The sequence below is a fragment of the Lissotriton vulgaris genome, chromosome 4_1 (genome assembly GCF_964263255.1).
Source record: "Lissotriton vulgaris chromosome 4_1, aLisVul1.2, whole genome shotgun sequence".
Taxonomy (NCBI): Eukaryota; Metazoa; Chordata; class Amphibia; order Caudata; family Salamandridae; genus Lissotriton; species Lissotriton vulgaris.
The window spans coordinates 401,205,213-401,349,391 of NC_141691.1; positions in this window are offsets into that span (position 1 = coordinate 401,205,213).

The following is a 144,179-nucleotide window of genomic DNA, read 5'->3' on the forward strand; positions in this document are numbered from 1 at the left end:
GCCGGGACGCAGGGACTCCTGGTTCTTTGAGTCCCTGCAGTGGCAGCGCTGGTGAATAGAGCGTGTCCCTGCTCCCTCGAGTGCTTGTTAAGGGCTGTGAGCAAACGTGCTCCCAACAGCCTCGCGGACCAGAGCTGCGACGCGGCACCCGCGGAGCGGGTGCGGCTAGTTGTAGCGAGAGGCAGCAACAGCTACAGCGGTGTCCACAGCTATCAAAGGATAACGCCGGTAAGCCCTCGGCGTGCAAGTGTAATTATAATGAATTTCATTTTTGTGTAATTTAAATCTGTAGAGGGTTGTGGGTTTATAGGGGAATAGGGTGGGCAGTAATTTAATTATAAGATATGTTTTAGAAATATTTAGAAATAATAATTATATGTTAACAATTTTTTGCGCAATTTAATTCTGTAGCCGGTTGTGGGTTCGTAGGGGAATAGGGTGGGAAGTAATTTAATTGAAATTAATTAATTATTTTATTAATTAATAATTTAGTATTTAATCATTTATATTGATAATTAAGTTATTTAATTTATTATTGATTAATTTTTTATTGATTAATGACAATTAATAAATAATTGGTAATTATGTTACTTTGTTTGTTAATTACTAAATATCGAATAATTAGATGTTAATTATTGATTTGAAAATATGTTAATTGTGTACTTTTTTTAGGAGTGTGGTGGGTGTTGATAGGGGAGAAGGGTAGGAAGTACTTTAGTTTTAATGTAATTCTTATCATTTTGTATATTATATTTATTAAAAGTAATGTTATAGTGTTAATTGTGTGAATTAATTTAGATTTGATGGTTATTAATTTTATTGTTAATTGTAATAAGTAAATTAAATACATTTTAAATCAATTATTTTAATTTATTAATATTTTTTTCGATATTGTAGGTGACATTTATAGTGGAAAATGGTGGGAGGTGAATTAATTTTGAAAAAATATTTACTTGTTAATTAATGTTAATTATATGGCAGGAGTGGGTATACTAAATTATTCACCTACGCTATCCAACACTTTCCTTACTGTTACACTTGGTGGAGTGGGAATATTAAACTATTCCCACCCGCTATCCAACACTTTCCCTACTGTTGCAGTCAGCGGATTGGGAATAGTCATTTTTACCCTTCTGCAATCCAACACTTTTCCTACTATTGCACTCACTGGAGTGGGGATAGTAATTTTTATCTACCTGCTATCCAACTCTTTCCCTACTGTTGCACTCACTGGAGTGGGAATTGTAATTTTTACCCTCCCGCTATCCAACACTTTCCCTACTGTGGCACTAACTGGAGTGAGAATAGTAATTTTTACCCACCCGCTATCCAACACTTTCCCTACTGTTGCACTCACTAAAGTGGGAATAGTAATTTTCACCCTTCTGCAATCCAACACTTTCCCTACTATTGCACTCACTGGAGTGGGGATAGTAATTTTTATCTACCCGCTATCCATCATTTTCCCTACTGTTGCACTTACTGGAGTGGGAATAGTAATTTTTACCCTCCCGCTATCCCACACTTTCCGTACTGTTGCACTCACTGGAGTATATTACTTTTAAGACATTTAAAAAAGTCGATATTTTAGCAAACTATATTATTTACAACAATATTTAGGATTCAATAGTTTTGTACTTACCTGTTTGTAGATAGGAAGTCGATATTCTATCATTCTATATTTTTTCATTGATATTTTGGCAGGTCGATATTCTGCTCCTCGATAATCTGTCAGTGGTCCGTTACATCCACCATGACTGAGTCCTTCACTTTTGGTTTTCACTTTTGAATTTTTAGTACACATTTTGATCTTGTCCTTGTTCACTTTTTTAAATACACAAGTCACCAAATCATTGTCTCTTGTTTTAACTCCCATATATATCATTGTAAATGTACTACTGTGTGAACTTTGCAATGCCAAAATTAGGTACTTCTGGAAGCATGGGTATGCTGTATGTAAACAATGTTCAACCCTGGATAGCTACCATGTCACAACAACACAAGTGTCTTGTCGGATAGCATTTGTATTCTATTTTTAAATCTTAGGCTGGCATGATGCTCTACAAAAGGCAACATTAAACTAGGTCTGCACCATCAGCTGGAGCCATATTGCCTACCTCACAAAAGGAATCCTATATCAGCTAAACAAATAAACAGACATAAGTCAGTACAACAGTTTCTGACCAGAGGGTCATTCCAATCCAGTATTGCTTGCATTTGGTGGAATGTCACAATCAAATGTCAGTGATGCGCCACCAGCACTTTGGCCTACAGTGAGAAGGCACATCAACAGCTACTTACAGTTCATACACAATGAGGATTTAGCCAATGTATAGACAGATTAGCATGATTTGTTTTGGATCACATGATGGCACACACATTGCATTAGGGCCATAACATCACAAGGAACAAGTCCAATGGAAGCCACGCAACTCTTACCTATCACTCTGTGAGCGATAGGTAAGAGGTGTGCTTATTGACGAGACCCTTAGTATGCATTCCCAGTCAGTAAAAGTCACAGCCACATGTTTTACCATCATTAAATGGTTGCGTAAAATCTGATGGATGCTACCAGAAACAACCAGAAAAACCACAGTCAATGCCTTGATTACATCAAGGCTAGACTACGGAAATGTCCTTTACGTGGGATCAAGCAAACCTGTAATCCACAGATTACAAATGGCACAAAATGCTGCAGTTAGACTACTATGTAGAGTCCCTAAAACTGCTTTGATTTCAATACATCGAGGTAAACTACAATGGTTGAAAATTGAGAGGCGAGTAAAATTTAAGACACTTACCTATATGCACAAAATCAAATCAGGAACTGCCCCAGCTACCTTCGTGTTCTGGCTTAACCATATATTCCGTCCCGTAATCTAAGATCAGCCTCTCAAGGAAGATTTGTCGTCCCCAAATTCAAGGGCCAGGATGGGGCCAGGATGGGGGGGAAAAGCTTTCCCATGTTTAGGGCCCTCATTGTGGAATTCACTCCCAGTCATGCTCCGAAATTAGCCAAATTACATCACTTTTCGCAAGCCACTTAAAACCTGGTTGTTTGATAAATAAAACTCATGGGTTCTGCTATCTTGGCTATTCTGTCTGCGCCGGGAAACCCTCTTCGGGTAGCTGTTGCGCAATACAAGTTTAAAAACTAACTAACTAACTAAGCTGTCTTGGTACTGGCTTTGTACACTCAAACTCTGTGACAGACATTCCCAGGACTAATCCATGTGCACTTCATACATCTGGAACAGCATCACAACTCTGAAATATCCAAATGAAAATGCTGTGGCCAAGGAATCTACAACAAACCAAAAGAGAGAGTCATTAGCTAGGAAACCATACACATGGCACACTTCACATAGTCAACTCCTAGAAAACACATTCCAAGACAAAATTTACAGCTAAAATAAGACACACTTACAAAACAAACACCTTTTTCCAGATATTGCCAGAACCATTTATTCCTAGAATGTAGCATTTACATCCTCACAACATCACACACAGTAAGAGTTGCAATGATAGTGAAAGTCATTACATGTCACACCATACATTCACTCAGGAGAAGAAGTTTTGTATGACATCTTGATGCACGTCCATTCTGTCCTCTTCACCACTATCATCATCTGGCATGTTGGGCTCCTCACCTATTGGCTCTTCATGGTCTGCATCCTGTGAGATGTAAGGGATGCTCCATCACAGGGCAATCTTGTTGAGCATGCAGCAGGTCACTGTGATCTTACACACCATACCTGGTGATTAGAGATGGGCACCTCCAGTCCTGTCCAGACATCTGAATCTGGCTTTCAGGAGTCCCAAAAGTCCACTCCACTAGCTGTTGCGTTCCTCCATGGGCTTCCATGTACTTCCTCTGTTGTAGTTGGATTCCTCAGCAGTGACAATAACCATAGGCGGTTGGGATACTCTGAGTCTCTTAGATGGAAGACAGGCTGAAGTGCAACAATACGTTACATACTTTCAGATTATAGTTTCCGACATTACTCTCATAAAGTCAGGACAGATCACACTTATCTACAAACCAGGCCATCTCCAGTAGTAGTTGAGACATTAGCTGGGGTATGGTGCTGTTCCGCAGTATGAAGGCATCATGTGTAGGCCTGGGCGTAGTTCGCAGAGTTTTGCTACATGTAACTCCGCGAAGTTACAAAAAAACTCAGCGAACTTCTGAGAGTGGCGGAGTGCAGTGCGAACTGCATTTTGTGCTGGTATTTATGCTGCTTGGGTAGAAATTCTACCCAAGCTGCAGCTCGCACTAGCGAACTTACCACTTGCTTTCGTAAACTTACCGTTCGCAATTGCGAGCAGGGGAAAAACTCTGCTGCACATCGTGAAGACGGGTTTTCTGCACTCCTCGAGCTCCGCGGTGTGCGGAGTGCAGAAAACTTTGCAAACTCTGCGAACGGAGCGAATTTCACCGTCCAGGCCTAATCATGTGCTGATTCTGGGAACCGAGCACTGACCTTTGAGATATACAAATCTAGTAAGTAGACAACTTACACTTTGATAGAATGATAGTGCTTCCTGTTGGTTTACAGTTGTTCCCTGGTATGTGGTTCTACTAAGGCAATATGTGTGACATCAAAGAACCCAATCACATGTGGAATGTAACTAAAACCATAGAAATCAGCCTTCACAGTGGCTAAATCCTCACATATGGGGATAGGGAACTGGATCTAGCTGTCCACATGTCTTAACAGTGTTTGTAAGCACCTCTTGGAGTACGCGACCTAACATTGGTTATGACATACCACCAGAAATAGCAACAGCAAATTGAAAGGAACCTGTGGTCAGAAAATGCAATACTGACATGAGTTTCACAAGTGGTGTGATAGATGCAGGATAAGAGATGTGAGGTAGGAGGTCAGACTCCAACTGATGACATAACTCCCATACTGTTTGACAACTCAAACAAGATTTCTGGATCACATCTTTCTTCCATGGTCTGAAGGTGTGGAAATGGGTGGAGCACTAGAGGCTGGCTACTCCTCCCTCTCCCAGGGTACCTATGTGAGTAGTAAAAATTAAAAATGTACATTAGTCACTGTGTCCTGAGTAACATATATGAGATGTAAGGCAAAATTCATGTGACAAAACATAACTGCTTCATGAACCTTCACACATATTCCACATGATCATTGTCTACTGTTAAACATCCACCAATAATCCACCACATGGCATTCACATGTCTGTAACAGAGCTGTAAAAATCATCAATTTTCAAAATTTACATTTGCACTAGATTAAGCTTTCCATTACCTTTCATGCGAAATACCACAAACCGCGGTGTACAGTGCACCATGCATATTTTACCGATATGCAGAGTAAAGCACTACACAGATGAGGCATTGGACAGGATATCACCTCTGTGACCATGAATCTGGTATCCCCAAAGTCTAGGGTAAGGAATAGGTTTGTCTACTCACTAAGGTTACCTGTATTTTTCACACTGCTGAAGTCATATATCACTGTTACATGTGATTTCATGGGGGTTGGCAAACCCTTTCACTTTTCACACTTTCTGTTTGCAGTGGTGTGCAGTGACATTGCACTTGCATGCCCATATTTTTAATTGTAATAACAGTATGCACTGATGTAGGAAAGTCTCTCCTTTTTTTAATGCACTATGTCTAAAAACATATTTCATGTCAATCGCTTCCCAAATAGAAGAGTGTAGAACACTAGATCCAATTTCAGGTACGGTTCACCTGGGTGAAAAGGTAGCTTACACCTTTAATAGTATTCTATATAAGTGACTATGAGAGCCACAAGACCTAGTTGAAGGGAAGCCCTGAAGAATGCCCCAGAGCTTTTAGGCTACCATCATTGGACAGACACATGTTAACAGATGAGAAACAGGTTTGATCCATTGTCCTCAATATACCTGTTCATGATTGGTTTTAGATATACCTGAAGTCCTCTTGAATAAAGGTAACAACCTTGGAACAATGAGGTATTTTTAGCAAAATTTGGATCCCACCCTTGTCCAGTACGTTTTACCTATGTATTCTCACCTTCCTTTAAAGTCTTCGAGGAGGTTGAGCCCGCCCTGGTGGCACTGATCTACCAGAGTGATGAGAGGATGCTGACTATGAAGCATGACTATAGGAAAGTAGGATCTGCTTTCATCGTTACCCCTACTTTTCGCTTGGTGTCAGTTTGTTTTGACTGTAGTATGCTGGGATCCTGCTAACCAGGATTGCATCATATGTGCTCTCTCTCTCAAAATGGCTCTGGTAAGAACTTTTGTACCGCCACAATTTTCCAATACTGTACCCTTATAAGTCCCTAGTATACAGTGCTAAGGTACCAAAGGCATAGGTACAGCAGGGGTGTCCCATAGGCGGAAGCATGTATTGTGCCACCCATGGAAGTCCACTTAAACTCAGACTATAGGCCTGCCAGAGCTTTCTGTGTGATATGGTGCTTGCACCCCTGATAACAGATTTAAGTTTCCTAATATCTGAGGTCACTACACTTAAAACCTAGACTCACCACTATGGTAGGCCCTACAACCCTGAAGGCATTGTGCTTGGTTATGAGTGTGAGGGCACCCCTGCATGAGCAGGACTCACTTCTCCAGGCTTTGTAAGTGCGGTCAGCCATTTTAAGATATATAGTAGACATTAGACATAACAAGATGCCTACCTATATAATGGCTGCGCCAAACCTGGTCATGTTGGGTATCAAACATGTTGAAATCATCCCCAACAACGATTCTGGTGTTGGAGGTATGACCCTGTGTACTGGAGGGCCCCTTAGGGGAGCCCTCTGTACTCCCGGCTACAGTCTTTTAGGGTCTGCCTGTAAGCTACTGCTGCTTTCGACCACAGACACAATTCTGCCCCCCTGCTGCTGAGATGAACTCGAGCAGGGGAAGGTAGAACAAGGGAGGCGTGACCACCTTCCAGACAGGACTTCATGTATTGGGCTGGAGTGGGGGTGCTTTCCAGTGCCACCAGTCTTCATTGAAGGGCACATTTAGTGACCTCCTTGCATACTCCGGTTTGAGCCAGTTCAGGAACCCTTGATTCATGCTCTGGTGTGAGACTGGACAAAAGACAAGGGAGGATCCTCCCCTCTGTCCAGCCCCTCCGATTTGTCCTGGAACAAGACTCACCTCTGAATCAAGACACTTGCCGACTCTCTGGAGACTTGGACTTGGACTGGAACCGAGACTGCATTAAGGAAGCCTCCTGTTGCTCTTGTTCTCGCTGTTCTTCAGGTCTGCTGCATCTTCAGTATCTGCAGAAGACCTGTGAGCATCAAGGACAGCCAAAGAAATCTCCTTGGGAGTGAAGGAGTTACTTCCCTGCATTTGCAGGCACCACAACAAAGCTGCCCCGTCTGCTGCTCCTGTCGTCTTACAGACTTCCTGAGGCCCAGCAACATAGGTGATGGTTCTTTAGCGCTCTAGAAGCCTGTTCTGTGTTTTCTGCAATTTGGAGGACAGTATCCCTCGTTGGAGCTGCTGGGATCAAACCCCCGTGCACCACGTCAGCTAGCCATTGTCAAGGCTTGTCGGCTTTGCATTCCAGAGATCTTTGGGCTACAAGAAGCTTCAGCCTCCGGCACCTCATGCCTCAAAGATTTTAATTCCCATAGGTAACAATGGGCCTCTGAGACCCAGAGTATAGCCATATTGTGTTGTTTGGGGAAATGGAATGGCCCCTACATAGGACAATCATGTAATGCATTATGAGGCACTGTACTTTGCAGAGTGAACATCTGCATAGTAATGAGTGAAAATCCCTATATTGTGCTTGTGTCACATGCATAGATATATGCATGTCTACATTTCATGGTACCTATCACGGTCTCCTACATCACATCATGGTACATGTGCAAATATATATATTGGCTTTATACCTGTGTCTGTATACTGTTAGGAGCATTTGAGGATGATGTTGGCCATGTGTACAGTCCCTCAGATCACTCAGCCCACATCAGGCATCCCAAAACCGTTGTCTGGGAGGTAGCTATACCTCACAGACCCCTTCAGAGTGCCACACAACCTTATGATCACACACTAGATGGGAAGAAGAATTACTTGTATGTATAGATTTGCTGGAATTGCGAGGTTCAAGTTGGATTAGTATGCTGAACCTGCAGAGATGAAAGCCTGAAAATGAGTTGCGGGAAGTCTAGGCCATGACCCAAGCTGGGGCTGAGTTACTGTGGCAATACAACTGATACACATGTAGAAGTGCAGATCCATGGCTGTACCCAAAATGTGCTTTCCTTGCCACGAGTCACCCAGATCACTGTTACATTGACCATATTTGGAATGGTGACTGAGATAACCCCCGACCTGATACTCCTTTCCATTGACTCAGATTGTCAATGTGTGTGGTTCACTTATGTAAATGTAAAGCGACTTATATAGCGCATGTATCACCCGAAGGCATCAAGGCGCTTGCCATGGGAACCCGTCCTGGCTTTTTTCCTTTGAGATAACCTCTACTGTGCATCCCCAAGGTGAAAGCCAGGCATCCCGCAGCGGGTGGGCCACCGTAGTGGAGATTAAGCAAGCTATTGCCCAGAGTTGCAGCGTGGGACCCCATGATTATAGTAGGTACCGAGGCGAGAATTATCGAGTCCGTGGACATTTTTGGGCTCAGGACCCTGCCGCGTCAGGAATTGAACCCTGGTCCCGGGCCAGACCTCTGCATCAGGGTCTGCCGCTCTAATCAGTGAGCCACACTCCTCCACTCGCCTTACTCACACAGTTTTGTTGTCACTTTTCCAGAAGTCATGCTTCCACTGTACAGTCCTATTGCACATCTGACACATGAACAGTGTAGATAGTTGGTTAATTCTGAAAAGCGTATTGCAATGTAAATCAACAGCTTTGTCACACTAAATCCGATAAAGCAACACATTCAGGGTTTGTTGAATGTCATCCCTGTTACAGTGGCACATTTGCAAAAAGGTGTGTGTGGTGATGGTAGTACATATCACATAAACTTATTGTGATGTAGTTTGATATATCAATAAGTAGTCCATATGCCCACACATCCCCCAGAGAGGAAGCTGTAAAGGAAACACATGCCAGCCCTTTAAAGGTGACCTTAGTGTCAGGATGTTATGTATACTATGGTGTTGGGCTCTATCGACCACCTGCATCAAGTCAATGGGCCTGGCAGTAAAAGTGTCTGTACAGTCTTGTACCAGTTGTTCATCCTTCAGAAGGTAAAAATGGTGTGCTATATGTCATGGTACCTCACTTCACATTCCAATTAGGATGGCCCTGGCCTACATGACGTTAGTGGGCTGGCTCATTCGGTGTAGGTCATAACCAGGGTTAAGGTGAGTCAGCAGATGGCCACAAAAGTGTGTATTCATGGTTTAGTAGTGCTTAGCATGTGACATTTACACATGTATTGTGTTGACTCTTTTTAAAAACAATTCTCGCAGTGAAGTGTGCAGCTAATCTTTTGTTTATCCCCCTGTTGCAGTTGTTTTCTGGCTGTCCCGTGTCTCCACTTTGGTGAAGTAATTGGACACCCTGTTGAATTGCTGTGTTTTTGGTGACATAAAGGCAAGTACGGTAGGTATGTGGAAGGGCTGATCGAATACATGTGATGTGAGCACCGCTACATATGTTCTTTAGTCCCTACCTGCTGTAGGGGGGTTGCGTTCAGGGTAAGAGTCACTGCTTTCCTTGGTGCAGCTGTCTCTTGGGGCCACTCCTTCCTAATGGTGCTTATCCATGTGACAGGTTAGACAACCTCCATGCTCATTCCCACAGTGGCCAAAGACCAGCCATTTACAACACCCGCAAGTCATGGCTCACTGAGGGGTGGTTCTGAGGTGTGGTTCTTCAGCAATAGGTACAGTCACTGTGAAATTAGTCGATCCCAAGGTTGCAGAGTTTACTCTGCCACCTCACAGTACAGCATGCAGGGAGTGACTCTATCATTGGTGGGATCGAGTGTCAGCCTTTGGGAGATTCTAAACATAGCCCAGTCCCCTCGTGGGGCTTGCTGGGGCTGCCATTTTTTCTCTTTTTTTTGCCAGCTTATAATGAAATTTTATCCTCCCATTACAACGTTCAGCGCAAGCCACGTATTGAACGTTCCCAACAAACCCAAGCCGCCAGCAGCTCCAGGGCCAAGGCAAAAAGGAGTGGGGGCAGGGGACATCCCTGTCTTGAACCACTCCCGCAGGGAAAGTCAGATGAATTTGGGTAGTTTACGACGACTCTGGCCAAAGGAGTTGCATATAAGAGGTGCACCCAGTTAATAAACTCTGGACCGAAACCCAACTTCCCCAACACCGCAAATAGATAGGGCCATTCAACCCTATCGAACGCCATAGTGGCGTCCAAGGACACCACAACCGCTGGCTCCTAAATTGTTGGGGTCCTGCCCAGCACCCCATGCAGCCACCGCAGATTGAGAGCCGTATTTCGACGCGGCATAAAACCGGACTGATCCGCATGTATCAGAGAGGTGATAACTTTTCCCAGCCTTGTCGCCAACAGCTTCGCCATGACCTTAGGCTCAGCGTTCAGTAATGAGATAGGTCTGTAAGATGAACAACACGTCTTGGGTTTGCCCGCTTTATGAATGACCACAATGTTTGCCACAAGCTGGTCATAAAGAAGCCGTCCTTTCTCCCTGTTTTCCTCATACATGGAGCGGACGAATGGAGCAAGCTGGTTGGCGCTCAACTTATACAGTCCTATGGGAATTCCGTTCGGACCCGCGACCTTCGATTAGAGTGCACTCCCCTTATAGCCTGCGCCACTTCTTTGTCAGTGAGTGGGGATTCCAGATATTCCTGGTTATCTTCCGAGAGTGTGGGTAGTTGGATATCCTTGATCATTGCACTATTTTCTGCCTCTGTATACACCCCAGCAGAGGTATATACCCCACTATAATGCTCCATTAAACTATCTGCCACCACCTGCGGGTCTGTGATTTTACTGGAGTTCTCCCCCTGCAACTCTGGCACCAGCCGCAATGCCCACTTTCCCTTTTCAAGCCATGCTATCAGCTTCCCGGCCTTATCTCCGTGCTCATACACTCTACTCTGCGTCTCCTCACTCTGCGCTTTAGCCTTGTCCCTAGCGAGGCCCTTAAACTCATCCTTTCGCAGTTTTAGCCGGAGCAGTCTCTCCGGCGTCGCCGCCTGAGCTACCTCTCTTTTCAATCTCATCACTCCCCCCCGCATTCTCCAATTCCGCCTGTCGCTCCTTCTTTTTGTTGACGATCAGGGATAAGGCCTCCCCCCGGATGACAGTTTTATATGCCTCCCACGGAGTCTGTGTCGATTCTACGGTACCCTCATTCTCCTGAAAGTACCTGTCCGTAACCTTAACTATTTCTTTCTTAGTGGTGGGGTCTTTCAGGTGCAAAGCACTAATAAGGGCAACCCTGCCTACATTGAAATAGTCAATCTCTAACCGGAGCCAAACCGGCGAGTGGTTCAAGATGCCTCTCTCTAAGTACTGTGCGTCCCGAACAGTGTAGGCCTGAGCCGCTGGTACCAGTACATATTCTATCCTACACAGGCTATGGTGTGTGGCGGACACATGCGCATAATGCACCCCACTCGGATTACGCACCCTCCAACCATCCACAAGCCCCGTTGCTTCTAAGAAATCGAGGAGCCACCGCTGTGCCGATCTCAGCACCCAAGCAGGATGTCGATCGGCCTCACCGTCCATTACCGCATTAAAGTCACCACCCATCACTAAGAGGCCCAAGGGCAAAGTTAGGAAGATAGAGCCCAGATCGCGGAACATGTCAGATTGAAGGCCAGGCGGGACAAAGATAGAAACACAAGTGACTGTCCTCCCCTCCCACTGCCCTGATACTCCAATATACCTACCCCGCTTGTCAGTCCAAGTAGCCTGAATAGTTAGGGGACATTTTTCACCAACCCCCCAGGACTCCGAAGTGAACCCTGCGTGTGCCACTAACTTATGGCCCCCTTTATGCAGAGCCAAGCAACAATTCCCTATGAGATGTGTCTCCTGTAGCAGCACAGCATCCGGGGAGTGCCGTCGAATGAACTTGCTAACCATCCCTCTCTTGATCTTGTCCCCCAGGCCATATACATTCAAACTAAGCACGCTTATCCCCGATCCCTGTCTAATATTTGACATTGTGAAGGTATGGAAACAATACAATCACATCCTTGTCACCTGATGCTAACGAAACCAAACAAATTGCAAACAAACCCTTAGACAACAAAATCCCAAGGCCTCCCAACCCCCACCCCCCTTCCTGCACCCCTGCTCATGGCTTCGCCCATCCCCAACTGGCAGTCTGCCTGTCGCCCCATTAACTAAACTACTGACTAACTAAAGGTAGAAAGGAGGAGGAAATCAGGACCCCATCTCCCCCCCACCCCCTTGGGTGTCTGTGACAGCACGTAGTCATGGGACCAAAACAGACAAAATACATGTGGGTCAGACCCAGTACCTGACAGTTATCAATAGTCCCAAATATTCTGTGGTCTTCGTCATTCCTGCTCCTGTAGTCCGCCACCTCCATCACGATCTTGCCCCTTCGGTGGACGACTTTCTAGCCAGTCGGATGCCACCTCTGGAATATCAAAGAACCAGACCCTCCCCTCGGCCTCCACCCTCAACCGGGCCGGGAACATCATTGCATACTTTAGACCTCCATCTCTTAGCTTCTTCTTCACTCCGAGGAAACTTTGGCGCTGTTTCTGGACAGTTTGTGTGAAGTCCGGGAAAAAGGAAAGAGTAGAGTTTTCATATCTAAGGTGGCCTCTCAACCAGGAAGTCTGCAGGATAGCGTCTTTGTCTCTGAAGTTTAACACCCTGGCAATCATCGGGCGAAGGGGCGCTCCAGGCATGGGTCTCACCCCTGGCACCCTGTGTGCTCGTTCGATCGTAAAGAAGTTGCCCAGTCCCTTGGGCTTAAGATGGTTAAGGATGATGTCTTCGACGAACAGGTCCAGGGCAGTGCCGTCGGCCTTCTTGGGAACACCAATAATTTGAACATTATTACGTTGAGCTCTTCCCTTGTTTTCGTCCAGTTTCCGATTGGTAAGGTCGCAAGAGGCCTTGAGGTCCCGCACCTCCTGCTGGAGCAGGGCCACGTCATCTGTTAAGCTGGCGGTCTTAATGTCTAGAGATTTGACTTTTTCACTTGCCTTAGTGAGGTCCGCCCGAATGAGATTGACTTCATTGGTAACAGTGTCCAGCTTGTTATCCAGTGACTCTATCTTTTGTCCCAGGGAAGACTTGACATCGTCGATCGCCGCCATCACATCGAGCAGCGCCAGCTCAGCCGGAGGACCAGAAGAGTCTCCCCCGACCGACTGAATCCGCCTCAACTCCAATGGAGACCGACTGGGGCATCGTGTAGCGGTCCAGCTTGTTGGTCTGGACCTGCCTAGACCCCTTGGAAGTTCTGGATTGCTGCTTGTCAACTTCGGGTTTAGATGCCATCTTAAATGCCGCCTCAATGGCCCCCCGGCCTCTCCGCTTCACCAGGCACATCAATGGCACACCGATTACCCAGATGGGGCAGCGATGAGCAACTGATAAGTGCACCCAACCAGCCGGAGCCCCAGCACAAGTCACCGGACAGGCTCAGCCATGAAGGCTGTGGCCACTTAAAATCAGCTGGACCTCCGGAGTATAGGTCATCCAGGACCGGCCATAGGGGTGGCGCAGGGCTAGAAGAGTCAGAAGGGCGCAGCCATACCACCACCGGATGGCCGCGTCGAGGGCAAATATGAGAGAACCAGCCAGGAAACTCATATGCCAATCGTCCAAGCCCCCTAGGGCCAACCGGGAGCACACCACCAGCGTCAAGAAGTCAGCTAATCCACTTCCCCGGACGGGGGCTCTCCCCCGCGTCTGACCAATGCTGCACTGGGACCCCTGCAATGTGTCTCCCACTGAAGGAGACAGCCCCCCGATCTGGAGGCTCAAGGGGAATGCCACAGAAGGCCTCCCCCTCCAAATCAAGTCCCAGGCTCCGACTGGCCTCACAAGGCAAGAGGCGTAGCTCCGGCCTCCGATGTTGCAGCGGGGTAGCGGTCACAGGAATGCGCACCACACACCTTCCACAGACTAACGGCGGGGTCGGCAATCAGGAGTAATCACAGGATATTAGGGCTGGGGGACAGGTCCGGCGTAGCTGAGCTTTCACGCGGCCATCTTGGACCGGCGCGGAGCTCCTCTGGGGATGCCATTTTAATGTCAGGTATTCACTTTGTTGCTTTTATTTTCCTGCATGTTTCCAGTGGGTAATCGAGATCATCAGAGCCCACCGTCACCCTTCGAGTAGTCTCACTGCCACACTTATTAATCATGGGGGGTGCCTGTGGTGTCCTCTCATTCCCCAGGTCTCTCTGTATCAGGGACCTGGCAGCCCTGTTAGGCAGGGTGCCCTTGCTTTCCATGGGGCATCCAGGTTTCAGTGGCTCTGTAAATATTAGATTGCCCCAGGGCTAGATTCAAGAATAGTCATTGCCATCTTGTTTGGGCTGCAATCCACTCCCATTTAATTCCTTCTCGGTCATTAAATCTGCCCCTCGCCAGCCATTGTATTCTCTTTATGTTCACAATAGCCTTCAGCATCAAAATGCACCAAATATTGATGTGAAACCTTACGTATGCAGTTGATGGTAGAGGAGCCTTTGTGGATTACTTCCACTCAGCCTTCTTTGGCTGGCGACATATCCTTGTGTTGACTCTAGGTGAATGTTTGTGCTAGGTGTATAAAAAGTGTATCAACCATACAGATATCCTTAAACTCCATTTACAATCTGTTGCTATATCTTTTGCATCCATTCAGGTCAGCCCATTAGAGAGACATTGCCTGGAAAGTGTGGATCCAGGGGTCTTCAACCTGCGCACTGTCCACTGCAGGAAGAGGTGGGAGGACTGGAGTTGCTGGACCTGGAATATCGTGGAGGTCCAGCTGGGAAGTTCTCCCAATGTGGAAGGGGTGTGTGCCGGACCCTGATCTCCTAATGGCCTGCATACTGGCACTAGCCTACATGGAGCTTGATTGGCAGTTGAGGGCCCAACAGCAGCTACATGGGGTGAGCATGGCCAAAGTCAGACATGTTACTTTGTCAACTTTATTTTTTACAGGCATGCATCTCCAAACCTAGATTTGTGGTGGCCCATGCGCCACACACAAGATGAGTCATTGTTTGTATAGGTATGGTTGTAGGTGCTTGCTGCTATGGCTATTGTCTTTCTGACCAGGACCACAGCAGAGTTCTGCCCACATCCAATTTTTATTTTTGGAGCAGACACCTGGCTAATGTTGTTGTTCTGGGTGACAATTATACCACACAGGCAACCTGTCTTCCTTGTGTGAGGAGCAATGTTCCCTAACTACTTTCTGTCATGTGATGGGGGGCTTTTTACATGTGACATGAAATGGGGCACACTGTACTTGCAGTGACTGTACAACAGTTCCCATTGGTAATTACTGGTAATGCAATGAAATGAGTGTGCAAACATCACTGAGTGCATCTGCATTAGTGCCTACGTGTTGACATCTATGCATTTACAAGCTGATGGACGATTCATCTGCAATAGTGTTTCACAACATTGACTGGTGTATACCGTGATCCTTATTAGACAATCTGAGTTTGCAATACCAAAGAGTGCTGTGATGTACCAGCCTATTGGGATATTCAGGAACACCCAAAATCTTCAAAGATGTATTGGCTCGTAGATGTACAATCTATGAATGGTGTAATCACCTGTAATAGGCAGGGTTGGGGATGTTGATATGACTATATGAAGACTTGTGCTGTGTGAACTTAGAGTAACTATCTCGCAAACGTTTAGAATTCAATGTTTTCAGACAACTTTATATGCTTTATGTGATACCTAGCTAAACTGCCTTTTACAGCTTTCAGTAGACTTTTCAGGAACTGGACATATGATGTAACTTGTAGTCCATAGTCTTATCAATGTGTAATTAGCATTTGCATGTGACATGATGTCTGAAACAACACTAATTGATGGTAAATTGATGTTATACTTGACCTTCATGGCATCATGATGTGCTATGAGGGCTAGGTAGATCTGCTGCACTCTGGGCATTGTGGGAGCAGTGTAATCACCCTATTGGATATTTTACAATGGAATGATTCACGTGCCAAAATATTCAAGGTGATCAACTATCCTAGTATGGACATAAGGATGGAGTGTAGTCAACTCCATCAATGCATTTGGGCCTGTCTGGAAATATGGCATGAGTGGACCCAACTGTTTGCAGGTTATGTAGCATGCATGTGTGTGCTCATGCTAAGTTTGAGCTCTATAGAGTGAACCATGAGGCTGGGGTGATATGTGCACCTCATCAATGTTTTCTGTTGATTTGTGATGGTCAGGTATGGAAAGGTAGTTGCAATAAACCCATGTTACATGTCATTTCAGATACATCTAGCGCAACTGGAGGAAAAGGGGCCAACATCGATGGGGACATAGCTGGTCACAGTGGTTCCAGACTTGAGATCTTAGGCACGGAGGGTCCCAGTGACCAGGAGGGTGTGACGAGCGCCATGGAGGACATCAGCTCAAGCTTGTCATCATCCGAGTCATCTTCCGGTGGACAATCGCTAGTGGTGGCGGACCCCACAGGATTATTAACAACTGCATCCTTGTCCTCCACCCCCAGTTCCATTGCCACCCTCTCTATTGCCCCCCAATAAGTTGGCCAGTCCCACTTCCCTAAGGGGGGAGCAGTCTCCTTCACTCCCGGCACCTCAGCCCCTGCCAGCCCCACTGCCCTGAGTGAGGAGGCTAGTAAACTCCTGAGGACCATCTCTGTGGGTCAGAATGCAGTCCTGAATGCCATCCAGGGGCAAGGCAACCAGAAGACAGAGATGGTTGCCTACCTGGAAGGCATTCACACTGCAATGTCTGGCCTACAGAGATCTTTTCAGGATCTGGCCTCCTCCCTGACGGTAGCCTTCCACCCATCTCAACCTTCCACACCACCCCCTGCCCCTTCCCCATCCAAATTCCCTACTCCAATAACTGTATCAAGAACATGCACACCTAAGAAAGCACACACTTCAACAGACACACGCACTTCACATAAACACAAAAAAGCAGAAATATGCAGGCGCTCAGCAGACACTTATCCCCTTCACCACCCAGAACACCCACAACATACCCCCAGGTACTACAGCACCAGACACATACCCCTCCAACCCCTAAACTATACCCCCATCATCACAGCAATAGACACACCCCTCCACACCCACAGCCCTACCCCCAGGCACCACAGCAACAGGCACAGACCTTTCCACAACCATACCCCCATCACCACAGCAACAGACACAGACCCTTTACAACATCCAGCATGTAAACAGCGCACACAGACGAAAAATGTAAACACTCACAGTCACACACACAACAGACACCCATGAAACACACAGTTCAGAAAGCACACACAGTTCACTCTTCCACTCCCTCTACCTCCCAAACTGAACTCCATCCCAAGCATCCAACCCTTTTTCAACATGAAGATGTGTTGTTTGTCCTTGCCATTAGTCCTGTGACACCCGAGCCCACCCCTCCCAAAGTCTCAAAGACTCCTTTCAAAGCCCAACCCATCTCTTCCACATCCCACTTCAGCCCAGAGAGACCGGATCCCCACCCCACTTTACCCAGCCCAAACCAAAACACCCAACAACAAAAAACCCTCCTAATGCCTAAGCCATCCCTTCCACATCCTACGCACCCCAGAGAAACCAGATACTCTACCCACAGAGCATAGCCTGAAACCCCAAAAATCTAAGAAGACCCCTCCCAACACTGAACCGCAGTACCCCCTCAGTACCATCTTCGAGGTGTCTGCTCTGCTGAATAGATGCCCCATTGTGAGGAGGTTCCCTGGCAGTGTCCGAAAGGTCAAATTTGTTGGCACAGCATTGTGCTGTGGCAAATGAATCGTACATGGACTGGTCATTGGCCTTTGTTGAAAATTATGGTTCACAAAATTACATTCATTAAACCTTTTTCTAGTTTTGCAGACATTGTTCTTGCCATTACCTTTTTAATGATTTGATGTTATTGTATAGTTAGTGATGTGTGACTACAGTTGTGATTGTTTCATCCCTGGTTGCTGATACAGTTGATGCAGTTAGTATGATGTGACCTTGGACCCAGTGCTGGAGTTACACAGGACAAGGGAAAAAGTCTGTTGCATCTGTGACGGTGTGAGTTTTGGGCTTAATCAAGCAAGTACAGCCGTGGCAGAACATGTACGATCAGATCCATGGGATCACTGGATGTGTAGATTTGAGTAGAGGTGAGTTACGCCCTTATATACCTCCCTTTCGGCCTGCTCCGATGTGGTGGTTGGATTGTTACAGTCTCGCTGGCCATAAGGAAACTTGTAATTGGGCCGGCAACTTCACTGGTGGTCCGAGCCTCAGGCAGACTCATTGGCTTATTCTGCGGCCATCACAGTCAGATTTGACTGACAGTGGCAGAGTGGGACTGCCACAGTCTTTCGTCTATGTAACCGTATGTCGCGTAATATGGCGGTCCGACCGCCAAGGTCGTGTAGGTCAGACCGTCACAGCGAATACATCAGTTTCAGGGCCGCCAAACTCGTATTCAGGCCCTAAATGTGCACAGACATACTGTTTTACTTACAAAACTCTAATGCACATAATTGATGTGTAGGAAATCTGGTTTCAGTAAATACTTATAATTTTTGCATCACCAAGTAGAGTGTTGTGACTTGGTTTCATCCTATTAAAATCTATGTTTCATCACACTTCAGAATTTCCCCAAAAATGTGCTGTATTTTGCTTTGCTAATTGATGAATGCACGCAGTTCATTTAAAGGTATTTACATTTTGTTGTCTGTTACAAAAATGACATTTACAGCCTTTTCTTTCACTGACTGCAAAGTGAGAGGAGGTTCTAAACATCAATTCCGATGCTAAAAAGCAACAAATTATCAGAAGACACAGCAAATGAGACAAGATAAATGTTTGGGGAACACTTTTATAACCAGTAAGAGTTCCTTGATTTATAAATGTGATTGGCGGAGTGCTTGAGTATTACTTTATACATAACTGTACCAAGACCAGAAGCAGAGGCAAAGAATGAGTGGAATTTAGGGCCACATGTGTGAAGGTTTTTAGCATTCGCAAACTCCTCTGAAATGCTAAGACCTGTTATCTTATGCACTTAATAAATATTACGTTTCAGAATCAATATCTAGAAGGGCCGTGTTTTCAGCATCTCTTTCAAATACTTATTCAGCGTTTTGTGACCGAAATCCTGTAGCAAAAAATTTGAAAAGCAACTTGATCCTTAGTTGGAACAGTAACTTGAGAGCATATGCACAAGGAGTTAACGCCTCAGTTTTATGGCTTCATGGTGGCTTTTTTTCTATTGCCGTATTTGCAAGTTGCCACTAACCGCAGTCAGTGGCCGTTTTCCGGTGTAAACGTGCATTTTTTGAAGCGCCAGCTCTGTTAGCGGAACTTAACGAAAATGAAATGGAAGGTAGGCGCTCCCGTGCAAAAACAGCCGCTAACTCTACTTCACAATATTTACAAGGAATTCCTAGTATGATGCAAAACCAAAAAACTGCCACAAACTCGTTTTTTTGTTTTCTTTTTTTACTCGTTAGAGGCAGTTTTTTTAAGACCAGAAAACAGCTGGTCTTAAAAATGGTGCGAACACTTGGGGCCTCATTTCAGAAGGTTTTGATGCTGGAAATTGCTGCAAGCAATGTTGCTGCTCTGGTCTGCGACAAAACTACAGGGCAGGAATGTGTACCATCAATAAGATAGGGTGCATTCTTAGGCCTCATTCCTGAAAAGTATTGCATTGCTGTGACAAAACAGCACTGCAACACTTTTCACTAAGCCCTTCTTGCAACACCATGGATGTATTTACTGTACAGCGCTACATGTCACAATTAATTACTGGAATCCTGCCGTATCTGTCAGCGCAAATGTCACGCATTGCTGCAGTTGTGTCACAAGTATGACACAACTCCAGCAAAACATGGGGCCAGCCTATCCTTGTGGCACTGCGTCACCAATATGCCTGCCATGAGGCAGGCATAAGGTACTCACGCAGTGGTGTCCTACATTGTTATAGTGAAATCTGATGAATTTCACTATTTCACTGCACCACTCCTATGAGGCTTTGTTGCATGGGAACATCCACCCTCCATACATCATACCTGATGCAGGTATAATGTGGCACAGGGCTTCACAAGGGCATGCATATACCTAGATGAGTCACTTTGCAAATACGGCGCAACGTGGTGCAAGAATTAAGCTGCAAGTACGTCAAGAAAACCACGCACCGAAGGGGCTCATGAATAAGCCCCCCTATCTTTTTCCCCTACATTGGCACACAATGGCTGCCATGGGTCAACGCAGGCACCCTTGCGCCATGGTGCAAGGATGACTGTTTTGCGGAGTAGATTGGTGTTGTGGCTCCCTCTCTTCTCGAGACGTCTGCAGGTGGGGCTGGACTAGTGGAGGGCAGGAGTGAACAAGTTGACCTACTTGGAGTGCTGTTTTCCTGGTCTTGTCTTGAGGGGTGCCAGGGTGTTGGTGCAGTTGGAGATCCATCAGTGGAGGTTGCGCGCTGCGGTGTTAGCGTCTGTTAGCATTGGCGGAGTGGTGGTGCTGAGGGAGTTGGTGGGAAAATCCTCTGTGGCCTTGATCGACCCGCGAAGGCGGGGCAATGATGGCGATGGTGCACACAATGATGTGGTGTTAGAAATGGGGGTCTCTACTTGGCCGAGGTAGGTACCTTTGTCAAAATAGGGGCCCATGCTTCTAGTCAGGTTAGGGGGATACACTTCTTAAATAACCCCTGCTCACCCCTTTGGTAGCTTGGCTTATCTCAGAGGCAGTGTGTAAAGCACTTGTGAACATATACTGTAATAGAGTGAAAACACTACAAATGGACACCACTCCACCACAACACCGGACCAGTTTAGAAAAATAAGCAATCTTTATCTAAATCAAAACAAGACCAAACAACAAAAATCCACAATACAGTTATCAAGATATCCTCAAAAATAGGTTGTTCACTCAATTAGAGTCTGTAGCAACAAATATTTCCATATGGAGTTATTACGACGTCATGACAGATAAAAATCCCAAAGTACAGCACCGACCACGAGGTGCGTGGCGTTGGGCGCAGAGTCAAGCGGACGCACAAAGTAAAGTACCTTGGAAATGATGAAAGCAAAGATGTTGCACAGCATTGGGGAGGTCATGCTTCATTGGCGCCGAGCGGCACCGGTTCCTCGCGACCCCATGGGAGGTGAAGCTTTGGTATTTTACTGTGGTGCAGCGGAGGTGAGATGTTCCTTACTATGTCAGGAAGGTGATGTCACGGTGGCGGTGAGACATCTGTCCCTTACGTAGGTGCAGTGTTGATGGATTCAGGAGTCCCCCACGTCTAGTATCGGCTCTGAGTTGATGAAGCACCGGCGTCAGTGAAGTTGGGGCTGCGGTGTATGTAGGGACATTGCGTCGTGGAAATCATGAGCAGTTTCCTCGGCTCTGGTGCAGGCAGCGGCCTTGGCAACGGCTTCGTAGTCAATGCGGCAATGCATCCGCAGGCGTCGAGCCTTCAGTGCAAGTCGGGCGGTGCGTGATGCTCTTTACGAGCGAGGCCCATGGCTTCGGTGCAGGTTACTGTGTCGCTCACCATCTTCGGTGTTGCAATTTCTGTCTGTGGCAGCTGAAATAACAGTTGCAGAGTGACAGAAGAAATGAAGTCTTTGTGTCCTTTGTGACCCTGAAACTTCAGATCTGGAGGCAAACTCAATTTCCAGCCCTTGGACATCTTTTCCTCAAGAAGATGACAAAGCAAACAGTAAAGTCCTTTTCTTCTTTCCTTGGCAGCAAGTAGCCACTGTAGACCAACCCCAGACAGCAGGCAGCACAGGAGCAGTATTCCTCCTCAGCTTCTCCAGCTCTTCTCCTTGGCAAAGGTTCCTCTTGATTCTCCAGAAGTGATGTAAAAGTGGGGAGTCTGGGCCCCTCTTTTTATACATCAAAATCCTTTGTTCTTTGAAGGCAGAGAGTGTCTGTACCCATCCAAAACGAGTTCTGTCTTCACTGGTGCCGCTACCTTGCAGGAGGTGTAGATTGCATTGTTGAAGACAGGGCCCATGCAGGTGAAAGGAAATCTCCTCCCCCTATTCTAAATGCAGCCCAGGTCTATTTAAGGCCAGCCCTGACATTTCAGATTTCTAGAGCCACTGCCCCTCTCCAGCCCCTGTCATCGAAAAGCCAGACATGCAATACACACACCTAGTAGAGGCACACTGGATGGTTAGGCAAGAAAATACCTACTTTCTAAAAGTGGCATCTTCAAACACAGAATGTAAAAATCACCCTCACTAAAATATGCATCTTAACATTCTGAGTTCATGCATACATTTTCCTACCTTGTTCCCAGGGTCGGTTATGTTTATAAGATGTTATTAACAAACTCTCCATTCTGTCCTATGGGAACAGGTAACCTTGCACTAGTGAAAAACAAAATTGGCAGTAATTCACTATCAGGACATGCCACACACACCAGGGCATGTCCTACCTTTCACATACACTGCACCCTGCTCACAGGGGTACCTTGGGCCTACCTTAGGGGGGACTGACATGTAAGAAAAGGGAAGGTTAGGGTCTCGCAAGTGGGTGCACTTGCCAAGTCGACATGGCAGTAATAAACTGCACACAGGTTCTGCAATGGTAGGCCAGAGTTACATTTTACAAGTTGCTTCTGTGGGTGACACAATCAGTCCTGCAGCCCACTAGCAACATTTGATTTACAGGCCCTGGGCACACAAAGTGCACTGTACTAGGGTTTGACTAGTAATTCAAATATGCCAATCATGGAATCATTAATCCATAACAACAATTTAAAAAGGGAGCACTGGCACTTTGGCACTGAACAGCAGTGGCAAAGTGCCCAAAGCATCTAGACCGGTAAAACATAGACCAACACACAGCAAAACACATGAGGCTAAGGCAGAAAATGCAGGGGAGACCCACACCAATGGTGCCAGGTCTAACAGTCGTTACAGGAGAGTCCTGTGGTGTGGCTGTAGTTGAAGTTCCCGCTGGTGGATGAGATGGGCGTGAGCGTGTATCAGGCTATGTGGGTTGGTGTGGTGACTAGCTGCTGGAGTCCGATGTTGGAGTGGTGTTCTAGTCACTTTGGTTTTCCAGGTGGAACTTGATTTCTCCGAGAAGGATGTAGTCGGTGGCTGGGAGAGTCTGGCGTGCAATGAAGTCTACAATGGTATTGGTGAATGGGGGTTCATAGATGAGGGTTTCACGGAGGGTTGTGTTGGGGTTGATCCAGATCTGGAAGTGGAGGTATTCCATGGTCACCGTCGGGTCATAAGGGTGCGTGGTCAGTTGAAGCGTACCTTTTTCAGACAATGGCAATGCCTCCTCCTGGCTGCTCGGGGTGATCCGTGTGAGTGAATTTGTAGCCGTTGTGGATGGTGATGGCGATGTCTGGTCTGGAGCATAGGTTGGTCCAGGATTCCCTGAAGAAGGCGATGTCTGAAGCGGTGGCATTAAGGCGGAACCAGATTTCTGTTGTGTGTTTGTGGAGGGAGAGCACGATGAGGAGGATGCCATTGAGTCAGTCGACTGCACTGTTGTTCGGCTGGGTGGCAGGAGGCGCTGGTGTACTGATGTCGCAGAAGGTGCATTTGCAGTTTCGACAGGCGCAGGGAGCAAGAGAATTCTACAGTGTTGCTAGATGGCAGGCGGTGTGGCGTCCAGGGTTGATGGTGAGGAGGGTGAAGGCGTCATGGTGGTGGAGTGTCTGAGAGGAAGGGTCCTTGGAGCTGGACACTGTCCTGGGGTTGACGGACGGAGACAGACTTGCCTTTCGCGCACCAGTGGTACGCCTGCTGCGCATGGCCATACAGCAGCTGCCATTATGTAGTGCTGCGGGGGGACTGGAAATCTGGGAAGTGGGAAATTCAAGAAAGGACCCTACACCGGCAGGGATGCAGGGGAGCGGGGATTGTAAATATGTATTTTTTTAATTCTTACCTTGAAGACAGGTCCCAAATCTTCTGTGCTCCTGCTCTCCTGAGTCTACTTCCAGGAAAAAGAAGCAGGCAGCCAGGCTCCCTCCCCTAAGCCAATCAAAATGCTGCAATGCAGCATTGTGATTGTTCATGAGCGCCATGCTAAGGCAATCTGCCAGGGGCTGGAGGGGTGGGCATGTTCTTCATGCGAGATGTAATGCAGCCTTCGTTGCGAGCAGGGATGTGCGCATAACTGCTTTGGGTGGCCTGAGATGGCTGACCAGCTATTGCACACTTGAGTGGGCATACCACTCCACCCCTGTCCCGTGAGTATTGCAGCACCACCCACTCTTCCGCCCGCAAAGGAAACATAGCATGAGTACATCAGTAAGTTATCATCATGTTATGCTTTCTCTTCTTACACTGCTTGACAGCAGTGGGGCAACTCTCTTCCGCCACAATGGATGAGCCGCCACTGGGGGTGCGTCACCCACAGGTGCTAGGCCTGGGCCCCACTCGACCCCCAGTCCTCCTCCGGTACGCGTCCCACCTTCTCTTCACCTGAACATTGACACCGTGGCAAAATCCACTGCACTCTCTCCAAATCTGTGACTCAGCCAGCAGGAGCCTCAGCCAGGCGGGATTTCACGAGCCAGGGTACAGCAATCAACGCCAAGTCTGCTTGGAAACCTCTGGATTGAGGTGATGCAACAGGGCCCCCTTAGGCATGAAGTTGCAGCGCTACAGCTACACAAGTTTGGCACAGCTCAGGGGCCTCACCCTCCACTGCGTCCGGCAAGCGCAACATCCTCCAACCTGTGATGCATTGGGGCGAGGCCCACCATTGGTAATCTCTTCCATGCACTCCGGTGTAGTGATGGCGCATGGTATGCGATGCAGACCTCCCTACATTGGGGCGCATGAGCACCTCTACCGTTCACAGCTCCAAGAGCCACCAGGTGGTCTTCTCACACAGGTCAGCAACGTGTCTCCATGCAACCTAGCAGGCTTCACCACAAGGTAAGGGGGATCGCCAACGCCTCAATGTCTACCACCATGTGCCAGCAACTACACAGCACCCCCGCATCCCACTCCGGGGCCCAGACACAGGCACAGTGAGGCCTTTGGTCCCCGGGGACGGTCCGCACTTTCAAGGTTTTGGATGCAATGGTGTGGCAAGGAGTGCGCAATGATAAGTGATGCATCACTGGTTTTGCCCACCAATGTGCCTCTTTTCATGATTGTAGCCCTGGTTTTCCTCTTCCCCTGGGACTCTGGCTGGTCATCTTGGCTGTTGGGGGTTTGGGGGGGGGGGTTTAATCTGTGCTGCACTTGGCCCTGGCTGCTCCAATCTGCATTCCATTGGTTTTGTTTCCTATTTTTCATTGGGGTGGACTTAGAGGCTATTTTTGCCTCTAGAGGCAAAAAAAGTCACGTTGGGCTGACTAACATGAGGTTTTGCCTGCAAACTGACCTTTCGTTAATTTTTGCCCGCTAACACCAGACTTTGTATCGCCTTTAAGCTAGTGATAACAGCAGTTTTCACCACAGCTACCTGGAACTATCGCCATGTAGCGACGTATTGTAAATACATCCCTAACAGGGCGATAGTTTTTGGTAGTAGGCCGCGTTACGAAAACTGCTGCTAACTAGCGTTAGCGTTAGTTAGCAGCAATTCTTCTACTTATCCCCCTTAGTTCCCTTATGTCTTCTTTCCTCTCTAAAAGTTTAAAACATTAAAACATTAGCTGGGGAGTAGGTGGCGTCCAGGGGACCACTGGCAACTTCCAAACAAAATTTAAAAAGAAAACGTTTTTACTGCAATCCTGTTTCTTTTCAGGAACAAGGGCTGCATTTTTAAAAAAGTTTACTTTATAGAGACGCAATCACAAACATGGAGGTCTGCAGACTGCAGACGGTCACTATCCTGTGATAGCCTCCAATAAGAAGAGTCACAATATGTGACCTACCTCATTATAGCATGAAGTTGCTCTGGTTACAACCCACTCATAATTTTATTAAGAGACCTATTAGCACAGTGATTAGTTTGTTACATTCTTTACTGTTCACAAAAATACTAATCACAAGTTGCAACCAGTATTTTGAGATCAGTAAATAGTACATCTGGCCAATAATGTGTTAATAAAAGAAGGATTCTTGGTAAAAAATAGATTGGACAAGATTTCATTCGAAAAGTACAATAACAAGCCCAAAAGAAAGCTCCAGGTGCAGTAGCGGCTCGTGGAGGAAGTGCTGTGGGGCAGTGGGGCGGGGGAGAAGCAGGGTGGGGGTAGTAAACTACAGCCAAACGGAGGTAAGTAAACAAAATGCGTACTTGTCTTTCTAACTGGCGTCTACTGTTGTACCCTGGCAATGCAGCGGGCGCAATGAAATTAATTTTATTTATTTATTTTACTTACCTCTTTTCTGCGGCATGTCGTAGTTTACTACCCCAAACCCTGCTCCTCCCCTGCCCCGCCCCACCGCCCCACAACACTCCATCCACGAGCTGCTACTGTCCAGGTGAGTGAAAGGAAAGGCAGTGGCACATTTGAATGAATGATTTAATAGATGCTAGGAGGAACCGGGATGCCACTAAGACTTCATTAGACAGATTCACAACGATTTCATACATGCTGAAAATGTTCAGAGAAATTGACAAAACAGGTAACGTCCTGGTTGCCAAAAGGTAAATGAACCCTAGTTAAAATAACAAATCTTCGAGAAGAGGTGTGGGCTACTATATACCAAGCAGTAAAGAATAAATTATGCGTGATGCACAAATCTGTCAAGTGCATTTTTGCAACTAAGATACTTGTGCATGTCAGATATAGGTGACTAATGGAAGGGCATCTTGATGGCAACATTTATAGACTACAGAGGGAGGTGATGGAAGTGCTCCACCACTAAAGACGAGCTGATGGAAGCAATAGTAGGTAAATGCAAAGGGAAGTCAGATGGTAGTAATGGGATCTCCATAGAGTTTAAAAAGATTTTTGCGCAGCTATTGACAGATTGATTGCTTAAGGTCATTTTTATTTATGCCCACATTCGAGGACAATTGACATTTTGCTGCAATAAGGTTAATGTTGCATACTTACCATAGGATTAATTTTGAATATACATATTGTCCCATGAAGATCATAGTGCTAGCATGTCAACCAGCGACGGGTGTAGCACTTTGCATATCATCCATTTATATCTCCATAAATGTAACAAAATCAGGGGCATATTACCAAGGGCCATTATCGCCGCTTTAGCGGGAATTTTTTCCCGCTAAAGCGGCGATAATTTTATCGCCCTATTACCAAGCAGTCGCTAACACCAGTTAGCGACAGCTTGTAGGCGATAGCGGGCATTTTGGGGCCCACTTTGCATGTCAGCGATAATTATCGCTAATGACATGCAAAGTGGGCGTGCCAAAATGTCAGTGACTGAAAACAGTTGCTGCAATCGCTATCGCCTATGATCAACACAGGCGTAGTTTTGGAAATATTCGCGCTAAGCGCAAATATCTCCAAAAGCTAACGCCTGCCCTGACCAGTTCTTAGCCATGTTATCCTATGAGAGGTGGATAACATGGCTGAGAGCATTGTCACGGTAATGCCTGAATATCGCTGTATTGACAGCGATATTCACGCATTTCGCCTGTTTTTTATCGCTTCTGAGATAAACCTTGCTAATAGCAAGGTATCTCAGCGATAAAAACAGGTGAAGGGCGGCGATAGATATATTCCGCCTAAGCCAACATAGCGATAATTATCGCTAGTTGTTGGTAATATGCCCCTCAGTCTTGTTAACAAATCAATTAGAAAGACGAATACGCATTTTGTGAAGATATTGAATCAGTAGACTGGGTGATGTAAAATATTTAAAAATCAAATATTATAGGATTTTACACGCTTAAGTTGCCTGTTAGGTGACATTTTCTGATACTTCAAAAATTTGGGTGCACAATAAGTTAGTTATAATAGCAAAAATGTATTATATGACAAACCATGCATATGTTAAAACATATTAATTGTAAAAAATAAGTAATAATATAACATTTTAAATATACTATTACGAATTCATTCGAATTAAAATAATTAATATATATTTTTTTTTATTTCAGTGTATTTTTTATAAGAACATTTTTTATCCAACAGTAGAGACATATAACATATACACATCACGCCTTATTGTAACAGGGTTGCAGCTCCCACTGGGTATGGAGCATGATGGCGTTTGTATAGAATAATTCTTGGTTGCCTCCCCAATCTGTAAAACATATAACATAACATATACAACATGGCGCCTTGTATTTACAGGGTTGCAGCTCACTTTGGACCCTATTGGTGATACATAGGCAATGGATGACAATCAAAGGAGGTCCCGGGCACGCAGACAAGCTAGATTCGGAAGCTTGCAATCTTTGTCAAGAGGCTTAGGGAACGTGTTTTCTTTGAGAGCTTGGCTAAGTAAGAAGTCAAACTGCTCTTGTAACACCTTCACTACATGCACCAGCTCAACAGCAAAGATTGCGAAGGCAAAGTAGAGTCCAAGATGTGAAACAGATGAATCCAGTGATGCTAACCACTGTGGGCCGCAGGTCTCTAGTCAGGCAGTGTGGCCTAAATTCCATTAGGCATATTCTCATCAATCTAGGCAGCATCAATTACACGCTTTATGTATTGGTATATACGTCTTTGAAAATTGGTGAATTTGGCGTTTCAAAAATATTGTTGTGATTTCAATGTTCAGGAAATGAGATGTTTTAAATGTTCGAGGATTATAAGTTTGTTCTTTTTTTGTTTTTTAAAGTATGCAAAAATACCAAGCAGAAGTTAATATCAGAGCATTACAACTGTTACTTTAAATATTAGCTATTGGGTGGGATATTTAAATACATTATAACTTAGGTTAAAATAATTGATTAAATCATTTGAATTATCCTTCTTTTCCGAAAGTTATAATTAAATTTAAATAATACATCTTCAATGCATATACATTGAGCATTAGAAAAATGCGTAAAAATTAATCCTTTACAAATTTAAAACGAAAACGTATGAAATAAAATATTTCGATATTCCATCGTAACAACATAAATATGACAACTTTCACAAGTATATTCAACACAATAACAGTTTTTCTTCTTAGAAACAATTGGCATGCACATATATCTTAATAGTAAAGGTTTTGTATAGCGCGAACAAGACCCTTGCGGGTATCAGAGGGCTTCACAAGTGAGGTAGTTAGACAAAAGAAGCATTGTACAAAAGAAACATACTATTTCGAGATAAAGACATATGTTACAGCTGGATTGTTCAAGGAATCCGAAATAAAGTTCACATGAATTTCGTCATGAGAAGAGATTTAACTTATTTTTTGAAGGATTCAGATCATCATCTGAATCCTTCAAAAAAGAAGTTAAATCTGTGGTTTCTGGGGGTAGTGTATTCCAAATCCTTGGAGCAATTCCAAAGAAGGCGAGATTATATGTTTTCTTCTTGATAAATCTTTGAGGCTTCAAAAGACTGCCAGTTTGAAGTCATTTGCTGGGAAGAAGGGCTTTAGTTTTCTTAGGGTGTGCATCTGAAAGTTTGCTCCTTTTGCTGCAGCACTGATATGTTTTTGCATGTTTAGGTTACTGTCCAGAGTTACTCCCAGTGATTTTGATGAGTCGATTAAAAGAGGTTGGCAATTGAGCACTGAAAGTTGTTTAAGCCATTCTTGAATGATGTCTGTTTGGTTAGGTGGGGCGATTAGTAAGAATTCGGTTTTGAGGGAGTTTAGTTTGAGGTGGTTATCAGTCAACCAAGACTGGGTTTTTTGTAGAGTTGAATTGAGAGCCTTGATGTCGCCCGGTGAGTTTATCTTTAAATAGAGTTGTGTGTCGTCAGAGTACATGTAAAAGTGGATATTAGATGAATTGAGGATTTCAGTAAGAGGTTCCATGAATAAGTTGAACAATGTAGGTGAAATAGAGGAGCCCTGCAGGACTCCTAATGTGACTGGGACGGTCCTGGACAGTGGATTGGTTGACGTTGAATCTTTGGGATATATTACGGAGGAAAGCGGTGCACCAATTTAGAACTGACCCGGATAAGCCCATTCTATGTTGGAGGAGGTCAAGAAGATTTTCATGTATGGCGGTGTCGAAAGCTGACGATAAGTCAAGTAGGATAAGTAGGCAGGCTTCGTTCTGATCTAGTATTTTTAGTGCGTCCTCTACTATGTGGGCCATGGCCAACTCCGTACTATGCCCTGCCGGAAGCCAGATTGAAATTTATTGAGCAGGTGGAAGTTGGTGATGTGGTTGTCTAGCTGGGTGAGAACACCTTTTTCAAGGAGTTTCGCCAGAGTTGGGATGTTGGAAATTGGTCTGTAGTTATTCAGGTCTGTGGGGTTCGCCGTAGTTTTTTTCAGGATGGGGGAAACTTGACCCGATTTGAGAATATCCGGAATTCGGAATAATCCCTTGGGCTAAGGAGGGATTGATGATCGTTGTCCAAAGTGGCACTAGCATTGGTATGAGATCTTTGAGGTAGTTAGGAGGGAGGGGGTCAGAGAAGTGGCTGGCCTGCAACCAGCAAGGGCTTTCACCTGCTCCTGGTCTGTGCCTGGTCCTAGCAGTATACAACACCCTCCCGCTCTTCTTTCCATCCGTAGGGAGGCTTTGTATCCATCTTCACATGTGTTTCACCTGTGTTTTGTTATTAGCGCCACGGCCTTACCCAGTCTGCAGTAGTTTGGATCTCATGTGGTCCCACAGTATGTTAAAGATTTTCCCTAATTTGGTTGTACCCCGAATATCACACATGATGGCGAAAAAGGAAGCCATGGGAAGAGCCTCCCTTAATTCCCCTCTCTGCATCAATCTATAGGACGTTACAGAGAGCGATGGGAGTCATCTCAACTGAAATAGAACTAACAGAGGGGAGACTACCATTGGGCTCATTGAGATCTAGCCCCCAGCACTCACAAACTTTACTACCAGCAGTCAGTTCCATGTCTCCCTCCACCTCCCCCCCTACTGGTAATGAGGGAGAAAGTACCTCTGCACCATCGGATAACACTGAAAGAGAGGTCTCCCCCCTTGAAACATCAAAAAATCAGTGAGTCATTACAACCTCACAGAGAACAAGTCTCTATCCATCTGTGACCACCAAGAGAACAAGGCGGCTGGTGCAGAGCAGAGCCACTGGTCAAATCCTTAGATGTCAGAAAAAATGTTTTACTTCTGACCCTAAAGACTTTAGGGCTACTTCCAAAACCTTAAGGAACTTGACAAAAAGTAATGGGACAGAACCGATTCCCACCACGGTCATCCAACTAAAGGAGGACTGTATTCTTGAAATCAACAATGCACTTTCTCCCATTTTAGAACAACTACAGATGGTTGAGCAATGGGCCAGGGGCCTCACTACAAGCCAACAGAAGGGCTCCAAGGCCTTAAGTATCGCCTGGAGGAATATAATAAAGCTCGGCCAGTACACCCTTATAATCCCCTCTATTCCTCCAGCCCCTACCATGTTAGACGGACTGGCAGCAAATAATTCTACACTTGAACCCATGGCTCTCTGCCTGAACTGCCTGCACCTCCCCCATGGTCTTTTAATGTAAGTGGGAACATGGCCTGATGAGAAGTCACCATGGGCAGCAACAGCAGAACATAAAGAACTGGACCTAGTCCTGTTTTGGCAAATCCTCAGGCACTATTGCAGAGCCATCCAGTGACAGATCTGCCCCCAGCATCTTGCCCTTATGTTGGAATTCTGGTAGGAGTCCCAATGTTGCGTAAGGGGCAGAGGGAGACTCCAGGTGAGCTGACTAACACAATTTTGGACTGGTGGGTGAGATATAGAAACTTTCCTTTTTCCCAAGCAAACAATATTTTACTAACGCATAGAGTGTGCTGGTTAGGCCCCAGCAAGGCAGATAGACCAGGAGACTGTATGGTTATCAATTTCAGGTCCCCCCATTTAATGGAACATCTTATAATGGGTAATTTTAACAGATAGGTGGGTCACTCGGATATCAACTTAATGTCACTGGGTTACTTTTAAAAACCCCACAACACCCTCAGGGCCCTGGCTCTCCAATAGTTTCCGCATGGTCAGTTGGCGAATGCCCCGGTGCATACAACAACCATTCCCGCTAGTGCGCAAGGTATGTTAGGCTTTACAACATCTAACCCGTTTGATGTTCTTGCCTATGTTAATTGACAAACGCTCGTGGCAGGTTCCCATAGACATGCTTTGCCTGAAATAGCGCAATCCGGGAGTCGGGTAGGTGAAAAAATTACAAGAGGGATCCTCCCACAACAGGCTTGTTCCATATTCCAGTATCTGGAATTAGGCCTCCTGCCCACATTACGACTAGATGATCCATGCCACCCAATCGGAGTAACCTGACTGAGGAAAAATTAACTACAAAGTTGCACATAAATACAGGTGCTATTACTAATTCCTCTCTCAATATTAGCAGGCAGATAACCCAACCCTGTCCAATTTTGATAACAACAAGTTGGCTTCCCTCCCCAGCTCACCCATAGAATGCACTCTCGGCAGGGAGGAGGGAGGGTGAGCAGGGTCTGATCCTGCAGATGTACATACCATCCAAAGCTCAGCCTCCCCTTTGAAATTACTTCCATGGAACATTGCAGGGCTTGCATCTAAGCTAGACTGCCCTGACAGGGCCCTGTTAATTGATCCACATGATTTTTGTTTATTCCAAGAGACCTGGTGCACAAAGGCGGCATTTCAGATGGGGTTTGTAAATCTTTGCAAAGCAGCCCTATTTAAAGGCAAGGGGAGACCATCGGGGGCCTCACCATCTGGGTGTGTATGTCTCTTTCCTGCAAGATGGAGGAACTCAAAATCCCCACCCCAGATATTCTGGGAATTTCACTGACCTTTCCACAATTTAGTATGTACATTTACAATGTGTATCAAAGACCAGGGGCATTGAATAGAGTCTCTACGACTCTAGAGTTGCTGATCATACTTTTGACATCAGCTGCAGCTGGAGTGTGGAAATTGGTGGAAGGAGATTTCAACTGTCAATTTGAACCTCTGAAGGGAAATCTAGGGTCAATGGCACAGGGGGAAGACAATGTCTGGTTTATTCCGAGGCTAGTAATTCCATCAATAAAAAAATGGTCACTTCTAGCCCTACAAATTCTTGCTATGACATTAAATAAGGTCCTGCGAGCCTGCAATGACAGAACCACATCTGATAGAGATGGCAAACATACCTTTAAGCGCCCAACTAGCACTAGCTGTATTGATAATGTTTTAGTCGATGTACGGTTCTGGCCCTATTTAATGGACATGGAGGTCTGTTAGAGACAAGATAGTGATCATAATGCTCTCTCTAGTGTCATTGCTCTTCCAGGTTGAGGCAAGCTAGACTGCCCCACTGATCCTTTTAACAACAGATTGAGGCCAACCAATAACATGCGCAGAGTGAAATGGTGCCAAATGGCCCTGTCTGAGGAATGACATGGGGCAGTCTGCAGAATAGTAGTAAAACATCTGGATGGTCCTTTATCACAGGATGGGAGGGCAGACACTACAAATATACTCGAGAAAATGAGTGTAGGTCATACCCAAATGTGTGCAGAGCTATAAAGTCTTTACTTTGTGGAAGCTAAAAAGTCTGTAGGGGAGTCTCAACCCTTAACGTACCCTTCCTGCAGAGTTGCCAGGATGCAATCTATCAAGCAGCAAGATAGACAGAAGATCCAAATCAAAAGGGCTGATTATAAAAATATTATACGCCAAGCCAAAAGGGAGTGGGACCAGCGATCTTTCTGGAACTTGGTTGCTACTGGCTCAGCCGATGGATATCGCATTGTGGAAACTAATGTCCCAGCGGCTGATTGGGTCGCTAATTTTTCTAATCTTTACTCTGTAGGTGGAACTGAAGAGGCCAGGTTCACTCTGGCAGTCTCTAGTTATGACATACTAGTAGGCATGATAAATGACATGAAAGAGAAGAGTCACCCAGTATCATAATGCAAGAAGTTAGATCTGCAATCTCTAAGATTGTCCCAAATAAGACACCAGGCCCAGAAAAAATCCCGGAAGATGTTTATTGTAATGAGTTGGACATTTGGGGCCCATGCCTTACAGTTGTCTTTAATTAGATATTGAATGGGGAGTCTATTCCATTCACTTGGCTGTACGCAGAAATTGTTCCCTAGCACAAAAAAGGCTGTCCATCGCTCCTGGCTATTTATAGACCCATAAGCCTTATTGACTGCTCACAGAAGATATTTAGTAGAATCTTGCTGGGAAAGCTCCAAGAATGGCTAGCCACTAAGAAGGTGCTCACTCCCCTACAGGCCGGCTTCAGGGACAGTACAAGAACACCAGACAAGGACTTTCACCTACAAAAGCTATTCTGGAAAACTGTGGTCTTGGGAAAAGGCAGGCTGTATATAGTATTTGTAGACAATCGGTCAGCTTTTGACTTGGCCCCGAGATCCAACCTCTGGCAAGTAATGCTGATATTGGTGTCCCCAAATACTTATTGGCTAATATCATAAGACTTCATGAGTACAACTGTGCGCAGGTCAGGTGTGGTCAACAAGGTGAGCTGACGGACCGCTTCCTCGTCACAAGAGGGGTAAGACAGGGCTGTGTTCTACCCCCCACCCTCTTCACAATCTATGCTAACAACTTGATTGACAATCTGAACAAGTGTGTGGATGATTTTCCAAAACTTGCTGGACATATGGTCCCCACACTAATGTTTGTAGATGACACCCTACTAATATCTAAATCGCCCAATTGGTTACAGAAGACCTTAAACATTTTGTTCCAAGAGGGGTTTCGAAATCAATGTCTCGAAACCAAAATATATGGTGTTTAACCCCCGCTCAACAACCAGGCCCAGTCCCAAGCTCAAGGGCTCCATATCGGAGTGGGTGCACACCTTTGAGTATTTGGGATTAATTCTTAACAAGCATTTCAACTGGTGACACCACATCGACAGCTGTAGATTAAAACTTGAACAGCACACTGGAGGGATGATGAAGGTGCAGAGAGCAGGTAAAAATGTTGCCAAATATCATCAGCACTGCAAATTTACAACCAACAGGCTACAGGAGCTGCCCTCTATGGGGTGGAGCCCAGGGGGCATAAAGATGCAATGGTCCTCACTAGTCGAAAATAGATTTCTGCGCCAACTGTCAGGCCTTCCTGTCAGCACCCATTACTTCCTCATAGGTTAGATATGGGCATTAGGCAAATATCAGAAGGGGTAGCATTGAGGCCAAATCACTATTGGAGGAGACTCTTGGCAACCCCTGAGCTCATAACATAATGTGAGGGGCTAGAGGAGATACTGAGGCTTCCTGGCTCTGTCAATATCCTGTGGACTGGATACATTAAAGATACACTGGGAAAGTTGGGTCCAGCTGGGACAGCTAAGTCCATAAGCAGGAATACCATTAAATTGCATTGCGTGCAGAATACATTTGATTCAATGTAATCTCAAGCCACTTTTTGCTCACTATCTGATGCTTTCCTAGTGGCGAAAATCCAGTTTTAGAAGGAAGGGTTCGCTGTCGAGATCGAATCACCGGGTGGGCGACAGGAACCTATATATGCAGTTACATTATGGCACTCTTCCTCCGTTCTCCTTCACCTCAGGCATGGGCTCACCAGCATGTGCAGGATACATGGGATTGTACTGACTGTGATGCCAGTAAGGAATCTGTAGAGCACATCCTATTTTTCTGTACTGCCTATGTTAAGTAGAGAAAAAATGAATCCTTTCACTATGAGTGATATTAGGGGTGAGAAAGCATGTAAAGGCCCTTCGTATCTTAAAACATGTCACAAAACAATGTATTGTCTTTGCCGTTTCTCACTACCTTGTGGCGATGGAAAGGACCAGGCATTTGACCCTTTAGGCAAACACGGGGCCCAATACATTGACATCATCGGGGGCTTTCAATGTTTCTGGTTTTCCACCCCCATGAGAAACTTGTTACACTGTGGCTCTAGAATACAAATTCCCAAAGATTAGCATAAAGTGGTCACAATTCATGCCGTATTTGCACACCTAGGGAATGATCAGGGCCTGCTTTGAGTTCTCGACTGTTCCCACTCGTAATGGCACTTTATGAATATGTGGACCAAGATTGCTTTTGCATACCCTTGCAATTTTATTCATCGAGCCTGAATTTGTTTTTGATAATATAGTGATGTTGTTTATGTTGGTGTTCAGTATTTATGATGTGCAATAGCATGGTTTTAATGTTTCATATTGATGAAATTGTCCTCTGTACGTTTATGGCTTGTAACCAAAATAAAGTATTTTGAAGTGAAGTGAATTTCCTATGTGTCTGACTCAGCATGGCAATTGTAATGATGAATCATCATTGACTAATTCACATTCTTCATCAAGGGACAGTAACCCCATGATAGAATAGTTCTGTAGTACTGCAGTCATACTGCAGATAATTTGACTGTACGGGCAGTTTCTCAAAGATCCCCACCGACCATTAAAAATACTCATGGCCAACTGAACTCATCTTAATTACATGCAGTTATGCAAACAGCAGTGTGGGCAATAGGGGCTGCAACAGTGTATTTAATTCTCATAAATGTATAGTAGAGATGCTCAACTTCCCGTGACCCCACCGCTAAGAAGTCACAAATATAAGAGAAAATACTTTCTCTCAAAGTAATTAGGTTCTGAAAAGGAGCAAACAATTGAATGTAATACCTTCATTAATTATGCACAAGCATGTAATTAAACATCTTTTTTTCCCTCCAAACTATACAAAATGTTATGGGATCCACAAAATACATGCAAAACTGGAGTGCAAGGAGTCTTGAGATTTCTTATTTTCAATTATGCTTTATTTGTAGTCAAACGCATTAGCCCAGCCAACACGTTTTGTCCAACATGGACTTCATCACGTCTGAAAAAACAATAATAAAACATTTGTCACATAAAAATATCTCATATACACAAAAAGGTTAGTAAAACCTACGTGCAAAGACTAGTTAGACATGAAATACAAAAACAGCCATAACAAATCAACCTTTGAATGATCAAACATCAATAATCCAAAAGAATTGTTACTTTTCATCAAAGACTCCCTGCCTATATACAATCTCAATATAATACTTCAATATTGACTTTCTCTTTTAACTGGAGATTACAAATGTGGCTTGCAGGATCTGTTCCCATTTATTCCCAGGACCCTGGTAAACATTCTGGCTCTGACCCCAGCAAGAGGTAGAGCGAGTTTACTTTTGGAGCATGACAAAGGGTAGAATGCTTTCTCTAAATAGGGGAGTGACTGAGGGAGAGCTGCCTCCCTTCAAATAAAACAATGTGTGAACCATTCTGGATTTATGTCTACTAGAAAGTTTTAGAGTAAGGCAAAAAGGCCGGCAAAAGGAGGTGTGCACAAGGTGAAAAAATAGCATTGGTTTGTGAAATTCTTCTGTCACTGCCTACTGTATAGGATACGCCTGGTATCTCACCACAACCTCCTCGGGACAGTCTTGGAGCAAGAGGCACAGACAACATCTAAAAGAAAAAAAGACCCTGATGGAAAAGAAAGACTCAAGGACTTCTCACTGCTGATGGCATCCTAAGATTAGACTGCTGTCCAAGGGTAATGTTGTTGACATCCTGTTTCCCTGCTGCAGGTTCACGAAAAGTAACAAGACCCAGCTAACTACTGTATTATTGATCATCCATGAGTCCTGGCTGGAGAGAGACAGGATTCTGAGATGCCTACTCTGAAGACCTGAGGGCTGCAGCAACTAGAGAAAAGTAGGAGATAGACATTTCTACCACCTCAAGAAGACATGGATAAAGTGCAAGGGCTTCACCATGAGGCAGTGCCTTAGGAGGGCCAGAAAAACAAATTTGTACCACTCTGAGCATCATACTGAAAATGGTTCAGCGGGACCATGCAGTAAATGTATACAGCCTCATGGAGCTCTGCTGGGCTGCAGCATGAAGCCTTTCCCTGTTGGAGGTTTTTGAGAACGAGAAAGAGACTAACTCTGAAGATAAAACCTTGGACCAGGGAGTAGTGGCAAATTTATCCCAGTGGTGAAGTGATTTTAGTGGCTATGAAATCCAGCTTTGTCCCACTCACAATTTGTGGCACCAAAAGTAACAACTTCAGTGAGAGCCCACTGAGGATATACCTGATTTTTAGGGATCCTTGCTGGCTTCACCTGTGGGCCTTACCCCAATCGAAAAGTTTGAGCTCCAAAAAGTGATTACGTCTCTAGGTAGAAACTGACTGGATGGCCCACTTGGTGTAACCAATCTCTGCTTTATTATGGGCAGCCTGAAATCATACCTAGATCCAGGTTAACTATAGTTAGAAATGGGAATCCTGGTTGGCTGAGGTATGCACCCAGGCCAGGAAGGAACCAACAATCTAGTTAGGGTAGGCTAGATACTGCAGCCAGGCACAATAGTAGTAGCTTGGCACAGAGCAGTCAGGCTTATCTATCAAGGCAATGTGTAAAGTATTTGTGCAAAACACACACACAGTTACACAATGAATACTTCACAAAAAGACTCCCCATGAGTTTAAAAATATAGACTATATTTTTATGAATAAAATAAGAGCAAAAGGACAAAAGCCAATAAGCCAATGAGTAAAACCAGAGTTTTTTTTTTTTAAATAATTCAAAAAGAATGCGTAGAAGTCAAAAGTGTGAAAATGTTACTTTAGGTTTCGCTAGACCAGGGTAAATCCAAAGTTAAGGGCAACAGCAATAGAACGCTGGTCGGAAACAGTTCCAAGCAGGTCCTGCTGAAGGTAAAGGCTTGCTAGCGATGATACTGCAGGCGCTAAGAGTAGCATGGGTGCCGCGGACGGCAGAGGGGGCCTCGCGGTTGCGGTAAGCGATGCTTGTTGCCTGAGGAAATGATGTTGCAGTGGCAGTCCCAGACAGGCTTATTTGCGGAACCCACTTCTGCGGCCCAGATTCTGGGGGGGGACACCTCAGATAAGGGTAGGACTCACAGAAGGCAGAGGCTAGCAGCACCAGTAGAATGTAGGAAGTCTTTTTGTGTCCCTGAGACTTCAGAAAACAGGAGGCAAGCCAGCAAGCCCTTGGATATAGCTTGGAGGGAAAGAGAGTAAAGGAGCAACAGGCAGCAGGGCAACAAGCAGAAAAGCAGTCCTTCCAGAATGCAGTCTAATTGAGTCATTTAAGCAGCAGAGTAGTCCTTCTGGTAGAGGTTCAGTTAAGGACCCAGAAGATGATTTTAGCTGGCCAGAGTCCAAGTACTTATACCCAAAAGTGATTTGATGTAAGGGGTGACTTCAAAGAAACTCTCAGAAGTGTGCAATGATCCCTTTTAACCCAGTCCTATCTCCCAGGCTAACCCTGGGTGAGGGGGCGGGGGGATAAATCAGTGCTTTGTGTGAGGACAGGGCACAGCCTATTCAGTTGTAATTGCGAGCCACCACCCCCCCCCCATTCCTACCCAGGAAGGCTATTAGAATGCAAATGAATGCAGATGAGTGATCTGTCACATCCAGCCCTTGCTTTATTTGTTGCTGTCAAGAGGAATGGACAAAACTGTAGCTGTCACCCAGTCCTGATATGTATTGAAGACAGGCTCCAAAGTGCACAGGGTTATAAACACAGAGAAATGTCCACTTTCTAAAAGGGGCATTTCTAAAACAGTAATGTTAAATTCAAATTCACCAGTCCAGAGGATTTGTCATTACCATTCCAAACATATGAAACATGAAGTAGCTAATCCTTCCTGATCAGAAATTGCCTCTTAAAAGTGTATAAGGGAATTTCCAATGCTAACCTATGAGAAGAGTAGGCCTCACAGTAGTGAAAAACAAAATAGGCTGTTTGTCACTGCCAGGACATGCAAAACATAAAAGTGCATGTATTACCTTTTACGGACATAGCAACCTGCCCTTAGGGCTACCTGAGACCTACCTTAGGGGTGACATATATGTAATAAAAGGTGAGTTTAAGGCCTGGCAAGTAGTTTTAAAAGCAAAGTTGAAGTGGCAGTAAACTGCATATTAAGCATGGGCGAATTTTGTGAATCTGGCGTTCGCGAATTTTGTGGATTTGCGAACTCGCAATCCGCAAAATCCGCGAATTCTCTCAAATTTTGCGGATTTTTATTTTTTTTGTGTTCGCAAGGATTTCTGCCAGTTCGCGAGGGTTTTGTACCAGTTCGCAATTGCGAACTTACATGTCGGCTCGCAACGGTCGCGATTATGTTGTTTCTACGTATGGTTCCTCATCACAGGTTCCCAGCACCCTCTGTTTCACCACTGCCACCCTCTGTTTCACCCATGCCACCCTCTGGTACATCAATGCCACCCTCTGGTTCATCATCACTGTAGATTATGGGGGGGGAAAGCACGCACACCTGCCCTGCTTCAACTGACATGAATTAATTTGGGGTTGATTTATTAATGTGTCACTGTTTTAAAATTCCAGTCTGGCACCTGCTTTCTTATCTGTAATTTGCTTTCTGTTGCAGTGCAAATTTTTTTCCAGGACCTTTGTGGCCTACTTGTAGCTATTCTATGAGCCTGCTGTGAGGGTCAGAGCAGGGTCATACAATTGTTGCAACTAGCAACTGAACTCTGGAGGGGCCTCAGTCAGGAAGCACTACAGGGAATGGTTACTAATGATGAGTTTGAACTTTTGCACCTGCTGAATGCTTTCACTTTTGCAAAAGTAGTTTTTCTGCAGAACAGCATTACAGCAACTGTAATGCCCCAAACAAGCTTACTTGTGAAAGTTGATTTCTAATCCAAAAGTGATCCAAAGAAAGTCAAAAGGCCTCAAATCCAAAAAAGTGCAGGCAAATGTCAACTTGAGGAGTTATTCTGAAAAAAATCATAATTTTCAGAAGGTCTATGCTGCTTGCTAGTGGATTTCTTGTGCAGAATTGCAAATTTTGTAATTTCGCGAGTGCGAGATTGTTGCTGCCCGCCGCACCTACATGTTCGCAATTGCGAACTTACGCCGCACGCCGCAAAATTGTATCACCAAGAAAAAAAAATCTGCTGCGTGCGAATTTGCGGATTTTCGGTAAATTCGCGAGCTTTCGCGGATAGAGAATTTACCGAAAATCCGCAAAATCCGCGAGCGGAACGGATTTTCCGCCCATGCTTACTGCATATATACATGGTGGTGCACGGGAGCTGATGAACAGCACTGTGTTAATAATGGCTATATTTCACGCATAAGTAATGAGACTCTCTGCTTGTATTATCCCCTACATTAAAAAAAGAGTGTGTTACGTAGGGATTCCCTCCTGGTGGGAATAACTGGTTCCTAGGGATACCGTATCCTGGTATTGAGGACGAAAAACACTATTGGGATCAGGAAGGTTCTGAAGAAGGCAGGCGTGACCCTACACTGTGGGTACCACGAAAACGGCAGAAACATGTTGACCATTTGGCAGTAAGGAGGGGTAGGAATTCTTAATTCTTTCCTGTCACCACCATCCTTCACGTTTTTAGCTCTCGCCGGAGGGTCCAGGAATACATTTTTGAGTAGTGATACCTCCGAGCTAGTTTTAACCTTCACTGCACTTTTTCTTTCGGTGATCTCATTATAATTTGGCAAGAAATATTTGCATATTTTATGTGTCTTGTATTGTCTTCCCTTCCCTTTTGTTCCACCCCAGGCTTTGGTCTGTGCAGGGGTGTACTGAAGCAAGCCCAATGATGAAGCATGTCACAACCTTGTGAGTGAGGGCAGTAGTTTCACACTTAGCACATGCCACCACCAAGATCATTACTCTCTAATCCTCTTTGTGTGTATCAGTCTATGGTCAGGGGGCCGGATTAGAGAAGTCAGTCTCTCTCCCCTTCTTTATATGTGAGAAACCAACAGAAAGAAGGCCAGAAAAAGAAGAGGAGAAGGAAAAGAGTTTAGGTGACCCTTCAAAGAGGGCCATTTTCCAACAACTATTCTTTATTTATTCTAGCTGATTTTATTCCTAAAACTTAAAGTAACTCAAATCTCTTGTTCAATATACCGTTAGGTCTGCTAGACCCTTCTGGTTGTGAGGATATATAGGACTTGTAGGTTCACCAAGAACCCGAGGTACCCAGAGCCAATAACTAAGCTGCGTCTTGCAATGTTTTTTTTATTGTGTACCGGGTACATAGAAATTCATTTGGTAAAATATAAAGAGGGAAAAATAGGTATAAGGAAACCTATATATTTCCGAAATGGGAACAAAATATAGAGTTTAGATGCAGTGGTTATTTGCACATTTCCAAAATTGTGGGTACCCATACTAGCATGTGAAATTTTACACATTATCTTTACATTTGGAAGGCAGAAATGCAAAAAAAAGTCAATTGGTAAGAACACTTTTTCTACTATTCTATGTTCCCCTAAGTCTCCCAATAAAAATGGTACCTCACTTGTGTTGGTAGGGATAGTGCCCGCAACAGGAAACAACCCAAAACGAAACATGTGCACATCACGTTTTCTAGTTCAAACTGGCCCCTTTTTTTGCAATGTGCCTGGCTGTGGATTTTAGACATTAGCTATTTTGGCATCAAGGGAAACCTAGCAACCCTGTATATTTTTTAAAGCTAGACACCCTGGGTAATCCAGGATGGGTGACTTGTGTGGCTCTCACCAGGTTCTGTTATCCAGAATCCTTTGCAAACCTCTGCTATGCTCCAAAATCCACAGCTAGGCTCATTGCAATAAAAAGGTCAGTGCCTAGTGGGCAGATCAGTGTATTTTGTCCCAATATGCCCTCGGGGGGGAGAAAGTCTGTGGCCAACTTTTTTGGGGGTGAGGGCATTGGCATGAGCATTCTGGGCAGCCTCCAGCCCTAAAATAAGAAACAAAAAGAGTCCCTGGTGCCTAGTGGGCTTTGTGCCCCCCAGGGGCAGATCTGGGACTAATTCTCCCAATTGCCCCGGGGGGGGCAGAAAGACTGTGCCCATTTTAATGGGGAGGTGGAGGCATTGGCATGCCCATTCTGGTCAGTCCCCACCCCTACCCTAAGAAAAGAAAATAGTGATTGAGGCCTAGTAGGCCTTCTGCCCCATGGGGCAAGGGCAGATCTGAGGCTATTGCCTCACCTACCCCCTAGGGAAGGCAGAAAGATTTTGGTATAATATCAAAGAGGAGGAGTGAAGGGCTATTACTACTTCAGGAGAAGTAAAAGGTCCAGCTACAGCGTGCCCTTAAAGGATACGTATATGCAAAGATTGCTGTGCTGTTCCTGATGGAAATGGTAGAAAGACGATACAGTCAGGGATGCGGAAGAAATGGTCGGGTAACTAGTGGTTAGCCCTGGGGATGCATTTTGTTGGATTTAATGCCCTCACACACCCTTTCAGGTGTCATGCTTCATCATTTGGGCCTGCTCCTCATTGGGTCGGCGGTGCAATACCCAACGGGCAACACCTCGTAGAGGGGCTCTTTGGCGGAGATCTTTTTCCAACTGCCGTATGGATGAAGTGCAGGTATGGGGCCAGAATGGAATAGTAGACGTAATGGGTAAAGGTGAATTAAAATAAAGCTAGGGGTACCGGAAATGATTTATTCAGGTGGTCCGCTGCTTTAGTTAAAAACAATATTCTAGAGGAGGCTTCTGGAGTATTATGCTTCCGGAGCTCTTCAAGAAATTATTATCTGGTCAACATGTTTCTCGCTGGCGTCAATTAGACAAGCGATTCTTCAGGACCTATTTAATAATTAGCTGGTATCTAAAGGTGAGGACTGTCTACTCTAAATCCCTAGTATGTAGTGTGTGTACACCAAAGCGGGTACAGGACAATACTGAGGTTGAAGGGAAAATTACTATATTACCCTTCTTCTATTGTGTTAAGCTGTCATAACCTGTAGAAGAAAGAGGAAAAGCATATCATAATTGGTTAATTCCACATACGCATCGGTGACTGTATTACCTTGAGTGGGTTACATGCCAGTGTCTTATTTCACTAGCGTGTCTAACCACCTAACACAAGTGTGCATGCACTCTCAAAGGTGGAGACTCAGTGAGAGGGGTGTGTGAGGGAAGAAAATTAAAATTAAAACAAAATGCACAAAGAAAGTGTTAAAAAATACCAACTTGGTATCGTGTTGCAGCAAGTTATCAAAACTCACCTAAAATTTAGACTGGTTAGACAACAACAGTATCCAGTGGGTAAAGCTTCAGGTTAGATCTTCCACCCCAAGGCTATGTATAGGGAGGAATCTTAGTGCCTTTTTACAAGTATGCAGTGGTTGATTAGATTTCATAGTATACTTCTCCAGCACATGTACCAAAATTCTGTGTGACTTATAAACATATTGGTATATAGTGTCTATATTGGTGTGTTATGAGATATTATAACTGGTGAGTATACATAAAGACCCTGATTATTTGTATAATGACACGCTGTGTATAGGAAAAATAGTGTGTTAAAAGTAAATTAGACGGTATGGCTGAGCCCTGGAGTGTGACTGCAGTTTACAAAGTGTCACTCACTTAGAAAAAACGCTTATACCACCTTCTAACTATAATTTCTAATTGTTTGGGTGGAGAACAGACACTGAATTAGTTCACCATTGCCCAAAGGTGGGCCAGAGAAAACGGGTTTAGGTGTCAGTCAAGCATCGTGGGAGGAACCGGTGTACCAACGAGAAACCTGGGGATTGCTGGTTCCCGGCAGTTTAAGTTAAAGGACTTCCCTGGGAGAAGCGGAACCGGAAAACCGGTACATGTAAGGTGAGGCTTAATCCATTCATCAACTTATTCCCTTATGAACTCCAAGAAAGGTTAATCAAACGTTCATTATTAAGTGTAGCTGGACTCTTGTAGGAGGCTTCGCAGTGGCGAGGTCTGTCAAGACGAATCTGTCTGATTTATAAACCCGCGCGCTCCAACTAACATTTTGCGCTGGTAGGGGCAGACTTTAAACAAAGCTGGATTTCCAGGACGGATCTGTCATTTAACCAGGCTTTAAAAACAATGATATTGCGCTGCTGGGGGCTTCGCAATGGCCAAGTCTGACAAGACGGGTCTGTCTGATTTATAAACCCGCGCACTCGAACCAATATTATGCGCTGGTAGGGACAGACTTTAAACAAAGCTGGTTTTCCAGGACGGATCTGTCATTTAACCACGCTTTAAAAACAATAAAATTGCGCTGCTGGGGGTGGGGCCGTGTCCTAACAGGACGGGGATCCATATATTATTTAGAGAAACGCGCATTATCTCAAATTCTTTTGCTACTTAAGACGACAAGCCAGGAGTTTCTGGGACTTACTTGGGAGTTCCTGAGCTGCACTTGTACTGCCTACCTCTCGCCGCTGGATCCGGGTGGTGGAGGTAGGCGGGGATAGGATCGGTATTTATGGGAAGGGCGAGCCTCCCTGTGATGGACTGAAAACCGTGGGGGCCATCTTGTAGTGTACCATACCGGGATTCATTTGGCAGGCTCTCTATAATACCCGGTCAGGTAGGGTGCCTTTGATATAGGTGAACTAATCAAAATGACTCTTGTAGTCCCTTTTAAATAGTCAGTTGTCAGGGTCAAAAGCTTACGAGTTCTAGTTGCGCAATTGCGTCAACGGTGGCCATCTTAAAGGGGTCAATCGAGACTAAGCAAAGTGCGTGAAAGTACATAAATGTTTAGGTCTGGCCAGTATGTTAGCGGTGGCCTAGTAACAATAATTAACCAGTAACAGTCGTCTTTGTGGACTGTTGGGTATGTCATTAGTGTGGCAAAAGCAAGAAAAGCCTCTGGTGTATATAGTTACATAATGGGAGGCTGAGTGAATCGTGACTGGGGTGGGGGGTGTTGAATTTTATCAGTATACAGAAACAATTATTTGTTGCCAATGTACGCTCAAAGGCTAATCCTGGGGATTTCTTCATTAAGGCCACAGCTATCAGAGGACAATCTGTGGATCCATCGTTGATCTTTGTAGAACAAGCTCTGTTTTGAAATCTTATGATTAGCTTCAAGGATAAGCCATTGTAAAGAGTCAGGGGTGTGATTCATGTCTAAGAAATGTCTGCACATTTTTGTATTGTTTTTCTTGCACCTGAAGTTACTCCGGTGCTCTGAGATTCTTGTTTTTATGTTCCTGGTGGTCATCCCTATGTAATAGAGATTACAAGGGCATATGATCAGGTAAATGCAGTCTGTGCTGTTGCAGTTGGTATGCCCTCTCATTTCCCACTTAAAAGAGTCTGTCAGGACTATATTTTTGTATTTTTTAGTGAAGGGGCATGCTGCACACCCCCCACAAGGATAGTGGCCTTTTACTGGTGGCAGATTCCACAATGTGGTTTGGCGGTTTGTTGTGGTGACCTCCCTGGGTCTAGTATGTATCAAGATATTTTTGATATTCTTAGACCTCTTGAAAGCAAATCTAGGTAGATCTAATGTCAGAGATCCTGTGTTGAGTATACACCATATAAGAAAGATTTTGGTCCCAAATTATGTCAGGTGGGGTAATGGCCAAGCCCCTAGTGGATAACTCCTACCCCTTTTTTTAAATAAAAAACACAATCCCTAATGTCTTGTGGGCTTTCTGCAGATTAAGGGCTATTGCTCCAATCTGCCTCCCAGTGGGGGCAGAAAGTCTGCGGCTCTTTTGGAGGTGTGGGTGGAGGTGTGGGTGGAGGCATTGGCATGACCATTCTGGGATGTCCCCACCCCTACATATAAATGTAAATAAAAGCATACTCCCTGGTGCCTAGTGGGCTTTCTGCACCCCAAGATGGCAGATTAGGGTCTATTACCCCCATCTGACTCTTGGGGCACAAAAAGACTGACATTTTTAGAGCAGGGATGGGGGCATTGGCATGCCCACTCTGGGCAGCCCCCAACCTTGATCTATGAAAGAAATAATTTTACTAGTGGGCTTTCTGTCCCCCTAGCAGAGCAGATTGCCCCATCTGCCCCCCAGGGAGGGCAGATAGACTGAATATTTACAGAAAAGTTGGGGGGAGCAAAAGCCCTTGCCCAAAGGGCTGCTCCCTCCTCCCTGGTGTTTAGTGGATGGAGCCCTGCTTGGGATCGCCCTCCTGCGGAATCTCCCCTCTCCATCGATACCTATCCTGTGCTGCCTACATGATCAGGGGGCTGAGATAGCCCAACAAGCACATAGGCAGCAACCAGCACATTTCAGTATCGGTTTCAGTGACATGACAATAGCGCGCCATGTGCGCTGATCGTCATTTCACTGAAAAAATCAGAACAGCCTCAGGAGCTGGGGAAGCTCTTACCCAGCTCCCAAGGCTGTTTTGGTACAAAGGAAATCCCTCTGGTGCCCACACCAGGGGGATTTCTTCTGCCATGTGGTCAGATATGCAGGAGCCATCGACGCACATGAGTACTGTAGTGTTGAATGGCTCCTGTGCGTTCGCCGCACTGAACTCGTTAATATATCAAAACAATTCGATACAAACATGTTTATCATTAAAACATAACTTAACAAAAAAATATTTACTATTTCAGGTGCCAATCATATTCAAGAACACAATAAGCTCCTCTGTTTCTGACCTGGGGACTACAAGCCCTGTGTTCCCTCACGCAGGCCACATGCACCAGCTGCAAGGATTAGAAGACGGGACCTATCAGTACTACAAAGTGACAACGTGGATCCCACTTTATGTGGCACTCCTGTGTTTCTGGCCTGATTCTGCAAGCCCTGGTATTCCTCACGCAGATAGTGCATACCAGCTGCCGGGAGGGAAGGAGGCAGGACCTCTCATTCCTACAAAGCACCAGTGCGAATTCTGCTGCACAGAATTCACGTGGGCTGCGCCACGGCAAATCCTTGACTAAGGGATGGCCCGTCTTCACCTGAACGAGGCTGAGCTGGGCTCTGCCTTTGGCCCTTAAACAGTCTATGGTAAATGCCAGTTGTTTAACCTGTATTTCTGCTTTGCTGACGAAGTCATCAATGATATTGGAAGGTCTTATTTTTAACCTATTGTGCTGGGGAGATTCTACTTTCACTTAAGAGGAAGGCTGTACTTCCATACCCTGGCTTTTGTGTTTGATCAACCTTTTTAAGCTCCCCAAGGACCTAACTATAAGAGCATAGCGCATGTGACACAGAGCAAAGCTATTGAAGGCCCCTGTGGGGGTGGAGGATAAAGCAAAAAACACATGCAAGACATGCTAACAATTGTACTTTAAATGAAATAGACATTGTAATTGTCGAATTTTAATCCTTGCTCCAATCTTATTGAGACAAGAACATTCACGTTTGTCACATAGCCCCCTTAAAGCATGGCTAAAGAAATTTAAAAACTTAGTAATGGAATGAAAGAAGCTCAAAATCAATAAGTAGTATAGTTCCTAAGGCTCAGATGCTTAATGAGGATGAAATCAGTAAGGACAACGAAGGACCTCCAACTCACTTAATACCTATTGCTGTTTGCCAACATAAATTTCACCCGCTCATGGATGTTGACAGGATCAAACAAGCCACCACATTTGATAAGCTATAGCAAATGCTAGGTGTCAAGGACCCAGGCCAATGGAAACTTTAATGAGCAAGATTGAGTGTGATCATGAAGGGATCATAGAACTGAAAGTATTAATTAAAGTTCTAATAAATAACATGCCTGTATTATAAAATAAGCAACGCATTGTGAAAAATAGAGAATCATTAAAATATAATGGCAATTCAATGGCCACCTTAGTAGGCCGATTAACCCCTAGTCCACCAACCCAGCCCACAACTCCCCAAAGTTTAAACAGGGAATGTTTAGTAATTCAGGTTATAAATAGAGAGATGATTTATCATCACCCCAAAGATGAACAAAACCACCTTTAGCAAGAAATAGACATTTAGCACTAGACACACAAACAAGAGAGCCATCAATAACCAATGGACTTATTGATCACAGTTCTTCTCTGGAGTCTAGTAAGAACACAATGTTGCATAGTGATGAGATGAGATCAAGGGAATACTATCTTTCTGATAAAAATTCCCAACCAAAAAAAGATAGTGCCTCATTAATAGAAAATGTTACTCTGATACATATGGGAAATGTATTCCTAAGAGTGTTCCAAAGGGTCACTTAAGACCAAACACCCCAACTTACCGATTTCGTCCCTTGGAAATCCTGGTGACTTCCTGACAGTTACATTGCCATTTGCCATTGTGGTGCGAATGGAGCTGGAAGGAGAAATTCAATTAATGCATATATCATCAACTGTCAGATTCTTAATGTTCGGTCAATGATGAAAGGTTGATACAGTTTTCAAAATCTTTATTTATCATAAAGGGATTAGTATGGTTTGTCATATTTATCCAGATTAGCAAAGTTTACAAAAATGCAGAATAAAAGATTTATTAATGACAGCATAAATCCATACAAAGTATTACGTAAAAGAAAATTGTCACTTTACAAGCTAAGAGCCTACTCTACTCTGAGTAAAAACCCATGAAGAGTTTCCTTCTCAGAAAAGAGCAAGATAGAACTCCCCATGAAAAGTCGTTCTGGAAACTCAGCTCTAACAGTCAGAGTAGCAACCGTCAATATATCAGTGAAGAAGGAATGATCGTTGCAGTAGCATTGATCATAAAAATGTTTGGATATGGTAAAGAGTAAAGTCACATTTAGCAATATCTGTCGGTAACAAAGAATAGGAAATGACTCTCTACAGATTCGAAGGGGTCTGGAGTCTGCAGATCTGCTCCAGTTCTCCGTAGTTTAGTTCAGTAGTTCTATTCAGCCATTCTCTCCTTATCTCTCTAGGAAACAACAATGTATTGAAACTTATAAATCATTAGTTATGTTATTTTATGTTATTTTATTTTTATATCGCGCACAGATGCCGCAGCCAAGAGGCGTCCCGGCGCTTTTTTGGAGATGAAACACACAACACAACAGAGAGGACCAAGTAACACTGAAGCTAAGCAGAGGAGAATAAATGAATTTTTAGTAGTTTCCTAAACTGAAACAGATCTGGGATGGAACGAAGTGATGCAGGCAAAGAATTCCATAGTATAGCCGCCATCACTGAAAAGGAACGTCCACCCATTCTGGACTTTTTAAAGCGAGGAATAATGGCTAAGTTAGACCCTGCAGACCGAAGGGCTCTTGAGGGGACATAGTGGAGAATAGTCTGGGTGAGGATAGGAGAGAAGGCCAAATTGAGAATTTTAAAAGTAAGGCACAAAGCCTTAAACTTAATTCTTTGGCCTACTGGAAGCCAGTGGAGGTCGTGGATAGTGCGGCGAGCAGAGACAAATTTAGGAAGGCCGACCAGCATCCTGGCCGCCGCGTTTTGTACCCGCTGAAGGCGGGCTAGCTCAGCTTGATTCACACCCAGAAACAGGGAGCTGGCATAGTCCAATCTGGTCAACACCAGAGCTTGGACTATGATCTGCCTGGTGTCAACGTCAAAGAATTTAAAAATAGGCCGCAGACACTGTAAAGCGCCAAAACAGGTTCCAGCGACACGCTTGATGTGAGGAATAAAAGACAGTTTATCGTCAAGCCATACGCCCAGATTTCTGACTTCGGCCACAGGAGTGGGAGCAGGACCCAGTTCTAATGACCTCCGTCTTGGTGGCGTTAAGTTGTAAACGATTATTCACCATTTAGCCGGCCACAGCTTTGAGGGCTGCCTGAAAGGTGGAGGCATTCATGTCGGAATTACCATTAAGTGACACAGCCAACTGTGTGTCATCGGCGTATGACACCATTGTGAGACCAAAACTGGCAGCCACCTGCGCCAGCGGTGCAACATACAAATTAAAAAGGGTGGGGCTAAGAGCCGAACCCTGTGGGACTCCCTGCAGAATGAGGCGTGGGGCAGAGATATAGGAAGGTGTAGAAACTTTAAAGGTTCGATCCGTAAGAAATGATCGAAACCATTCAAGTGCTTGCTCTCCGACTCCTGCCTCCATGAGACGATGTAGGAGGATCTGGTGAGAGACCGTGTCGAAGGCGGCACTTAGATCCAATAGGATCAGTGCCGCCGTCTGACCTTGGTCTAATATTTTTCTGATGTGTTCCACCACAGCCAAGAGGGCAGTCTCGGTACTGTGGCCGGCTCGAAACCCATTCTGGGAGTTGTCCAGTATGTTTGCTTCTTGCAGGTGGGAGGATAAAATCCTATTGGCGTGAGCTTCGGCTATTTTAGCCATCCAAGGAAGGAGGGAAATAGGTCGGTAATGCTCTGATTTGGAAGGGTCAAGAGAAGGTTTTTTAAGGATTGGTATAATAGTAGCCTACTTCCAAGCATTAGGAACACTACCAGTTCTAAAAGATAGATCAATTAAGCTCTGCATCGCCGGGTAACAGCAATCGGCGAAATTGCGGAATTGCATGGGTCTCATGGGATCATACGGAGAACCAGATTTAACTTTAATCGTCAGAGTTATAAACTCCTCTTGGGTGGGACCTGGAATAGCTAGCAGGGATTTAGAAACCAGAGGGGCACTGTTAATTTTCCTGACAAAAGGCAGAGCAAACGACCTGTATATGGCCTCCACTTTTTCGACGAAGAACGAGGCCAAATCTTCGCAGTGTGTCATAGAAGCAATGAACGTGGAGGCAGTTCTTTTATTAGTGAGGTCTTTGCACACCCTAAAAATGATTTTGGTGGAGTTCGTACTATTTTTTATCTCCTGTGAATAGAAGGCAGCCCTGGCAGAACATATGGCCCTATGGTACGTCCTGGTGCAGGATCTGTAGGCTGCTTTAAGATTAGTATCATAATTTCTGCGCCAAGCACGTTCTGCTTTTTTACAAGATGATGTCAACAATTTAAGGGACAAAAAATGAAGCCAGTGTCTGGGTTCAGGGACCTGTCTTGTGTGTGGGCTATCTACCAGGAGTATGTAGGTGTAGCCGCCCAGAAAGAAGAGAAATTTTCTTTCTTGTCATCCCCTCACTCACCGGAGTTTCCTCACGGTGACATGCTTCATCATCGGGGTCATCCCAGTTCTCTACGAAAAGGGGCGTGCTGCGACTCTCGAGCTACGAAGGAGCACTATGAAGTGAAGGACTATGTGTAGTGAGAGTAAGTGGAGTGGATGTGTGTGTGTGTTAAAAATACCGTGCTAGTGGGCCTCAATGTTTTATTCTGCTCCTAGACCGGTATGTTAAAAGTGGGGTTTGTACTGTGGACCAACCAGTGATGTGAGTTGGTTCAGTACCTGGTCGACATGTTTCACGCTACCCCTAGCGTTTCTTCAGGACCATACAGGGACCAGCCCTGTATAATACCACTCCTAAAAAACCTAGATTTAGGATTCAAATATTAATTTAGTGAGAAAAAATATTTACAGTGATTGGCGCTGTTCCTACTTGGTACAGGCGTTGTTATGTTCATTGGTGAACATTTGTTGGTGCAATATGGCACATCATGGTCTCATGGGGGGCGGTATCGCCTCGTTGGAAACAATGTTCCTGATCAGCAATGCCGCATGGTTTTACCTAGCTGCTTCCCCTTGGACCGCAAAAGTTGTCATAACCACGGGAAACTTCCTCGGGAGGTTGGGAATGATGCTGCAGCAGAAGATGATGAAAGTGCTCTAGGTTCAAGTTTCTCCAAGCACGCTTGAGAATCTTAGGCAAGTTATTATTGGCTGGAGGGATATTGATAGTAATGTGCGTTTCGATCAGATAGTGATCAGTCCAGGCCATAGGCTTTGGCTGGAGCACTTCAATATTAAGGGAGATGTTCGTCAGAAAGGGATCCAACAGGTGTCCGCCGATATGAGTCGGGAGATCAACCAGTTGGACTAATTGAAATGCCTCGAGATCAGAGAGCAAGCTTTGGACCGAATTGGAAAGTGGGGCATCCATATGAAGGTTAAGATCACCAATGATCGTAAAATTATTGGTTTTCAAAACTAAAGAGGAGACCACTTCCGGAAGACTGATACGGAACGCTCCCTCGGGGCCAGGAGGCCTATAGATTAAGAGTTCCGCAAAGGTGAAATGGGGACTTATAGTGATGTTAAAGTGCGCACTCTCGCATCCAGCTATAGTGGTGGGAGTCCAGGCACACGAATAGCAAGTTTTTACCGTGACTGCGATGCCTCCGCCTCTAGCATTGCGATGGAGTGAATGCATCATATAGCCTACTGGGAGGGCTAAGTTGATCAGAGCCATAGAATTGTCGAATAGCCACGTTTCGGTAAAAAAGGAGATGTCCGGATTTTCATCAGTAATCAGCGAGAAAACTTCTTGCGAGTGGCAGGCCAATGACCTGACATTGAAGTGAAAAATCTTAAGAGGCGAACTGATACCTGAGCCCCGTGCAGGGCCTAAGATACGAGCCCTAGGGGATTTAGGTTGTAAACACGAGATAGGCTGTGGAGCCAGAAGAATGAAAGAGCAGGTAGGACACTGATAAGGACCGCTGAGAGGATCCAAAGTGCCATGGCGGCATCCACTTACCCCTCGTCGCAAAAGCGTAAATCACCAGAAGATATCATCCTGGGACGCCAAAGTGCCCTGCCCTAGCGCGGACGAGCGCAGACGGGCAGGACTCTGGCTGGACTCAGGCGCGATGATGGCGCTCCCGCTGCGCGTCACTGCTGCGCGACCGAGAGAGGGCTGAAATAGTCTCTGCAGGCCGAAATCTCGCGAGAATGCGCGAGAGTGCCCCAGCCCGATCCAAGATGGCGCTCCGATTTGTCCCCGGTGCCTCGAGATCCCGGACTCGCCAAAGGCGGTGGTGATGGTCCCAGGGGGGGTTTTAAGGTGCAAGAAATGAGGCCAGGGGGGGCGCTACAATTAAGAACAAGGTACAATGAAAAAATGATAAAAAAATTAAATACAAAACGGGAGTTTTAAAATTCTGTTAAGCAGGCAAAGAGCGCGACTAGCGCTAACGAGGTCGGTGAGAAGTGGTCACCTTCTCCAGGCTGACCTACCGTCACTCGCTGCCTGAAATAGGCTCTGCAGGCCGAAATCTCGCGAAAATGCGCGAGAGTGCCCCAGCCCGATCCAAGATGGCGCTCCGATTTGTCCCCGGTGCCCCGTGATCCCGGACCCGCCAAAGGCGGTGGTGATGGTCCCAGGGGGGGTTTTAAGGTGCAAGAAATGAGGCCAGGGGGGGCGCTACAATTAAGAACAAGGCACAATGAAAAAATGATAAAAAATGAAATACAAAACGGGAGTTTTAAAATTCTGTTAAGCAGGCAAAGAGCGCGACTAGCGCTAACGAGGTCGGTGAGAAGTGGTCACCTTCTCCAGGAGAAGTGGTCACCTTCTCCACCTTAGTAGCTCTCCTCCAATAGAAACCAATGGTCACCTTCGCCACCTTAGTAGCTCTCCTCCAATAGAAACCTCTCATCCGTTGGCGTCGTCAACCTCCGATGACTCTTCTCTTGATACCCAAGAAAAACATTCATGCCAATGTGAGGTAATACATTGTTGCATACTTTCGTAACATGGAGGAAAGCTCTTCTGAGAACCTTCTTACCCAAGCTAAAAGACGCGCTCTATGTTCATTGTGAATACAAAAGCGAGTCAAATATGCTGAGACAAAACTAGCTATAATGTACTGATGAGGCATACATAAAAAAATTCTAAATCACTGTTTATTCTAACAGTCACAGCAGAGTTCTTTGTTCACCATAAGAGAGCTAATGTGGTATGATGAAGTTAGGGAAACAGAAGCTTGAAGTCTGCACATTCCTAAGTAGGATGCTGGTGCTAGGCAAAATGTTCTAAATAAATGTCTATTAAGCTATGAACAAGAGTGGAAAGAAGTGACTTTTGGGCCTACTAAAGGGGAACATTTAAGAATTATAGCTTAGTACAAAAAATGTCTTGCCGTTATTTTATAAACATTTAGGTAAGCACATTTTCCCTATGTGTGATTAAATGCTGATTTTGCAATACTAATAATCCATTTTAAAAGAATTCATTCATGTTATGAAGCATGCAGATTTGTTGCACTTGTCATTTTCTATGTGTTTCAGCAGTAATTTGAACGCATTCAAAGGTGCAATTCTAATATGGCTTGTAAGTCAAATTTTTATTTTTCAAGTTATTTCCCACAATTCCCTCCGTTTTGATGGTATTAATCATCAACGAATTAGTTGTTTCATATGTAAATTCAAGTCTACAATGCACTTTCATCCTCAGATGTGTCTCGTCTTTTTCTTTTTATCCCCCTGTTATGTTTAAGTGACTTCATGTAGTCATTGTTAATTATTCCGCACAGTCCCATGTGTTTCTCATACATTGTCCTTAAAAGGGTTTTTTGTTTCTTGTACACAAAGTATGTACAGGTCTGAAACAGGACGTAAAGGAATATTAAGCAACGTCCTGTTATCACTATTTGCATTAGTATTGCCTTCAGTATACCCTTCCCAGCCATCGGAAACAAGTTTTCGATGGTGCTCAATCCTTTCCAAAACTTTTCTTGCCTACTTGGTGTTTCCAATTCGTGAAATTCAGGTTCTAGACCTGAAATGTTTCTCACAAAACTCACTATCTGCTTGCTCTCATTTGGTGTGAATACACAGCAATATGTTAATTTCAACAAATGACAGATTCCTCCCTTTTCAGCGAGTAATATGTCTAAAGTAAGACAGTCCTGTAAAACCATGAATCTAATATAGCGTTATAGCCCGCCGTAGAGGGCTATACCAGCTATTAAAGGCCCTCTCCAGCATTAAAGGCCCCGAGCCGAAGGCGAGGGCCTTTAACAAGGGAGAGGGACTTTAATAGCGGTATAGCCCATCTACGAAGGGCTATAAGGCTATTAGAACATTCTGTCACTAGAGGACAGAATGTTCTAACAAAAAAACAAAGCCTTTTGGGAGCGTGAGGGGATTGGAATCCCCTCAGGCTCCCTGAAGCCTTTGTACACAGCCAGAGCTGTGAACAAAGAAACATTGGAATGTTGGAGCTCCAGGCTTATACCAGCTATTATAAGCCCAGAGCACTCCATTGTTTTCAATGGAGCTCCCAACATTCCAATGTTCTAATAGCAATTAATTCAGTGTTAATTATGAGTAAAGCTCCAGAAGGGCTTGTAGACATTTTATCAACTATGGTAGCTAACTTTCTGATCTTTTCCTCATTCAGGATCATTCCTACTTGTGGTATCACTGCTACAAATATGTCTCCTACTAGACCTGCTCCTTTGCTTGTGCTCTGTTTCTGGCTGTGTGCTGGTGCTAACGATAGTGCTTCTAAACTGGTAACATGATACATCTTTGGAATTAGTATGCTTAAGAAACAGGTTCCTTCCCAATCAGCAGGAAATGAAAAACAAGCATTTTGTCCACAAATGTAATAGACTCCTGGTATTGTGCAGTCTTCTCCCTGTAATATTTGCCATGCTCCCCCGGTCAGTTCGAATGTGTGCTCACAGCTCTTAATCCCTACAAGTCTATCCTTTTTGGTGTTCATCTTTTATAAAAGCAAATATTTCCCTTGTGTCGGCTGTCTAGTCTGAGTTTAGGATAAACCATTTTCTTCTTCTGAATTACTTTCCTTTTTTCTTCCAAATATTCTCTAAAACGTCTCTCTTTCTGTCTGTAGCTTTTTTCATGTCCATGTCTCTTTCCTCTAAACCATGATGTAAGCCTTCCCTGAAGGGCTCATTAAGCATGTTAAATTGTTATTATAAACCTTCACGCTATCTACAGGTATGTCTGAAAAGAAATAATACCAAACGCTAGCCATCATTTTTGCTTGCAGGTGTAAATTCATGCTTTCTATTAGTGGCACTCTAGATAGTACTAAATGATAATTTGAATAAAAATATTTGAAATGTCCTTGCCTACAGACTAGTGAAAGCAAGATATTACAGGCGACTGCATAAGACAAAGATATGTGATTTTATGTGACTTCTTCAGAAACTGAAGTCGTTAACTGTGCACAAACATACCAATCCTTAATAATCGTTGCATTAGTGTAGTCTTATTCAAATCTAGAATAAACATTAGTTGAATAATCATCTTTCTTGTAGCTCACTAACATTGTAGTAAAAATACTATCCCTAAAATTCTGTGTTCATTTATATGTATTAGTGACATTGGGATGAGGGGTTTCTGAATCAGGAGTTAGGTAAAATCCTACAAGTACTATTGTGATCATTGTAAATTACTCCCATGATATATTTACACTTATTTCTAATGCAACGCATTGTTCTGAGTCAGTATTAGAATAGCTTGCTGTAGAGTATTAGCAGACGATCTTCTCTAAAAGTGGTTATGTTTTTTTTCTGTAGTTCGTCTTCTTCTTCCTAATGTAGTTCCCTAATAGACAATCCTTAACCTTGTTCTGTGTTCTTCTACAATGGTTATACCTGTTCTTCTGTAATGCTCTTCTGGGACCTAGGTTAGTCTTCTGTAAAACAAATAATAAACATCTAATAGGCACAGTTTATAGCTGTTCTTCTTTTTGTATATAGTTTGTTTTTGCTTTTTCAATTGAGTTTTCCCAAATTGGAATGTCTCAGCAGTTTTGGGTTCACATTGCACATATCTTCCAGAGTAACATTCAGTGTGGCACTCACATAGGAAAACCATTCAGGTGCAGAATATCTTCAGCAAGGTATTCAGATTCTTCTTGATCTCGTTCAACTCTGATGATTTGGATCAAGATCACCTTAGTCTTTTGTCTCACTCTCCTCATGCACTGTTTCTGGAATCTGTGCTATTGATGAGCTTCTCCTCAGTCTTTCATCTCTGTGTTTTCCTGGTCACTCTGCTGGGCAGGAAGCTCTTTTTGACCCAGGGCTGTTCCTTCCCCAAAACCCTGTTCTGCACCTTGATCAGTTTCACAGATGTTTTCTGTATGCAGTTCAGTCTCTGCTTCATCTTTATTTGAAAATTCAATATCAATTTGCATCACCTCAGGCCCTTAAACTTGTCTCAGCTTGTTTATCTTCACCCCTTTCCTATCCTTGTACCTCTATCTGTATTTCAACAGGTGCTGATGCTGTTTGTCTAAGTGGTCTTTGACTCGTTTTGCAACCACTAATGCTCTTCTCTCTGGTTCATAGACCAAATACGCTTCCTCCAGAATGCTCACTCTCCTGGTATGTCAGGCATGCATCCAGCTCAGAATTCCAGCACATTTAACAGCAGAGTTCGAAGTCAGTATGACTGGGTTTGGGCCATTCCATCTGCCTCAAGACAAGTTTTCTAAACATGCTTCCTGAACATGACTCAATCACCAGGATTGAGGTCATGGCACTGTCCTTGGTGAGGGTTTCAAGTACCAGCTGATGAGAGACAGAATGAACCACATCAGCTTGTGTCTTGCAGTAGTCCAAAATCATATCATATGTGATGTTCACAAGGGCATTTGCAGGTACAGCAGGCAGTCTCATCCCCCTCCACATCAGAATTTCATGCAGGGATAATCCTGTTTTCCTGCCTGGGGTATGTTGAATGCTCTTCAATACCAGTGGTGATGCATCTGACCATTTCAGTGAAGTTGAAGCACAAATCTTTGCCAATCTGAATTTTATAGTTCCGTTTATTTGCTCAACTATGCCTGACGTTTCTGGTCTGTAACTGCAGGGTAGCTTTTGTTCAATCTGAAATGCTACACATAGCATGTTCATCACTACATTGTTGAAGTGTGTTCCTCTATCTGACTCAATAAGGAGCAGCATCCTGAATCTTGGAATGAGTTTGCATAGGAACAGTTTAGCTACAGTAAGACTGTAATTTCTTCTTTTTGGGTAGGCTACCACTCATATCGAGAAAACACAGATGATCACTAGTATATATATCCCAACCTGTTGTACACAGGCTTATCGATAAAGTCCATCTGTAGTCTGTTAAAAGGGCCACTTGATCTCCCTATGTTTGTGGTTCTAAAGTGTGTTTTTCTCCCTAAGTTTAGCTGTTGACATGTGGCACACATTTTGCCATTCTAACATTTGAAATCTGGGGTTGTGCCAGGTTTGTTGAAAACGTCTCACAGAAGAATCTCCCCCTAAATGTGGGAACTAGTGATCACAACGGGTCATTGGAAACAACAAGCTATCAGGCAACACGGACCTTCCATCAACTGACTTCCAAATGTCATTTGCATTCTTTACACAACCTGACCTGGTCCGCCCATTTGGCTCCTGCACTTTTTTCAGTTCCTCCCAAGTATCAGTAATTTCCATCATCATTGCAAAAGCACTTTCTTCTGCAAATTCTTATGCGAAACCTCTATTAAGTGTGCATGCTAGCAGTTCACAATACCTGGCTACGGAGTAAGCGTATCTGTTGCCCATGGCTAAGTACCCGCTGCCTGTTTGATGGCCTGGACATATTACAACAGCAATTTCACTAGGCGTTTGCAGGGCTTCAAGCAAATTCTTGACATGTTGTCCATTTCAAATTGGCATTCCTGTGAAGGTAAGAAAACCCTTTGCAGCAATAACTGCCAAAAATCAAGAGCTGTGCCATAACCATTGGCTATCCATGAAGATGGCGACTCTCAATTGGGCAGTTAAACTGCAAGCTCTGGTAAGGGCAATATACTCAGCAACTTGTGCAAAGAAAACAGACTGAAGCATGAAGCTTTGATCTTCACAGATCTCTACTACCTTAATCTCCTAATTATACTCACAGCGAGTACTCTAATAGATTGAGATAATTTTTTTATTTTAACATCGAGAAATTCTAATAGTCTGAGATTCATTTCATGATCACTCGCAAATTAATCTTTAGATCTCTTGCTGAAAAATGGGCACCCTGAGATTAGCCAGTCACCTTATCCTATATTGGACGCCAGAAACGATACAGAAACGGCCAGGTTTAAGGCATCGTGAAGACAGACCGCGGACTAGCACGATCATCACTATAGTAGGGTAATCTGAGACCTATGACACTACAGTGCCCATCCTGAGACGGGCGCCGACCCTCAGACCTCAACCCTCCCCAACTCACGAGAAACCCCAGAGGCCTGACTGGTCACTGGCCGACAATCTGTGACCCACCAAGTTATCCACCCTGAAATTAACACGCCCCTCCCCCACTGCCCCCCCACTACGTGAGGCACTCCCTCAGCCCCTCCTTCCCCCACCTGATCAGTCAGACCTCTCTCTCCAGCACAGCACCCCATCTTATCAAGCAGAGGAATAAACCCGACTCCCTCACTACACATAAAAATGCCACCGGACACTCAACCGGTTACCGCCCACTCACTCCAAACGTCCTGATACCTCATGGTCCGAACTCCCTTGCAATCGCTTCCCCTCTAAACTCTTGAGTAAAGCGAACAAAACTCTTCAAATATAGACTGCTCAGACAACATCCTGAGACACTATTCGCAGACACCTATCACTGCTTCTCCAGAGGTCAAATAGAAATGGACCTCATCTTCCACACGGATAGACCCAACTTTTGGCCCATTACTCTTAACACCCATCTCAACATCTCCAAAACCACCACTACCCTCCACAGCTGCAAACTGATGACCTCTCTCCTAAGCCACCAGTCGAAGAGCGGCAATATCTCCATAACCATCTTCACAAACGGTACAGTCCTAATACAGGCTAAGAGCGCTCACCTTGAGGTCTTCGACTACCTCTTCCTCTCACTAAAAAAGGCCCCCATGATCACCTCTCGATTTGGATCAACCCCATCCCTCCCCCTAAGAGTCCTCCACAACAGGGGAGGCAGCGGACCCCTCTCCCAGCTGCCTCACCACCATCCGGAGGCTGTCATCCTCATCCTAACTCTATTCCTCCCTATACCGCCCACTACCCCTATATCAGACAGCTCGCTCACCTGTTCCCCACCTTCCTTCTCCTCCCAACATCCAGGACTGAGCATTGCCCTCCAGCTCAGCCCACTCACAGCCCTCCCCCGTCCCATCGCCACACGAGATCTGCCACCTGCCATGAGGCAGCACCCCTGATATCCTTGAGCCCTACCATAAACACTCCAGGCAGACCCTCCCCTAATATTCATCTGGACCAGGGCTCACATTACTCCTTCAACTACCATCACGTTAGGGACCCATCCCCCTCCCCTCCCCCAAAGGACAAGGCTGCCCCTGTCACCCTCTCACCCCCCCTGGGCCCTTCCCCCGCATCCAAGGGCAATGATGTCACAGACACCCTCCCTCCCTCCTTAGACAACATGACGCAACAAATCTCCCTACTAGAAACCCAGTTGGAAATCCTGATTCGGGGCTTGAATGAAATTCTATCCAACCTTTCCTTGATCCGAAATACCACCCAGTCTCCCAGAGAGCAATCTAATCTCACCCAATCCAGTCTAGACAAGGCACCACCCTCCACAGAGCCCCAATTCCCCCCCATACCCTGACCCGGGTTATCCAATAAGGGGAAGGATTGTGGCTATGAAAGACCAGAAGAGCTATTACCTCTCTTTGCCCTCAGGAAGTGACACACCTAGCCATATCCTACAACCCCGACTAATTCCTCCCCTAAATCTGCGATCCAAGTAATTACAGGTTTTAGATTAGAACACCCCCCTCTGAGATTCCCCAGACCGCCTGCCCACCTAGCCTTCCTTCCTAGAGTACAATCCACCGAGAGCAGGTGCAAAGAAGAACCCCCATCAACTGCTTGCTCCTAAACTGCAGATCTGCCTCTAAACATGCAACCGATTTAGCGGAAGCCATCCTCTCACATGACATAGACATAGCATTCATAGCAGAGACCTGGCTCAATAATCTCGCCTACCTCAGCATGGACATGCTGGTCCCTCCTGGATTCACTATGATTAACAAAGACAGGCAAGGGAAAAGAGGTGGGGGCATTGCAGTCATCCACAAGAACAACATCTCCATCACGGAAACTCCCTCTTGCTTGTACACCTCCTTTGAATGTCTTTCATTCAGTATCAAAACAAGTGATACCAGGCCGACACTCTGCCATCTACTATACAACTCCCCAGGTAACTCCACAGAATTTGGGGTTCACCTCTCCAACCTGATGGCTCATTGCGCACTCGGCTCCTCTAACAACATAATTCTGGGCGATTTCAATCTAAGATGGAATGAAACAACGAACCCGCTCATTCAAACCCTAAACAACCTACTGATAGAGAACAGCATGACCCAACACTGCTCAGAAGAAACACATCATAGAGGAGCAACCCTTGACGCAATTATAGCCGAAAGCAATGCAATTTCCATCAACCACATCCTGCCCGTTGATTGATCTGATCACCACATAGTTCTCTTTCAAATCAACCACCCGATCATGACCAATCTAATTCTCAAACTTGACCCACCCAAATGGGTCAGGAACACAGCCCAGATCCTGCAAGTTGACCTAGAAGAAAGAATTAGCTCGCTGCTCCCTTGCTCCACTGACCACCTCTCCACTACTGAACTCACCTCTCTTTACAACTCCAACATGATGCTCACCCTGGATCAAATTGTACCCCTGAAGCTAAAGGAATCCAGGAACATCCCTTCTAGATCATGGTTTACCACTGGCATCAATAAAGAAAGAAGAAAACTAAGAGCTGCAGAAAGAATCTGGAGAAATAACCCCTCCGCCCTCCACAGAGATAAACTCCAAACAACCCGCAGGACATACAAAAATCACATTAAGATCAAAAAGTCGCAAAAAACGGACCAAAAAAGCTTTTCAATATCATAAGGAATCAAACTTCCAAACCCATACCTACCTCAACACAGGCATCCAAAGCACGATGCCACAACTTCGCAATCTTTTTCAATGACAAAATCGCCAAGATTGACCTCTCACTTGGTGCAACTCCCATCGCCTCCAACAAGATCAAAGCGTCCGAAAATCCTGTTAGAACCCCCCAGAACTCTCCAAAACAGTGGTCCCACTTCTCTCCAATCCATGAAGCAGAGATAGTCAAACTAATCTCCAACGCCAAGCTCTCATCTCACACCCTGGATCAGCTACCCCCTCAACTGGCCAAAGACTTGAAGCTCGTCCTTGCCCCACCATGGTGCAAGATCATCAACAGTTCACTGAGCTCCGGATCCGTACCTGACTGCCTCAAAGTAGGACAACTAAGTACACAGATTGCCAGCCACACACTTACTTAAATCCTCTATTTTTGAGGGAACAAACCATAAGAGACTTCCTGGTTCGTACGGGTATATCACTCAAACCCTGTTATTATTTATTTATTTTTTGTCTTTTTTAAAGTATTGATGTATGAAAGGGACACCTTATCGTTTTGTACACCTTATATACAATTATTTACAATTCGCTATTATTTACAACACAAACACATACACATAACTAGTTGTATTATACATAGTGAATTGCTCTGATATATATGCACTCAAATATTCATACTACGAAGAAAAAATCATCCGTAATTCCATAAAGACCAGAGTCAAAAGTATAAACTTGACGACAATCATAAATCAATGAACTACAGTTGAATGTAGGCAGTTCAAAAAAGGAAAAATAGACTTCAAATTAATTCATTCAGTCCATTCAACCAATAAATGGCTAATCTTTTTACGCCAACTCGTTTCGAATCCGGTATGTCAACTCTACGGATTCTCATCAGGGCTCTGTCTTAATACGGGATATCTGTTGAACCAGCAGCCGCCGGTCAAGGGTAGGGTATTACTTCTGACTGAGTTTCTTTTCTTTTCGGGATCTTACTGGATCATGCTCGTGATCCTACGTTTCCACCAAATGGGAGTTAATTTTCAGTCTTGTATTACAGCCTGCTCTGAGGGATTCCTCGCTTGGGCTGTTCGTGTTCTAATCGTTTGCAGCGGTAAACGCTTTCTAACCATGTGGGCACCGCTTTCCTCAGTCCTTATTATTTGCGCTCGCTTTCCTTGAACAAGCTGTGACTCGGCATCTAGCTCTCATTCACTTAGTTTGGCAGCGTAGGACAAGTCACGCCATTGCTAAAAAAAACAGGTCTAGACACTGACGATCTAAATAACTTCCGACCTGTATCGAACCTTCCTTTTCTATCCAAAATCATGGAAAGTTGTGTTTTACCACAGTTGACCCAACACTTGGATAACATCAATCTACTAGATCCCCATCAATCGGGCTTCAGAAAGGGATGCAGCACAGAATCAGCAATCCTCAACGTCAAAGACGACCTACTCAAGTCACTCGACTCAGATCAATGCTGCCTGCTCATCCTCCTAGATTTATCAGCAGCATTCGATACAGTTGAACACAAATTACTCATAGAGATTCTACAAGAAAGGGCTGGTCTCCCAGGGTCGGTCCTCGACTGGTTCTCCTCCTTTCTCCACAATCGTTCACAAAGAATAAAAATCAAAAACTATACCCAGTCATCAGAGGTGTTCCTCAAGGATCAGTACTCTCCCCCCAGCTCTTCAACATCTACATGGAACCCCTTACATCTCTACTCAGGAAATACAACATCCCCTTTCATTTATATGCAGACGACACACAACTCTATCTGGAAACCACCTTAATTGACGACATCCAGAGACTTAACAACACGCTTAAGGAGGATCAACACTGGCTCACAAGCAATCACCTGAAACTCAACCAAGAAAAAACAGAAATACTCCTCATCTCCAACCAAGACGAAAACCCACAAATTGAAGAATGGCTCAAAGCAATTGACGCCCTCAATGGCAACCTCACTTTAGCGGAATCAGTAAAATCTCTAGGAATCATCCTGGACCCAAAACTTGACATGAAGAAACACATCACAAGATCTGTCAAAAGTGTCTTTCTCAACCTAAAACTACTCTACAAAATTAAACCCTTCCTCCCTGCCAGGAACCTTCAACAAGCCACCCAAGCACTGGCCTTCTCCAGAATAGACTACGGTATCGCTACCCTGACTGGAACAGCAAAATCCCACCTCGCCCCCCTGAAGACAACCCTCAATGCAGCTTCCAGAATGGTCACTCGAATTAAGAAATTCAAACACATTTCGCCAGCTCTCAGAGAACTCAGATGGCTCCCAGTCGAGTTGTGAGCCAGCTTCAGAACAGCCTGCCTCACTCACAAAGCGCTGCACACAGGCAAACCGGAATACCTGGCCGACAAACTCAAAAGGGCAGGCCAGGCAAGAAATCTCAGGAGCTCCAACTCTCTACTACTCATCCCTCCAAGAACTCGCAAGCATAAAACCTCATCCAAATCTTTTGCCGGTAACGCTCCAAAAATCTGGAACTCCACCCCCCCACATCAGAACAACCCACTCATTTCCAAAATTTAAGAGCCTACTTAAAACCCTCCTCCTCGACCAATCTTGAGTGTTCCGATAGAACCCAGGATGCTCCTCAGCGGACACTCCAACCTACCTCAAACCTCGTGACAGACGACACTGATTCGAATCATCAGACTTATCATGCTTCCTCTTCTCCTATGCCCCTTCACCCACTTGCTTGTTCCCTTCCCTGCTTGAACCATCATGTTTTACCACTCACCTGTATCATATGTTTGCTCATTACTGTATATGCTGTGAAGCGCTCTGATACCCCCGGGTCCAGGTAGCTTTATAGAAAACTTCTAAAAAAGAAATAAATACATCATTTATGGAGCACATGGCATATGCTGCTCTTAGTGTGCCTTCATTTCCTATTATTGTTGAGTTTTAACGGGGTAATCCACGTAAAACTATCAGCCCTGGGTCAGTATTACAGTATAATAGAAGGGCGGTTGTGATAGCAACTTGTTACAAATAAATAATGAAAAGGCATTCACCACTCTTACTTTTTGTGATGCTTGAGTCAGATTTAATTCCGAATTTGAAAGGCATCGAATGCAATATAAAGTCAAAGCATGTCTTAATGACAACACAGTTGCTCCACTGAATAACAGTGCAATAAATATTTACAGTGCTCTTGGTGTGAGGGGAGAAAAAGAAAGAGTAGGGTAGATGGTGGTTAGTCTGTGAGTGAAGGACAGGGCAAAGGTATAGTGACATATATACATCAATTATGCATAGAGTACAACCTTTCCAGCCAAAAATTGGTCAATTTTTCCTGGATGTAAACATAGCTCAAATATACATGTTTATTCGTAACGGTCTATCATTTGAGCTTGTAGTGGGGTTGTATGTTGTCAACGTTCCCACCCCTAAGGTTGAGGGTAAATTCTGTCCTCATGTTGGGGTCTTCATCAGGACAAAGCTGGGAAGAGCACCTGTGAATAATCAGAAAAACGTATAAGAAGAGAGGTGGTAGTTACAGAAGGGTGAGTGTCTGTGTAAGTGAGGTAACAGATGTGTGGAAGGATCACGATCACTGGGCGCTAGGTGGCGCACATGTGGAATGGCCGCCATGGTGTGAGCCTCCCACTGACCCACACGCATAATCTAGCATTAATCCGTCTCGTTGTACACAATCTTAGCAACAAAGGTGTGAGGTGACATCCTGTGAACCTTGGGGCTCCTGCGGTGCCAAAATCCGGACGGGCGGAGGTGGTGGGAGCGGCTGAGGAGTCGGAATACTGCACACCGAAAGTACAGCCTGCCACCACCGGAGGGGACAAGAGGCACAATCTGCTACGCCAGGCCCCGGTCCACCACACGGTGACTAGGCCAGCAAGAGATTGCGCTGTACAGCCTGCAGTGCGGTGGAACGGCAGCAGAGGGCAAAACGACTTAACAGAGAGTGCATTGCGGTACGGGCAGAGACTGCCACAACGCACTAACAGCGGGCTGGCTTGAAGGACCTGCCGAAGGAGGGGCACGCCCGGCGGACATACTGGGCTGTCATCTCAGACGTAGGTGCCACGGATCCTGACCCTGCCTGTGCCTACGATCCAGGTAGGAGTACGGTGCGGTGGGTGCTGCCAGGAACTACTAGGTCCCACAACCAGCACACTGGGGGCCGGCTGATACTAGTGATTGATCCCGGACTGCTGATTGAAAAAGGGCGGGCTGGCGAGACAGACGAGCGGCAGGAAACACCGCAGAATAACGGCAGTGGGAGACGGCTGGGTCTGGCAGAAGCCCGTACTGACTAGCGCTTGCTTGTTGGACACCAGAAAGTGGATGACTGATTTGGCAGGCTGCGTCCCAGCGTGTGAACCCCTGTGAGTAAGTGGATCTCCTGCTGCACTTTGACAGAGAAATAAGAGAGGGGAGTCCAACACTCGAGGCGCTGGCTGCAAGGGACGCCAGAAATAACGCTACTCCTGGCGGCACTGGGGGGGGGGGGGGCATTGTGTAGCTGTCCTCTATATAACGCAAAAACAGTAGTGGAGGAACCAGAGAACTATACTTACCCCCCATTCACTGAGCTCTTAAAGGGAAACAACAGGACCAGCTTTTGGGCAGTGGGGGAGAAGTTGGCACAAACACTCCATACTTACCTGGTGGAGAGTGAAGAGTGAAGGTGGTGGCGAGGCGGGCCGCTACTCCTCTCGGCTGCTGTACAGAGGTGGGACAGAGTAGGGAGAGTGGTGACCCTACCAGCAAGAGGGTAGCAGCATTGCAGTGGGAACTGGCTGTGGAGGTGACGATACACTAGCGTCTTACGCCATAATACTGTGCATGTGGTGGTGACGGCCAGGGCTCCAGCTGATCCTACTGACTTGCTGCGGAGGAGATATTCCAGACCAACCTGAGTGTTGCGGAGGTGTCTTCAGAACTTGGTGTGTGGTTTACCTGCGGTGGGTGTTGGACAATCACCTGAACGACGGACCGGTGCTGCAATGGGGAGACTCGATGCACCCAAGCAGCACCTAACATTTGAGGGACAAAAAAAGCTGCCAAGCAGCAAAATGCAGTGGAGGTCACAGGTGCAGGTACCCCTCAACAAGATCCTCAGCAGGCGCCTGGAGAAGATCTTAAATCGCTTCTTAACGAAGTCAGACAGGGCTTTGCAACTATGGCAGATAAGATTGATGCGGTCTCAACACAGATGGACGCCATGGTCCGGACAAGGGAAGGGCACGAAACGTGGCTTAAAGAGGCGGAGCAATGCGTATCAGATGTGGAGGACACCACTGCCCACTTGAAAAAGGCATCAGCACAAATGGACAAGCTACTTAAGGTCATTGCGGCGAAGAGTGAGGACATTGAGGCGCGAAGCAGAAGGAACAACGTAAGGATCTTAGGTTTACCGGAGAGCACGAACATGAGGAAAATGGAGGAGTACGTAGAGCGTTTACTTACGGCCTTGGTGGGTACAGAACTGCTATCCTCTCAGTTCGTCGTTGAACGGGCACATCGGTCCCTGGGACCGCGGCCACCCCCTGGCAGCACCCCAAGGCCTATAATTGCCTGTCTCCGGAACTGTAGAGATCGAAATGTCGCCTTACGAGTTGCCAGGAAAAAAAACAGCTGACGTACGATGGCATCCCGTTCACTATATACCCAGATTTCACGTTTCAGGTGCAAGAAGTGTGTGGAGAAGTGTGGCTCAATGGTTAGAGCGGCAGACCCTGATGCAGAGGTCTTGCCCGGGACCAGGGTTCAATTCCCCGCCTCAGCGGGTCTACAAGCGCCTTGAGACCCTTGCGGGAGAGTAGTGCGCTATACAAGTATCAATTTACATTTTACATTTACAAGAAGAACATTGTAAGTTTCTGGGAGTAAAACAAAAACTCAGACAAGCTCAAATAGATTATGCGCTGCTCTACCCTGCCCGCCTTTGGGTCACCCATCAGGGGTCTTCATTAATCCACAGCAGGTGGAAGATTATCTGAAGCACCTCAAGCGGCAGAATAGATCGCAAATGGACCCAGAGGCCTCTCCAAGATTGCAGTCACTAGAGGACGAATGAGCACTAAGTCGCATGGATCTATTGACCTATGGAACTGCACCTCATGCTTTACGAATATGGTCGTTGCACAGACTTCATCAGGGGAGCATGGTATAGGACACTAAGTGGGCCTGCATTATGACCATTGTACTGTTGATAATCTAAGGGACGTGAGGTAACAATGTACTGTCGGTCACCCTTGAGTCAGACAAGGACACTGTCATATACTCATGGTGGGTGGGCTGACGAGAAGTGTTTTGTGTGCTACCTAGGCGCATTTCCCAACTAGGAGAACCCCACTTTTTGCTACTAAGTTGTTGATGGTTTTCAAGCATCTCCATTCAGAGTTGAGAGGGGATGGGTTAGACCCGGTTGATTTTCTTGGACAGATGGGAATTGTTAGGGAGGGGGAGGGCAGCTTATTTCTGGCATGATCGGGATGCTTCAGTGGGAGGGGGGAGGAAGGGAAGGGAAGTTTGATTGTCACAGTGAGATAAGTGCACAAATCCTCTTTATCAGTACTAAAAGGTTAAACACACAGATGTTGGATTGCCTGTCGGTCCAGCACATGGGTCAGGTAGGAGATGCACGGTTAAATAGCACAGGAGGATAGTCACACCTTAAGAGTACTATCCTCGAACGTCTGGGGTCTCGGAGACCCGAGGAAGCGGAAACAGGCACTTGCCTATCTGGATAGGCAGCAGGTCCAAGTGGCACTCTTGCATGAAACACACATAGCACCGAGCACCACCATTACCTTTGTAAGTCGTTGGGCGAGTTGTCATGTCTTTTCATCCTACTCCTCATATGCCAGAGGAACGGCCATACTTTTCAATAAACATACAAGATTTGAGAAGATCGGAGTCATAGAGCACTTGCAGGGGAGGTATCTCATACTGTGGGGGTGTCTGGGTCGGGACACAATCACAATTGCTAACTGTTATGGGCCCAACGTAGATTTTCCAGAATTCTTCACAAATGTATGGGGTAAAATATTGGCGGTAGGTTCGACTCACATTATCTGGGGGGGGTGATTTTAATGTGGCGCAGAGTTAGGAGACGAAATCAAATACTTTTGTGCAGAATAAAGGATCTGTTAATAATATCAAAACGATATGGGAAGCATTCAAAGTTACAATTTGTGGGCACTGTATGTCTAAGAGCTTTGAGGTTCTGCAGGATTTAAAAAACACGATATGGAGGTTGGAACGAGACTTGAAAGGGATGGAGAGGCGCATGGAGAGGGGGGAGGTGGGACAAGTGCAGAAGGAGTTTTGTGCCGCTTTTACAGAATATAAGGATGCTGCACTCAGGGAGGCGAAATTTCGGGGTAAACACTGGACAGCGCGTGCATATGGGGAGGGTGAAAGGCCGGGGAAGGTGCTGGCTGCCATTTCTAGGAATCTTGCAGTAGTGCGCAAGTTATAGAAATTCAGGAACCAGGTAGGCCGCCGTATCGAGACTCGCAGAGTATTCTGGAGGCATTCACTGCACACTATGCTACGTTATACACGTCTCAGAGAAGGGGTGGCATAGATCTAGAGGAGTTCCTGGGGGATGTGGCGCTTGAGTGGCTTGAATATACCCAGCAAAGATTTATAAGTATCCCATTCGAACTTGATGAGATTAGAGAGGCTATTATGCAGCTTCAGAACGGGAAGGCACTGGGGTCAAACGGCCTCGCAGCTGAATTCTACAAGACATACATTGATATTATGGCTCCGGTGCTGAAAGAGGTATCATTAGAAGTGGGCATATTACCATCCTCAATGAGGGAGGCGATAGTCACGTTGCTGTTGAAACCCTGGAAGTCTAGAATTGTGCGATTCGTATAGACCGTTGTCTCTGATGAACCGTGACACAAAAATTCTGGTGAAGATCTTGGCCAATCGCCTGACCCTGTTGCTAGATAAGCTAGTGCTGCCTGACCAGTCGGGATTTGTGTCAGGTAGGGCCACATCTCACAATCTCAGGACCCTTTTCTCGCTTATTCAGAATGTGGCGCCTGACTTTCCGCTTGCCGCAGTCTTTTTAGATGCCACAAAGGCGTTTGACTCGGTAGAGTGGGACTATTTGTTTGGGGTGCTGCGGCGGATAGGCTTCCCTGAGATGTATATGTCCTGGCTCGAATTATTGTATCGCCTCCCCATTGCGAAAGTGTTAATAAATGGATACGTGTCACATCCTCTTGTAATATCTAGAGGCACTCGACAGGGGTGCCCACTGTCCCTGCTTCTTTTTGCCATGGCAGTGGAGCCTTTGGCTTGTAGACTGTGACAGTTACACAAGGATAGAGCGTTTCACTGTTGTCTGCGACCACTACTGGTGTCCATGTATGCGGACGATATCCCGCTCTATGTAAGAAATCCACAACAAAATATTAATCCTATTTTGCGTGACTTTGTGAGATTCGGTTATCTGTCCGGAATAGGCATTAATTGGGGGAAATCCCAGGTTTTCCCGCTTACGCCAGCTGTGTCATGCTTCTCACAGGATTTCCCGATAGAGTGGTGTGAGTCGGAGCTTCGGTACCTTTGGATTCGAATCACGAAAGATAGAGAAGAAACTATACGTGCCAACTATGGTACAGCCATAACACTCCTAACTGCCAATGTCACACGCTGGATATCGCTGCCTCTTTCTCTTGCTGGCAGAGCGTCACTGATCATGGTGGTGGTGCTCCCTCAGTTCCTTTACTTGTTCCTTAATATCCCCTATGCCCTGAGGTGGTTTTTCTTTTACGACATTGCGAACTGAGCTACTCAGACTGCTGTGGGGGGGAAGACAGGGGAGGCTTAAATGGTCGATACTGACGAGGCCATATGACCAATGAGGCTTCGATATCCCAGATTTTGAGGTATACTTTCTGAGTGCGCAAGCGCACTATGCATACTATTGATATGCCCCAAATAGCCATGGCGGATTGGTTGGCTGAACCAATACTGCTTACTGGAGTGATGCAAGGCTCTGTTAGCACGCAGGCAGCATCTCCCACCACTGTGTCGGGTACAGTGGATGTAAGGCACCGGATCAAAGGATTGCTTGATTTACCTATCATTTACTCCTCGCGGCTTCCACTGTTGTATCACCCAGACCTCTCGCTGCTACAGGAAAAGGGCTTTCGAGAACTTTGCAAACGCATAAATGTCACCACCTGGGGATCTCTTTCATGATGGGATATATTTCTTTACGTGCGTCTCAGACAGGGGATGAGGTCGAAACTCCCTGATTTCCCTCACAAGCCTGAAAACATCCTCCCGCTTCACCAAATGCTAGGGTCTGCTGATGGGAAACACTTAGTGTCAGGCTTATTTAAGAGTATAAGAGAGAGCAGATCAGGACTACAAAGTGGCTTCCGCACACATTGGGGTGAGGAACTGGGGCGAGACATTACAGATGCTCAATGGCAATATTGTTGAGGCCAAACTGCACGGATCTCAGTCAGCAGTAGGTTGCGCATTTCGCATTATACGCATTACATAGGTTATATTATACACCGGCAAAGAAACTCATGTTTAAATTGACTGACATAGATAGGTGTGACCGGGGCATACAACCGGGGGCAGACTTTCTTCACTTAGCATGGGAGTGCCTGGTCATACAGGATTACTGGGAGCAGGTGTTGATGGTGTTAGATAGCATGATAGGCAGTGTCTTAGAGAAGAATCCACTACTCACCTTACTGGGACATACGGCGCAGATACCTGCTTCATACAGAAAGTTTGTTGCGCTATCATTACTTCTGGCTAAGCGGAGAGTGGCCTGTAGGTGGGGTAGGGGTCGGGCTCCGAAGTTTAAGGAATGGATGGCTGACCTACTATACTACCAAGAGTAAAATACAACGTATGCTGAGTTACTACCATTATTCTCCAAGCCCAAGGATATCTGGGATTCAGAAAAGGGGGTGGTGGTGATGAACAGAGCGTCTGAATTAAGCAGACCACTCTTACCCAGTCCAAAGATCAGGGCTTGATCCATCACCGTTTTTTAGCTCACTGCACCATCCCAGCTCAGAACTTGGCTATATGCAAATTAGTCTGACCCTGGCCCAGTACATCATGGGAATAGGGCAGACCAAACTACCAAGCCAATTCTTATACTGGGAAGGAAACAAGCTTCCGGGGACCGGTTTCTGGCATTTCAGCCGTCTTCGGCCCGGCTTGCTTGAATCCTGATGGTGCAATGAGCAAGGGACTCACATCTGAGTATACCCTTCCACGCTTATGGTGGACAAAAATGATTCAGAAAAGGGGGTGGTGATGAACAGAGCGTCTGAATTAAGCAGACCACTCTTACCCAGTCCAAAGATCAGGGCTTGATCCATCACCAAGGATATCTGGGGCCCCTCCAGGAGTATGTTCTATTGCACAGTGATGAGGAGACTGAAGGTGTCTCTTCACATTCTATATAATATTCTTGTTGTGGGAAACTAGGCAAGGTAAGTGCCCCGGACACAGTTGGTTCATTTGTCTGTCAATACCGCAACTGTACAGTTAAGTGCCAAGGGATACTTATCCTAGGACCTATGATTTGTGATGAAAGAACACGTTTCTTGAATGATATCATGTGTGTTGGCCATGGAGGGGGTGGGTTTCATATGATGTCGTACTGCTTCACTGTGACAATGCTTGGTTGTACTTTAATGAGAGATGTAAATTGAACAATATAAATACATTTAAAAAAAAAGGATCTTGATGTAAATGTAAATTGATACTTGTATAGCGCATTACTCACCCGCAAGGGTCTCAAGGCGCTTGTACGAACACCGCTGTGGAACCCATCCTGGCTTTCCCTGTGAGGCGTCCACTCCTGGGCACCCCCAAGGTGGAGGCCAGGCATCCTTAGCGTTGTGGGGGCTGTTTTCGAGATTAAGCAAACTATTGCCCAGAGTTGCAGAGTGGGACTCCATGATTGGAATAGGCACTGAGGCGAGAATGATCAGGTCCATGGAATTTTGAGCCCCGCCAAGGTGGGGAATTGAACCCTGGTCCCGGGCTAGACCTCTGCATCAGGGTCTGCTGCTCTAATCATTGAGCCACACTTCTCACTGTGTGTTCAAGAAGAATTAGAGCGCGGACGTAGCTCCTATAAACAATTGAGGGAGAAACTTGTTCAGGTTGAGGTGTCTTACACAAAAGTACTGAGTAGGCATATTGGAAGTCTGACTGACACTCCTTCTCCAATTGTATTCCTCTCTCTCTCCCAAACACTAAGGAGACTCTTATGAGTATGTGGGGGATATTCACAAGGACTCAATTCCGAATTATCCCCACTGTAATGCTTTAAAAGTAAAGATAGATTTAACACCCCATTCACAAGCTGGTGCAAACTGCAGACATCGCTTCTATTCCCGCGATAACTGCCGCTAAATTTATCTCCACGGTTGACACCACCAACTAACCCTAATGAGATGCAAAGTGGGCGTTCCCGTGCAAAAACACACAAAAAAACCTCAACACCACATTCACAACGAAATGCCAGACCTGTGATGTGAACCAAAAACAGACGATGAGCTGCTGTAGCAGCAGGGGATCAACACCTGTCTTTTGCTTGTGTTAAGAAGGATGACTACCTGCAGCATGAACGGGAGCCCAGCCAAGAGCCACACCTGAATACCCAGAGATGCCATGAAGACAATGATCATGTAACGTCGATACCCATGAGGACCACAACACCCACCGATCGAAACCACCCCAGCCCCCCCCCCCGACTCCCCACCCCCGGACATTCACATACCATGCACGACACAAGAGCCGCAACATATGCACGATGACTCACAGTGCCAAAATTAATACACATATGGGTGGCCAGAAGAACGAGAAACAGTCACACAGCACTGAAGTAACAACGAAAACTTGATTGAAACACAACAAAAAACAGCAATGCAGAAGACTCCTGTCCGGTCCGTCAGGGACAATCTCAACGACACAGCCTGGAAAAAAAAGCACAAAATCAGGACGTGTGTCATGGGCACATCAGTGAAGCGAGACACAGATAACCAGAGAAGGAAGGTGAGCCAGAGAGAGAAAGAGAGGGAAGGAAAGGAAGCTAGAGAGAGCGAGAGAGCTAGAGAGCAAGAGGGAAGGGAGAGAGAGTGAGAGATCGAGAGGGAGAGAGAGAGACACCACCGCCCCTGCACACACAGGCCCCTTTGCTCACCTGCTGCCACCGGTTTCTCCATCAGTACGCACACTTTTCGCCGGTGCGAGCTGCAGGCCACGGTAACACCACCAAGGCATGGTCCACATCATGCGGGCCCGTCCCGCGGCACAGCAGGTCCCGCACATGACGCTGAGTCCTGAGTCATCAATGGCGGAGACCACATCAGTGCACACATCATCATCGCAGGCTGCACATCCGCTCAGAAGTTACGTGTGCCACTAACCCTGTGTAACGCCAGTCAGTGCCACGTGGCGGTAGGCCTGTGTCGGCCGCAATGCCTCAGATGCCACTAACCCTGTGCGATGCTAGTCAGCACCACGTGGTGGTTGGCCCTTGTCGCCCACATGGCCTCGGGTGCCACCAACCCTGTACGCAGCAAATCATGGGCCCTTTATGATTGAGCACTGTGGAACGTCCGTCATCCAGTCACCACCAGCAGAGGGTAATGTGATGTTGTTGGGCCTTTATATTTGCAGGGTCACATGGCCTGTAAATCCTGTGCCGGATGGGTTTTGGTGTTTGTGCAGACCTGCGCTCAGGAAGTGGCCGTGACATGCTGACAACTAGGCCAGTGACTTTTACACCACCAGTAAGTATGCCTGCGACAGGCTGTTATGTGGGCCCCCCCTCTGAGCGTCAGCGGAGTGGTCTGGCCTGTGTACGCCGGACCAGCGCAGGGCTTGCAACAATGACTCTAGGGCTCTGGGCCAAGTTCAGTCCATGTCCAGACCAGGAAGTGACTCATGCGTGTGTCCCTGTTGTAGTGTCCACGGCACCCGTGACACAATAGGCAATATAGCACACGATGACTGGCATCCCACTCGTTGAGCATCATTGACGTAAGGGGAATTACTGTCCCTACTTCCAATCACACATACATGCAGGAATGATGAAAGGATTGACACAGCAGTGCGTTACTGGATGTTTATTGCACAACCAATGGAGTTTGCAGCTGGAGAGGTACAGGGCCATGCTGCGCACTCCACACAATATGGGCCCGTGGAGGGCCAGCAAGTGTCCATCCGGGGATGACAGGCACTGAGGAAGAGAAAGGGTACAGTCCACAGTCTGGTCGCTGTGTCATTGGTCATAAAACAGGATATGGCAGTCCATGTCACGGTCCAAGGTGAGTGCAGCGGAGTGTATCGGAGGTCAGTGGGAAGTCATGAGGCCATGTGCGGCATAAAGCAGAAACAGGCCAGGTGGCGGAAATAAATGCTAGTGTCTCCTTCTGATGACAATCATATCCACATCCTCGTCCTCGTATGTGTGCTCTGTCCCACCTGTGGGTGTTGCAGTACCGGCTGCAGCACTGTGTGCCTCTGGCACATCAGGGGCTGGAGGGGGATTGTCAGCCGCACTGTGTGGCAGTGGCACATCAGATGCTGGAGTGGATACGCCTGGTACACTTTGAGGCACTGACACACCAGGGGCGGAGATGTGGACAGTTTGGGGGCAGCAGCATTCATCCGCGCCAAGCCTTGTGGCAGCAATGCCATGATAAGGATCTGCAGGGCATGGTAGATCCCAGCTACATTTTGCTGATGCGCAGCGGTGGCTTCCATCCTTCATACACACTATGTCCTCCATGAGCCTCAGCATGTGTGCCAGCTCACGGCTGCTATCGCTGGAGCCAGTCTGAGTGGACAGGTGTTCTTCTCTCCGCATCATGACTCCAGCGTTGTCAGTCAGGGCTCGTTGGAGACCACGAAACGGGCTGTGGGTGTCCGTTAGGGACTTGCACTGGTCCCTGATGGGGCCTAGACACCCAGGAATGCCGTCCAGTTTGGTAGCCATGAGGTCGAACCCTACCCGTACCAGCTCAGCCGTCTCCCTCTGGCCCTCCAGCACACGGCGTTGGAAGGCCATGTGTTGTTCTTGAGGGTCTTGGGAGACTACCGGGACTGTGGGTGCTTCCTGCTGGGTGCTTTGGGTAGTGGGTGGGGTCACCTCGAAGCAGCAGGGCTGCCCTGATTCTGAAGGTGAGTTTCGGATGATGTCCATGATGTGTTGGAGGGCTTGGCTGCCGATGTTGGCGTTGTCCTCCTCGTCATCAGTGAAGAGTGGCTGGGACTGCTCTGCAGGAGGTGTTGACGGTGCCCCTGCAATGGAAAGTGGAGATGCTTATTATAATGTGTCCACATGTATGTAGCCACATGGTACATGTTGATATTCAGACAGCGTGGCATTGTACATTGTGACAGTGTGTAGATCAGGGGCATGACCCAGAGTCAATGTGGGTGTGCACTGCTGGATTGTGCATGTATGCCATTGTGGCCTCTCCACCCGTCCCTCCTGTACCTTGTGGTCACTCACCTTGTTGTGGTTGTGTTGTGTCCTGTCAAGCAGTGTCCGTTCCCCGTACTCCTGCGACTGTCTCCACACTGATGACTGTCAACACCAGCCTCTCCATGTCATCCAGCATGAGCTGTGGCGCTGGGCTCCCACCTCCAGTCTGCATTCCTGCCTTCTGGTTGGCTGCGAGTTTCTCCTTGGTCTTTTGCTTGAAGTCAATCCATCGCCTCTTGGCCTCATCCATTGACCTCTTGTGCTTTCCGACGGAATTCACCTTGTCCACGATGTTCCGCCATAACCCATTTTTGGTTCCCAATGACACGTTGGAATTGACAAACAGTTGTTGATGGTGTTCCATCACCTCCGTGACTAGGATCCTGTTTTCCTGCGGACTGAACTTCGTCTTCCTCTTCTTCTCATCCTTGCCCTTGCCTGTCCCCGAAGTCCCAGGCTGGGTGTCCGGGGTGCTTGTGGGGTTGCGCTTGTCCTCTGCGCCTGCTCCAGCTGCCTCCATGGTGTTTGGGTGTTGGTCAGTTTGTGTTTGGACGTTTTTTCTACTTTTATAGTGATTTTTCCCATCTGCCTTGTGCGTGTTGCAGGCCTGGGGCTGCTTATTGCTGAATTCCTCATCGTGCTTTGGCCCATCACATGTTTTTTCACGTTGAGGTTTGTGGTTTTTTGCCATTGAGGTGGTTGTATCGGGGATATTGGCCATGGATTCAGCAGACTATCGCATGCTACCGCCTTGTTGTGAATTCCACGTTAACACAGGGATATTTTCCCGCAATCGGCTGCCATGTGTAAAGGTGGGTTAGCATGTTTTTGTGGTGTTTAGCACACGTTCTTGTGAATATGTCCCTAAGACAGGGGGGAAAGCAGCAGGTCCCGGCTAAATATCAGAAGCCCTATACAGGTCAGAGGCAACTTTTTTGGTACCCTACATTAATATCATACCTGACGCACTTGCAATAGGTCATGAAAATCGTACCCATTTGTAAAAAGGGGGACAAGAAAAACCCAAACAATTGTAACCCATTAGTCTCCTTGATCATCTCCAGAGTATTTCCTGCCAGCAAGTTCTGGTTAAGTTCAATTATTGAATGAGGGCTAAGCACATTCTTACTGACATGAAGGTGGGATTTAGATAAGCCAAAGTAAGCCCTGTAGATCAATTATTTTTTAACAATATATTGGAAATTTGTGACCCTAAAAAAAGAACGCATGTTGCCACCGTGAATAAGAGGGCAACATTTGATTTAGTCCATGTGGGCAGCTGTCTAAGGGAATCCCAGTAAATAGAGGGGTGCTTGTAGGATATTTATTGGCCCCAGCTCTTTTATCCCTTCACATTAATGGGGCCATTAACTTCCTAGCAGATTGTAGAAATGATGCACTAAAATCAGGTGTGGTCAAGATACTTTTTATTTTGTGATGTTGCTATGTGTGACTTAAGTGGCTAAGGTTATGCTCAGATGTGGGTCCCTTGCTTGGACTGTTCCAATAGGGAGCAGGGTCAAGACTGATTTGCATATGAATATATCCCAACTGGGGTGATGTGGAGAGCATAATAACAATGGATTAAACTCAGATCTGTGACTCGGGTGAGTGTTTGAAAAGTTTCAACACTCTGTCCATCATTTTATTTTGTGATGTTGCTGTTTGGTCAAGATACCAACCTTAATGTTTGTGGACAACACCTTATTAATTTCTCAGACACAAATGGGACTTCTAACCTTTTAGTGAGGTTTACTGTTTTCTGTTCTTTCTGTGTCTTGAAATAAAAAGCAAAACAGAAAGAATAAGCCCTCAACCCACATTTTTAATTTAGGGACCAGTTAGTGCTGAGAGGCACAACCCTGGAGAATGTAAGGAACTTTTAATGTCTAGGGGTAAAAGATTGCCAATACTCTATCATGGGCCCAAAAACTACTCAGAGCAAGCTGTTCTTAGAAAATTGTGCATCTACATTAACTAGAATGTTTAAGGCAACTACCTCAAGGCAGTTATCACCAGTCCTAGAAATGTAGAGATTGGGAGCAGCCCTTTACGGAGCTGAGTTATGGAACTACGCCAACCTCTTTCTCCTAATAAAGGCTGGAAAATGTATTTCTGAGGTCGCTCTTCAATCTCCCGATTAGTGCTCCAGTTCTCCCATTATAACTTGACCTCAATTTTAATAATGTGTCTCAAGTGTTCCAACCAAGGCTGCTTCTTTACTAGCTGTGCATCTAGACATTTGATGAAGTGGAAGTTTGAGGATGTCTCTCGAAAAGTTGATCTCCACGTATAAAGCAATTGGGATCCCATGGCTCAATTACGTAAGAACATGGTTTTCATGTTTCTAAGCCTGAAAGACCTTTGGGATTCCCCAACTGGCCAACTGATTGCCTTAAAGACAAAGGCACTGGAATTATGTGATTGTGCAGCTGCTGCAATTTTCGCATACTTATAGATTTGCCACAAAATCCATGATATGCCGCACAATCTGCAGATTGTGACAAACAAATGTAGGTTCTAACTCAAACGGTTCAAAAGTTACTAAAAATACAGCAACTTGTGTTGCCGCACAATGGAAGGCCATTTGCAAAGCTGAACATGTCACCTTTCATTTACTTATTCATATAGTGAGGTGTTAAACTTGTACTAATTAAGTGCAATCAATGCCCATACAGTGTGACCAAGTTGAAAAATAAGAAATAATTAAGTGATATTATTACAAAATGTGCTGTATCATGCCGCTTTATTGGCCTTTTCTTATCGCATAACTTATTCAACCTTGCTGCATAATTTGGCCCTCTCCTGCTGCATAATTCCAATGGCCCTGCTTAAAGGACACAAAAAAGGAGGTACTTGGCCCATGTTAAAAAGTAATGCATCGCTGAAGGCTCAAGAAGGGAGCATGATAGGCATTTTTTTTGCCTTTAAAAACTCTCCACATTTCGAGCTTTTTTTAGATAATGCGCTACAGTACGAAACAAAACATGTATACGTATGTTTAAGACTAGGGATACTTCGACTAAATTATCTACTCCAAAATTATTAAAAGACAGAACGTGAATCAATCTTTGCTCAGTTTGTAATGTTCAGTCCAAAACAGAGAAGCACTCCCTGTTCTTTTGCCCAGGATATCAGTCACTGTGGAAAAAAATAAGTTTTCCTGCTTCGCAGACATATGGAAATTTGGAATTACAGCTTCGCATTCAGGATCTTTAAATCCGATACCAACAAATCAATTGTGTTTGGGTTATCCAGATTTCTGCATCAAGTGTGGATGTTAAGAACACACTTTATTACTTACCTGCTAGAATACTAGAATACTGATATTAGAAAAATATTCATTATTCTCCCCTCGTATCTTCAGGTTTGGCCTCTAATGACTCTAATTTATATATACTTAATTCATATATGTATTTCAGGGGCTACCACACTTTTAATGAAATAAATTGATGAGACCTTCATTTAAGTGTCCATGCAGTTTTGTCCCCGGTATAACTTTATGATATTGTCTCTTAGGACACAACATAGTGATCTGGTTTCATTATAATAAGGATCCAATCTTATGCTCCTGGGTTTCAGTTCAAAGGTTACTCTGAAAGTTGTCAGACACCCCATTCGTTCCACGCCTTTGCTTCGTTGGGGTCGGAAACACTATAACTAACGCTACCAAAAGCTCAATTTTAGCTCTGTAAACCAACTGACATATTATTTATTACCTTTCGCTATCAAAACCTGGCACTCAGTGGGCTTGCTTGTTTTGCATTAGCTGACACATAGAAAATAAAAAAAACGATTTCACTTCCGTATTCTTTTCAATGAACAGAGCATTTCATTCTTAGGGTACTTTAAAGAAAGTTCCCAAATCATATCTAACACATTTTGCACAGTCTCAAATCCTGAAAACCGTGCTTAATCATTTAGCTAATACCAAACTGGGATAATGTCCTATTACTTTCCAGTAATCTTCATTACTCCTGGTCGCGTTGTCCTCGTCCCATTCCTTAACTGGTTGGAGATGACCATCTCCGCGACAGAAAAACAAAAAACAGGAGCATGCTGAGATTCCTAACCCACTCCCTCCCACTGGGAGCACATAAGCAGTACCAGCCCAGCATGCAGCCTGAAAACACCAAGCCAACTGCCGGAAGGCCAGCGACCAGGGAGGGAGGTTGGGTCATAAGGAATGGAACGAGGACAACGGGACCAGAAGTAATGAAGTAAGTAATTGGACATTACCCCCAGGTCCCTCCTGTCCTCGTCCCATTCCTTAACTAATTGGAGAAAACCAAATCAGAGAACCGGCCTTCCGGAACCCCACAAATGCCAGGGGCACCAGATCGAAAAACGGCACCCCTACAGGAATAAATGGAATCCCCAAGAAAGGGGAAAAACACAGGCAGGAGCACACACAATGCCCCCAACCAAGCAGACAGAGCAGAGACCCCAAAAATCCGCAGGGGATGACCAGAAAAAACACAAGAACCCCCCAGGAAAGCCAGAAGAGGGCCCCACACGCAGAGCCAAGCACCAAGAGAACAACCAGAGGGGCCAAAACAAAGCCCCCCCCCCCCAACCACCAAAAGTAGTCCAGGAGAAGGGACGCACCCCAACGGAGACACAGTGCCAGAAAAGGCAACTGTACAGGGAGGAATCCCACGACCACAGGAACCAGGGATCCACCCAACCAGGAATCCAACAGGCCAACCCAGCCCAATGGCCAGGAGCAGAGGAGAACAGACCGCACAGGGCAGCAGGGACGAAGGCCCAGGAAGGAACACCACAGAGGCAAGCAAGAGAACAGGGGAGAAGGAGAATCACAGGTGCAGGAACCCACAAAGGACCACACCAAAAGTGAGGGGAAGGAAGACAAAACCAAAGAGGCACGCCAAAGCAAGAGATCAAGGAGACCCGACCATCCACAGGACTACCCAAACACACCAGGGGAAGCCACCAGCAGAGCCGCAAAGACCAAAGAAGGCAGAACTGGATGAGAAAACAGGCACCGTCTCAGAGGAGCAGCCAGGAAGAAAAGGGGGCAGAGAACCCAAGCAAGGACCCTCCCCCCAGCCGACAACAGCAGCAACAGGGAACCCAGAGTCCAGAAATTCACAGAAGGACCAGGCCACAGGGCAGGACCGACTAATGGCCAACCCCAGCCGAGACACCCAAGAGCCGCGGGAACAAAAAGGCTGCCCCACTAGGAGAAGAACCCGGGGCACAAGAAACGACCAAGTGGCCAGGCCCTAGGCACACCCCCAAAGCAGGAGACACTGGGACACGAAGCCCAGCAACCCACCCAACTGAGGCCAGGGGGAGCAAAGAAGCGCAATCCGAAGCAGACCCGGTAAAAAAAACAGGATCCAACCAAGAAAGACAACAACAGAGGCCGAACATGGAACCAGGGAAACCAAACCCCAGAACTGGAAAGGAGGAAACACCTCCAAACAAGAACCGACCACCCATCAGGAGGATAAAGGAGGACACCAAGGAACCACCGAAGGCGAACCCCAAAAGGAGCAGCAGAAGGGCAAAACAGGAAATGAAAACAAGGAGGCCAAAAGCCCAACTCCGCAGGACCCACAAACGCCCAAGAAGCTAGCTGGAGAAACTGGTAGGCCAGCCAGCCAGGAGGCACCCATCACAGCACCACCAGGACACGGAAGGAGAACCAAGAACGGGCACAGGGAAAGGCACAGCAGCCAACCACAGCCTGGCCACCCAGAGAGTAGAGAAGCAGAGGGACCAGCCCAGCAGCCCACACAACGGACCCAGCCCCACAGCCAGCCACAAAGGAGCGGCACAGGAAAGGACAGAAAACCAGCCCAGGACTGGACCAAAGCCTAAGAGAAGGAGCGGCCAGGAAAGGACCCAAGCAGGGACCAAAAGAGGACTCCAAGCAAACAAGAGCCCCACAGCACAAAGCTAGACACCTCCAAGCCGAAAGGTGCACCAGCGAGCCACACGCACAAGCGAACAGAAGGCCAAACACAGGGACCTCAAGGGCAAACCCAACCGGGGCAGAGCCCAGGCCTCAATAGCACACCGGAGCAACCAAGGCAACAGAAAACAAAGAACAGGAGCCCGGAGAAGCCAAAGGTTCACCATCCAACAGGGGACAGCGAACGGACCAAAACAAGGGGAGGAACACTCAAAGCCAACAAGAGAGAAAGGGACACAGACACCACAGGCCGAAAACAGCCCGTGCGGAAACACAGGCCCAACGTCAGGCCCCCAAAGGAAAAAGGTCAGAGCCCTAGACCCGAGGCAGAGCCAACCACAACCCAAAGCGGAGCGAGAGGAGAGGGAAGCACCAAAGCGGCCCACACAGCAGGGAGGCCGACACCCAACACCCACAAGCATGGAAAGGGAAAACCAAACAGGGCAGGGCACAGGGGCCAGCACCCGAAGAACAAGGGGTCACCCAAGGCAAAGGCCAAGGACTCCCAGCCACCACAGGAGGCAAAAGGAGCAGCAGGTGAGAAGGCGAGCCCAAACCACAACAAGCCAACAAGGGAAACACAAGAGGGTAAGGGAAACCACAACCAGAAACCAAACCCCAGCAACCCGGCAGCAGACAAGAAGCAAACCCAACTCCAGCCAGAACCCACCAGGGCCACAACCAGTACCGCTCGAAGCCAACAGCCCAAGGCCAAGGTCCACAAGGACAGAGGGAGGGCACAACAGCCCTCCACCCACATAAAACAAGGGGGAGAACCCAGTGAACCCACGGAATGCAGACACCCTGAGCACGGGGCAAGCAAATGCCCCCGGAAGGAGGCAAGAAGCGTGCAACAGTGAAAATTGCCGGCAGGCATCCAGACAGGCACGCAGGAGGCCCGAACCCACAGAAGGGCAGGAACCAACAGGCGGAAAGGCAGCAGGCTGCTGAAAGAAGCCCAAGAAAAGCAAGGCACCAGGATCCGAAAAAGGGCAAAACGCCAGACAAGCAACCAGGGCCGACCAGAACAGGCCACAGCAACAGGCAAAACCAGGGATACCCCAAACCAGGCACCAACCTGGGCTGACCAGGGATAACAGATGCCTGCAGGGCAGGACGGTCGGAGGCCCAGAGGACAGAGCAAAGAGGTCACAAGGAGAAGCCAACAAACCCTGACAGAGGCCGCAGGCCAGCACAACAGGAGAACACAGCAAGCAAGAAACTGCCAGACGGCATGCACCAAGGTGATGGGCCAACAGCAGTCCCACAGCCCAGACGCCAATCAGCAACAACTGCCGAGCAAGCGATAAACCAGAAGGTCAGGGAACACACAATCCATTGAGGAAGCCCTAGGGACCCCATCACCCCCCGGCAGAAACCCCCAAAAAAGGGCAGTGACCATGGGGAAACCACAGCCCAAGACAGGCCAGCGAATGCAGGGGAGCCAACGTTGCAGGCATTCAAAGAGGCCTAAGAACAGCCAGGACCCAATGAGCAAGGGGCAGAGGAGGCAGAGAACCAGGCCAGAGACACCAAGGACCCCAGACCGAGACAGCAAACGGACAGAGGGCCAGCATGCAGGAATAGGAGCCAGCAAAGAGAAGCCCCAACAGGAATCCATCAGCACAAGGAGAGACCTAAGGACGAAGGGACCCAACAGCACCAGACATAAGCAAGGAACCCACATAGCAAGGCCCCAGGGAGACCAGCCAAACCCAGCATAATGGCAGGGCACAAGAAGCACAAGAAGGAGACCCCAGGACTAAACCCCGGCATATCCTAGAGGACCAGGTGCATAGCACGGCAGAGACCAGAAGGCCAACCAGGCATCAAACCAAACCCTGAAGAGGGCAAGGGGGAAGACACACCAGCCAGGGCCACAAGCAAACCCCACAGAAAGTCCACCGAACCAGGAACCTCCAGGCGAACTCCCAGCCAGGAAAGGACCAGATCCGACCCTGCCAACCAAAAAAAGAAGACAAGGTCAGGGGGACACAGGGAGGCAAGGCCAGAGGCCAAGACAGTTGACGTAACCACGGAAGCACCAGGAGTCGAACATGTAACCTGCAGAGCAAGAGCTAGATACCCCAATCATAAGGCCACAGTCGCCCACAAAAGGAGGAAAGAAAAGGGGGACCACTATGCTGTACTCACCAAAGAGGCAGGAAGAGGGCACCACAAGCCCACTGCCCCCCCCCCCATAAGCCAGCCCAGGCACGCACCAGGAAACCAGCACTGGGTGGGTAAGTCCGCCAGAAACGGCCTCTGAAGCCACAGCAAGGCCAGCCCATGGATTGACCCAACCAAGCATCAGGGGTACAAGGAAGAAGAGGAGGCCGGCAGGGAGAACCCCTGTCCATAAATGCAGGCCCGGAGTAATCCACTGGCAGAAGAAAGCCAGAGCACGTTTGCTAGGCATACCACCGAACAGGAACCAAACTCCAGGCAGGGGGCCCAGGATCATCGCCCAGCAGAGCCCCAGGATCTGCCAAACAGCTGCAGCAGCGCATCCCCCAGACCGGCCAAGCCACAGGGAGACGCAAGACTGGGAGGAACAGCGCCCCAGCCGCAAAGGGCCAGGTGGAAACAACGCGGCTCCTGGCAAGCCCAGCAGGCCAGGAGAACGCAGAAAGAGGACGGCGAGGACAGCCAAGCAGCCCCGGCGAGACGTCCAGCGAAGAATCCATCAGGTAAGTCCAAACACGTCCCATTCTGTCAGAAGACAGAAAAAAGGAACAGGCTGCATGCTGGGCTGGCACCGCTTATGAGCTCCCAGTGGGCAGGAGTGGGTTGGGTATCCCAGCATGCTCCTGTTCTTTTTTTCTGTCGCGGAGATGGTCATCTCTAATTAGTTAAGGAATGGGACGAGGACAGGAGGGACCTAGGGGGTAATGCATATATGTATCTGTCCAGTATCTGGCCCTCCATACATACGTTCTTCTTGTTCTAAAGTACTAGGCTAGAAACAAAGCATACTTTTATAAAGCTACCCCAAAAAGCAGTTGGTTTTTGAAAACATATGTCGCTAAAACTAATCTTATAATACTGAGACACTACTGACTACCGAGACAAAAGAGGATCTCCATGATGTTGTGTTCAGCAAGGGCCAAGCAGGCTTTACGTGTGTCCACAATTTTGTTTGAGTCACAAGATGATTTCAGCTTCCTCTGGCATAGTATTAATGTGTGACATAATGTTAGACTTGCTGAATAATGGCAGGGTATCAATACATTCTGAAACGTGGTTGGAGCAAATATCATTTAAAAAATATCAGAAGACAGAAATATCAGAAAATAAATATCGTTGACAAGAGTATCATTTTTTGAGGTAAATAATATCGATGTTTTTGATATAATTTTCACTAATATTTTTTTAAAAAATTGTTATTTTAATGTGGTTTAGTTGATATATTACTATTCTTTATATAAATGTATCTTGTGAGACAATGTCCACATTTTTGGCAACTAAAATTGAAAGACGTAAGGACACTTCATGGTGCTGCCTTGGTTTTCTGCGCTGTGCTTTAAATTGAAAAAGCCGGCCTGCATTATGAACTGACCAAGGCAATTCCTGAACAAAAACTGCTGATTCTATAAATCTTTATTTGTAGTGACTTCAGTTTTGTTTTATGTGGTGTTGATGGTTTTCCTTTTTCTTGCCTTGCCCTAGCCTATACAATACTTGCAATCAATTACAAGGGACAATTTTAAGGGACACTTCATTCAAGATTCAGAGCACACAGTGTTTGAACTAGAAATTACAATTTTGTGCATTTTCAAAATATTATCCATGTGTGGTTGGTTGGAAAAGGGATGAAATCTGCGTAGTCAACTTTGTAGGCTAATTCTGTTGACAGAGAAGCACATGTAGCGTTACTTGTTTCCTCTCGTTTAAATGTTTTCTAACTCTCTATTTGGGGAGATTGATCGTTACATGCCAATGAGAGTGCTATTAATGTACCGAATGCATATTCTGAGATAAAATATTATTGATTGATTACATATGAAGTAATAGGTTTCTAAAAAACGCATGCAATGCAACATCCCATGTTGCGTGAGAGGGAGAGAGCAGAATACCACCTTATCAATAGTGCAGCATACCTGCAAAGATGTGAACGTTTGGAGAAATAAAATAAAAATTCATTTGTAATGCCTGCCTAAAATAGTTGTTTTTGGTGCAAAGCCATGTGGTCCCATTGTTAGCAGATAGGGCTTTGAGTCACAAATCCATGGGTAATTAAATGGGGATGTCTTTGTACCACAGATTAAATGCTCTCCTGACTCAGAGTAATACAAAAGGGATGGGGGATCTCTGAGGCTCTTTGAGGGGAGCCTGCATGCCCCCTTCCCAAAACTATTAGCTTGGCCACAGGGGATGAGGTCTGCATGGCCTTGAAGAGGCTCAGGGAGAGGGGCCACACACTCTTTCACCAAATACAGAAATTGGCCACAGGGGATGGATCCCATTGGCCGTACAAAGGCCGCCTGCCCCTTCCCCATAATAAAAGAATCTCCTCTGGCGGATGGGGAGCCATACCCCTCTCCATAAAAAAGACATCTCCCTGACCCCTGTGCCCTTGCCCACCCAGAGATCTTTGGTCTCCTTACACTACCTATATGTTTTTAAACTCTTTTTCTAGGACATGGGTTGAGTGACTCATTACGACTTTGGTGGTGCAAGAGCGGCGCGGCACACCATTGCCTCACTCATGAATTGCCAAAGACCCCCTCTGGACTGCCACCAGATTAGGAGTTTTCTCCTGGTGTGGCGGGTGGTCCTTTGGCGTTCTTATGGGCGTGCCTAAAGGCACCAGGGTGGGAACACCAAAGCAAGATCCTGCACGACATGGATTGTTAAGTCCATGCCGTGCATGAACTGGGCATGAATGCACAAAGGCCTGCATCCCCATGGCATAAGGCACCAGGGGGCCATATAGGGCCCCCTAAGTTTCCTCACCACCAGCAGTTTCATGGCGTGAACACCGCCATCGGACCGCTGGCAGCGAGGAAACGCGTAATAGGCTTGGTTGGGCCGCAGCGGCCCTGCCAAGCATATTGCAGCCTAGAACCACCGCACCACTGCCAAGGAACGCGGTTCCCTGGCATTTACAACAGTGCAATGGCGATCTGATCACCAAAGTTGTAATACAGCTTTCAGACCGCTGTTGTGGCGGTGTCTGGACCTTCACCGCAGCGTCCTTGCGAGTCTGGCAGTCTTCGTAAGCATTCCCTGAATCCCCAGCTCCTAAAATGGTTCCCGCCAGATCTTTGTTGATGTTGTGGCAGCCATTCTGATTTTATCTTCAGATTTGTCTACTCTGCTGATCTTCCCCGGCGTGATGTATACATACATTTTTTATCTTAATTTCTCAAACAATACTGAATGGATTAACACTAAATCACAAAAGCAGACTTTATGGACCAAGATCTAGCTTTCTGCCAAATTTGGTGTATTTCTGTTAACCCATTTTGGCTGAAGGTGTATCTAATGTATCCCTAAATAAAGGGAAAATGAGTATTGTGACCTCCCCCTTTTTCTCAACTGTCTTAACGGATCACGCTAGATTACAGGTGCCAACTCTTTCACAAAACGTACAGATATCTGGATTCATCCGTTCTCATTGGCACCATTACTGAATTATTGCAGTGGTATGTATGCTTTACATTATATTCATCTTAAAGTCAGATGGCGCCTACCCTCTTTCTCAGAATGGGACCAACACACACACAAACACACACACACACACACCCACACACACACACACTTCATTATCTGATCTTTAGTAGAAGTGCCCATATCATGTGATGGGAAGCCTCTCGCCCTGCAGTGTTGTGCAGACTTGAAACAGCGCATTAGCGGGCACAGATGATGGTGTTGTCGGGGCATGCATCAGTCTAGTGTGGGTTGTTCTGCAGCTATACCTGCACTAATGGACTCACGGCTCCTGCGTACATTGTGCAAATGGATGTAAATTAGGCTTTTCAGTCTATGCCATTCTGTAGCTACAGGTGAAGCAAAACACAGTGCAGGGTAGTGACTGGAGTAGGAATATTTGAGTTGATAGTCCATGATACTGGAACGCAACACTAGTGGCCCTTTAGCGAGAGGGTATATTTCAAAATAGTTTGATATTTGCATCGCATTGTGATCGGGAATGCCTCTCAATTCTTTCAACTCAAACCGCTGCAGGTTTGCTAAATTTAGTGGAGAGGGCTAAGGAAAATCCCTTCTTGGATTTGACTTCTCATGCTTCAAACTGTTTGCCTCCCACTTACAGCTGTATGTTGAATATTTCTTAGTTCAATGAAAGCCTTAAAAACATTATTTTACTTTCCAAGATGAGTTTAGGAGTGTTTCTGTAGCACTTTGCATTTTAACACCTTGAAGAGAAAAGCCTGGATTTACAAAGATTTTCTTTGCGTCCGGTTTGTGTTACATTTTTTAATACAAACCTGATGCAAAATTTTGTGTTAATATTTACAATCCAACGAAAAACGCATCCATGGGGGGCACATGAGCATTCCATGATGCAAATGTCTATCTACAAAGAATGGCAGACATGGATTTCCCCAGGAAAGAAGAGAGGGGCGATATAATGAGCATAACCCATAGCGTTTGCAACAGATAGCTACAGATTGCTATATTAAGAGTGCTAAGTACCTGAATCGGTTTATCCACAGAACATATCCAGTTCTAAGGAAGAGGGGATTACCTGATTCGGAAGCCCCTGGTCTCCTCTATTCCTCGGCAAGAAAGGATTTTTAGCATAACAAGGTAAGGGGTAGGGGAACCCTTGAGACAACCAGAGATAGATCTAGATGGAGTGGGGTAAGCTATAACACCCTGTGCATGTCTTCTCAATAGAATTCCTGATCAAGAAAATACGATCACCCACGGGTAGAACCCAAGATCAGACAGAAACCCGATGTGAACGAGAGTATTGCTAGAATGAGCACTTTGAAGGTAAATGTGGCTGTATATAATAACAGTGTAATGAAACAGGGAGAACAATAGAGCCTAACGTATAATATTTCACCCTTTATGCTCCTCAGACTCCCATTGAAGTCTCGAACACAGGGTGAATCATACACATGGGACAAGGAATAATACGACTCCCCCCTCTTGCTGTAAGAAGACTCTTACACTTAGTATAAGGTTAGTACTGTACCCAGCCAGTATACATGTGGTGGATGAATGGATTATTTAAAAAAAAGTAGTGAACAACTAAAATGGAACGGAAGTACAACAAAGTTTGAATTTAATGTGTAATTTGGACACGAGAGACAGAACAAATCTGTCTACAGCATATAAGATACCATGAGGCGATAAGCCAATTTAGTAATGTAACTGGATATAACTCATGAATAGAACATGATGTAGAGAGATGAGCAGCCTATGCAAAATGTAATGTAGGAAAAGAAATGTGCATATGGTTATTTTCAATAATGGTGTGAGTCACACTTTAATATGAAATAATGGCATGGCAATATAGAGCCAATAGCCGATACTGACTCTTATCTTTCTATACATGCAGAAGGATACTGTATATTGAAAACGGTGACCCCATATGAATCGTTTTGTCCTGAGGAAGGTGTTCCCGCATCAACGGCTTTGAGACACCGAAACGCGTCGACCCACTGGTCCATATAGAGTCCAAGTAGAGCCTAGGGAGCCTCATATTCATATGTACAGTCTAGAACTGAAGGCTCCAAACTAAAATCTAAAAGGCGATTGTATCTGGTTAATCTGTGGTAACAACATCGGAGATACCGAGTTTAGGGGGTTTGCTGTAAAATTAAATTGTGTTGCGAGGTTTCATGAGGAAACTATTGCTAATACTTAGATTTGTCTTTTAGTTGTTGTTATTTTATGATACGTTGTGGACATATTGTCCAATTATAATGTACTGCACTGTATAATATGTTTTTTTATGATATGTGTTCAGAAAAAGATATTTTCTGAAATTTTAATTAAATGAAAATTGTGAAGGGTTGCACTCTTCTGTTTTATGAGAAATAAAAAGACTGTGAACGTTACATTTTAGTGTGGGGACTATATTTTACGAGTTTTTGGAATTAAATATGCTGGATGAATGAGGTATAATAATGAGATAGTGAAGTGAGTACAATAATAAAGCAGTTTTTCCAGGGATTCCCCTCTGACTTACTTAGACACGGATTTCCAACAAAATTCTTCTCCTCCTCGATGCAGGCCTAAGAAAGAGAATTTTTTTATCTCACCTTGGATTTCCCCTTTCCATGTGTGTTGCATTCTACAGCACACATAGAAATAGAGAAAGGTATTAAATGATAGTGTTTGTACAGGAAGGGGATTCTTCCTGTACAAAAACTATGCTTACCACAATGCAGACACGCTTACATTATGGTACAAGGGTGACAGTGTTGGCACATGACAGCATGAAGTGCACTGGCACATGGAGATAGCAATGCCACATCTTAGTTGGCGCTGTTCTGCTTTCTAACATTTATGCAGCGCAGCAGCTTCACTTACTGTGCTGTGTTGTGCGATTTCGTAGTAAATCTGGGCCAAAGTCTGTTTGCATCCTCTGGCAAATATTCAAAGGCATATAGAGAGCAGAAGAGAGATGGAAGCAGTACATATCCTGTTCTTCTCCCTTCCTTTCATTCAACACAGTGCAGAAACTTTGGTTGCTGAGCTGTTGAAAAGTAAGTAAATCTGCCCAACAGAGTATGGGTAGCAAATTGACATCAGTTCTATAACTAGGCCTTATTTCGCAGTGGCATTCTAGTATCAATTTGAGCAGACATGGGAGTTTCTGACAGCGGCCTTATAAATAAGGTGGGGTCACTGCATGCAGTATTACCATATCTGGTTTTCGAGAGCAGATTTCACCAAGTGAAGCCTGGGTGAATTTATTATTCGGAAAATTTCAGAATTTAGGATTAACTGTGATAATTGGTAAGGTACTATTGATTTCTACGCGAATTCCCCATTCCATATGGGATAACTGTTAATAATGGTGCGATACTCCTGCATTCTGGTATTACAGATGCCCACGGTGTAATTTCAGCTGTGAAATTGCCAATCTGGAATTGCGGCAAAATCCAAAATGCCCTCCATAAACTTTTCACAAAGGTGCATAAAACTGCATGGAAAGAGCAACGTTTCCAAAACTATCCAAAGGTTGTTACTGAAGATAGACATTTGGAAAGGAACATTAGACCACTGGGCAGTGCATTTTCCGTGTAAACGCCGAGCAATGGCGTCAGTACTGTCATGGCACTTCCTCAATAAGTACCTGCGAATTTTTATGATAATTACTACTAGAGTGCAACTGTCGAGCATGCAATGCAGCAAGGACACAGTGATCTCTATTTCACTGAAATAAACACAATAAAATCTAATTTCATTTTGTGTTCTCATTATACAATCAGGTTATTATACAGTAGGGTATGAGATTGGAAGTCGTAAACAACACCTGTTTCCGTCCTAAAATTGTAGTGTACACACAGCCTGCAATTGTTTTAAAATGATTGAGGATTGGAGTTTGTAGTTCAAATTGCATTTTTGAGGACATTTTCTCACAAGTGCATCTATTGTAAAAAAAATATTTTGTAACTCTAACGGCCACACTTTGCAGCGCAAATTTATTTCTTTGCATGTGGGAAACAATAGGTGTGACCCATTTTGGTTCTGATAGGGGTTCTGTCAAGTGTCAACCTTGATTTGGTCATTGCTTTCACATAATACGCAACCTTGGTTTCACTCACTCTGCAACACCGGACTATCCCAGCATGCTCTACGGCGCAGCATGTCACAGAGCCTTGCAGTGGTTCGAGAAATAAAAAAAAATAAAAAAAAAATAAAAAAACAGAATGACACGGAGGTTAGAAGTTGTGGAAACCCCCTAGGAAAGAAATACATGGGTGCGTGGGGGAACCCCCGTGAAATGAAAATTCAAAAGATATGATAGGCGTGCCTAACTCCTACTTACTTCTGACACATGGCTTGCACTCATGAATCACGCAAGAGACACTACCCAGAAAAATAAAGAACAGTTCCGGGAAAGGCGACGTAGAGAAGAAAATAGGCAGGCAGAGATTTGTTAAGGCATGGGCAAAGTGGGTAATTGCCCAGGGCTCACACGTTCAAGGGGTCATTATTTTTTTGAATCATGGGGCTCGAATCAGCAGAAAATGGATAATAAAATCACATTTTTTTTCTAACAAAGCCTCCTAAAGTTTATCTTGCCTGGCGCCCCCAAAGGTGACACTGCAGGTACGGGGTAGTAAAACGGACAAGGAAGCAGCATGTAGATTGTGGGAAACTCACAGATGCAAAGAATGTGTAAGGATGCTTCCCACGGAGCGATATTCTAAAATATGTTCACATATTTATCAGGGATGTGGTCTTGCACGTACTATATCGATTTTGCCTTTCCATCCCAAGCCACTCTGACCCTCTCTTCTCTCTTACACCATCTTCTCTCGCTCCTCTATCTCTTCACTTCAGCCATGCTTATTTCGTCCCTCATCGTCTCCTTTCTCTCTTGTCCACCACTTTCACTACCCTTATTCCTCTCTTTATCCTCTCTTTATCATTCCTCAATATCCCTCAATATCACCTTATCTGGTCCCTTCTATGCCTTTCTACCATAATTTCTCCTCCCTTTTACCCTACAGCTTTTTCTTCACATCCTCTCACTCATACCCTATCCTTTTCCTGATTCTTTGTCTATTTGGGACTCACCATACCTTCCATGCATAAGCTGTCTGGAAAATGAAAGAACAGGGACAAAGAATAAGAGCTAAGCAAAATAGGTTAACACCAGATACTCAGAACCTCAAGTAATGGCTTGGATTATCTACAGCATCTACTATTATAACATAAGGATGGCAGGATACTAGTCAATGCAACTAAACCATAACTCACTGCTAGAATCTTTACCTCCGAGAACAGGACAGGTAATAGAACAGTGCAGTGTAGTCGAATAGGGCCTGTTTTTGAGTTTGACTAATGGAGTAGTGTTAGGATGGTGTGAGACATTACCTCTCCTATCTCAATGGAACTCCGCTCGCCAAATTTAGAGAAGACTGCTGGTCCACAGGTCATTTCTGTACATTGAAAGGAACCATTGTTACAACGGTTCCTTTCAATGTACTTAATGCTTGGTGGCTGGCCGCCATTGATTTTGATGACTGTCCACAAAACCTTTCATCAGTCAGTCATTCAGTCAAACAAGCTTTATTATCGGCCGTACAGCCATAAAAGCAGAACAACAGATTCGATAAAAAGCGACATTCAAAGTGTTCCATGTCCTACATAGTTATAAAACAGAATTACATAAATATGGTATCACAATTGAGTCTACAATGCTTAAAATATGAAGTTAAAACAATCGAATAAGTTACTATAAAATCAATAAAAAAACTGAAAGACACTGCAATTAAATAATCAGGTAGATACAATGGTGCTAGGCTAAGACTCTGACCGTCTGATTAGGACCAATAGTCATCCCACAATTCAAGTATGTGAAGGAGAGACCGCAGCCACGTGTCTCCCTAATTCCATTGATTTAATCTTTGCACTTCTAGTACACCACATAGAAAATTGGAACCTGGAGGTGATGAATACCATCAAAAAAGATGGATCATATTTTAGGATTCTGTACACCTCCAGATAGTTCCTAAGACCCAGATTCTTACATAATTGAACAATCCATTTAGCTGTGGCCTTTTTATATAAAGGGCAGAATAAAAGGACATGCAAATCGGACTCTACACTAGCAGCGCACCCTGGACAACCCTGGGCAGGGGTAAGTGGACCTATCCACTTGTTTGTGTAAGCCCTTACTGGAAGTGATCCATATCTGAATTGCAGATATAATTCTTTTGCTAGAAGGGGCTGTATATAGTCCAAGAATTGCTCAAAATGGAAATCGAACTTAACCTCCAAGAATCTAGAACTCAGTACGCCTAGAGTGCTATTTCGTAATAAGCTAGCCAAGCGATAATCCTTAAGGGCAGATGCAACAGAATTTTTAGAGATAAGGGAACAAGTCTGTTCTGGTAGAAGCCAGATGTCTGCCCTCCCTACTGTGTAGCAAAGATGTCTAACTTGCGCAAGCCAAGGAATCTTCCCCACCCCCAGGATAGATAACAGATCCTTCAATTCCTCTCTGTAACTGGAGAGCTCGGGCGTGCTCTGAAGACATCTCCAAAAGAGAATGGGGTGGTTGGCTATTATATCCAAGATGGGGATCATGCCCAAATCAAGTTGCAATAGGAGGATAGGGGTGCTCTGGGGAAGCCTTAAAAGGCGTCTGAGAAATTCATTCTCAGTCGAGGCCATAGGATTGGCACTAACATGACCCCAGAGTTCAACACCATAGAGCTCTCCTCCCCTGGCTTGGGTCTTATAGATTTCTACCGGGGGTCCTAGGATTTTCTGGGAACAGTTGTTATAGACCTTAAGGATATCCCCGGATGCTTGTGCCAACTTCAAATTGGCCTTGGCCACGTGGGTCCTCCAATTCAACCGGTCGTTCAGGGTCACCCCTAGGTAGTCAAATGTGGAGGTTCTCTCAAGGACCATAGATACCATCCATATGGGGGTGAGGGCAATTTTCTGTACTGGCACGAAAAACCATATATGTAGTTTTGGAGAGATGAATCTCCAAATTTCTATTTTTACAAAATTGACAGAACGCTTCCAATGTTTGCTGGATGCCCATGGATGATTTAGACAAGAGGAGCGTGTCATCAGCGAACATGAGAGCTGGTACCTTGCGATCTGCCAATCGAGGAGAGTCTAAATATTTCTTGCCCAGAAGGTCAGCGATCAACCCATTAAGAAAAAGAGAAAAGAGGGTAGGGGCCAGCACCCACCCTTGCCTAACCCCCCTTTCCACGGGGAATGGTGCAGAAAGTTCCCCCTTTTTCCCATACAGCACCCTTGCAAATGTACCTTGGTGCAAACGTTGGAACAAGTGGCAGAGATATAAAGGGATACCCATATCTTTTAATATGACCCAAAGCTTATCTCTTTGACCAAATCGAATACAGATCTTAAGTCTACGAATATCAAATACAAATTAATCCCCTCCATAACCACAGCTTTCCAATGAATTAGTTGAAGTCTAAATAAATTGGTCAATGGTAGAGACCTTAGAACGGAAACCAGCCTGTAGCAGAGTGAGGATCCGATACTCGTCCATCCAAGACTGCAGCCTCGATAATAAGTGGGCGAACAGTTTCTGTAGGACGTCTATCAAACTAATCGGACGATAGTTCGCCGGGTCAAGAGGGGAGCCCTTTTTATATATGGGTATGATTTCTGCCCCTAGCCAAGTGTGTGGTACCTCCATACCCTGAAGGATGGCATTGAACAGGACCCAAATGTAGGGAGCCCATAACTTCTGTTCACTACGGAACAAGTCTCCCGGGATTCTGTCCAAACCCGGGGGTTTCCCTAAGGGTAGACTCTTCAAGACCAGGACTACTTCTTTCATGATACAGGGCGGGGCTATCAAATTAGAACTACCGGAGGCGTGGAGACGAGTGTCCCCTCAGGTGTGGAAGAAAGGTCGGTGAATAGTGGCCTATTGGTTTGGGAGTACAGTTTTTTAAAGTGCGTGTTCCAAAACTCTTCACTTAAATTGGGCACAATAGCAGCACATCCCTCAACCATGCCAATTTTAACTAAATTCCAAAAGGCCCTATTATCACGGCAATCAAGTGCTATTTTGATGGTCGCCCATCTGTCTACCTCCCAATCTTGCTTGGCTTGAGCGATGGTGTTCTTATAATGAAATCTTGCTGTTCTAAGGCTTACATTAGATCCACTTTTGACCTCCTTTAAAAGGGCACATTTCGCCAATCTACAGGAATTATCGAACCATAAGTTGGAACGCGTGGGGCGAGCTTTAGGATTGGCGGTGGTGTAAAAAAAGGTTGCTAGTTTATTAGAGAGGTCTTGATGGATAGTCTGAAAAGCAAGTTGGTGTGATAGGTCAATTTTTTCTACTGGGAGACTAAAAGCATTCTGTAAAAAAGGGACAGCATGTTGGTAAAGTGCAGCGACCTTGTCAACTAATTGGACATGCTTACCCCATCTGATTCGTCTAGCGCCAGCGGTAGCAATTAAGTTTGGACGGTAAGAGGACTACTCAGAGGGGGACAATTGGCTATGACCCATCGGAAGCTTTAGTTCTAGTGACAAAAGATTATGATCACTATCGTGTCTATTATTTATGTTAAAAACCCTTTATATGAGTCCAAAATTTAATGTTAACCATTTTGTAATCTATCGTGGTGCCTCTGCCTGGTCTTTTAAAAGTGAGGTTGCCGGGTGTATCTGAAGGGAATCTTCCATTACAGGCTCTAAGTGAGTGGGCGATTGTGAGCTTTTTTAGCTGGAGGACTAAAGGAGTCCAACCCCTGGTTGGGTACATAGTGCATTCTGATAGACCATACAGAATCCTCTTCCTGGGTGACAGTAGTGATACCATCTAAGGGTTCGTAGTGGCAGTTTTTACATAGAAAAGGAGACCCCCTCTAAATATACTTTAAGGTCAGGGAAAGAGAGGAACACAACAATACCATAGAAATAAATTCTCTCATGACCTAAATTATTTTGTACTTAACAATTCTTATGTTTTCATCAAAGACCTTCAATACAAGGTGACAACATTAAATTTGATCATATTTTTATGTTTTATTTCTTTTTTAAGAGATTGTATTTTTCACAGTATTTCTTAATTTCATAACAATTATTTTATCAAAAAGGACATATAAATCATCAGTGAGTAATAAAAAATACAGATACCATACAGAAAAAAACAAATCAAGTTCACTCTCACAAGTCTCTCATGCATACACTCTCATACACTATGCATTCATTCTTTATTCTGTATCTGAGGGGTCACAAGTTGTTATGTGATCTATTACGCAAGGTCAACGCGTTTCGGTGGAATGGGACCACCTTCCTCAGGACCTTTAGCAGAACAGACGCTCTTTCCAATAAGTTCTAAGCTCTGTATGGATATCTGTAATAATAAATAACATATCATGTATCTGACGTATTTTCTAAACATGAGTTGTCAAGAAATACAAATTTCATAAACTTTTGTTGTTGTCCTTAAACACCTTGTGTAGAACTCACAGAACATAGTGCATTACAATTTAAACACACATTTGATGTCTTTTGTGATTACTACATTTGGGGTACAAGTCAGCACTAGAGCCTCCGTCATTTTTCAATTGAATGAGGCTTACCTTTAGAAAATTAAAAGTAGCAACGTGAAAGAAAGTAGAGAGCACAGAGGAAAAGGGCTAATGAGTCTTTAAATCTTATTACTGAAGAGGTTAAAAGTAATGTCACTAATTCTAATACAAAGAGGAACCAATGATAGGTCTCACATGAATTGGCCTTTTGTATTCATTTTTTATTGCTGATATCTGTTATTCCAAAAGGGGCAAAGACATTCTATCTCAATCTCAAATAAGGGGCGAGACAATGTGTTCTTACCCTGATAGAATGTGTTCAAAGAATCCTAAATTCGATTGTCAGTCTGTTTTCGGATAAGCGATCCTGTAAATAAAATATATATTTCTATCCCTGCAACTCTATGGTTTTAGTGAACGTTATAATTTATTTATGGAAAGGCGACTTACCCTCCAATGACAATCAATACAATTTCCTCAAAGTGCAGTCAACTGCAATTCTTTCCTCCACTAGGTGATTTTGATATGAATAGGTTTCTGAAAGGAGTATGAGAAGAGCTTAGTCCCATAATGTCTATGTGTAGTTATTGTAAACCAATCTGGTAAGTAGAAAACTGACCTTATATACAGAAGTATCAATTCATAAGTTATCCATTAGCGAACTTCAGGTCACTTCTTTGTCTCAACACTTTATTGGTAGTTTTGATACGAGTCAGTTTCTGAAAGGGGTATGAGAAGAGCTTAGTCCCATTATGTCTTTGTGTAGTTATTGTAAACCATCATGGTAAGTAAAAAACTAACCTTATGTATAGAGGTAACAATTCATATGTTATCCATTAACGAACTTCGGGTCACTTCTCTGTCTCAACACTTATTTAGCGGCATCTCTATATGGCTTTCAATTTTTCTGCTGAGAGAGAATAGTAACACAGTAGAAGGAATTAATCTACGATTTTGCCTAGATGCGTTTAAGTGATTGTGCTCCGATATTTGACAATTCTAAAAACGGAATATGAGTATAAAATTCAATATGGTCTCGTCGTTATGCCGAACTTGACAGATTGCGATAATGCATCTACTACCCACACAAGGTTCTTATAGGTGGTTCTACTCTTAGCGGTCGCGGTCACTTTTCAGTGATTTATCTCAGGCTCTGGTCTCCTGATAAAAGCAATTAGACAAACGCTAGCATGTTCCGATTAAGGCATAAATATGAGTCTGTTCCAAACAGTCTGACCCGGTACTGTCTAAACACTTGACGTCTATCGCCACGGTCGGTATTCAATCACGCATTCTTACTAAGGTTTCCTTCCGAGTGTCCGCTTACCTTTACTTCTGAAGGACGCCACCGTCAGGCAACCACGGCCCGTAATCCTGTACACTCTAAAGGGCCAGCGGGTGAACCTGCATTTAAATAGTGAGGTTCGCGCCATATGTGTGTTTACGTTGTCTGATTGTGACGTGTTAGTCGGGCGCCATTTGTAAATAGTAGAGTAATTCATACTGAGTGCCTGCTTACCGATAAATATCATGCAAATCGGGCGCCATGTCTAAATGGTAAACGGTTAATAAATAGTTGACAAATTATCAATAAGATTGTTTTGTCCAAATAACCTATGTGGTTATCACTCCTTTAGTTAATATAGAGACTATATATCGAACTCGTGAACATCGATATGATTGGTAATTTAATCTTTTGAAAGGAGTCGATCCTACTAATAAATGTCAGTCTTTTGACGTGATTGAATACCGACCGTGGCAATAGACGCCAAATGTTTAGACAGTACCGGGTCAGACTGTTTGGAACATGCGCATATTTATGCCTTAATCCGCACATGCTAGCGTTTGTCTAATTGCTTAGACACTTGCATAGGTCATGAAGGCTGAAACATGTCGATCCACCTAATGCAGCCATCTCTAATTTGGATAGGCGCATTAAACTGTTTTTTAATCCTGCCACAGGGGAGCTGAATAAAGTCTGCTGCTACCTCTGTCGGTTGTTTTAACTTACACTCACATTATCAGCACTGCACTTCATTTTTTCACAACCAACGCTCGCATAGGGTTTTAAAGAAAACCTGTGCCCTGACTTTGAAAACATCCCTGAGCTCACTCCTCATAGAGAGGAGGCTATAGCCCAAGCCATAACTAGGTTCTGACGCGAGGAGGCCCTCATATGATGAAGCATGACACCTTTTGGTGTGTGAGGGGAGTTGTCCTTAAAAAGGGATATTCCCTCCGACACTGTTGTACATTTTGTTTGTCCATACCTACTCACTACTGACTTGTCTGGACCCTTGGTTTCTCTATTTGTGTGTGTTATTACTTGCAAGGTTACAATATCAACCCCACCTTAAGGAACTCATTTGCAAAGTTAACCCGCACCCTCAAAACCACTCACCAAAACCAAATGTGGTTTATGAAGGTAATCCCTCAGCATTGAGCACCACAAGATGAATCATAACCATAGACCATAATCTCTATAGGAAGCCCAGATGGCAATGATAAACCATACTAATACTCAGTACCATAACTTAAAATCACATATGCAGTTTTCAGTTAAATTTTTAGGTAATGGACCTAGCCATTGTATATGTTATGGTTAGGAAAAATAATTCGAAAAAATACTTGGAAATTCAGTGAAAAAGCCAAAGGTTACAGAGACCTTATAGTTAGGCTCACACTTCAAGTGTACAAAGCCAGCGAAAATCAGCAGCTATAGTTACCTGAGCTAACTATAACTTACACTCCCGCAATGCACTGCTTATGACTTCATATATTACATCACTCATGGCATGTTCAGCGACATCACTGATAACATCTCAAATGACATCACTGATGATATCATCATGTGAGTGTAAGTGTTTTTAGGAGTTTATGGATGTTAAACATATATACTAACCTACTACAAAAGTTAAATTAGTATACTAGGTGCACTACAACTGAGTGATACTACTTCCAACATATATTACATGAGTGGCTGTGTGACTATGTATTTTTCTGTGTATGGTGTGTAAGTGGCTTTATGGGTGTATAAGTGGGCATGTGAGTAGCTGTGTGAGTGAGTGAGATGCAGTGGTGGTATTGGTGAGTAAGTGGGTGTTTCAGTGGCTGTACATGTGAGTGAGTGGCGGTGTGAGTGGCTCTATGGGTAAATACGTTGTTATGTAGTGACTGTATGGGTGAGTGAGTGGGTGTCTGAATGGTGGTATGAGTGAATGACTCAATGTGTAAGTGACTGTATGGGAGACTGAGTAGCTGTTTGAGTGGGTGCTTGGTAAGTGAGTTGGTGTGTGAGTGGCTATTATGGAAAGTAAGTGTCTGTATGAATGGCTGTATGGGTGAGTGAGTGGATGTGTGAGTGCTTGTATAGATGTGTGAATGGGTATGTAAGTGGGTGTGTGTGAGTATGTGAGTGTTTGTATGGGTGAGTGAGTGGCTGTTTTGAGAAGCTGTGTGGGTGAGTGAGTGGGTGTTTGAGTGACTGTATAAATAAATAAGTGGGTGTGTGAGTAGCTCTGTGGGTGTGTCTGTGGCTATGTGAATGGCTGTATGGGTGAGTGACTAGTTGTATGAGTAACTATATGGGTGAGTGAATGGTTGTGTGAGTGGTTGTAAGAATGAGTGAGTGGCCGTGTGAATGCCTCTGTGGAGGAGTGAGTGGGTGTGTGAGTACTGGTATGTGTCACTGAATGGGTATGTGAGTGGTTGTGTGGGAGTGGGTGTATGAGAGGTTGTATGAGTGTGTGAATGTATGTGTGAGTGGTTCTGTGGATCATGTCATTAGTGATATCATGTGAGATGTCATCTGTGATTTCATAAGTGATGTCACTGAACATGTCATGAGTGATGTAAAATGTGATAAGTAGTGCATTGTGAGGCCTAAGTTATTCTTAGGTCAGGCACCTATAACTGCTGAATTTCTCTGGTTTTCTATGAGTGAAATGTGAGCCTAACTATAATGTCCCTGTAACCTTTGGTTTTATCAGCTTTTTTCGAAGGTTTTTTAAATTCTATTTCCTAACTAAAAAGTCCCTGTATAGTTGGGTTTCTTAAGTGAATTTCTATGGATTTCTATGGATTTTGACTAGTAGTCATGTTTGCAGAGTGCTAGAGAAAGGTGCCCCAACCAGCAGTGCGCCAGGAGGCATGGGTAGATATTGGTGGAGGAAGGAGGCATGGCCTTCGAAGACCTCTCAGCAATTCTGCTATGTACGACTTACATGGCGGTAACAGGATGGTTTGCTGGCCCCCAAGGGCACTGTTGAGCCAAGGGGACTTCAAGTCATCCCTCAACCAGCAGTGCACCAGGGGACATGTTTCCAGAGTGGTGGAGAAAAGGTGTATAACCTCTGAAGTCCTCTCAAGAATCATGCTCTGTGGGACTTACTTTTGGTCAAAGGATGGTGTGTTGGCCCCAAAGGACCCTCAGCATCCAAGGAGACTTCATCTCCCAACCAGCAGAGCACCAGGAGGCATGTTTGCAGAGTGGTGGAGAAAGGGGGGGGAGTTGGCCTCTTAAGACCTCTCTGCAATCCCACTTACTGAAGGTAACAGGAGGGCTTATTGGCCCAAGGACTCTCTGGAGCCAAGGAGACTTCATCCCTCAAGCAGTTGTGCACCAGGAGGTGCATTTGCAGAGTACTAAAAGGGGACGGGCCTCTGGCGACATGCCGGTCATATATATATATATATATATATATATATATATATATATATATATTACCTACTGGCTGTCGCCAGTAGGTATATATAGTTAGGATTTTTTCTCCATGGAACTTTTGAAAATTCTATGTCTAATAACTTTGGCGTTTGTGGACGGAATTGGCTGAAATTTTCAGGAAAATGACACATTTTGTTTCTAATCAGCCCCTGAAAATCTGGGGGGGTTTCGTCAAGGGGGGGCCGAGAAAAAAGGGGGGTCCCAAAACACATTTTTCCCATAATAATTTCCATAGGGCGTTTGGCCTCACTTTTAGCTCGAACGGCTGAATGGATTTACACAAAACTTGGCAAAATTGTAGGGACTGTTAGCCCGATGTGCCTTTGCTGGGTCTCAATATATGTGCTCCAGTGGATTTTGAGAAATTAACGTTTAAAAAAAAATATATATCTGTGACAGCGTCCTGGATAGCGCACTAATTCGCGTACTTTTCGCGTAACGGAACTTTGCGAAGCGAAGCTGATTGGCTCTCCGGTGTCTGTCAACATTCTAAACAGTCCATAGCGGCCGCCATCTTGTGTCTCGGTAGGATCGAGAGACAAGAGGAGGCCAAAACGAAGGGGGAAATGAAGGAAAGGGGGCAAGGTAGACCCCTTCTGACCCCCCAGGATTGATGAGGGGGATATTAAAGTGCCCCGCGGGGCCAAAAAAATAAAAAAAATTGTTTTTTTCGTGGGGTGCGCCCGGTACGCGTACCGGAAAGCGGTCTGGGGAGCGTACTATAAGGAAACAAGAATGATTGACTTTTAACTTATTGCATGTTTATTGATTGTTCGTTTTGTTGTTTTTTTTTGTTTATTTTTATTTACGTAGCTACATGTAGGTACCAATGTAGAGTCTATAAATTAATAAACGCCGTCTCCTTTGTAGATATCTTGCTTGTTGTTAAAGAAGTTATTGTGGTATATGGAATTCATACCATAGTCTGTCTGGAAAGCCGAAACAACATGGTGGCAGGAGATGATAAAGAGATGTTAAATACACATTGGGGATTATATAGTGAGAGAAAGGAATTAACTATGAACAAAGTTAGTATGTAACACCAAAAAGTTGCATAGTATATTTAAAGTCTGACTTCACGTTATAATCAATTTGCTACTAGTTTTCAATATACATATAAAAATAAATAATGTGTCAAACAATTTTTGAATTAAGAAATACAAATTTATTTTTCAGATTGTTTTTCAAAATTTAAAAGAAAATCTAAAAAATCGTGATCATTTTTTTCTTCATTTTTCAGTAGAAAATCTACTGCATCTACACATTGCACAAGTTCATTGTTTATTGTATCGTCGAAGAAATCCTGGTCAACTTCCGTCTCCTTTTGTTTTTCTGTTTTAATTTTCAAGTTATTTTCTTGTCCTTCCATTTTGAATTCTGAAAAATGAATTTTTAAAAAATATATCAGTACAGATAGGGCACTGTTGGGTTTCAGTACAGACAGGTAGTTTGGTTATTTAAACTGTGTTTTTTTCTTTGGGCAGTGTATGGTATCAAATTGGAAGTAGAAATATGAAGAAAATTATCAAATAAACTCTTAGTCAATTCTGAATTATACTAGAGAAGTCTAACTCTATCCTTAATTCAGGGCCGGCGCTAGGCATGGGCAGCGTGGGCTGCCGCTCAGGGCCTCGCACTCAGCCCACCAGCATGGTGCCACGCACTGGTGATGTGTCCTTTTGTTTTCCTGGAGATCTTTCACAAAGAAAGATGTCGCCTGCAATTAAGGTCTATTGCAGGGGGCCCCCTCCTTGGGCCTCTCATGGATGGTGTCAGGAGGTATAGGGGAGGGAGAAGGAGTCGCTCCCTCAATTTCAAGGAGACCATTCACAGACACTGTGGGGGGCCCATTGTCCAGCATTTTGGCGCACCCTCAGTTTTAACTTTTAGACCACAATCAATTCTCACACCTATGAAGGTGTGAGAAATGCGTGTGGATTAAAAGTTAAAACTGTGGGGGCATCGAAATGCTGGACAATGGGGCCCCCACAGTGTCTGTGAATGTTCTCCTTCTAAGTGGTCACTTATGTAATTTGGAGGGGGCCTTGCGCACGTTCCCTTTTAGCCCAGGGCCTCGCAAATCCTTGGACTGGCCCTGCCATAACTAAAACAGAGAAGTCTATTTTATTCTATAAGTATTACAGAGTGATAGAATAAAACTGTCTGAAAATGTTTTTCTAATTAGCTTTCAGTACAGAACATACTTCAGTTTTAAAAATAATATCTTACCTTTTAAATATAACTTGAAGTTATCAGTTGATTTTTTGTTGTTCTGCACTTCACGAAGTAGTTGTCAAAATGGCTGTGTTTCTCTCTCTTTGTTTATATATATTCAGGTACATAACCAATCAAAAGTCATAATATAATAGTAGAAATTGAAAGTAATATTTTAATTGGTTGTCATTTCCAACACTTCCGATATGTTTTGTGAAGTAATTTACCTCAGGGATTTTAGGGAGTTCTACATGCTAAATGGCTAAATGGTATTCCAACTAAATTTGTGAAAATGGTAGGGATTGGTATGTAGTATGAGCTACTGTTTAATTGGTGAAAGTGTCTCCAGTGGTTTTTCTGTAAATTACTTTCCCACCTTTTTTGAGCGAGTGCTTGTCAGTGCGTGTCCCGGTACGCGAACCTGCAGCGTTACGGGAGTTCTCCATTTTGTGTTTCGGTAGAATTGAGATATAGGATGGAGGGTAAATAATGTTCAGAATGGATAGATTGGGGTACTTTAGACGTATCCTGTTTCCGTAAGTTTCCTGAGGGTGGCTGAGGAGGCTCATATATGTCGATTAAAAAAAATTAATTTTTTCGCGTGGTTAGCTGCCGGTACGCGAACTGGGTAGCGTACCGGGAAGCGAATATAGGTGAAAATAAGTGAAAAAAGGTACATTTGAAATTTCAAAACAGTACACTAAGTTAAGGTAGCTCTGAAAAGAGCTTTTGGGTTCTGTGTATGTTCTAAAAACTTATAAGTAGGAACCAATACACATTCTTAAATTTAGTATGAAAACTCTGTTCCCCTCATCTGAGAAATGCACGCCATCTCCTCTGTAGATATCTTGCATGTAGTAACACAAGTTATTGTTGTAGATGCAGCCCATTCCATGGTACCTCATGTAAGCTGAAACAGACTTATTTACATGCTTCCTCGATTTCTCAATTTGTGGACAAAATTGATTGGACCATCTCCATTTTTGTCTTTGGCATATATTGGAATATACCAAAGCAGTTTGAGGAAAAAGTGTCATCAATTGCTCAAAGGTGTCCTTTAAAAGCATTTCCAGACCTACCCCAGTCAAAGTGCCCAAATCGTTTCCTCCACAGTGCACTATTATGAGGTCAGGGGTTGGCAAATGTAAAAAGGTTTTCAGCAATGGTATCAATTGGTGACATTTCTATCCTCTTCGACCAATCCATTGGATTTCCACATTTTGTAAATTGAGGTTGTGTACATTTCTGTTATCAGCATACCTGTGAGCCCAGTGGATGTAGCTATGTCCAAGAATCCAGACTGAAAACATAGCTAGAGGAGTTTTTGCTGCAGTCAGATGAAGTGTGGGAATGAAATGGCAGTTGAAATAGTGATGTTTGTAATGTAAAAAACTGTGGAGTTTAAGTGCAAATGATTCATTAGCAGTGATTGGTGTATTTCCATTGCTGAAAACAGAAAGTTAGGGTGCATGGATGTGTTCTTTGAAAGATGTATTTTGAATGGTCATTTAAAAATGTTGTTATGAAAGATTGCAGTGGATTAGCAGGTGTACTGAGAGTTCAGAGTTCATTTGAAACATTGTTGTGTGAACTTGTGGCCATGACAGGTCTGGCAGGTGGTAGTTGCTATGGAAAAGAGGTAGAAAGGGCAGAGGGGGGAAGGGTGTTGATTTGAAAAAAGTGAGGGAAGAGTTTTTATTGGCTGACATGAGAGATATGTGTGTTGAATATCAGCGTTTCGGTGCCTTTGTTGGTTCCAGCCTCTGCAGTGCATACCTTTAATTCTGGTAAAGAATAATTGGTGTGTTTCTGAGACTGTTTTGAATTTCAAAAAGAATTTGTAAAGGTGAGTTATCATTTATATATTTTAGGTAAAGAGTAGTATGCTTTTTTGCGTAAATAAGAAAGTCAGCTGTGTATTTGAAATGATGTTTTGCGTCAAGTGTTTGCATTCTGCTTTGAAAGGCGATTTTGCATTCTTCATTTACAGAATCGGAAAAATTATTGGTTCGGTAAAATACCGAATCGGTAATTTTACCGATTCTGTAAATTTGCTATGTAGGGGGGACTCTTCTGAGTCTCAAATGACTTAACGAATCGGTATTTTAGCATGAAATCAAACTTCATGGTAAAATACCGATTCCGGTGTGCATGCACATGTGTGCATGCACACGTATGTCATGTGAAAGGCAGACCTGCCCTTAGGGCAGGTATGCCTGCCACATGGCACCTGTGCCTGTTTTGAGGGTGCCAGAGGCTGTCAAAGTGATACCCCCTGCACCCTTGTGAATTCTTTAATTACCGATTCGGTAAACACCGAATCGGTAATGCCTAATCATTCCTATGGGCTTCAAAGCCAATAGGAATGATTAATTGTTTGAGTTACATCGCCATGTTAAAAGAAAATGATGCATAAGTGTTGCATGGGTATTGTAAATACCCTCCTATGTGTGCTTAGGAATTTCAAGTCACTTTCCCTGGGTTCAAGGGCCTTGTAAATACGTCCCTATGTGTGTCTGGTCATTTGAAGTCACTTTCCTCGTAGTGCAAGGCCCTTGTAAATACGCCCCCATGTGTGCCTGGCAAATTTTCATTTTGATTGTTTGAGTTACATAGCCATGTTAAAAGTTATTGAAAAAAAGGTGCAAGTTCCTTAAAAAAACGTTTTCATGTGTATTAGGGCATTTTAAGTCTGTTCTCCATGAATGTAGGTGTATTATTGTTTTACATAAAAGGTTTTAAAACTTTGTTTGAAATCAAATGCATGCACACTTAGGGCCCGATGTAGGTGGTCGTTTAGGCCATTTACCGACCGGTTACGGCCGATTTCGGTCGTTTCCGACCTGTAAATGGCGAATCAGTATGTAGGCGCCTAAATCCAGGGCCACATGTAGGTAAATCTACATTTACAGAATCGGTGAAATTGTTTTTGATGGTAAAATGATGTGACTCCTGCAATGCGTCGCTTTTGCGGAACAGATATATGATGCAATTGTGTTGTTAATGATACGGTGTACATGTAAAAAATAATGCATAAGTGTTGCACGGGCATTGTAGATACTCTCCTATGTGTGCTTAGCAATTTCAAGTCACTTCCCCCGGGTTCAAGGGCCTTGTAAATACGTCCCCATGTGTGTCTGATCATTTGAAGTCACTTTCCTCGTAGTGCAAGGCCCTTGTAAATACGCCCTCATGTGTGCCTGGCAAATTTTCATTTTGATTGTTTGAGTTACATAGCCATGTTAAAAGTTATTGCAAAAAAGGTGCAAGTTCCTTAAAAAAACGTTTTCATGTGTATTAGGGCATTTTAAGTCTGTTCCCCATGAATGTAGGTGTATTATTGTTTTACATAAAAGGTTTAAAAACTTTTTTTGAAATCAAATGCATGCACACTTAGGGCCCGATGTAGGTGGTCGTTTAGGCCATTTACCGACCAGTTACGGCCGATTTCGGTCGTTTCCGACCTGTAAATGGCCAATCGGTATGTAGGGGCCTAAATCCAAGGCCAGATGTAGGTAAATCTACATTTACAGAATCGGAAAAATTATTGGTTCGGTAAAATACCGAATCGGTAATTTTACCGATTCTGTAAATTTGCTATGTAGGGGGGACTCTTCTTAGTCCCAAAGGCCTTAACGAATCGGTATTTTAGCTTGAAATCAAACTTCATGGTAAAATACTGATTCCGGTGTGCATGCACATGTGTGCATGCACACCTATGTCATGTGAAAGGCAGACCTGCCCTTAGGGCAGGTATGCCTGCCACATGGCACCTGTGCCTGTTTTGAGGGTGCCAGAGGCTGTCAAAGTGATACCCCCTGCACCCTTGTGAATTCTTTAATTACCGATTCGGTAAATACCGAATCGGTAATGCCTAATCATTCCTATGGGCTTCAAAGCCCATAGGAATCCACTCTCTTGGATTTTCGTTGGATTTGGTTTTTCAATATATTCGTTTTAGATCTATGGATTTATCTTACTTGGATTTTGCATTATCCTTTTCTGGATTTAAGACTCTCTGGATTTGAGACTTTCTGGATTTAAGACTCTCTGGATTTGAGACTTTCTGACTTTTCATCACAAATAGGTAGCATTTTTTTTTCCTTGGTTTTCAACTGATGTGAAGATTCTACTAAGCGCTGATTTGACTTTGACTTGTAACCTTTTATTCAGCACGTTTTCCCCTTCAAGATAACTCGTTGTACTGTTTTTCCCCCCATTTTGCTCGTTTTTTTCCCATTGAAAACACTGCCCTGTTTACTTCTGTTTTCCAACGGTCTTACCTGCCGTTGTGCGCGCTCCGGCCATTTCCTCGAGGTTTTGCCTCGTTCTCTCTCTCCATTCGGCCATCTGCTCAACACGCTGGAGTGGTGCTGACACACGCGCAAGAGCCGCGCTCAACTTGGAACTTCACCATCGAGTTCTGCTTTCCCCCAGAGATCCCGGCTTCCCTTGCGCAACGTCTAAACGCTGTGACGTCATTGCGCATACGTGCCGCCATCTTCGTTTGACTGGTTGCTTAGTAACCAAACATCAGCGCTTTCACCGAAGATCAGCGCCTTCGCCGGACTGTGTAAATCTTCACATTGTGACTTTGGCTTGTTTTCACAACGACTTTCGATCTTCATTCATCGGTGTATTCAGGTTCCACGTATTTATTTTTTTTGACTGTGTATCTTCTGTGATAGACACACACATTTGCAGTTTTATTTATTTTACCTCGTTCTTTTATTTACTTAGTGCTGTGTTGCTTCACCACATAATGGCTTCTTCTTCTTCCATGACTCAACCCCCTGCCTTCCTTTGCGAAAAGGGTGAACCTATTCTCCCTTGGAAAAGATGGAAAAATCTTTTTGACTCTTATCTTTTGGCCATAGGTGGTGAAAAATTTTCTGCTGTAAGAAAACAAGCAATTTTGCTGCACAATTTAGGTGTGGAAGGTCGTAACATTCATGACAGTATTGATGAAATACCCATCAATGATGGTTCTGGTGACTCTCCCACAGATGTCTTTCACATGTCTTTAAAAATGTTAGAGGATTATTTTGGTCCTAGAATTAATGTAGTTTTAGAACGTCATAAGTTCTTTGCGAGGGTACAAGAGCCTAAGGAAAAGGTTGGTTTGTATGTTGCTTCCTTAAAGACATTGGCTCGTACTTGTGAGTTTGGAGAACTCACTGATTCTTTGATTCGTGACCAGTTGGTCAGGTGTACGAATAACCCAGAGTACAAGAGAAACTCTTGTCTAAAAATCCCTCCCTCAGAGAAGCGTTAGCCATTGTTGAGAGTATTGAGAATACTTCTGGTTGGGCTAAGGAGATGAAAGAATACAAAATCTCTCCTGATGGTTCTTCCGCCTCCAGTAGTATTCATCAAGTTGCTCAACCTCTCAGTTCTTCTCAACCTCCCATCTCTGAAGATACTATTTGTAAAGTTATGCAAAACACCAAGCCTAAAACTGCCTTTGATCGTAGCAAGATCAAGTGTTACAGATGTGGCAGCCCTAATCATTCTTCATCCTTTCCTAACTGCTATGCCAAATCTTCCACTTGTATCAAATGTGGCATTAAAGGACATTATGCCAGAGTATGCAAATCCTCCACCAAAGTACACTCTATCGAATGTACCATGCCTCCCTCAGATTCTCCCAGATTTGTTGTTTCTAGTGTTACAAGTGATGGGAGCATTGATGCTGATCCTATTGTCATGCCTGAGTGTAATGTGATTATTGGTGGGGAAGATTTTGTTGTCTTAGCTGACTCTGGTTCTCCCTTTACCCTAATAGGAAATGAGAATTAGAACAAAACATTTCCTAAAGTTGACTTGTTCAAACCTGATATTAATGCTGTTAGTTACAATGGTTCTCATATTGAAGTATCAGGCTACACTGTTATGAGAATTCATTTCAAAGGTCGGGAAACTGTTGGAAAAATTTATGTTGCTTACAGAGGTGACAATCTCTTAGGCTGGAGACACCAGAGGGATTTGGGAATTATTCTTAATCCTAATGCCCTCAAACCCTCTGACCAGGTCATGCTTATTGATCAAATCTCTATCTCCAACATTTTCTTTGATGAATTTCCCCATGTTTTCTCTGACAAATTGGGTTTATTGAAAGACTTTCAACATCGGATTATTTAAAAAAAAAAATGCTGTTCCATGTTTGTTTAAGGTTAGGAAAGTTCCTAACATGATGCTTGCTCCTCTTAAACAAGAACTTTCTAGACTTATGGAATTGAATGTTATTGAAGAAATTGAGTCTTCAGAGTGGTTGGCCCCAGTAGTTTTGGCCCCCAAGGATGGAGGAAAGAACATTTGCATGTGTGTGGACCTTAGGGGATTGAATAAATGTATTTGGGTAGATCGACAACCCCTACCTAATATCCCTGAGTCCATAACTATGCTTGCAGGGGCTAAAATATTCTCTGTTCTTGATTTGTCCTCAGCTTACCATCAGGTCCCACTTCATCATGATTCCAAACACCTCACCTCTTTTGTTACTCCTCTGGGAGCTTATCGTTTTGTTAGGATCCCTTTTGGGTTGGCATCCGCTGCGGCTTGCTTTCAGAGAATTATGAAAATGGTTGTAGGAGCTGTCCCTAATGTCATATTTTTCCAAGATGACATTTTGGTTTTTGGCAAAGACAATATGGAACATGAAAAAGTTTTGAAGGCAGTTCTTTTCAGGTTGGCTGATAAAGGTTTGACAGTTAACAAAGCCAAGTGCAAGATTGGGGTAACTTCTGTTACCTATCTTGGTCATGTAATTTCTGGTGAAGGAATACAACCCAAATTGGAATTAGCCAAGAGTATTGCTGAGGCTCCCACTCCTTCTGATAAGGACCAAGTCAGGTCGTTTCTTGGCCTAACTGAGTTTTATTCCAAGTTCATAAAGAACTTTGCCTCTATTGTGGAGCCTATTAGGAATCTTCTCAAAAAAGGTGTCCATTTTGATTGGAGTGATGATTGCAATGGTGCATTTCTTGTTGTAAAAAAGACCATCAGTCAGTTACCGAGTTTGGGTCACTTTGATACCAAGAAAAAGACGATTCTTTCAACTGACGCGTGTCTTTCCGGTTTGGGCGCAGTTCTTTCCCAAGTGGACAACGGCGGAGAAAGAGTTGTGGCATTTGCCTCCAGAGCCCTAAAAAAGGCTGAACAACATTACTCTTGTATAGAAAGAGAAGCTCTTGCTGTGGTTTGGGCTATTAAACACTTTAAGTTTTATTTGTGGGGTATTCCTTTTATTGTAAAATCGGACCACAAACCCTTAATTCAGGTGTTCTCTTGTATGGAGAGTGAGAGATTAACTCCTAGACTCAAACGTTGGAGTGAGGGGTTAGAAGAATTTAATTTCGTTGTACAATATGTTCCTGGGTCATTAAATAAGATTGCGGATTGTCTTTCACGTTTACCCTTACAGAATCAGGATGAACATTTAGATTTAGGTACTGTCAAGGTGTCTTGGGTTTGTGAGAGTGCTGTTTCTCTGGATGATTGGGTACTTGCTCAGTCTAATGATTTAGTCTTACCTTTGGTCAAGGATTTGGTGGTTAAAGGTTGGCCCTGTAACAGCAGAGACATCAGTTGTGACCTTCTACCTTTTTGGTCAATAAGAGATGAACTTACTATTGTTGATGACATTGTTATGCGTGGTGAGAGATTGATCCCTCCTTCTGTGATGCGTTCAAAACTTATCAATCTTGCTCATGATGGACACATGGGTAGGAGTTTTACTAAATCTCGCCTTAGAGAAAGGTATTGGTGGCCTAATATGGACAGTGAATTTGAGCTAGTGGTTAAGGATTGTTATCAGTGTGCCACTTATGATAAGTCCAAGGTTGTGACTAAGGCCCCTCTTTCTCCTGTGTCTGTTCCTGACCAACCTTGGTCCAAGCTGGGTTTGGACATCATGGGACCTTTTGATCTACTAACACCCTCTGAAAGATTTGTTATTCTTCTTGTTGATTATACTTCAAAATGGGTTTCCACTAAGTGTGTAGCCACGGTCACATCTAGGGTGGTTATTGATTTCTTACGTGATGAATTTGTTTCTGAAGGCATTCCCAAATGCATCATTACAGATAATGGTGTCCAGTTTATTTCCACCGATATGGAGTTTTTCTTAAATGACCATGGTATATCCCATCTTAGAACTGCACTCTATGCACCTCAAGCCAATGGTCTTGCTGAACGAATGAATTGTGTTGTCAAAGGGTGCGTGCAGAGAGCTATAGAAATGAAATGTTTCCTCAAGGATGTTTTGCGTGACACTTGGTGGGCACATCGCACCACCATCAATTACATTTCCAAGTCTTCTCTATTTTTTCGCTACGGGGTAGGCAAGCCTCTTCCAAATTGAACCCCCCTTGGCTTCCTCTTCAATCTTCTCTTCCCTTGGATAGGGGGAGTGTGGGGGATAGGATTCTTTCTCACCAACAAAGGTACAAAGAGCGTTATGATCTGAAGAATTCTACCAAACCTATGTTGTGGAGTGTGGGAGAATGGGTCCTTGTTAAAAAACCAAGATTTTCTAAAAAAGTTTCTTCTGAGTTCATGGGTCCTTTTAGAATTACCAAGATTCACAGTAATGTTGTTACTTTGCAAAATGGTTGTAAATGGAGCATGTCTAGGCTTGCTAAGTTCTCTCCTGGAGATCCTTCTACTTCTTCCAATTTGGATTCTTCCTTTCCCTCCTTCCCTCCTGATGCTTATAGTGCTGTTCCTTTTAGAAGGTTTCCTCAGAGAACTCATCAAGCTCCTGCACGTTTCAGAGACTATGTTTAGATTTCTTTATCTTTAATCCTTTTCAAGTGCGTTCCTCATGGCACAATGATTTGTCATGTTTCTGTTTTTATTTCTCTCTTTGTTTTCTCCATTCTCTTTAGTAATGGGGATGTGTTGTAATGTACATATGCTTGTTTCTTACCCTTTATTTTATGACATAGTTACATTCTTTTACTGGCACATTCTGTTCTACTCCTTGTTATTCCATGAGCACTTGAGCCTTGGAGCCTGGAGGAGTTGGCTGTGACTTTGAGAGCTGTTGGTGATGTTTTACTATTAAACTACAACTTTAACTCATCCAGTGTCTGAACATCTTTTTAACAGAGTCCAAGTACATCAACGACTACAACCCAGTGATTTTGTCCATGTGGAATGCTAACATGGATATACAGTTTGTGGCTGACAACTGTATGGCTGTGGCTCGGTATGTGACGTCTTACATCACCAAAAAAGAAAAGACAGAACTAAAGGATATGTGGGAGGATATTTCCCATGAAAAGAGCCTCAGTAAGAAGTTGTACAGTTTCAGTCTGAAGATGTTGTCGCATCGAGAAATCGGAGCTTACGAATGTTCTGACCGGTTATCTTCAGCAAGTCTCTATGCCAAATCTAGGAGTATCATTTGGGCGAGTCTTGGTCTTGCTGCAACGCGTAATCGAGTTCTGAAACCTGTACGGGAAATTGAGTATTTGGCGGAGAAGGAGCCAAACAGTACAGATATTTTGAAGAGCAACATGTTGGATACATATTATCCAAATAGAAGCAGTCACCTGGAGAATGCTAGTCTGTATGATGTTCTTCAAAATTACGTGTTCAAGAGGAACATCAAAGAAGATATTGATAAAGGAGTGTATGCTGTAATTGGAAGTGAGGGATGTCTGGTCAAGCAAAAAAGATGTCAATTGATAAATCATCGAAAATTGGATTGTGAATCTCCCGAAAGAAAATATTTTTTCTATTTAGCTCTTTTGCAACTTTTCAAGCCTTGGCTTGTAGAAGAGGAACTGCTTGGGGTTTCCTCTGTTACGAAGACTCTTTCAATGCAGTCAAGGAGTCCATAGAATGTCCTGTTTTTCCAAAATATCTACTAATGTTGAATGCAGAAATTGAGCAGGAAGCAACAATTGCAGCCGAGATTGCTAGAGACAGTTCTCAGGACAGTCAGAGTTCTGTTTCATTGAGTCAGGATCCACTTGGAGAACCAGTTATTGAAAATGAAGCTGCCACTGCCATGATTGAAGTGGAAAGAGCCATGGCACATGCTTAGAAGGATGCGGTTAACTTAGAAGAATTGGAAAGACAACTTAACGTTGAGCAGAGGAAAATATATGTCGAAGTTACCAACCAAATTGAGCATGGATTAAGTCATGAGAAGGAAGAGTGCTCATGTACGTTGTTGAAGCCTGTCCGACTGTACGTGAGTGGAGAAGCAGGAACTGGAAAAAGTTTCCTTATTAAAGCAATTTCATGTTATCTGCAGAAAAGGACTGATTCATCTCTGTCTTGTGTTGTGACCGCTCCAACTGGACTGGCAGCTCATAACATTAAAGGGATTACTTTGCATCGGTTACTGATGCTGCCAGTGGAGCATGATAACAGATTACAATACCACAAGTTATCTGGAGATGCTTGTTGTGAAGTATCTAGAGTTTTGAAGAAGATGAAACTTCTTATCATTGACGAAGTAAGCATGGTTTCCAATGTCATGCTTGCTTTTGTGCATTTAAGAATGCAGGAAGTTCTTAAAACAGAGTATGATGTGTTATTCGGTGGCAAACACATCATTGTTTTTGGTGATCTTCTGCAGCTGACACCAGTGAAAGGACAACCAGTGTTTAAACTGCTTACTCATGAAGATACCAAGAAGTGCCTAGGGAGCATTGGCAACGTTAACATATGGTTAAACTTCGGTTATGCTGAGCTGCGTGAAAATATGCGTCAGGCGAAGGACGAAGATTACAAGAATTTTCTACAAGATATTAGAATCGGGAAAGTGACTGAGCGTGGTAAAGAAGCTTTACATGCACGCTTACTGTCAAATTTATATCCAGAAGAAGACGTTTTGCCAGAGGATATTTTTCAGAAAATTACTGTGAAGAAATCTGGAATATGTTTGATGCCAACTCTTGCAGAATGTTCCATCTTCAACAACAAAATGTTGAATTTAGAAAAACAAGAGATTGTGAAACTGGAAGCTATTGACAAAATAGAGCATATGGGAGCAACAATTATTTTGTCAGAAAATTTGAAATCTAAATTGGATTCATTAGAGAAGACTATATCTAAAACTGCGGGTTTTGAAAAGACTTTGAATGTGTGCTTAAATTGCCGAATCATTTTGAGAAGGAATTTACATGTTGAAAGAGGTCTGGTAAATGGATCAATGGGTAATGTTGTTGATTTTGAGAAATACAGAAATAGAGATGGAATTGAATTTTTTAAAATTACATTTTATGGCATTAAGGAAGTACAGCTAATTGGTCGTTGCTCTGCTAGGTTTTTGCTTGTAAAAGACTTATATGTTCGCCGTAAGCAGTTTCCTGTTTGCTTGGCATATGCGGTGACAATTCATAAATCGCAAGGTTTAAGTGTAGACACTGCTTTAGTGAATATTGGCAGTTCTGTATTCAAAGAGGGTATGGCTTATGTAGCATTGTCACGAGTCAGAACTTTATCGGGTTTGTACTTGATTGACTGTGATGTCACAAACATTTGTGCGGATCTAGATTGTGTTAAGGAATACAATAGGTTAAGAAGAGAGTATGCACCACATTTGCCTCAATATCCTTTGATTGAGAAACGTGTGGTAGGCCGGAAACGAAGAAATATCACTAATAGTAGGGATGTTGTAGCAAAAAGACCAAAAGTCGATGAACCTAAAATTGTAAGCAGGAATAAAATGAATTCTTTTGAAAATGTTGTTGGTTTTAAATTTGAAAATAGTTCTGGTGTCAACTGCTATGCTAATGTAGTTGTTAATGTTCTCTTTTCGCTAGAGACTTTCAAAGAACAGATTGTGATCAATTCGGAACAAAGTTTATGCTGTTTGTTGAATTCTGTGTTAGAGAAATGTAGTGCTGATAGAACGAGAGTAGAAAGTGTGTCTGAAATTCGTTTTCTGTTAGACGAATGTTCAGGTCAAACAGAATTCTCTGAAAATATTCAGCAGGATTGTCAGGAGTTTTTAATGTATATGCTTGATGTATTGCAAGATGAGGGTGTAGATGTAGATTATCTATTTGGCCTTTCTTATCAATGGCAGCATGACTGCGAGAACTGTAGGCTATCAAGTACTACTAGTGTAGACTCAGAAAGATTTATATATTTAACTTTGCCTGACAGTAAATCAGTATCCTTCAATAAGCTAGTAAAGGCAGCCGATCAAAATATGGAGTGCAGCCAATGTAAGTCTGGAATGCTGTCCACGTTAATTTTACGAAGTTATTGCCAGTATGTCATTTTAATGTTCCAACGATGTAGGCCTGATGGAACTAAATTGACAACTTTAATTAATAATTTTGTGGCTTCGCAGTTGTCAATATCAGGAAGGACTTTTATAACTACTGCAATTATATATCATAATGGTCCTTCAACTAATTCAGGACATTATACAGCTTATTTGAAATCTGGAAACGGTTGGTCATTCTGCAATGATTCTGTTTTAACTTTCAAAAAAAGATTGCCTTTCCACCTTCAAAAAATTCTTACCTGGTGTTCTTACAACCAAAATTTTAGGAAAGGAAGCTTGGGATTTGTTTAGAGGAATTTACAGAGGTTCTAATGGCTCCTACTATATATGGCCTTGTGGATAATTGTAGTAAAGAGCGAAAACTGTTTGTTTTTATAAGCAAAGTCAAGCAGCAGATCAAAATAAGGAGTAGAGGAAATGTAAGTCTGCAATGCTGTCCACATTATTTATGGAAACTTATGGATGAAATGTCATTTTACAATTTCAACTACATAAACTGGAAGAAAATAAGTTGTCCAGTCTAATTAAAAATGTTTTGGCTACACAGTCATCGATTTCAGGAAGAACATTTGCAACTGCAGCTATTATATAATATGCTGGTCCTTTGACAACATCTAGATATTACACAGCTAATTTGAAATTAATTAAAAAAATGGCTAGTCTTTCAGCAAACATTACTAATTGAGTATGAAGCAATGTTGCCTTTTGACTTGATTTTCGAAGTCAGAATTTAGGGTAGGTAATTGGACTATAATGACTCTAGGTGTTGCTGTAACTTAGTGTGCTGTTTCAAATTGCTTTGTATGTCTCAGTTTTCTTAAAACAATTGAGTTTATCTTTCAGAAAGTGGCGGGCAGAAAATAGTAACAGCACAACAGAGTATAAGCTGTTCATAGGATATCCTTTGACGTCATAGAAAGTAAGTTACTTTGGAGAAGTTCCTATTTCTGCTTATTTATATTATTTGGGTTTTTTAAACACAATCATTTTGATTGTGTTTTTTTTCCCCGCTGTTATATGATGAATACCCTCAACTCACTGTTTTCAGTGAAATTTGATAATTTCTGATAACAGCAAAAATAAACCATTAAATATGTTTAATTAATTTTCTACTTTGAATTGTGATTTCTAATATGTATATGGATTGGTGTGGCTCACTGGTTAGAGGCGGCAGACCCAGAAGCAGAGGTCGGCCCGGGACCAGGGTTCGATTCCTGACGCGGCAGGATCTTGGGCCATGGTCAGCGGACTCGATAATTCTCGCCTCGGTGCCTACCCCAACCATGGGTCCCACTCAGCAACTTTGGGCAATAGCTTGCTTAATCTCTACTAACGACCCCATCAGCGTCGGGATGCCTGGCTTCACCTTGGGGATGCCCAGGAGGGACCATCTCACAGGGAAAGCCAGGATGGGTTCCCCAGCGGTATACAGCGCCGGGACGCCTCTTTGCTGGGGCAGCTGTGCGCTTTACTAGTATACCACATTTAACATTTAACATTCACTTTGTCTCATGCTCACTCTTTTTTTACCACCTTGTATTAATTAAAAAAATGTTGTTCTTTCTTACACAGATTAAAAGTATAAAAATGCTAATACAGTATGGTAATGACAATTATAAGGTAAGCGTTTAGTACTCTTTACGTTACATGTCTATCAGATTTAACTTTTATTAGTTCCTCTGCTTCTTTTTTTTAACCCTTAGTTTCCTGTCTTTGCTACTTCCTTCATTTCTTTTTCTATTACTTATTTATACTACTCTTTTCACTTCTTTTATCAGTCCCTCTTTTAACAGTAACTGTGTGTTACTCCCTCTATTTGTCTTTCTTTTCACATTACTCTCTGTTTATTACCTCGTCTTTTTTTAAAAAATATTTTTTTTAGTTCGCTCCCGGTTCGCGTACCCGAACGCTAACCGGGAAGCGTATCAAAAGAAATAGAGAATGCTAGAGTGCTAAACATTCTAGCAATTTTTTTAAAAAGGGAAGGTAGTTCTGAAAAGAACTTTTTTTTATTATTTTTGATGTTTTATATTTTTTTGTGTTTTTTTTGAGGAAGGGGAAACAAAAATGATTTACTTCAAAGGGCTCAACAGGAGCAACAAAAAAAAATTACTTTCTTGGACGTTTTGGACATTGATGATTTTCATATGATCTATTTATTAAAGTAATACTCATCTCTCCGTGTGAAATTAATTTTCCACATCTACACAAGTCAATCTCATCTGCCCAAAGTTCTTTTGCAGATTTGGGACCATTTCCCTTGCCTCTGACTCACTTATTGCTAAGTCATTGGTGGATGTTTTTGCCGGTCGGGGGTTATCCACCAAATCTCGAAGTTGTGCTTTAGAATAATTAAGAGGGTGCCAACTCTCCATGTGCCGATGCATGGTATGATTACCAAAGCTATATTTTTTTTCGGTCCCTCTCGAGAGTGTTTTTTTGCAGATGAGGCAGGTAACGTACCTGGCAATAACTTTCTTTTCATGAGAAGGAAAAGAAAAAAATTGCCAGATAAAATTCACTTTCACATGGGACGTTCTTGGCATTTCTTCCAGAAAGCCACTTGTCCCTTGCTCCTGTTCCTCGTCTTCCTCTTCTTATTCTTCCTGGCCGAAGATGACCTTGCTAGTCGGTCCTCTCTTCTTTGGTGGTGGTGGAGGTGGTGGAGATCCACCAGCTGCAGCTAATAGAAATGCCATGTCTTAGCAAACAAAAACAGGTCTTTCTCTCATAAAAATGAAAGTCGGAGTGAGGAAAAAAGGTGGGACTTTCATCATTTGAGAAAAGAAAATGTTCTAAACCAATGAAAAGTGTTCATTTTACGTCATATGATCAAGCGTTCCATCATTAGGAAACTAAAAGTAAAATGAACCAATGAAAAGTTTTAAGAACTAGTCACATGACCTGTTATGCTTACATTCCACGTTCCGCGCCTCGGATCGATTCCGGGGCTTTACGTTTCGCGCCTTGGTTTGCGTTCCAGAACGCTTCCGGGTGCGCTAACGCAGCACGTCATAAGGGGCATTACGTAGTAACGCGATATGTTGCGTTTACGGGACGCGTCACGACGTGCCTTTCTAACGCGGTATTTGCACTAACGGAACGTTTACCGGTTCGCGGACCGGCAGCGAAACAAGAACAAATAATTTAAACTATAATATAAATTGAATTAAAAAATATAATACAAATATATATAAAATATATTTGTGAATTAGAATAAGAATATATGTTACAGCTATAGATATTAGCTTTTAAAAAACCAATGAAATTCACTGAAAAAACCATAGGTTATAGACCATATATAGTTAGGGATTAGCATTTACAAAACCAAGAAAATTCACTGAAAAAACCATTGGTTATAGACCATATATAGTTAGGGATTAGCATTTACAAAACCAAGAAAATTCACTGAAAAAACCATTGGTTATAGACCATATATAGTTAGGGATTAGCATTTACAAAACCATAATTTACTCGCACAAAACCATAGAAATTCGCATATATAGTTAGTTGCAATAACTATATATCGCGCGCCCGCAATCCACTGCTGATGATGTCACATATTACATCATTCATGACATGGTCAGTGACATCACTGATGACTTCACTGATGACATCTCAAATGACATCACTGATGACATCACTGATGCCACCTCAAATGACATCACTGATGACATCACTGATGACATCTCAAATGACATCACTGATGACATCACTGTTGACATCACTGATGACATCACTGATGTCATCTGAAATGACATCACTGATGACAACTCAAATGGCATCGTGATAACATCACTGATGACATCTCAAATGACATCATTGATGACATCACTGATAACATCTCATTTGACATTACTGATCACATCATTGATGATATCATTCATGTGATAAAATGATGATCCTCTTCAGACTCTAATATAACCTTAGATACAATCAGTGTAAACAGACACTCACAGACTGTCACTCATCCATGGAGTTACTCACACACCTAGTCAGTCATGCAAAGAATCAATTACACCTCCATTCCCTCAACTATACAGTTATACACACCTTACTTATTAAAACATATACTAACACATATTTACTCTCTTATACAATCCCTGATACAAGTTCACAATGATCCATACAGCCACTCACACATTCACTGGCTCTTATGCACAGTTATTTATATATGTCATTTCTCACATGGACTGTGTTTTACATATGTACTTACTTTGACATGTAGCACTGAGATATCCATTCATTCACCAATACACTCATGCACACAGTCAACTGCCCATACAGCTGTTTCCACTTGCACTTTTGAACCCATACATCTAGTGAATCAACTGCTCACACATCTATGCACAGTCATACACCTCCCAGCCACCCACACACATACTCAGTCTCCCATACAAATACCTGGGCAACCAATCAATAACCCATATAGTTACTCATATAGCTACTGATCAACACATGCAGCAGTTTACATAACAACAGACATAATAATGCACAAATTAAGACAGTTTAGTCACTAACCCATGCGCTCAGTGAGACACATTTAATCATTCTCTCATACAGTCAGTCATGCACCTACTAAATCCTTCATCCAGACACTTATACATCCACTCATTCTTCAATATGTAAGACATAATTTTACTTTACAGAAACATACAGTCACTGGATGATGTCATCAGTGATGTCATCAGTGATGTCATTTGAGATGTCATCAGTGAAGTCATCAGTAATGTCACTGACCATGTCATGAATTATGTAATATGTGACATCATCAGCAGTGGATTGCGGGTGCGCGATATATAGTTATTGCAACTAACTATTTATGCGAATTTCTATGGTTTTGTGCGAGTAAATTATGGTTTTGTAAATGCTAATCCCTAACTATATATGGTCTATAACCAATGGTTTTTTCAGTGAATATATATATATATATTTATTTAATTTATTACAGGATGGGGCCATATAGCCGCCCTTCATTGGGCTAATTTTGGCCCCGAGGACCCATTACCCCAGGGTCCAGCCTTTTTTTAAAGTTGATATTAAAAATTAAAGGGAGCAGGGCTGAGTGACCCCCTTCTGGGCCAATTTCGGCCCCGGCGACCACATCTCCGGGACTCAGCCTCTTTTTAAAAAAATGTTATATTAGAAAAATATAAGGGGAGGGGCCCCCTCCTGTGCTGACTTCAGCCCCAGGGCCCCCATATGCCGGGACCAGCCTCTACAGTGGGTGCCCACATGGTCCCTGCTGGGTCCCTGCCTCCTGCTCTCAGCAATCCCACTGTGTGGGACTTGCTGGGGGTAACAGGAGGGGTAGTTGGCCCTCAGGAACCCTTAGCATACAGGGGGACTACCCCCTACCAGTAGTGAGGCAGGAGGGGCATTTGCAGAGTGGTGGAGAAAGGGGACCGGCCACAGGGTCTTGCCGGGCTTACATTTAAAAAAATGTTTTATTGGGGGAGCATGGCCCCCTCCTTCCCTGACCTGATTTTGACCCTGGGACCACGTGCCCTGGAACCAGGTCTTTATGGAATGGGGGCGCAAGGCACACAGCCCCCCTCCCCAGGGCGATTTCGGACCCAGGCACCCATTCACCTGGGCCTAGCCTATTTGCAATAAGGGAGGGGGGCCACATGACCCCCTTCCTGGACTGATTTCGGCCCCAGGACCCCTTCTCCTGGGGCATGGCCTTTTAAAATTTCTTTCAACACTTTTTGGGGAGGCGTGCCACATGGCCACACTCCCCGGTTCATTTACAGATCAAATGACCCCATCCTCATGTCCTGGTCTTTCTGAAATGCTGGAGGGAGGCTGTTTGGCCCCCCCAACCGCTGGCTGATTTTGGCCCCGGAGACACCTTCCCCTGTGGCCTGGCCTGTCCACTGGGTGCCTAAGGGCACCCAATCTCCACTGGGACCAGTCGGGGAGCCTAAAGCCCCCACATACATTCCGGCTCCCCACCTCCTGCGGGAGCTGCCATTGCTTTTAGACATAGGCAGCTCCTTCTGTCTAAAAGTAATTCTGTTCTGCTTCCAGCAAGCAAGGACTTTTTAATGCTCTTGGTTGGTGGAAGCAGAGTATTTGCTGTGGCATGGTGGGAGTTGGAAATCTCCTTCCAACCCACAGCAAATAGCTATGTCCTGGAGGTGGACATCCCGGGACATAGCAGTAGCTGGCCCCAGGGTGGGGGTGGTAGTCTCCAGGGCCATGCATGGCTCCAGGAGGGGTACCAAACAGCAGCTCTCCTCCTTTCTTGGATTTTCCCCCAGGAGCTGGTGGTCCCTGGGTCTGTGGTGGTTCGCGTGGCCCCCGCATTCTGTTAAATTAAAGCCCCAGGGAGTTTGTGGTCCGTGGGGTCAGGGGAGGTCTGAGAGGCCTTTCCATAAAATTGTATTAACACCAGGGAGGTGGTGGTCCCCGGGGAACTGGGAAATCAAAGAAGCCACCCATCTAAAAATAAATAAGCCCCAGGGAGGTGGTCATTCCCGGGGCAGGGGGAGAAGCCGTATTTGCCTCCCTCGCATTAATTTGCACAAAGCCCTGGGTCCTTGGGGCAATAATAAGGCCCAGTAGTGGGGGTCTGTCTTCTACCCTCTTTTGTTCTAAAAATCCCCCTGGACCTGGCCAACCCTGTGACTGATTACTAACAAAGCACAGGAACCCACACTTTGTTAAAAAAAAACCTTTTCACCTAATGCTTTTAAAAAAAAAGGCCTAGGGGTCAGGGTATTTTCCCCTGCCCCCTTTTTTTAAAGGTTATTTCACTTTCCGGTTTGAAGTGTTGCAGCCAATTAGATCTCAGCACGAGATCAGGAGACGGCGCGGATCCTCCACGTTCCTATATATGCAAATTTGAGTTTCTTTTTATAACTCTGCAACTACTGAATGGATTTACACCAAGTCACAAAAAGGCTCTTCCTTGACCAACATCTACCTTTCTGCCAAATTTGGTGTAATTCCGTTCAGCAGTTTGGGCTGCAGCAGTGCCTAAAGGTCCTATGAGAATTAACATGGGAAGCACATGTGTTTTGACCCTCCCTTTTTCACTTGATGGATCACCCCAAAATGTTCTATGTGCCACAAGAATCACTGGGGCTTTTTTGGAAACTGTCATGAAGATTCATCAAACGACACCAAAGATAAAGGCCAATCATAAAAGAGCTTTTCCAATGAAGCCTAGGTCCTAACTATAACTACCAACAGGCAACTGCCAATAGGTTATATATATCTAGTTCTATGGATTGTTCCTGGTGAAGGGACTTTGATGGTGAATTAATTGTGTGGGCCACATGCACGCAGGATGCACCCATCAATAAGGAATTTAACAGATTTAGTGGCAATTGGTAGACTGTTTGCTCTTCCTTACTGGAAAGCTGACTAGACTTTGTCTGCTTTCAGGTTCCTTTTAACTCTTTGCCCTCCCCTTAGGGTCTACCCCTGGTACCTTACTTTAAACTGCATTCTCAGCCTACCCACCCAAAGCGCCCTCACGTACTAACATATTTCTTAAAACCTATGACTACTTTATTTCTCACCTGCAACTGATCGTCTTGCATCAGTTCAGCTACTAAGAAACGTTCTGTTTAGGTTCTCCTGTGTAAAACTCATCTTACCTTCAGTAAGAGCTCTTAAATTTGCTCCCTGTCACTAGTAAGTAGTCCACTCAGTGAACCCCTTCCACTCCTTCTTCTCCCCTACATTAGACCTCCCAGGTACTGTGACGTGGATACTCATAGTACTACCAAATCACTTTAGAACCTTCAGGACTATTCGCTCACAAAGTCATTTACTGACCGAATCTTTAAAAAAAAGCTCCAAGACCCTAAAACACCAAATCCTTAAATCCCACCCTGAAACACTGGTCTCCAACCCCTGCATTTGTGTCAACAAAGGAAAGACTATTAATGATCTCATTTTGTTTACAAATAGGCACGTACAATGGAGAAAAGGCCTGATCACCATGCTCTTGATCTTTACAACCAGGAAAACCCCACATGGACGAAAGCTTTCGGTAGCTCCTTCCTCAGCATGCAAAGCAGCAGTCACCATCACCATATACAACAGCAGCATCATCCTCATCCAGGCATCTAATGGCCACCTTAAACTTTTTGAAGAATTTTTTCATCAAGAAATCAGCATCAACCACTGGCTCCTCCTCCGTTCCACGCCGCCAGTCCATATTGAATACCTCTAACACTCCCCTTCACCCTAGAACCAGTAATGATTGACCACCACTTTTACACACTGTTTCTTCCCACGCTGATAGTAACCACGCCGGATCGACTTAAGGAAGGACCATCGCCATCTCAATCTCTCTACCTCCCCCCCTTGTTCTCGCCTCCCCACCACACTAGACCCCAACTTCAATTTTCCCCGAAAGATATTCCTCCAAGACCTCGATCTCCCCCTTATGCTGCTCCTGCTATTACACCCTATGATTCTCTGGTAGCTGGAAAAGCATCCATCCTTCAACCTCTTCCCATTCTATCTCTAATGGCAAATCAACCCACAGACCACCCTTTCCCATGCCTTCTCCCCCAATGCACCTCCACCCCAGCCCCGCTCTTATGCCTACTTATCTCTTACTGCATGACACATCAACCAGCCCCTACTCATCACTAGTTTACACACTGGACAAGATCACAAAAAGCCTACAAGATATCAAAGCGGACCTACACAGGCTCATCCATTTCACAACAATGAAGACCTACCATCCAGGGCCTAATAAGAGCCTCAAGACGCATAGCCCAATGCAGGAGCAACCCACAATCCATCCCCCCTCCACTCAAACGCACCTCCGCACCACCCAGACCTCTCCCTCCACTTGGCCCCCACTCTGGTCACCGAGAAAGAAACCCTACCCCAATGCACCTTCACAACAAACTACGGGGCATATTAGCAATAACCTTGTTAAAATTATCACTCTTTTAGCGGCAGGAAACTGCAGCTAAAACGGCGATAATGTGCTTGCTAATATGCGTTATAGAATTACAATAGAAGCCCAGGTTAGATTTCCTGCACATCTAACCTGGGCTTCTATTGGAATTCTAAAACGCATATTAGCAAGCCCATTATTGCTGTTTTAGCGGCAGTTTCCTGCCGCTAAAAGGGCTATGATTTTAATGAGGTTCTTGCTAATATGCCCCCAGATGTAAAGCTCCCTTATCCGACAGCGAGCTCCAAATTTTACTATTATCATTATCATACAACTTCTCTCACCCTCAGAACTCAGATAGTCAGGAAACTAACCAGATCATTGTGACTAACCCTCACAGAGCTCCTAGTCTCAACTACACAGCCGTCAACAAACATAACCTCAGACAAATTAACCTCACACATTCTAGCCCAGGTACACACAAAACCCAACTGAAATGCATGTTAATACACAATGCAGATCTGCCTCAAAACATGCAGGAGATATGGCTGACCTGATCCTTGCACACGAACTGGACCTCCTAATCTGAATGGAAACCTGGCTAAATGACTCCTCTTCACCTGTTATGTACCCCCTAACCATGATTTTACTAGACGTGATCAACCCCAAAGACCAGGTGGAGAAATCGCCTGCATACACAGCCTCAAGATATCAGTCATACATGCACAATCTCTCATCTTATCCACCTGCGAATAACTCTACCTTGATATCTCAAGCAACAACTGAGCCCTTTGCAAGTTGCACATAATATACCACCCTTTAGGCTATAACATAGATTTCATTGAACCAATCATGGAAACCCTTGGAACAAACACTGATCAACATTGTCCTCAAATCCTCCTTAGAGACTTCAATCTACATTGGAATGACCTGAATAATCCAGTAATCAACAATTTCAAAACCTTCCTTGCAGACCTGAACCTGGCTCAATTCTGCGACAAACCCACTCACAACAAAGGATCTACATTAGATCTCATCATTGCAAAGCCCAAGACAATTCAGATTTAACCTATCCTATCCATCACATCACTTTCATCATTTCAAATATCTTAAGAAACAACACACCACAATTGTCAAAGCCCAAAATCTGGAAAAGGAACATGCACAACATCGACGGGAATGCGCTGCCTTCTCTCTGCCACAACATCTTGACTATCCCTGAAGTGCTCTCAGAAGTCTTTGAATTTACGAATCACTACACTGGCGCCATGGAATATGTTATTGACTCAGTCGCTCAACTACAACTAAAAAGAATACCCACCAAAATTTTCAAACCATAGTACAATCGTAGTCTTAACACAGAAAGACATAACCTAGGACTGGCCGAACGTCAAACGAGATCTAAACCTTCCATTGAGCACCTCAAGCACTTGAGATCTTTAAAGAACAGCTACTATATAAACATCAGAACCTCTAAAGCAAATTTCTTCAGAAACCAACTTGACCAAGCAGTAACCTATCCCAAAAACTAGTCAATCTAAAAAAAGCACAATCAAACTGCGCACCTGCTCAATCTCTGATGGGAACCAATTTGCTGCCAAATGGTGAGGAATTTACCTTCTTCTTTCTACAAAAGCAAAAGCTGTGAGAAATTACTTGCAGCTGCCCATGGAACAACTCCCTTTCCATCCTCAATCCTACCCTACCCATCCTCTCCCAGACTTGGCATCACAGTGTTCTCTCACAGCCTTTCCCTCAAAAACAACTCTTCATGGAACTCTTTTAAAACCTTTGATGAAGACACCATTTATAATATCTTACTCAGACTGAAACCCTCAAGCCATTTCAAAGACCCTCTTTCATCAAAATTCTTCAAGAATCTCATACCAGCAATAGTCCCCCTCTGGACCAAGATAGCTAACGCTTCCCTCCTCCAAAGTTCCAACCCCAACTGCCTCAAGTCCGGTCAAGATACCCCCATTCTGAAAAAAAACAAAAGCAGACCAAACTGACCTTAACAACTACCAACCTATTTCCATTACACAGGCAAAACTCTTGGAAAAATGTGTTCACACCCAGCTCTGCAACCTGGGCCTCAACAGTCTAGTCGGCAAATTGTTCTCCTCCTTGTTTCTTCCTTAATAGATCTGAAAGAGTCAAGCTTAATCTCACCCTATCTCAGTCCACACCGATCTCTCTTGGGGTAGCACAGGGATCATCACTTTCGCCCACCCTCTTCAACTTATTCATGGAACTCCTAGCTCAACCTCTAAGCTCAACTAACATCTGACACCACATGTATGCGGATGATACCCAGCTATACCTAAAAGTCTCACCCCTGGAAGACATCAGCTCTCTCAACACAACACTAATGAAAACTCAAAATTGGCTAACAACTAATCACCTCAAACAAAATACTCAAAAAACTGAACTCCTTCTAATCGCCCCACCCAACCAGGCTCAGGTCATTGAAGAATGGCTGAAACAGCTAACAACCCTTAACTGCACCCCACAAACCATTGACTCTGCTAAGTCACTGGGAGTTACTCTTGACAAGAATCTCAACGTACAGAAACACATCAGTGCTCCCACAAAGGCGGCAAATCACCAAGGGCCCGATGTAGGTAATTCTAATTTACCACTTCTTAAATACCGAATCATACCGATTCGGTATTTAAGAAGTGGTAAATTAGATGGGGGAAATGTAGGTAATTCAGAATCGGTAAATACAGAATCGTTAAGATTCTGTATTTACCGATTCTGTAAATACCGAATTGGTAATGCCCATTGATTACTATGGGCATTGAAGCCCATAGGAATCAATGGTCATTACCGAATCGGTATTTACCGATTCGGTAAATACCAATTTTTGCAAGGGGGTGTCACTTTGAAACCCTCTAGCACCCCAAATTCAGGTACGTGTGACATGTGGCACACAGACATGCCCTAAGGGCATGTCTGTCTGTCACATGGCACAGGTGTGCATGCACACATGTGCATGCACACCTGGATTCGGTATTTTACCACCCAATTAGATTGGGTGGTAAAATACCGATTCGGTAAGGCCTGTGGGACTCACCAGAGTCCCACCTACATCTCCAATTTACTGAATCGGGAAAAATACCAATTCGATATTTTACCGATTCAGGAAATTTACTGATTCGGTAAATTTACCGAATCGGTAAAATTGAGCACCTACATCAGGAATGACCATTTACCGGTCGGTAAATGGCCACCTACATCTGGCCCCTAATGCGTATTTTAAGGAAAGTGAAACCTTTCCTCCCACCTAACAATTGCAAACATGCTGTGTAAGCTTTCATGATCCCCAGATTGGATTATGGGAGCACAACCCTATCTGGATAGCCCAGATCCAAATTTGCTCCTCTAAAGGCTTCACTCATCTCTGCCATTAGACTCATCACTGGCTTAAAAAGACACTGCTACCTCCCCCTGGGATCTCAAATCCCACAACAGGCTGAACTATGAAGCAAAAATCCAACCAAAAATTGGCTGCATGACACATAAAGCCCTCCACCTCAATAACCCTAACTATCTCACCCAGAAACTCAAACTCTCAAGCTTCTCTAGAGCATCCAGAAGCTCCACCACCTTTCTTCTGAAACCTCAGAGATTCCACTAGAAGAAAACAGCTCTGCCTTCTCTGGGATTGCCCCAAGAATCTGGAACTCATTACCTCCTAAAATCAGATAGGATCCCTCAGTGGTTTCGTTTAAGAAAGAAGTCAAATACTTTCTTTTAAGCAAATATCTTCCCTGGTTTCCATTTCCCCTATCTCCCTAGTCACTCACTCGCTCAATTATTCTAGGTCCCTAATGCTCTCCTCTGCGCTGTACCAACTTCATCACCCGACTGTCCATCTCTACCCGGTACTCTCACTGGCATGAACTATGACAATATCAAATAGCAAAGTCTCTATGTTATTAGTTTGTTAATGAATTTGCATTGAATGTGATATTACTGTTTCTACTGCTCCTCAAGCTGTAACTCTGTAAAGCGCTCTGATACCCTCAAGTGTCAGGTTCGGGCTATAATTTAAAAAAAAGAAAAAATAAATACAACAAATAACCTGCTTTAAATCCTGCAACCAAAGAAAGGAATGTGCCTGTCGACAAGAGGTTGGGACATGACAGCATGGTAAGGCGGGAGTCAATGAGACCGGCACCTTCAGGTACATTAACTTTAATTGATAGGAGTTCAGCAGGGTTAGTGGCAAATGGTGGACTATATATATATATATATATATATATATATATATATATATTCACAGAAAAAACCATAGGTTATAGTGGATATATAGTTAGGAATTTGCATTTACAAAACCTTGAAAATTCAATGAAAAAACCATTGGTTTTAGGCCATATATAGTTAGGGATTTGCATTTACAAAACCTTATTTTACTCGCATAAAACCATTGAAATTCCATATATAGTTATAAGCGCTAACTATATATCGCGCACCCGCAATCCACTGCTGATGATGTCACATATTACATCATTCATGACATGGTTAGTGACATCACTGATGACATCACTGATGACATCTCAAATGACATCACTGATGACATCACTGATGACAACATCCAGTGACTGTATGTTTCTGTAAAGTTAAAATAGCTCTTACATATTGAAGAATGAGTGGATATATAAGTGTCTGGATGAAGGATTTAGTAGGTGCATGACTGACTGTATGAGTGAGTGATTAAATGTGTCTCACTGAGTGCATGGGTTAGTGACTAAACTGTCTTAATTTGTGCATCATTATGTCTGTTGTTCTGTAAACTGTTGCATGTGTTGATAAGTAGCTATATGAGTAACTATATGGGTTATTGATTGGTTGCCCAAGTATTTGTATGGGATACTGAGTGTGTGTGTGGGTGGCTGGGAGGTGTGTGACTCTGTGCATAGATGTGTGAGCAGTTGATTCACTAGATGTATGGTTTCAAAAGTGCATGTGGAAACAGCTGTATGGGTGGTTGACTGTGTGCATGAGTGTATTGGTGAGTGAATGGATATCTCAGTGCTACATGTCAAAGTAAGTACATATGTAAAACACAGTACATGTGAGAGTTGACATATATAAATAACTGTGCATAAGAGCCAGTGAATGTGTGAGTGGCTGTATGGATCATTGTGAACTTGTATCAGGGATTGTATAATAGAGTAAATATGTGTTAGTATATGTTTGAATAAGTAAAGTTTGTATAACTGTATAGTTGAGGAAATGGAGGTGTGATTGATTCTTTGCATGACTGACTAGGTGTGTGAGTAACTCCATGGATGAGTGACAGTCTGTGAGTGTCTGTTTACACTGATTGTATCTAAGGTTATATTAGAGTCTGAAGAGGTTCATCGTATTATCACATGAATGATATCATCAGTGATGTTATCAGTCATGTCAAATGAGATGTTTTCAGTGATGTCATCAGTGATGTCATTTGAGATGTCATCAGTGATGTCATCAGTGATGTCACTAACCATGTCATGAATGATGTAATATGTGACATCATCAGCAGTGGATTGCGGGTGCGCGATATATAGTTAGCGCTTATAACTATATATGGAATTTCAATGGTTTTATGCGAGTAAAATAAGGTTTTGTAAATGCAAATCCCTAACTATATATGGCCTAAAACCAATGGTTTTTTCATTGAATTTTCAAGGTTTTGTAAATGCAAATTCCTAACTATATATCCACTATAACCTATGGTTTTTTCTGTGAATTTCATTGGTTTTTTAATAGCAAATATGAAAAGCTTTAATATGTCAAGTACGTGATAGATAAAAACATTTTCGTATTTATGCACGCTGATGTGCTTTGAACGCTGCACCCCCCCCTCCCCTCTTTTGTCTTAGTAGTACTCTCTCTTTGCAGATACTGAAGGGTAGTTAACGCAGGCCTTTACCCCCGTTGTAATCCGTCGTGCCTGCTTGTCTCTCCATTTGATTGATTGTTGTCCAAGCATTTACTGTTTTAGAATTGGTTCTCTTTGGATCATTCTCTATTTACAAACAAGCACAAAGTCGCAATACTCTGTTTAGTCTTTGCAGATAGTGAAAAATCGTGTAAAAAAATAAAAGTAATCGAGCAAAATCAGTAGGCCACTAATTGGATCTCTTTTTGACCTCGCTAAAATAGAAATATTAGGAACAACCCTTCATGAGAAATACGAAAATAGTGAGATGAACTGAGCTCCACACCATGAGGGCTGCAAGACAGCTCGGCTCCATCACCCATCCCGCACAAAATAACGACAAACCCTATGCAAATATTAAAAATATAGACAACACACCAGCAAAGAAACAGGGTAAAACATTTTATTAAAAAACTATTTACATAACGTTGGTTTATAAGATGATGTCAGTAGTGGACCGATGTGTGAATAGGTCGAAAGCAGCACAAGGCTCCAAGATCCGGATGGCAACCTCCTGGATGTTGGGTGCCATAGTTCAGAGTTCTGAGTTTGAGCCTTTTTCAATGCCTGTGCTTTGTTGAATCAAAATGGCGGCTTGACACAAAGCTGACTCAAGCGTTGCTACTGATGCTATGCAGACCAAAACTGGTTTTCAGTTTGTACATTTTTCTAGATTTTTCAATCCAAGTTTGGTTGACTTTGTAGAACGATGGCTTCAAATTTTCAACATACGGTGTGGTGGCGCTGACTGGGAGGGGGCGCTTCGCTCCTGCCCCCTCCCCAAGTAAGATTTTCATACGTGAAAGTACGTTAATGGTTTTGGTCCCTGAGTTGCTTCGATGTCACTGCCATTCTCAAATGGCATAAGTTCTGGATGTTGGGTGCCATAGTTAAGAGTTCTGAGCAGTGCTTGTAACACTGTCTGAAGCTTATTTCCACCTACTGCAGCTTCACTATTCTCAAAGTAAGTGAGTGTCGTTTGTGGACCTGACTGCATTAGAAAACAATGTGATATGTTACCTTCCTAAACAGCTTGACGGAGGCCCCTTAGGGGCGGTGTGATGGCCATGGACTCGGAGAAGACGCTTGGCTCCGACACCCTCCCCAAGTCTTATAGCACTGGTGTAGCCTGAGATCGCCCCCGACATAGGCGGCCGGCTCCCGGGGTCCGGCAGAACTTTTTGCCTTTTGATGACTCTTCAATTCTGAACCTTGTCCCACAATCCGTTTGACCTGAAGACACGCTGTAGTGGGGCGCCCCTTTACCGTTTCAGTTGCCATTCCGCCCGCTTTTGCTACACTGTGCCTCTTCCGCCATTCAGCTGTTTACCGCCCGCTCTTGCGACTACAGCGTCTCGCTCATCATGTAATTGAGTTGCTCCCGCTCTTGCGGTGCAGCGATAGGCGGCTGCCACAGGACTCTCAAAATGGCGTCTGGCTCTTCGGTTTTGGGCCTGGTCCACTAAAATGGCCCTGGGACACCTTTGAACTCGGACGCTTCCCTGATAGGGCTTGGGTCCCATTCTCGAAAAGCGTCCCCTCAGCCGTGAAGATTCTACAAAAGTCTTGGGGGCCTCCGACTCCCGCAGGCTTCTGGTGGGGAGCGGCTGCCATGATTGCTCGTGGAATGGCCACGACGGAGCTACGAGATGGTAGTGGTCTCATGCTGACGCCAGCTTTAGTCTGAAACATCCAGAAACACTGTAGACTACCAATTCGATCAGTTCCGGTAGCGCCCCAACATGACCCGGAAGAGAAGAACTTGCCCTCCCCTCTTTGACTGATGGTTCTTGTTGCCTGTCCCCTCTGTTGTCATTTAACAGAACTTTTTGGACTGCTGAAAGGGGTTGTGTTCCGAACGCTGGTTGGTGGAGACATTTTGACTATATTCTTGACCTACGTTGTCGCGTAATGCGTTATATGACACGCCGCGTTAGCGCACCCGGAAGTGATCCGAGGCGCGGCGCGCAGCGCGTAACGTAAGCATAACAGGTCATGTGACTTGTTAATAAAACTTTTCATTGGTTCATTTTACTTTTGTTAATTTAATGATGAAAAGCTTGATCATATGACCTAAAAATTACGCTTTTTATTGTTTTCGAACAATATTTTTTTTTCAAACATATGTTATAATATTCCAGGCTAATGTACTTTCCCGGAAAATTTACAACTGTCTTGCAAGTAAAATATATTTCTTTTTCGAGAAAAAGGGCGTTTCTTCCTTCCATGACGGAGCCGTTGAGTAAAAGAGATTCGGCCTGCTGTCTTAGTCGCCGATACGCCTGATTATCAGATTCTTATCGATCACTTTATGTTGCAGACATGAAAAACACAACTGCCCTTGACCATTTATCTTTACTGCGTTCCTACATATTATACCTTTTATCCGTCATGTAATTGGACTGCTTTATTTCACTTGCCTTTTACTGATTCGAAAACAGTGACTAAAAGTAAAAACTTTACCAATGTAAATACTACTACCGTGTTTTGTTTTAAAAACCTTTATTGTGAAAATGTCAGTATACAAATACGGGCCTATAACCACGTGGGCCGGCCACGGAGCAAACTGAAATTGTATATGATGAGGAGACATTTACACTGTAGAAGAACGTAACGAGCGGGCCATTAGGTTGCAAGAACAAAGGTGTCTAACAGTTGCGGAATCGGTGGACGTACATTTTGTAATTAAAATACGACAGGGCCACTTACAATAACATTTTCTAGATATACATTTGCGGGCAAGGAGTTACGAGTCCCATTTATACCGGCGCCATTTTGGGCGAGGCCGGGCAGGTCCAAGATATAGTCAAAATGTCTCCACCAACCATCGGCCAGACCAGAACCCCTTTCGGCCCTTTATGCTACAAGATGGTGTCTTCCATTCAGAAAATATTGTTGCCAGCATTTTGAAAGGAAACAGAAACAGCCGTTCTCCTAGTGAGTTTCACATTGTTACATTTAGGAAGAATGTTGAAGAGTAGTATGTGGAAAATCTGAAGCCATTTTTCTACAAACTCTCAATCAGACTTGGATGGAAAAAAAAAACATGAAGAATGTACAAACTGAAAACCAATTTTTGTCTGTATAGCATCAACAGTAACGCTTGAGTCAGCTTTGTGTCAAGCCGCCATTTTCATTCAATCAATAGCGTCCCCCTACACACATTCAGGGACCTGGTCGTGTCTTCAGATGAAACGGATTGTAGGAAAAGAAGCAGAAAGGAAAAGGAAAAAAGTTCCGCCGGACCTCGGGAGCCGGCCGCCTATGTCATGTGCGACCTTTGGCCACACCAGGGCAATAGTGAAGCTGCAGCAGGTGCAAATAAGCTTCAGACAGTCTTACAAGCACTGCTCAGAACTCTCAACTGAGGCACTCAACATCCAGGACTTGCCATTCGGATCTTGGCGCCTTGTGCTGGTTCCGACCTATTCACACATCGGTCCACTACTGACATCACCTCATAAGCCAACGGGGCACCCTACACTGACTTTCGGCGCAGCATTGTAGGATGGCCACACCAGTGCGGCAACTTGCTGGACACGACCTCGGTGCCATCCGGATCTCGGCGCGTTCGAGTCACTGTACCGCAAGAGTGACCGGAACTCAGCTGAACACGCCGTCTTTCGGCGCAGCATTGTAGGATGGCCACACCAGTGCAGCAATTTGCTGGACACCACCTTGGGCAATAGTGAAGCTGCAAAAGGTGCAAATAAGCTTCAGACAGTCTTCAACTTACTCTGATTCTTATAATAAACTTCAGATAGTCTTACAAGCACTGCTCAGAACTCTCAAATATGGCACTCAACATCCAGAACTTGCCATTCGGATCTTGGCGCCTTGTGCTGGTTCCAACCTATTCACACATCGGTCCACTACTGACATCACCTCATAAGCCAACGGGGCACCCCACGCCGACTTTCGGCGCAGCATTGTAGGATGGCCACACCAGTGCGGCAACTTGCTGGACACAACATCGGGGCCATCCAGATCTCGGCGCGTTCGACTCACTGTACCGCAAGAGTGACCGCAACTCAGCTGGACACGCCATCTTTCGGCGCAGCATTGTAGGATGGCCACACCAGTGCGGCAATTTGCTGGACACCACCTCGGTGCCATCCGGATCTCGGCGCGTTCGAGTCACTGTACCGCAACAGTGACCGCAACTCAGCTGGACACGCCGTCTTTCGGCGCAGCATTGTAGGATGGCCACACCAGTGCGGCAATTTGCTGGACACCACCTCGGTGCCATCCGGATCTCGGCGCGTTCGAGTCACTGTACCGCAACAGTGACCGCAACTCAGCTGGACACGCCGTCTTTGGGCGCAGCATTGTAGGATGGCCACACCAGTGTGGCAATTTGCTGGACACCACCTCGGTGCCATCCGGATCTCGGCGCGTTGTGCTGCCTTTGGCCTATTCGCACATCGGTCCGCTACTGACGCCGCCTCACATGCCAACGGATTTTCTACGCTTTTTGTAGCCCTATGCCGCATAACAGGTCATGTGACTTGTTTATAAAACTTTTCATTGGTTCATTTTACTTTTGGTTTCCTAAAGATGGAAGTCTTGGTCATATGACCTAAAAATAACACTTTTCATTGGTTTAGAACATTTTTTTTTCCCAAACGATGAAAGCCCCACCTTGTTTCTGGATCATTCAGACTGAAGCTGGCGTCAGCATGAGAGCACCACCATCTCGTGGCTCCGTCGTGGTCATTCCGCGAGCAATCATGGCAGCCGCTCCCCACCGGAAGCCTGCGGGAGTCGGGGCCCCCAAGACTGTTGTAGAATCTTCACGGCTGAGGGGACGCTTTTTGAGAATGGAGCTCAAGCCCTAACAGGCAAGCGTCCGAGTTCCAAGGTGTCCCAGGGCCATTTCAGTGGACCAGGCCCAAAACCGAGGAGCCGTCCGTCATTTTAAGAGCCATGTGGCAGCCGCCTATCGCTGCACTGCAAGAGTGGGAGCAACTCAACAACATGGTGAGCGAGACGCTGTAGCCGCAAGAGCGGGCGCAACTCAGCTAGATGGCCGCCACCTGGGGAGGCCCGTTCACGCCGCCTCCCCCACGCCCCCCCCCCCCCGGGCCGCCGCACGCCAATTTTCGGAGCAGCATTGTAGGATACCAAAACCAGTGCGGCAGTTTACTGGACATCACCTGGGTGCCTGTCGTACATGTTGTGTCAGCCATGGGACACTGGACACAGTCCCATCAACATCTCAACGCGTTCTGCTGCCTTGGGACTATTCGCACAACAGACCGCTACTGACGAGGCCTCCCCCCGCACCACCCGGGACGCCCCACGCTGTTTTTCCGTGCTGCATTGTAGGATCCCAAAACCAGTGCGGCACCCAGGCGACATCACCTGGGTGCCGTCCAGAACTCTGCACGTTGTGCTGCCTTGGGACTATTCGCACAAAAGACAGCTTCTAACCATTGTTGCTTTTTGAGTTGAAAAATGTTTAAATGTTTTTAGTTTTTGTTCCGTTCATTATAGTTAAAAGTTAATAAAGTTTTATAATCTTACTTTGTTGGAGTGTTATCTATTTTTTTAAAAACGGGTGAATAGGGCCTTGAATCGGGTTATTGTCATGTGTGGGCTTTGGAAGTGTGCTGCTGCAGGATCGGACATTTCAAACTCAAATGCACGTTCTTTTTCTTACCTTTCCGAAGCATGGAGCGCAATAGCAGGCAGAGAAAGGGTGATGCACGTGTTGAACACTACCTGACCTGGCAAGTTGCTGGCAGTGCCCCCCCGCCCGCTCCTGAAAGAGGGCACACACACACCGCCGCCCCGAGTACTTCACAAATCTTTAAAAGACCATGCGCTTGTTCATGAGGCTTAAATGGTTTATCACCTCTTCTAGAACCCCTGCATCGACCCTCTGACGTTTCCTGGAAAAATTACCATGTAACACAATACCAAGCCCTGTCAGCTGAAACCCCCAAGGAATCGTGGGGCATATTATCAAGGGGGTTTATCTCCGCTTTTTTGGCTTTAAAAGCCATGAAAGCGGAGATAAAATTATCTCCCTATTACCAAGCTGTCGCTAACACCAGTTAGTGACAGCTAAAAGGAGATAGCGACCATCTTGGGCCCCGCTTTGCATGTCAGTGATACTTATCACTAATGACATGCAAAGTGGCGTGCCAAGATGTTAGCGACTGGAAACAGTCCCTAACATCGCTATCTCCTATTACCAACTTTTGGAGATATTCGCGCTAAGCGTGAATATCTCCAAAATCTAACACCTGCCCTGAGCAGTTCTTAGCCATGTTATCCAATGGGAGGTGGATAACATGGCTAAGAGCATTTGCTCGATAATACATGAATATCGCTGACTTTTCTGCGATAATAGCAAGGTTTATCTGCGATAAAAATCGCCGATGTGCGGCGATAATTTTTGTCTCTAAACAAGTTAGAGACAAAAATTATCGCTAGTTGTTCGTAATATGCCCCAGGGTTTTTGCTTGCAGAAATCGGGAGGCGGGAGACTAGCACTGAAATCAGTAGTCACACGCCTGAATCGGGAGGGTTGGCATGTCTGAATTCTCTACAGCTGGGGCCATAAACTACATCCGCAGGGGTAGGTGATAGCCTGGGACCAGCCTGGCATCTAAAATGGCTGCCGTGCACGACAAAATTGTGGCATTGGAAAAAAGGCAAGATGGCGCAGCCGCTGGAAGAGATGTATCAACATATATCAGCCTCCTCAGCCACCCTCAGGAAACATAGGCGATTAGGATACATCTCCCGCACCCCCTTACACCTAGTAATTTAATTAACGAAGCACAAAATGGCGAATTCCCGTTTCGCTACCAGTTTGCGGCCCGTGAAGCGCTTCTACCGTGAAAAATCATTTTTTTTTTATTTTCCCCACTGGACCCTTTAATAACCCCAACAACATTCCTAGGGGGTCAAGAGGGTGATACCTTGCCCCCTTTCATTAAATTCCCCCTTCGTTTTTCACCTCTTCTTCTCTCTCGATCCTACCGAGAGACAAGATGGCGGCCGCTCCGGACTGTCACGCAGCAAAAAAAAAAAAAAGCTCACGCACAGCCGCTGGAAGAGATGTATCAACATATATCAGCCTCCTCAGCCACCCTCAGGAAACATAGGGGATTAGGATACGTCTCCCGCACCCCCTTATACCTAGTAATTAATTAACGAAGCACAAAATGGCGAATTCCCGTTTCGCTACCAGTTTGCGGCCCAGTTCGCGGCCCGTGAAGCGCTTCTACCGTGAAAAATCATTTTTTTTTCTTTTCCCCACGGGACCCTTTAATAACCCCAACAACATTCCTAGGGGGTCAAGAGGGGGATACCTTGCCCCCTTTCATTAAATTCCCCCTTCGTTTTTCACCTCTTCTTCTCTCTCGATCCTACCGAGAGACAAGATGGCGGCCGCTCCGGACTGTTTAGAATGTTGACAGACACCGGAGAGCCAATCAGCTTTCTGCTCGCAAAGTTCCGAAACGCGAAAAGTAAGCGGACCGGATCGCTGCCCGGAGCGCTGTTACAGATATATATCTTGATTTAAACGTTAATTTCTCAAAATCCACTGAAGCACATATATTGAGACCTAGCAAAGGCACATCGGGCTAACAGTCCCTACAATTTTGCCAAGTTTCGTGCAAATCCATTCAGCCGTTCGAGCTAAAAGTGAGTCCAACCGCCCTATGGAAAAATGAATGGGAAAAACGCGTTTTGGGACCCCCCTTTTTTGTGCCATTTTCCTGAAAATTTCAGCCGATTCCGTCCACAAACGCCAAAGTTATTAGACATAGAATTTTCAGAAATGCCATAGGGAATTAATCCTAACTATATATACCTACTGGCGATAGCCAGTAGGTAATATATATATATATATATATATACATATATATATATATATATATATATATATATATATATATATATATATATATATATATATATATATATATATATATATATATTATATTCACTGAAAAAACCATAGGTTTAACACATGTTATAGTTAAGAATTAGCATTTAATAAACCTTGCAAATTCACTGAAAAAAACCGTAGGTTTTACACACGTTATAGTTAGGAAGTAGCATTTACAAAACCTTTGAAATTCACTGAAAAAAACGTAGGTTTCACACATGTTATAGTTAGCTGGACATTTCACTCATATAAAACCAATGAAATTCCCCCGTTATAGTTAGTTCAGCTAACTATAACTCGCGCACCCGCAATGCACTGCTGATGACGTCACATATTACATCACTCATGACATGGTCAGTGACATCACTCATGACATTACTGATGACATCTCAACTGACATCACTGATGAAATCATCCAGTGAATGGGAGTTTTCCTGAAAATTAAATATGTTTTATATATGTATATCTGAAGGTTGATGGAAGAAGAAATGGGTATATACATGTATAGATGGTGAAAAATAGATTGTATAACTGACTGATTAATTCGTCTGTATGCTTCGTTGGGAGGTCATACGTAGTGCATAGATGCATGAATGAGTGACTTTCTGCTTGTATGTGTTGAAGGCAGCATATGTGCAGGACTGTATGAGTGGATGAGTGTGTGTTGTGAGTGGCTATATAGGTTATTATTTGTTTTTTTCTGTATGGGTGGATGAGTGTATATATGGGTGTGTTAGTGAATGAATGACTGTCTTAATAGTGTATTTGTGAGTAAGTACATATGTTTCAAACTAGTACATATGAGTTATGTGTGAGTAACTCTATGGATGAGTGTCGGTGTGTAACAGGATGATCCGGATGTATCAGTGTATGAGTACATATGATGAGTGAGTACATGTATGAGTGACAGTATATGTCTGTTGATGAATGAGTGGATGTGTGTGTAGATCTTGGAATTAGTAAATAGGTGTGTTGTAAGTGGCATTGGTATGTCTATTGTATTGAAAATGTTATTTTCTATTTTTGAATGCGCATAATAAAGGTTATATTAGGGTGAGAGAAGGTCTGCCACTGTTCCACAAGGATGATGTCATCAGTGATGTCATCAGTGATGTCATTTGAGATGTCATCAGTGATGTCATGAGTGATGTCACTGACCATGTCATGAGTAATGTAATATGTGACGTCATCAGCAGTGCATTGCGGGCGCGCAAGTTATAGTTAGCTGAACTAACTATAACGGGAGAATTTTAATGGTTTTATATGAGTGAAATGTCCAGCTAACTATAACATGTGTGAAACCTATGTTTTTTTCAGTGAATTTCAAAGGTTTTGTAAATGCTACTTCCTAACTATAACGTGTGCAAAACCTACATTTTTTTCAGTGAATTTGCAAGGTTTTTTAAATGCTAATTCCTAACTATAACATGTGTTAAACCTATGGTTTTTTCAGTGAATTTCAAAGGTTTTTTAAATGCTAATTCCTAACTATACCGTGTGTTGTACAATTGTGGTCGAATGTGTGCATGGTTTCATCTCTCTTGATATACGATGGACGTCGGCTGTTTGATGTACAACAATCCTTTAACCCCTCCCACGCTTATGATGGAACCGCTCCGTCATAGCCCTCGGGTGGGCTGCGCTGGTGACGGAGCGGTTCCATAATGGCCCGCCCGGCACGCCTGCGCGGCGCTGATTTCGCGCCTGCGCTGATGTTCTGAAGAACGGGCGGGGCCATGACGGAACCAGATGCGTCACGTTGTAAATAGCCCGCACCATGGCGCATCTTTTGCACCGCCGATGCGTCACAAAAGTGACGCAACGGCGGCGCAAAACAGGTGTAAGGGGCTTGTAAATCTGCCCCAAGGTGTCTAAAGGTAGGGTAGTGAGTTAAGGGAAATTAAAAATTATGTGAAGAGCAGTATGGAAAAGAAAGTAAAGGAGGAGGAGTGACAGAAGGGGAGTGAGGATGGACATATGGAAGGAGAGTAAGGGACAAAGAGAGATACATAGAGTAGGGTAAGGGGAGTGAAGGTAAAAGAAATGGAAAGACGGTGAGGGAATGGGATTTGAGGATGATAAAAGGGAGATAAGTGACCCCCAAGGCAAAAAAAACATTTTCTTTTTTGCCTTGGGGGTCCCTATGGGACCCCCTGAGCAGGCCTAGGGGGTCAGGGTGTTTCTACCCTGCCCCCTTTTTGAGTTCTACACGTTTGTTTTTCTGCTTTCCTGTGCCTCAGTCTACCGAGGCACAAAATGGCTGCCAACAATTTCTGTTTTAGAGTGTTGACAGACAGTGGCAGCCAATCAGCATAAAGCTCGTGCACGGCAAGGTGCGCGCACGGTGCGTGCACGGTGCGCGTATGTTGCGCGCTTATAGATATATAATTGATTTCAACTTTAATTTTCTCAGCAACTACTGGAGGGATTTACACCATTTAAACAAAGCATGATCTGCGTACCAGACCCTACCATTTTCCAAAATTTGGTGTAATTCCGTTCAGCGGTTCGGGCTGTAGCCGTGTCTAAACGTCCTATGGAAATTAACATGGGGAAAACACGTTTTGGGACCCCCCTTTTTTCTCGGCCCCCGCTTGACGAATCTTCCCGAGACTTTCAGGGAAGGAGCGGAGCATAGCGGGCCATCTTCTTCGAGAAATTCGCGGAGATCCATCAACCGGCGCCAAAGTTATTCCCAATAGAATGTTGCGGATTTCCTATGGAAACTAGGTCCTAACTATAACTACATATATATATATATATATATGTATATATATATATATATATATATACTATATATATATATATATAAACCTACTGGCAGTCACCAGCAGTATGTAGTTATAGTTAGGATGTAGTTTAAATGTAGAGATATCTGTAGATATGTATATATATATATATTCACTGAAAAAACAAAGGTTACTGGGATGTTTTGGTTAAGAAACAGAATTTAAAATCTTCAGGAATTCACTGTAAAAACCAAAGTTTACATTAACGTTATAGTTAGACTCGGGTTTTACATGCCCATAACCATAGAAATGTAGCAGTTATAGATGCCTGAGCTAACTATACCTTATGCCCCCGCAATGCATTGCTTATGACCTCACTTATTAGATCACTCATGACAAGGTCCGTGACCACTGATTACATCACTCATGACATCTCAAATAACATCACTGATGACATCATCCAGTGAGTGTAAGTGTTTAGTGAACATTTCTAGGGCCCGATTATGAGTTTGTCAGTCTTCCCATCTGAATTCAAGCATAGCAGTCCCAGGAAGTCTGACACGCATGTGATCTCTCGCTCGCCGGATTACCAGTATAATCCAGGGCTGGTGGTGTGATGACTGTGGTGTCACGGCGATGATATGTTTGGCCCATAGGAGAGTCTTACAAGCATTCTGCCACCGTGACAGGACCTCCAGGTTGTCCGTGCATGGTGTGAAATGCACCATGTAATGCATGCCACATAGTACATGCACAACCGTGCACATTTGGGGGGCACATCATGTGCCCCCTAGGCACTCTGATTGGGCGATTTGGCCAGGGGGCCCCTTTACATGCCGTTCTGATGAGCATTTTATGGCAGGGTTACCACCATAAAATGCTTAGAGGAAAGGCAGGTTGTAATCTGTATGGTGGTATCAGGATCAGCACCACCATGGCAGACTGCTGACGGTGGATAAGACTGCTGCCTTACCCATCACCAGCCCATCGGGATGCAGGATCCTGACAGTGCTGCCAGTCTTCTGTCAGGCTGCTGGTGGTGCCACCACTATTATAATACAGCCTCTGACTGCCGGGGTGGTGGCGGTTTTAGCACTACCTTGAGTTTGGCAATCCCAGTCCTAATAAGGACCTGAGTATTAAACATATATACTAAGCTATTATACAGTATGATTTAAATTAGTATTCTGTACTACTAATGAGTGATACTATTTCTTACGTATGTCATCTGAGTGTCTGTGAGACTGTCTGACTGGTTCTTTGAGTACCTGAATGGGTGTGTGAATAGCTGTATGGGTGGATGAGTGGATGTATGAG